This window comes from Aythya fuligula, chromosome 5, assembly GCF_009819795.1.
Source record: "Aythya fuligula isolate bAytFul2 chromosome 5, bAytFul2.pri, whole genome shotgun sequence".
NCBI lineage: Eukaryota > Metazoa > Chordata > Aves > Anseriformes > Anatidae > Aythya > Aythya fuligula.
In genome coordinates, this window is record NC_045563.1 from 53,396,900 (window position 1) to 53,518,795 (window position 121,896).

General features: G+C 37.9%; 2 protein-coding genes across 2 annotated transcripts; both read left to right on the forward strand.

Moving 5' to 3' along the window:
• The first annotated feature begins 27,308 nt into the window (after positions 1-27,308).
• Positions 27,309-47,674, forward strand: SPI1 (Spi-1 proto-oncogene). Its single transcript, XM_032188738.1, has 5 exons — positions 27,309-27,646; positions 34,047-34,140; positions 41,195-41,382; positions 45,510-45,666; positions 46,342-47,674. Exons 1-5 carry the CDS (start codon positions 27,602-27,604, stop codon positions 46,656-46,658), a joined length of 801 nt encoding a protein of 266 aa, XP_032044629.1. The 5' UTR covers positions 27,309-27,601; the 3' UTR covers positions 46,659-47,674.
• Positions 47,675-58,163: 10,489 nt separating this feature from the next.
• MYBPC3 (myosin binding protein C3) lies at positions 58,164-114,688 on the forward strand. The gene is made up of 33 exons (XM_032188057.1): positions 58,164-58,188; positions 66,766-67,032; positions 68,920-69,015; positions 69,277-69,363; positions 69,508-69,656; positions 70,603-70,720; positions 71,516-71,564; positions 72,784-72,828; positions 75,158-75,214; positions 75,929-75,931; positions 79,503-79,526; positions 80,281-80,447; positions 81,139-81,271; positions 81,505-81,507; positions 81,954-82,078; positions 82,682-82,787; positions 87,054-87,220; positions 87,607-87,772; positions 88,716-88,822; positions 89,150-89,179; positions 89,338-89,474; positions 91,049-91,126; positions 92,391-92,550; positions 94,012-94,116; positions 95,778-95,966; positions 97,972-98,106; positions 99,329-99,496; positions 100,959-101,047; positions 106,036-106,231; positions 110,586-110,725; positions 111,276-111,435; positions 112,002-112,138; positions 114,455-114,688. The coding sequence occupies exons 1-33, from the start codon at positions 58,164-58,166 to the stop codon at positions 114,686-114,688; spliced, it is 3,852 nt and encodes a 1,283-aa protein (XP_032043948.1).
• Positions 114,689-121,896: the final 7,208 nt, after the last annotated feature.

A 121,896-nucleotide genomic window follows, 5' to 3' on the forward strand; every position in this document is an offset into this window, starting at 1 on the left:
CCCTGAACTTCCACCATAAGACTTGCTGATGAAGGGACTGGAGTACCTTACTGAACTGACACTTCCTCACACCTGATAGTGCTCTCTGCACTCTGTCCCCAGGACATTTAAAAACATTTTTTTCCTGTTGTTCAGTCAGAAGTTCCCTTTTGAAAACAGGATGGAACCTGAATGGTGTCCTGGTAGTGCAAAGGGAAGGTACCAGAGCCTCAGCAAAATCTCTGGGGAGAGCACATAAAATATCCGATGGAAGCATATGTATAAGACTGGAGGTTAGGTGCTGAGAGATGGGGCATGGGCAAGCAGAGAGACGGAGAGACTGGGAATCTGGATAGGGCAGGAGGATTTTTTAAAGGTCTTCACATTAAGAGTGGTCAGGCACTGGAAGAGGTGGCCAGGGTTGCTGTGGTCTCTCTCGAGGATTTTCAAAGTTCAGCTGGACATGACCTTGAGCAACCTGATGTAAACGTGAAGCTAGCCCTGCTTTGTGTGGGACACTGGACCTACAGAGATCCTTTCCCAACCTCATGTTTTCAACAGTCCTCTGATTCAGAAAAAAAAAAAAAAAAAAAAAAAAAAAACGGAATCAAGGGGTAACAAGTGGGAGAGCCCTTTGAGTGTGTGGAAGGACCTGTGAGGCCCTGAGGTCCCAGCAGCAGGCATTTTTGCCTGCTATTTGGTGGGAGCCGAATGCAATAATGCTACTGCCTGGAAGTCCTGCTCTGACTCATCCCAGGACACATTTCTGCAAGGCACAGCAGAAAAGGAGAAGTGACTGCTGAGCCCTGAATGGGGGGGAGGGGACCTGGCCCCATGGAAGCTCAGAACAGGGAATTTTAGTCTTACTCATCATATTATTTTTATGTTTGGTTTTTCAGACGTAAACCTCAGTGTTTCTGCCAGCATATTAACTCTGTGTGCACCACAAGTTTGTCCACTAGCCCGAGTGACTCCTGTAAGCCTGCTTCCACATACAGATGCACAACTTCCAGCTGGGAGCTCCATCTGACCCACTGCAGTTTACTATTGCTAGCAAGGAACAGAGGGAGTGACAGATGAGGGCTAGTTAACCTGGGCAGACTTCAGTGTTCTGTTGGAGAAAAAAAGGAAAAAGATGGGCCTGGTCTGGGTAAGATACAGTCAGAGCCAGATGAGTGAAAGGTGGCAGATGTAGCAAAGAAGATTTATGGAAGTTCACTGAGATCCATCCTGAAACAGTACTCTACGTAGTATTAACAAACGTAGGCGAGAAAAGGAAGGGATACCTTGTATACAGCAAATAGTGCTGGAATAGCAGAAGCTGGACTTCTAGCAGAAGACCAGTATGGGTTGTGCCTTACTAAGGTTTCAGACTTAAATAATAAGGCTGCAATATCGCCCTGCCAAGCAGGGTATCAGCATGTGTGTGTTACACGGTCTTTATCTTATATCTAGAAGTAGTTAATGCTGGGTTCTTACGTTCTTCAATGTTCAGTAATGAAAATAGCTGCATCCTGATTTCTGCAATGTAACACACGTTCTTCATGAATACAGGGTACAGCCCCAACCATGGCTCCTGCCCTTCAGTTGACAGAGGGGAGGCTGGAGCCCTGTGTAGGTGTTTCAGTATCAGTGTTTCAGATATACAAATGCGACATAACCAAGATTCACACTTTCATTCTCTGCGCAGAGTGAGATGGACATCCCTCCCTAGTGTGGTCCATATTTTGAATTCCAGTGCCAAGATTCACACTCTCAGCTATTGCAAGTAGTGAGACCTATGCTGTCACTCACTGAGTGCTGCCAGCTCCAGAGTGGACAGTGTCATACCCCCTTTAAATGGTGTAGCAATTGTTTGTCAGGGTTGTAAGATTTGTGCTTACATTCTATGATGTGGCATGCAGAACAGGTTAAATATCAGGGGTCTATAATGAAAAGATGCATGGAGTGCAAAAGGAAGCCCAAAGCAGAAATGGTGTGATTCCGGATAATACCCACCTCAAGCCAGCAGAGCCAGAATTAAATTATCCAACTTTTTAAAAGCAGGAGGATCCATCACTTGTATTCACCACTCAAATTCTAAGTCCAAGTATTCTTGTCCACTCCAGTTTTCTTCCTATGAGGAGCCCACAACTATACAGTTGTTTATAGTCAGTGGTTTACAGTTTTCTTGCAGACTCTTGGTGAATTTACACAGTCTCCCTTTGGGTAAAATACAAAACTTCACAGTCGGCTGCTGCAAACAGTTCTCTAAGAAGATCAAGGAGAGCATCTCTTGCCGTGTTTGAATTTGACATGCTGCATTATGGAATACATTCTCAAAGGCGGAAGAAAACTTTAAGATCAGGGTTTTTCCATTTCTGTTTGTCTATAGTGACAGAGGCTGTATAAAGCTGGCAGTAAACTAGGTGCCACTGATAGCAAAGTTCATCTGGGGTACCTGAAAGTAGGTGGGGGAAGCCCTTTTTTTTTTTCTTCTCCAGCTGGCAAAGAAGCCCAGAAATGGTGCAATAGTGGGAGTGCCACAGGCAAGACTGAAATAGAAGCAGGCATTATTATGGAGGAGGATTCAGAACAAGAACAGCAAAGAGAATGGCCACTGAAGCTCAGCTGGCGTTCATTGTCACACAGTCATCGGAGAAGCTTGAAGTAGTGTTTAAATAGAGCAACTTACATGCAACATCCAACGTAAGCAATCCAATACAAAGCAATGTTTTCCTGGTGCTATGGGTCAGTGATGAAATGTTGCATGGAAAAGTAAATTTAGGTCTCAAGCGGAATGATTAGAATAAGGAACCAAGTAGCCTGGGGCAAGAAGGGCTATATAGGGATGGATTCAAAGTAAGTCTTAGCAGGAGACAATGAGGAGTCAACCATGGCATCTCAAAGATGAGGTCTAGGAAGCTGATCTTAAGGTAGTTTGCTGTGGACAGAATCAGATGCAATAGCAATAGAGAAAAGATAGCTGAGAAAAGTGATACAGTACTGCCAATTTTCTTATTTTTTTTTTTTTTCCCTTCACACACTACATGTTTTGAATTTTATCTTTTGTTTTGTGTTCTCAGAAGCCATAACTCTTGGCACATTGAGAGTCCCTGTGGAACCTCAGTTTCTCTTTCTTTCATAAGCTTTCTATCTTCGTCTTAGGGCAGCTTGAAATATTTGAAAACATGGAACTGACAAAACCAAAAAATCTGAATAAAGAAAGAGATCTCCATATTAATACTGGAAGGATCTAAAGATGTTTCAATGAACCACAATTTTTATTTTCATCCTGTATGTTTGAGCTTCACAGATCTTGCACCATCAGAAGTGGGGTGTGCTCTGGACAGTAAACAGCACAGCTTTTCCAGGACAAGCAGTCACATACACCGAGCAAATTTGTCTGCTGGCTGGCAGAGCCAGTGGCCCCACAAAGATCACAGATCCTGAGTGTGAAAGCTTTGAAAGCTTATCAACCTCCCTCATTTCTTGCTATTGCCATTCTTCTCGGCAGTCTGGGGCTTTGCTCCCCTAATGCTGGGCTTGTCCTACACAGCTGCCCACCCCTGATAACACAGCTGAGGAGCCCAGAGGAAGTTGTACAAGATGCTTTTGTCAACACTCCTTCCCACACAGACCATCTCCTGTCTCCTTTGTTACTGTAAATTGACATCAGAGCTGCTGAATCATGATATGGGAGTCACAAAAATGTTATTTATGCTGAAGAACCAAGGCCCCCTCCCTCTCATTGTTTCCTGCTTGTGTCAAAATGGAGCCACTGATTTTTGTTCTAGCTCCTCCTGTGCTGGTGCTCTGGGTGAAGCAAGATTTGATGCTGTCCTGTACTGGCCTGCTAAAAGACAGCCTTGCTGAGCAGACACTGTCTGGACAGTTCACTGTGAAAAGCCACTTGGAACCAGTGTCTAAGACATTTGCCTACAAGGTCAGAGCCCCAAGGGAATTTTTCAGATGATACACTGCACATTTGAAAAGCTGGCCTCCCACACAGAGGACTTACTTGCACTGCAAAAATGTTTTGTTAGGGTGCTTAGTTACAACAGGCTTTATTCCTAAGCTTATAGATGGAGATGAAGTGTGGTTTGCCTTTACAGTGCTGTAACTGGACTCCTAATGAACTGCTTTGAGAGGTTATGTAGAAAGGGAAGCATGGGCTAGGATTTGGAAAGCATTTGACAACACAGAAAGAAGAACATAGGCGAGAGCAGAGAGAGGCAGGGGGAGCCACGGCTATAGTCAGGGAGTCATTGATGGTCAGAGAGAAGTTACAGAGAAATATTCAGAATACGCAAAGAACAAGGCTAAGTTATGTCGAAGAGGAAGTCTGAGAGGCCTGGCAAAAGACAAGGAAAGAAAGAGATTATTATCAAGCTATCCAAAAACTTCAGCATTTTCTGCATATAAAGTCATAAACATATAGCATTTTTATGTGCAGATAAATGCTTTTTGGACTCATATTTCCATACCCCAGTGGGGTATAACTTCCCTACTTTAATACATAGACTCCCTATAGGATTGCTAAAGTATGTAGGGAAAACTTCCAGACTTTTACTGCCTAAGTAAATTTATCAAGAAAAGACACCTATGGATCTTTTGCATAAATTCAATTTAAAACTGTGACATCACTTTAAAAAATCTGGGAAAAATCACAGATGAAAAGAGCTAAAGTTGTAATCTCTTTCACTGGAATACTGTTCCTCTGCTATTCTTTTCCAAATTCTTATTTTACAACTAGCCAACAAAAAAGACAAAGCTGTAGTCAAAAAGAAAATGTGGAAAAGCAATAAAGATTTCAGTTCTTCATTAACTGACAGCCTTCCCTACTATGACTCACCCTAGGGTTATCAAAATATGTAATAAATTCAAAATAACAAACCACTCCAGAATTATGAAATGATGTTTTTGACACAACATTGATTCTCAACACATTACCAAAGTGTTATTGCTGCTATTGTTGTTTTAGCAATGGTGAGAATAGCTTCAAGATGAAATGATACCTGTGCCAGAAAAATCTTGTAACCTAACTTGAAATCAAATGTCACAGGCAAATGACAGAAACTCTAGAAGAAATTACTGGAGACAAAAAGAAGATAAATTTTAAAAATACAGCTAGTCACTTATATTATCTGTGTGACCTAAGTCATGTGAAAAATGTCTTTGTTAACAACAAATTAAATAATCTCTTTTGTTCAGGCTGACTGTCATTGTTTGGCTCATAGCACACTAAAATACAGCACAGAATTAAAATACTTATTTATTACTAAATGTTAGTTAAAACCAGACCTTAAACTCTTCATAAAATTTCTTATCCTGTGCTTTATTTGTCTTGCAGTTTCAAGCATATCCATCCCAGTTCTGTTGAGTAAATATTCTTTTGTGCCACTACAATACGAAGGTTATGGAACTGGGCTATAATGTCATAGTCTGTTGAACCTCCTTTGGGAGTCTTCAGCACATGCTTAGTAAAGACAACACTGCTTTTGGCACCGTATTTTCATTAAATGGAGGGGAGATTCAAGAAGGAGTGGGTGATTCATGTCCCCTAACTGATAAGGGATGAGTGACAGCAGTGACAACCAAAGGAAATCTTTTTTTTTTTTTTTTTTTTTTTTTTTTCCCCCACAGACATGTATGGATTTTAAGCTCTGCAGTACAGTTTCAGCTGACTCCTTGCTTTGTGATAGTAGCATTTTGGGCTTATATTGCATTTTTTATCATCAGACCGCAAAACATTCACTTCTTCTTTAGAAACAGTATTTTATTTCAAAAAATGGCACTGAACACGTATTCCCACCACCACCAATAACTGACAGGGAAAATAAAGGCACAGAGAATGCAAGTGTCCTGTTCATAAACCGAGGAGCCAGTAAATTAATCCAGTATCCTAGATTACAAACAAGACCCCAAGGCAAAGGTAAAGGCAAAGCAAAACTTGGGGGTTTTGGATGGTGATATTGGAAGCAGCAGATTAGTCACCTTTCATGTTTGGGAGGAGTTATTTATAGCTCTTTGTTTTCCACTTGGTTTGCTGTGGGACTCTGACAGAAAACACATGGTTTTCTGTGTTTGGCAGGATGAGGAAGATGACAGACTAGGTTTAAGAGCCAGACAAAACTACAGATCTCTTATTTTGCCAATGCAAAATAATAGTTTTCCAGCTAAGGGTCTTCAAAAAAAGGGGGGACAAGGGACAACCCACAATCCATCAAGTATCCTTAATAGTTTGCAATAGGATAAAAGTTTTAATTTTGGATAGAATATTTTTGGACACTGAATGGCCATTAGATTTATCCAGCTATATACGGAATATTTATTTTGGGTCTTATCATTGGAAATAATTTGAAATTGGTCAGTTTATCAGCAGGAAATCAGGATGACCCAAGTGCAGGCTTGCCACACAATCTCTACAATTTGAGCTTGTGTTTCATCAACCATGTAATACTCTCAATTCTTAAGGGACTAAGAGGATAAGCAGATGGTCTACAAAGCAAAACTGTAATATTTGAGGCTTGATGGGAGATCCGCACTTTGGCCAAGAGGCGTGTACAGTCTTGCCTGCTATTTATTTTCTCTAACATTTAAGACACACATCCACCATTCAACAAATTGGCTGCAAAACAGCTGTTCCTAGTCATCACCTGCCCACCCTAGGAACAACAAAAGAACAATCAGTATTTGGATAATACAGAACCAAATAGTAGTTTGACAAGTTTCTCAAATACAGAGCATAGTTCTGTTCCTGTTGCATGATGGACACAAGAAAAGGTGAGGCAGGGACTGAGCTCTGAAAAGGCTTTTTCCCTGAGAGGCTATTAAAGAAGCACAAAATCTGAAAATCACTCATATCTGACATGAAGGAGCTGAGCTGCTTTTTGCAAAGTCTTCTAAAGGGGGCTGGCCCTGCTAAGAGGAGAGGAGATGGTCTCAATGCACTAATGGTTCTTTCCATCCAAATTTCCTGTGTGTGTCACAGCTGCCGGTCTGTGCAGCTGTCTCAGTGCGCTGATTTTTTTTTTTCTTTTTTCTTTTTCTTTTTGTCTACCCCATCTCATGCTTTTAAATGGCTTTTAATTTTATTTTGCAGATCAGGGAGATAAAGAGCAAGAAATACTACTTCAATTTCTGTAACACATTGAGCATGAAACCCTCAACAAGCAAATATCTGTTGTGTTGGTTAGTAATTCAACAGTGATGGAACAGTAAACACTAATGCATTCTTACTCAGGTAGACTTTTATCCTTGGGCTTTAAGTTTTCCTTTGTTTCCTGCTTGTTTCTCAGGCACATACGACCAGGGACTTATCTCCTGCCAAAGGCTTTAGAAGGCCTCGCTCTTCATGAACTGCAGTAAGCACCACTCTTCCTGCTGTAGAGATGACTTGCAGGAAGTGCACAAAAGAGTACAATCAGTTTCCCTACTTATCTGTAGGGTTCAACAAATTTCAGATCAAGAGGAGGATGATGTGACCTTTTAGTGATGGAGCCTTATGGGAGCTAGCACTACCCTCCAGTTACCATGACTATATCCCCCTGGGGCACCGGGTAGCACTGGTGTTAGTCATGGGTGCCTTCCAGCAGACCGAAGCAGGTGTTATTACCCCAATTCCTTCAGATTTCTCTCATTTCATTCAGTAGCTGTTAGTCACATTCACTGCTCATCACCTACAGGTGAAGGTAGCAGCTCAAGACAAAAAGAAAGGGCAGATGAAGAGCCCAGCCACACCGTGCCAAAGCTCACAGACAGCAGCATGCAGTGGTTTGGCACTGGTTTGTAGGAGCATTGCTCCATAATTGTCAGTCCTTGTGCTGTCCACCCATCTGGTGTTCATGTCATCTGCTTTTTCCCCTTCCATTCTATGGGCAAATAGACCTCAGCTGCTGAGTGTTGCTTCAATGTAAAATAACACGTGGTGCTTGTGGTGTGGGAAGGAAGCTGGCTGTGAGAGATAAAAGTTGAGGTTAGGAGCAGACCGACTGTTACGCTCCTGGGGCTTTGCTGCTCTTTGTATAACCTTGGTGTGGCTTAGTGATACAAATCAGCACTACCTATTCTGATAAAATCCATCCACCAGAGGCAAGAAGCAGCCCTACCTCCATTTCATTTTGGAGTTATTGCTGCCCTGGTATTCCAAAGGGTCTGGATGGGTCAAAGGTTAGTTTTCCATTGTATTACTTACAGAGAGTGACCAAGTTTGTGTAGGGCTTAGAGACTTAGGAAAGAAACTGGAGAAGAAATATATCAGAGGAGCTACAAGAAACAAAAGCCTTCTGGGAAATTCCAAGATTGCCACAGAATAGAAGTGTCACTGAGCATGTTTTTGCAAAACTACCATCTTCTCCTTCCTTCCCTCAAGGACTAGCGCAACTCACTTCGAAAGAGAAAGAATCAGACAGCAATGAGCAGTTCACCCAGCTGTCCTGCTCTGCAAAGCTCCACTGCTCTACTTCACCCAAACCAGTAGGCAGGCAGAAATGCAAAATCATGCCATTTGCGACATACAGAAACAAAGCTCCATGTTTGCATGGGTGGGGGAGAGATACAGTCAAGCTTATCACCAACTACGACAAATGCAGGGTAGAAATGGTCTGGTTACTTTAACTTTTTCTTTTCCCCTCCAAGCAAGCCTTCTATGATTCTAATTGATTTTCTTCTTAGGAAATGTAAATCCTAAATGAAGCCCAGCTTCTTTGTGCATAGTCAAAGAGACTGAGACTGATATTTTTGAAGGCTAAAGACTGAAACTAATGGTTCTGGAAGATGCCGCAACAAAATCAATCTCTAACTCTTCAGTGGTAAATAATAAGAAAAATACAAAAGACAGGAAGGAGTGGAAAAAAAAAAAAAAAAGAAGAAGAAGAAGAAGAAGAAAGAAAAGAACAACAGAGAATATCTGAGCTAATCTCCTCAAAGTGGTCTTTAACCAATTGTAAAAAAGATTTTCTACCTGATCTTCTGAAGCTTTATGCAGTACAGAAAATTGGTATGTTCATGAAGGTATAGAATAAGCAAGTGTGGGTTTATCAAGCACCTCTATGGCAGCTTCAGCCATTTCCTCAGCAATGCCCAGAGCAGAACAAACATTGTCCTTGGGCAACCTTGTCCGATCATTCTGTCATCTGATTCAGACTCAAGCTGTCTGCTCGAAGGGAAAAATTACTGTAAACATCTGTATAATTGAAATCTGGGAACAAGAATAATTTTAAATAGGGCTAAAATTGCTAAAATGTTCACAAAGAAGGGAAACAAATATCTGTTCTTCCTTTGAATTCAGCTCTATGCTGACCATAGCTCTAGCTCCGTCACATAATTCCTGGCATAAGGAAATCACTCCCTCTCAGTAAATTTGGAGGAAACAGAATGGAATTGGTATGTAGAAACCCTCTGTCATTCAAAAGACATAATTTGCAGATTTTAGATACAGATTTTGTTAAGGTAAAGCCAAAGCATTTGCTTTAAGCAATAAAAAGGTAAAGAAAGAAATCAAAACAAATTGTTCTGAATTAAGAAATTTATGTCATAGAGTGGCTAGTGGAGAAATGATACTTTCTGTTGCTATGCATTTCTGATCCTTACCTGAGGATCATCTTCTATAGTCTCAGCAGCAACAGCTGAAAGAAAAGCTAGAGGAGCAAGCTCAGTGACTACCCAGGCAGAGTCATAGGCAGGAGAGATTATAGCAGCACGGCAGTCTGAAAAAGTTCTTTCTGAGGAAATATTAAGAAAGAACTGAAAGAAACAGACTCAAATGTAACTAGCTTAGCCTCTTTCAGGGCAGATTTGGGTCTTAAAGAACACTTATTATGTCCACGTTTGAAAGACTGCTTTCCATTTTCAAAGCTTTACCCACAGGACAAAGTTTAACACAAGTTACATGTATGCCTTCGTTCACTGAGGGAGATTTTTCTATCCTTAAAGGCAATTTTGTACCTGCTTAACTTGCAAAGTGTTGTGTTAAATCCAACCAATCAATGCTGTCTCTACTGAGAGGCCCCAAAAAAGTCTGACTACGGCAACCTCATAGCTTCCTAAACACTTAGAAGTTGCTAGTCCTGAACACTTTTCGAATACATTTGCATAAAATGTACCCATTACCTTCTATTTCTTGCCTCACACATTCGATTATTTTCATACTGCATATTAAACCACTAATAAGGTACACTAATAAGGTACAAATTTCAGACAGCATGATCTAGTCTAACAAGTCTTAAATAAACTTTGAGAGGACTAAAATCCACGGTGTCCCTCTTCATCTACATTGCATGTTAGTGTAATGAAAAATGAATGATAATTTGTGATTTTTTCCTCTCAGAACTTAAATTTTTATCTGCTGAAGTTAATAATACTCACTTTGGACAGGCCAAAAAGAGAAAAACAGTCTCCATAAATGTTAAGCTAGACTAGAAACAGGTTGAGATAAATACATGTATCAGGCCTCTGAAAAACATCTGGAAGAAAGCTGGGAGTTGTGGTCAAAGTTTAATTAAGTAACCGGCAAAGAACTGCTGGAATAGTTTATTTTTGAATGGTTCCTTTCCAGAATGGATATTCACATCAGCAGGCACAATAAGGATCTCCTCCATCCTCAGCACAGGCTATTTTTTTTTTACATTTACATGGAGCCCCAGAAGTCATGACATGGAGTCCCAGAAGTCCAATTTCAAGTGTATGCACAATATCCCCAAAGGGACAGAATTTGATGTAGACCCCAGATTTTAAGTGCGCTAGTTACTTTTCTGTGAGGATGCAGAGTAATAAGATACATCTTGGAGCTAAAGGATGTGCTAGTTTGCCCACATAAAAATAATTAATTAACACCTCCATGGATAATTTGTGACAAGTGTGTGTGAACTGGAAGATTTTACCAGACACAAAAAAAGTGGCCAGTAATACTTGCTAGGATAAGACATAATTTTTGTCTAGTTTGCCACCAAGAGAAAAAGATAACTATCCTAGTTATCAGGAGAAAAGAGCACAGCAGTATTATGTCCAGTAAATGTCATGATTTATGAATATTTGTAGAACTCTCAAAATAGCCAACAGACAGAATAACCATCAGGAAGAGAGATGTTAGATCAAAATGAAGAGAATATGGACGTATTAATATTGGAACTAAGCATGTTGCTAATCTCTGTGCACACTTGAAATGAAAATGCATTTCATGGCAGGAAAAAAAGAACAGTTATGAGCTTTAGAAAAATTCCGAAGCGTGTGCTGTTAAGAGAGTTAACGTAATGAGGGGAGTTACAAGACAAACTGAAGTTGCCCGCTGAATGACTGTGCAAAACGGAAACAATCTGTATACAATGAGTTACTTCAAAATGAACTATTATGATGTTTTCTCCTCAGATTAAGTATTTTCAAAAGTAAGCTGTGCTAAAAGTAAAAAAAAAAATCCATTCTAAAGCAATCTGGAGAGCAGAAATCTAGAAAGAAGAGTCCCCATAGAAACAGAAACAGATAAAATATTTAATTTATTTTTGCTAGAGCTGCATTTCCATTCACCATAGAATAAGATCAAATAAGCTGTGGCAGACAAGAAAGACATTTGGGAGCTAACGCTAACAAAGAGATATAAGCATTTATCCACTCTGCTAAAGGATATTTGTCTCTAACAAGAAAGTAAGCCTGCTTAAAGATCTGTGTGTAAGTTTGCTGCTTGAGTAAAACCAAGCCAACTTCCTAGAGATATTTCTCTAATGTTCTGATGACACTGCCTTCAAATCTACATTCACTTTCTGTGTAGGACTTTCAGCACTTCTGCAATATAGCTCTTAATATTTTTTGTCTTTCAGTATTGCTGAAGACCAGGTTTTAGGAATCTGAACTTTCTTCTCTGTTTGGTTAGAATTGTGGGATTAACTGACTTTCTCTGGCTAAATTAAAAAAAAAAAAAAAAGGGGGGGGGGGGAAAGAAAGACAGAATAGAGAAAATAACAGGAAGGGTGGCAAATTCATCTTCACCCTAAATCATTTTTTAAAATTTTCTTACTAAAATGGAAATCCTCCAATACATAATTATGAATTGAATGAAACATTTCTTTCAAGTCAAAATTATATATTTTTTCACTTCAAATTTTGTTAAATTTTGAAAGAACAAAAAATTTTAGTTTTCAACAGCTTCAATTGCTTGGCCTAAAGAATTCACAGGATTTAACAAGAATTTACAAGTATTTTAGTTTCCAGGATCAGATCCCCAATTTCCCGCTTATTGGACAAATTAAACATCTGGCAGAAAAGTAATGCCTAGATCTAGTTTCAATAGCCAGCACCATCTTCCATTCCTGACCCTCTTCTGCCACCCATTATTGCACTTATTTTGCACTTATTCTTTAATTCAAAAATTCTGCTTCTTGATTCTAAAAGTCAATACTAAAATTTGATTTTCCCATCAACCAGCACAAAAGCTTGCATTTTGAAGATCATTTTTAGAACACAAGCACAATAAAAAACCTTCTCAAATTCAAAATCCTTTTGCGTATTGTATCTCATCTCTTCTGCCTGTTGTGGAATACCCTGTTCTTCTCTTTCAGCCTGTTCTGGTTCTGTATTCCATGTAGCACACCCAAGGAATGGTGTTTCCTACTCTGAGCAAGTCATTGTGCTCCTCCTTTATATATAGAAGGCCCGTCTATTCTCTGCAATGTTATGGTTCACTCCTTTCTTTGCAACCAAGAGAGTGAGAAACACTTTTTCATATTTAATATGAAAAACATCTGAATCACAAGACGTACATACACATCTCCACCCTAAAACACCCTTTCTTCCAAGTTACCAAGGAAATGAGTACATAGTTAATCATGATGAACAAAACACGGTCCTCTCCATCTTCTCTATTTCTATCTTTGTCTGTCAGCCCTCCAGACCAGAAGCCTCTTACAGTGCTTCTGTACAAATGTTGGGGATGAAACAAAACAGTTCAGAAGAAATCTTCCCATTCTGGTAAGAGCATCCTACTGTACTACAGGGGATTTAAGTTGCGATGACTGACAAACACTGGATATGTTGATGACTGAGTTAAGCGATAGGCCTGAGAAACTGAAGCCGGGAACTGCAGAGGCACCCAGAGGTCAGCAGATTTCTCCTCTCTTTCTCTGTGTACCCTGCAGTGTTCTGTTAACATTTTGCAATAGGTTCAGCAGCTAAGTTTTTTGGGGTGGGTGTAAGAGCGCACCACTTCCTGTGGTGGCCGTTGTGCTTCCTGTTTTCTCAAGGCTGATGGAGACGAGCTGGCGGGGCTGCTGATTTTGAAACAGGGGCAGCTGCATGATTGTCTTGTGAGAGCTCAGAATGAATCACCATCCCATCCTTACAGAAAAATCCCGAATCTTTCCAGAGTTGGAACTCTACATCTGGTGGTGTTGGGCTACCTGCTCGAGCACTACAAAGAGGCTGGGGAATGCCCAGAGCGCCAAACAGTCAGAAGTCAAGAGCCAGACCACAGCTGGTCATGAGACTCATAGAAAAATCGTAAAAGTCTTGGAAAAGATTTTTTTTCTGTTCACTTTATCTTCCATTCTTAGAGAAACAGCCCATTCTCTATAATAAGAGCAAGATATATATATATATTTAATATGAAAAACATGAAGCATCATGGGGCTTTTAGAAAAACCACAAGTCAGTAACAGTGGATGGACAGGAAGGTTGCTACTGAAACACACAACTATCTTTACACAGACTTTTGACCAATAAATATTCAAACCATTGGAGGGTTCAAGGATACTAGATTCAGAAAAAAATAATCCTCTGATTTAGTATTTAGGATGCAGAATAAATCTGTCCTGTTATACCTTTCCTCAAGTGTTGTTATTAAAATTTTCATATCGATATGAGACATTCTGTACTCTAATTTAGAGAAGAGAAGAGAAGAGAAGAGAAGAGAAGAGAAGAGAAGAGAAGAGAAGAGAAGAGAAGAGAAGAGAAGAGAAGAGAAGAGAAGAGAAGAGAAGAGAAGAGAAGTTAAACTCATACCGCACTGTGAGCTCCAGACTCACATTGGCCCCTAGATTGTCTAGAAATTTGAGGCTAACACCTGTTAGCTAACACATGTTAATAAATATGCTTGAGAAATCTTGCATAGACAAGGCGGTGTGCATTTTACCATGCACTAAACTCACTGAATTGAATATTAGGTTTTCCTCTATGCTTTAACTTATCCATCACAACACTAGACTTTTTTGTCAAACTAACACGACTTTAGTCCATTTCAATTGAGATCCAAGCTCCCCCTGCTCCAGACAGTTTCACAATTAACACCTCAAGTCACTGCTGTTGTCCTCACCACCATGCCCCAAAGCAGCCCAGGTCTACATTATGGAAATAATAACTATACAAAATGAAAAGGAGACAGTGAGAAAATCGGAGCCTAAAAAGCCTCTCTTAAGGCTGAAAGGAGCGGTGTCAGAAGGCAGGATGTGTGGGACCCTGCCAGGGAGCTATGTGTGGTCCTGACATTTGGGGCCAGACCAGAGAGGAACAGAGACTACTATTTAAAACAAATCGCCCTGTTACTCCTTGAGCTTACTGTAAATCTCTTGCCTCAAAGTGATATGTTCAATCCAGATGACTGCCAAATATTTAGGTTGTGCTGGATGCATTTAATACACATAATAGAGAATGCCCTTTGTATTCTACTGCCTACATGCTAACACCTCTGCTTTTAACTAGAGGTCTAGCTGGACCATACGCTACATCATCTAAAATATTCCCAAATCCTTGCACAACGTTTTCTACTTCCTGGATTTCTGTACCCTCCTGCTCTCACCTGGTCCTCTGTAATCTTAGACTGTATTTTACACAAATATTTAATGCAGATGAATGTCCCCTTGCTTTCTGAATTCTTGCCATGGGCCTGCTCTGAGTCTTTTCACAGAGAAGTGAATACGAAAGAGCTTGGGTTCCTCTCCCTGCACTGCATTTGTTTCACTTTCTCCTCTTTTCACTCACTGATTTAATCTGAAGGTCTCTGAGCTAAAGCGTGGGGTTTCTCAGATCCCAGTTCATAGGATAAAGACATTGGCTCTGCTGGAGAATGCAAGGAATTAGGACAAACTCTTAGATATCTTCCTTTTCTGGCTCAGTGGCTCTACCTTCATGTGCCTATTTCTTTATCCCCATTCTTTTCTGAAAATCTCATCAAGCTTGTTTAGCAGTATCTATACAGGGTTTTGCATCTGAAACACTAGGATAAGAAAGGGCACATCCCAATTTTCCTACACAGCACTGAGAAAAAGTCTTCAGAGAATCAGTCTATGATGCATTAAAAAATAACTTACTTTTAAAACTAGAATTACTGCAGACCTCAATCACATAGATCTTTGAGTGTCTGGCATACTGCTGGTTTTGTAGAGCTATGGAGCTATGATTGCTCCTGCACGGCAATTCCTTTTAACCTCAGCTGAGGTGTTCACAAACTGAAGAAGCAGTGTGGAGAGACAGGTCTCGGAACATGGGAGGAAATGCAATACTAAAAGATGTGGAGGGTGGTAAAATGGAAGACACACTAGTTTTGGACAACATGGTGAACGACACTAATTTTCGCAAAATGTACAACAGTGTTTACTGGAACTGAAACAGTTTTCTGCAACTCAACACAAGGGATGAAATCACATCACTTTGCAGTTACTAATGTCCAGCAGTGGCTCCAAAACGCCTTCATGAGGAAGCAGACCTTCACAGACCTGTGTGATAAGCCTCCTTGTCCTTTGGAACCACATCCCATGAGCGACAGAGCCCATACTGACCATAGAGGCTGCTGTCTGGCTACCCAAGACTGCTGCGAGTCCGTGGCTAACCATCAAGTCAACTGCCAGACTGCTGGGTGGAGGCAGGGAGGGGGGTTGCAATGCTGTTATGAAAGTTGTTTATCCACTGATTATCAGCAGCACGAACGTACGTGAAATAACAGCAGGCTTTTACAGAAAGAGCCTCTGAATTGCATTATGGTTACAGATGATGCACTGTGTCCATAGTCTGACCTCTGGCAGAGGACAATGGATAAGTTAGCTAAAAACAATCCTGATCCTCTCTTCTTCAAGGCTTGATAAATACAGACCGATGAACATCAATGTGGACTGCACTAGCAAAGTGTGGGACGTGGGACTTCTAAGGAAATCATGCATATACAGTCTTGGGCAATCTGGCACCTTGTTCTTTCCCATGGAGATAGGCATCATCAGTGTCTGCTCTGGATCTGCAGTCTTGTCCTTTGACATAATACTAGTGTTTTCACTTCAGATGGTCAAGTGGTATGGGCATGAGTACAAGCTTGAGCCTGTAGCTATCAGTTAGATATATCTAAAGTCTGTTAAAGAGGAAAAGTTGCGGTGACAGAATTTCCCAGAATTTAACAAATTCATATCACTGTATAAAATAACATATTTGTGAGAAGTTGCAGGGCTGGATGACAACACAGAAGGAGGTAGTTAGGAATTCAGGGTCCAATTCTCATTTTGCAGATAACCTCTTTGCTCAGGACCAAGACCGTGTGTGAATATTAAATGTGTAAATTTAAAAATTTGGATAGAAAGGTAGGGAATATGGAAGAGGAAGACTTCGTGCTAATGCAGGAGACGTGTACAAGACCCTACTTGTGGTGCGTGTGTATGTGTGAGAGGCCTTACATTTTTTAATAGCTGGTGTTGAGCAGAATGTGTGTCCTTTATCCTCATACAGCTGGAAGGAAAATAAAGAAAAATAGAACCTAATCCTAACAGCCACTTTGTTCCACAACAAAGCCAACATCTCACTGGTAAAAGGCATATAACACGTGAAGGAAGAAAGTAGCTTGGAGATCCATGCACACAAAAATTGAAGAATCAGAGACAGAAGAATTACATAGTCACTTTAAAACCACTTCAGATGTTTTCTTGATATTGATTCCAAGTAGATTCCACAACAACAAATTAGCAATTTCTGACTGCTAGGAAAATGACCAGTGGAGTCCTCACTACAGGCTCTAGAAAATGTCTCCCAAATCTGGCATTCAATCTGCCTGTCAGGTCACAGAGTAATGTAATGCAAATGTAGTACTTCTAAGACAGGCTGAGAAAACAGTTTTAGCCTCATTGGAGTATGCTAAAATGCTTAAAAAAAAAAAAAAAAACAGAGGGAGGCCCTATTGGCTGACAGGATTTGTGAGAAGAATGCCCTAGGATCAAGACAAAATCTCTGGACAAGGTGTTTCTTTCTGCAGCATAATAGTGGATTCCTAATTTATGTTTTTTACTCCAGTTAAGCATCTTTTACCAGAGATGTTCCCAACACTGGGTTTCCAGATACAGTGCTTTGGAGTCAAGATGAAAAATTTGTCCTTGTGTCTTTGAAAGCAGATCTTTTGCCTTTGATGGGACCCTTTAATGACCATAAAGGTGCTGAGGATCTGTTCACTAGTCTTGTCTCAGGAATCATGGTTTTATGACTAGCTACAATAGCCCCATCCAGTTTGATCTATGAATTGATCAGATCATGAGAATAAACAGAAAAATACTTAGGAAACTTTCTTTCCGTGATAGCAGAAACTAACTGGGAGTGTTCCCTCACTTATGCATGCTGCAAAAGAACTAAGTGCATTTGTTGGATCAAAAAGGAGTTACACAGTGTCTCTCCACACTTACACATGGTGGCCACGAGGAAAATGCTCGTCTTTTCTGACCTCATGCAAGATTGGGATGGGAAGAAATGGGGAATGTTCTCTGACAGAGATTCTAATGAAGAATACATATTGATTTAGCTATTCTTTCATTGTCACGAGATAACTTGTGAAGAGAAATAATTTTAGCCTTGTCTCTCTTGAAGATTTGATGTTCACATATTTCAGAGAGAGGAAAAAAAAGCACTGCAGAGCCCACTCATTGCTATTTGCTACATGTAAATGGCTCTTAGAACAGAACTGAAAATACCTTGGTATATACAACTATCTCGGGCACTACAAACAAACGTACTAATAGGTTTGGTGCCAAAAAGTCAATGATAAAAGGTAATAAATGATTATTATAAATTTTGGGTACTTAGACAACCCTTTACAAATGTGATCAGCATTCTAGCTGCCAGGGAAGTCACAGGATTCATGTGTTCTGCAGCCGCCCTTTGCCGCCCACATGCAGAGGAGACTTGGCCAGTGTTGTGACCCATACTGCAACCATGTGAGTTTAATGGTACAACCAGGGCAGATTAAACACCACCTCAGTTTATCCTCAAGGATCATGCCCAATTCTTCTAGGGTATGCCCCTGGCAGCCTTGTTCAGAGGATTAGCAGAGCTATTGAAACACTTTGTGGCACCTTTGTTTGGTTTTCATTGTCATTCTCTGTGTTCAGAGCAATGAACCTGCAAGAGGGTCTCTACCAGGTCCTTCTTGCAGGGAGCCAACTATAAAATGCAACACAAAATTAACCTGTGGAATCCCAAAGGTCTTTTCCTCTGCAATGTTTTCTTCTTCCTATATTCTTCTGACTAGATCTACAAAAAGTTAATGCATCTCAACTAAAACACAGTGAATCAAAGCTGCAACACAAAGTAAAGGAATCTCTAATCCAGCTAATTTTAATCATCAGCTACTCTCACGTTATTTTCCTCTCTGCTTCCTGGGTTCAGCTATCCAGTTACACCCTCCCTCTGGTGCGGCATATCTTCTATTGCCTGGCTTAGCACCTGTAATAAGACCCAAGATATAACCTAACAGGAGGCTTGCCTTCTGGATAGAGAACCTCTGACCAGCTAGACCTCCTTCCCAATGTGAAAGCAGTCACCCTGTGCCCCCGTCCCCAGCTGAACTCTTCAAGAGCACATTCCCATAGTCCTAACACCCAATACAAGATGATTCAGTCAATAGTGCCTCAGATGATTTCCTGCTACTGGTAGTTTGAGGATGAGAAGCAATATTTCACTTTTCCTAGGTCAAGAGGAATAAAGTGAAATCCACAGCCTGAAGTGGATGGCAACAAGAGGAAACAAGCTTGAGAAGCTAACTCATCATACTGTGCAAAGGAGGAGTAAAATGGCAAAAGCTGTTCCAGTAAACTCCCATTTACTGGCATGTTATTGAGCAATAGCCTTGGTAACATGGTGCATAATATTCATACTTAGATTCATACACAAATTCTCACATGTATGCGTAAAAATACACAGAAGTCCCTTAGAGCTGGGAGCCAATTTGCAGGTGGTGTTCAGAAAGGGATAAACATTGTTGGGCTCTCAGTTTGTGAGGTTATCGCTGTTCTTCACAGCACTATCACCAGCCACTTAGAGCCAAATCTATTTAAAAACAGTAAAGTCGGAGAAGTGAAGTTGCCTTTGGTTGTGCTTTTTTTTCTCTTTCCCGTTGTAGCTTCCTCTTTCTCTTCACCAGCTCAGCACTGCTGGCAGCTTTTTATAAACCACGATTCCTACTGCAGTCAGCTTGTTTGGAAACTACATGGTGAGCTCAGTCCAGCAGCTACTGCTGTGGGTTTCTGTTTAATTGCACACCAGATTTGCTTTAAATTCTGTACCCACCGCCATCATTTCCATTCCAAAGCACTCAAAGGGCTCTGCATATTCACAAATATTCAGTACAAAGCAGAATTTTGCTCTCAACATATATAGTTAAGTAGCATAAACTACAATGCATTCCCATAAACCAGTAGTAAAGAAATCCTCTGCAACCTCTGGAAGGTTAAACCATAGCAGGGCAGTCAGCAATGCAGTTATTCTAAATTGACAGTAATCTGCACTGTGCATATAAAGTGATATCACAAGCAGAACATTTGCTGTGAAGCAAAAGCAATACTGAGATCTTCATTTGTAGAGGAATTTTGTACGAGAACTCAGACATCTTTAACACCAGAGACAGGGTGGATGGGTGAGTAGAGTGCTGTCCAGAAACTTTATGGTTGCATTAAAAAAGAGTGAAAAAATCTTCTAGCCATAGGATCAAGGAGGAATTACTACGAAAGAAGTCAAAAGCAATCATGTGAAGGAATAGAAGAATGGGGAAACACTGAAGTTGGGAAAGTGAGTTGAATAACACCAGCACTCCTGAGGTCTTCATCCTCTACCTGCTGCACCAAAAGCAAATTTTGCCGTTGGTTTGGTGGAGAAAAATGTGGGTACTAACTTGGGACAGGTGCTTTTTACTTCTTCTCAAAACAGCGGAAATCTTACAGCCAGATAGGGACTGGGGAATGATGACAACAGCTTGTCTGGGGGCAAATGGTACTTATAAGAAAGGATATACAAAGAAAATCAGTAGGTTCCTCTAGGTCACGGAGTTCATAAACTCTTTTACTTGCAGATCTCTAAAATGTTTCCATGTAGATGCAAACATACATTTTCAATTTAAGCCCACTGATAACTTTTTGTTATTTCTCTCTGGTCCTTCAAAAATATTTCATGGTCTTGCTGAGGCCTACAGACTATAAGCTGAAAAGTTACTAAATCATGACTGGAAAATATAGATCTAAATATGTTAGTTAAACTAAATTGTAGTATTACTGAATTGAACAAAACCAACATCGGTAATAATACGCCACAAGTATCAAATACATAAAATGTAGTCCCTCTCTTAAATAAACAATCCAGTATTTCAGTGGGAACAAGGTGACTGCAGAAGAGATGAAGCTCCATTTATCAGCAGAGCACTTCTGTCATCAGTTTTACCTGTATGTGTCCATGCTGTAAGTACCTGCACATAGGATTCCTAACAGAACTGTAACTATCTAAATCCATTGTGTGAGAAGTCAGCCATTAGTAAAAAAAACAAACTTTTTCAACAGATAAAGCCATTGGAAAGTCTGTCCTCTTCTCAGCTGGCAGGAATCCTGCAATGCGGGGACAGAGTCAGCTGAATTATAAATACTCAGCCATGACTCTGTTTTGGTGTCTACTCCTCTGTCTCCTACCATCTCCTACTCAGAAAAGAACCATTTCCCTTTTCTTAATGACCACTGAAATCATTTAGGGAATTTCCAGCACACGGTGTGCAGATTCTGATTCACTTTAACCCCAGAAAATGTTTAACTCCTTCTGGGAATTATTGTGAATTGATCCAGTTGTATACACTAAGATACCCCAAGTTCCTCTTTCCCTTTTTTTCCTTTCAGCCATACACAAGCATTTAACATCCAGAGCATTCTGCTGCTTTGCACTCCCACAATGCACATCTTGTTCTGGCACGAAATCTTCCTAGTCACGAGACTTTAGAGTCTCCACACGGTTAGTTTGGACTGATCTGTGGAGGTCTCTTCCCCTGAAATGGGAAGATAGTTTCATTTTCTGACATGCAGCTACACTTCTTGGCATATTCTTCTGCAATATTCTTTAAAACGTTTCACTGCTTCCACTAGTATAACATGGCAAAACAAAACCTCTCATTTTTCCTTCCCTTCTACCTCCTCCTTTGAGCAAAGCTGTTCTTCCTACTCTCACTCTAATGCGGGTGTTGTCTCTGACACAATGCCAATCTACACAAGCAGGCTTTATCAAGGATGTGCAGCTTCCTCTTGCAGGACACCTGTAAGATCAAACTTTTTCACTTTCCTTTCATTGCTTAAACTCTCACCCACCAGTGGCCCGAATGATGGCAGTCTCTTTTCCCTGGGCTTTCTGTCTTCAGACTCATTTTTTCCTTTTCTCTCCTTCCTCTAGCATAAGAGGGAATACTGTTCAAATTCTCTCTTTCATATTTCTACACTAAAATCCTCTGAATTACCACATCAAAAACAAGTTTTGAAGTTCTTTTAAGACCCTTCACAAATCTGGTCCTCCCTAGTCTTTGTTCAATTACTGTACTGTTATGTTATACTTCTGGCACAACAAGAAGCAGACTTAAATACAGTTCAGTACAGTTAAATACTGAACTAGAGTTACAGAAAACTATTTGCATTTAAAAAAAAAAAAAAAGCCAAGTTAGAAGACCAGTAGTTGCAGCTATGAGAACAATGGCAGGGAGGAAATACACTGTCAATCTAGATATTGTTAGCAGAACAACTTTATAAAAAATACAGTTGCAAAATACAGAGCAAAACATCTGCAACCAAACAACAAAAAAAAAGGTCAGCTCCTGCAGGCCTGCAGTCTTTACATGGCTGATGTAACCTTTGTCAAAGCAGTAAGCAAACTGTTGTTCTACCAAACTGAACAGCTTAAGATGGAGCTACTTACCTCTAAGCTGTTAACTTTTTCTGCCTGAAGATTAGTGAAAAATGTCAGATTTTTACCTTACCCTGAAGATTTCAAGGCTGAAAAGTTCCACAGGAAAGAAAGCAAAACTGAAGACTAAATAATCTAACTGCATGTGTCTTAATTTCTTATAGTAAAAGTGGCTTAGCATTACAAAAATAAATTAATAAATAAATAAAAACTTCAAACACAATTTTTCTTATCAGTAACTACTTTTGTAAGAAAAATGTCTCTAGATAATATGCTACAGATTTTGTCATATACAAGTCATACATGCCTGTCCCAGTCATACAAGTGTCACATAAAGCTGTAGCATGGGGCTTGTATGCACAGTTCAGCTCTTACACAGCCAAATGCTTCCTGTGAGGATGTACCTAGAGCACTGGCTTCTTGTGCTTCAGTTCTTCTGTATATGCAAAATTTCGGACACAAAGTCCTTGTGAAAGTGATGGCAGAGAACAGGAAGTGCAGTTGTAACCCATCTACCTAAAGAATTGGGGATCTGTGAATTGTGCTCTTCTCTTTTGAATTCTGGGAGATTACTCCCAGAGATACAAACCTAATGAGATGCAAGTGTGGAAAGCCATCTTCCTAGATCTTCCTAGATACAGCTGCATTCTCAAAACAGAACCATTAACTTAATATCCAAATCACATCTCACATAGCAGAGATATTTCTGATGCAGCTTGTGGAGGTCCCTTATGGCCCCCAGTGACAGAATCCTAATGGTGGGTCTAGATCAGCAATTTAGTCAAGACCATAAGTGCACTTCCAAAATGAATCTCCTGATCCTTTCCACTTAGTGCATTTTTTTTTTAAATTTGCACCAGAGAGCACTTTGAGAGCTCACAAACTGGATTCATTCGTATGACAGTGAACTGGAAGATGCAGCTCAGGATTGCAACTACAAATGGGGGAGTTCAGTCCACGTAATCAGGCTGGAGCCAGTCTGAAGAGACGTCACCCCAAAGCAGATACAGGATGGTTGTTAAGTTTTCAGCAACTACAGATATGCCCTTATTGAGCCACATCACAGATGCACCTCATATTTATAGTTTAATTTTGACTAGTAAAGTATCTGATTCAACAGGGGACTCAGGGAAACTGAGAGATTCATTTAAATGGAACCAAGAGATTAGACAGGAGGGTCAAGGCATAACTCTGCGAGGGGATATTAAACATTACTGCTTGCATCTTACTGATGCAACTGACTCTGGAATGTAGAGTAGATGGCATTAGGACACTGCTACATTTTAATTGTTTGAGATGACACAAATGTGTTGAGAGATTGGATGGCTATAAATGAGCTTGAACGTGTGAATTGAAAATCTGCTGCCTTCAGAATGCAGAAGTGCAGAAGACCATTAAAAACTAACATCACGTTTTACCTGTCTGAACATGCCTGAAAGCCAAAACAAGTTTTCCTATGTAAAGAAAATGACCAAATGTGGCAGGTATGCCAACATCTTGAAGCTGTATGAATTGCCAATGGGATATTTTCTACTTTGCTGAATTCTGCTTTTTGAACATCTTAAAAGTTTCTAATAAAATTATAAATTAAGTGCTTTTCATTAGTGCAAGTGACTGTGTATCATAATATATTTCCTAAAAAATAAATAAATCAACCAACCAACCAAACACACAAGAAGAACTATGAAACTTTATGGATTAATACACACCCAAATTATTCCTCTTTCTCTCAAAGAAAATGATTATCTTCACTCTGATTTGGATTTAGTCCAGTATACACTTGAAAGTCTTTGCCAACAGTGAAGTCAGTTAAGACTGTGATATTTTAATGACATTTTTATGACATTTCCCACTTGCAAAAGTGGACAGATGCAGTTACATACAGGAATTCATGAAAGCTCAACTGTCAGAAGCACTTTTTTGCCACTACAAACTGCATCAGTTATAGGGGAGGATGCCCATACAGCCAAGAAAAGTCTTTGTTCAAATGTATGCATCCTAATAAACCCACGGGTCTCAACAAAGGAACATCACAGAGAGATTGATCACATTGGAACAGGGAGCACATATTTCAGTGGAGTCTACGTTCAGACTGTCAATGATCCAAAGGTGAAGCTCCACGTGAGAAAAAGTGGTAACAAATTTTTCTCATCCAGCAATTTGTAGCAGACATTTTCTTGCTGCTACTCTTTCATAATGGAAAAATGCATCAAAGACTTCAGCTCAGTGTCTTCGTCTCAGTAATGGCATGTGTAATGAAGAGTTAAATGGAGAGGATTGTACTCCACAGCTCTAAATCCCAACACCTTCTACAGTCAGAGAGACTCAAAAGCTCTTTTAAGAGAAGGCGGCAAACCCTTCACGTTATCTGAATGGATATTCAGTCTTATAAGACTCACAAAGTACATCAACTCTAGATAAAACAAGTTAAATGGAGAACATAGCTCTGGGAAGAATATGGAAGATAGAAGGGAATCTCTTGTTTAGAGGTCTTGTCCTTACTGTTACAAGCAAACTCGGTAGCAGAATCTATGTAAACACCTGCTTCTGATTAAAAGGCTTCAGGATGAGTGATGTTGTATGTGGTTTTAGCAGGGAGAAAAATTACCTTCTGAGCACCAAGCAAGGTTTGAGGTAAAGGGACCTCTCTGTGATGTGGCTGCAAGTTGAAAACCTTTTGCTTTGGCAGCTTGCGGTTAGAAATAGCTTGAAGAATAAATAGGTAGAGATAGGAGAGGAACTGCTTCAAGAAGCTGCACACAGTGAGGTGATGCTGACAGGGAAAATATCTCAGATTAATATAAATATTAAGTGTTTTCAGAAACTTAATCTTTCAGCTCAGCAGTTTCATCTTTAGTCCTCCAAATTCCCATCATGGAGAAGGATCCCTACCCTAATTCAAAAGCCTTTTAAAGCAGTTGGCATCATATATCCCTAGAAATCAATTTTCTACCACACAATTGCTTGATAACTTCATCTGTTCTTCTGCATCTAAATCACCTAATAAATTGTTGCAAGGATCTGGGCCAAAAGCACTTCCTCTAGTAGGCCTTCCTTTAGGAGTGAGAAGATTCTGTGATGACAAACATAGGATAAAATACCAGTTATATCCAACAGTGAGAAAATCATCTATGTTGAATTTTAGCAAGATTGGTACTGGTGATGTTTCTAAATATCTATGATAGCGTAAATGAGCATTTTGTTTAACTTTTATCATTTCCATTTATGGAGATTCTTTCCTTCCTAGGAAGCTAATTCAACTTCTGGACTTCCTGCTCTTCCCCAAGCTTTATGGCCAATTGTTTTATTCTCATTCATTATACAGAGAATAAATTTGAAGATTTATATTGATAAGCTTCATATGTTTATGATCACTCATATGTTAGACATAGTTGTTAATGCTGATAATGTTGGTAATCTAGCTTTCCCTGAGTGCAGTAAGGCTGGTACAAAATATCTATCCTTATTAGGCAATTTCCTGTGCTAAGGGACAGTGCTGAAATATCCTCCAGTGTATTAAGCACAGTTACATTCCCCTTTAATAGAAGACCCTCTCTGTAAAACATTTTTAAACCTTCCAGTAACTGCTTAAGGTAACTTCCAGCATACTGAGAATCAGATTGCATATCATCTTTGTTCAGAACAGTCTTTTTAATACACATAAAATTTCCACAGTTACTTTTATCACCTATTATCCAATGATCCACTTTAAGATTGTGTATGCCATTGTTCACTCTCTTCTGTTCTGTTTTCACCAAATTTTACCATCAGGATTGTACTTTGTCTTTTCTCCTGTTCCCCCACATGGATCTGATCACTCCCAGGCTTTTATCCAAAAGGAGACTGAAGAATCATCATTCAAGACAGAATTAGACTGTTCAGCAGCGTGCTTATTTCTAGCTTAATGTCAAGATTTACCAGTAAAATAAGAATGGAATGCCCATGGATCAACTGATGCTAGTGAAATTCAGTCTGGGGCTTCAAGAGTTAATCTTCCATCATGATTTTGATCTTATCCAATTGTTAATATGGTTTGCTTGTTGGGTTCCTTAGGGTGGGGAACGAGAGGAACTTGTGAGTGGCCTCTGGTTTTACCAGTGTATGAGGGAGGAAGTTTGTAGTGGCTGAAATTCCCCCTCACACATAGACCCAGGTGAGTGGTGAACAGGCTACTTTCAAAAGCAGAACCTGTGGCACATGGGCATAGATTGAAGGGGAACAACCCAGACAAAGGAACTTCACTTTTCCAAGATACTACTAACTAAATGCAAAGCGAGAAGACATTTTGCAGAATGAGAGAGTTCTCCCCTTGCAGCAAGGGCCCACCCTCTGCATCCTGAACGGTGACCCACTCGCCTCTGACACTGCTCCTGCCCAAACCTTGGTAAAAAGGACACACGTTCAGTGCAGCCAAAGCAGTGGCAAGTATAAGTGGGATAAAGAGAGGGGAAAAAAACATGGAAAGAACTGAAGCAAAATCTCTACATGAAGTTTCAGCATCTGACTGTTCAGATACAAGTTTACAAATCTCATTCTCTACTCACTGTTAAAGGTACTTTTCTGTGAGAAGTAAAGCCATTATTTGGGGCATGTAACACTTTCTCCTTTCTCCTACTTGTTCTCTCCTTGCAGTACCTAGAAAAAAAGAGAAATCACAAGAAACAAATAAGAGGACTCAGTATCTTTCACTGAATAATTTTGTTCTCTACCCAAATTTATGAAAAAAGTCTCATGGGCTCGGTTTCTATAAAACACTGGTTTTGTATAATATAAAAAAAAAAAAAAAAGCAGTGTTTTGTAGAAACTTAAGACTGTACCTGGTACTGCCTACTTTTTTTTTTTTCTTTCATTCTAAGTTTTGTCACATAATTCCAACACAGAAATGTTATTAAAGCAAGGCTATGCCACTGCACTGTCCTCACAGAAGTTGCCAGGCTTTATGATCATTAAACGGGAGAGCAGCATTATGGTTCCTCCACAGTGGGAAACACATAGGCTTCCCCAGCTCACTCTGTACCCGTATGCTTGTTTATTGGTAGCAGGCACAGGCTCTGGGTTGCTGATTATACAGTAAGCACCTGCCCATGGCAGATCTGGCTCGGGGCAGACTTCCTGTTACAGTGCCGCAGCTCCCTGAAATGAGATTTATGCAAACTGGCTAAAAGCTGTGATGTCACAGCGCACTGATAGACCCAAGGGCTATCTCCCTTTTACAGACATTTGATAAAATCAGGAACTTCAAATACAACTCGGGAAGAAGTTCACCTCAGAACCTATTAGGGCAAACTATGAAAACTTGTTAGGGTCTTTCTCGTATCTTGAGATCCACCACTGCAAAGGGACTTCACGGAGTCCAAGGATCTCACTTCTGTTCTTTTTTTTCTCTTTTTTTCTTTGTTGTTGTTTTTTATTTTGTTTGTTTCATGTGATTTTTCAAGTCAGTTATTCTGGATGTTTGAAAACTGAATTAAGAAAAATTCACTCAGAAGTTGGCTGAATGTTGCAAGCTTGCAAAATGGAAGGATTTCCCCTCATTCCCCCTGTGAGTATATGGGCTTTATTCCTAATATGGATCACTGGGCTCAGTAGCAAAAGACAGAGTAAACCAGATTTTATTATTTGAGAATATCCTCCTTTGGTCTGTATTTGTTATGCCAGGAAGTTGGGCTCTGGTCAATATATAAAGCTAGGGACGACGTTACAATGAATGGGAAATTAACATTTCCTCCCTATACTTGTATCTGATCTTGATCTCCATTTGTTTTCACAGATTAAATGTGTGGTAGTTTTGTATGGTATGTGTATAGCAAGTCAGTAATTTTTTTTCTTCAGCGCCAGCTTTGTGGTAAAAGGCCGAGTCTTCCTTCAGATTGTAATTTTTAATAATCTGAAGACTGACATAGTTTACATATTTAACTTTCTACCAATCTGTGAGAGAAATGTTGCTGAATACTGGTTTTACGTATCGCAAATTTTTGGACTGTGTGCTCTTTGTAATTATGGCATTTTAGTCTCTAGCTTCAGCTTCTTTTGAACTAAGTCTCTTGAATTACCACTTGCTCGAAAAAGCCATTGGTAAATGAGAGAAAAATCACACCGCTCTTAATTGGGTCTTTCAATATTTTCTGTTAGACACAAGTTCTGCTGTATGATTATGAGGCTGATTGCATCCTTTCTGTAACTCTGAGGTATTGTTACGCTACTCTTATGTATCCCATCATGAGTTCGGAGATAGTCTTTATGAAGAACGTAATGGCACTAACCTGTTGTTGAGAAAAAAAAAAAAAAAAAAAAAAGAAATTTCTAAGAAAAATGGGTAAAAGAGGCCCTAACAAGATTTTATAGTCTGTAGAAGCTGAAGAGATGTCAGATAAGGTGTTTTATGTGGCTGATGACTTATAGTACTTCGTATATGTGTCCAGAAAAGACAAAAAAAGACACTGCAGACCCAATAGTCCTTCTAACAAAATTCATATCATGTTTTCTTTGTCCCATTCATGTCATGTTTTCATTGTCCCATCTACTGAAGGCTAAAGCCATGTTTCTTTATCTTCCCCTAAGAAAGATGGCCCTTTGAATTCTACTCCTGACTGGTATCCATACTGATTGAAAAAATACTTTTTCTTATTTTGGGGAGGTCCTTTATTCTAGCAGTTTATCAGTGGTGTCCCTGAAATCCACTATCTACCCAAAGCGAAGACCCTAAAATAACTTTTATTTATTTATTTATTTATTTGAACAAATCAAGTTGCCAGTGCATCTATTGTAAGTATGTCAGGATAGGAATCCAAGAAGAAATTGAGAAAATGAAAAAATAACACATCGATTTCTCAATATGTCACTTAGTGAGCTTAAAAAAATCCCCCCAAAACCACCCAAACCTTGTCCTCAACTACCCCAGAAACCAGCATCTCATTTTTGTTATTATTATTGTAGATTTACTGTTCACACATTCACTCATAGCTAACTTTTCTTTTATTTCAGTATTGAATTCTCATGCAGAAAATGAATAAATGGAGTTAAACTCTAACAGTCTCGCACACATGCTAATTTGTGTTGCAGTTAATATTCAGGCTGAGCTGTGTTCAGGTGAATGATACAAGAGGCAGTGAAAATGTGATTACATCTTACAGGAACACTTGGCAGGGCAATTTGGATTTGATTGCTGTGATTAATACGTTCAAAAATCAATACTTTTGTGTTTCGTGCTTTCGGAATCGTTTTAAGCGCACTTTGAACACTGCCAGTTTGAACCCCACATGGCATCACTACAAATGTCTGTGCCTCTTGGGACTTTTTCTGAGGGGAGGCATTCGACAGGGCTTCCTGTGAAGCAACACTTCCCTCCTCTGCCCCTCCCCTTTCAGTTGAGGGTGGGTCAGTAACTGCCTTCCTCTCGACTTTGGTAGGAAATTCTTACCCCTCACTTGGAAAATGCTGCTTAAAGGGTTTAAGTACTGCATCTTTCTCTGAAGACTCTGAATCTTTGCATGGAAGAGTTCTGTAACGTGGGCCCCAGCCTTCCAATGCATGAGAGAATGTAGTTTTGCTACTGGGCAGAAAACTGATAAACCAAAAACATCTTTACATAAAGAGGGCCCCAGTTGTATATGAATCCCTAAGTAGCCACCTGTAGAAATCACGTCTCTGAAGGGAGGTTTGAGACCAAAAAGGTCCCTCAGAAGTGCTCTGTTCCATATAACTACTTTAGCACAGCGATGCAGTGTGGCTGGCCCAATGAGGGAGTGTGTTAGGATTTTTACTCATCTTTTCTAAAATAGTTATGCTGTAAATTTTTCCCAAGGAAATATGGTTAATCCTGGCCTTAAAACTGGTCTCAGAAGCACATCATTGGAAACTGTGGAGTATTTCTGAATCACATGCCGGTGAATAGTTATGTCAGGATAACAAAAAAAGATCAGCATTCAGTGAATTTATGATCACCTAGAATCATCTGACAAGGTCCTGGTAAACAACAAGAATGTTCAGGTAGTTATTCAGTTGAGTCCCTTGTATCACTCGTAACTGATGCCAACCAAGCTTTCTCCAAGTAGTTTTGTGGCTTTTCCCTTGGTTTTCAGAGCAAAGAAGGAAGATGGAAGCAACTCTCCATTTACCAAAGTCTGTGACAGACAGAATACTTTTTGTTGACATCTTTCTTGATGCTGGACTATGGTTTTAGGTAACTCACTGCACTTCAGGGCATACAGGAAAGAAGATCAACTTCAGATCAACTAACAAAGCTTTCTCTCAGTATTTACAGGAAAACACTTGATAGAACAAATGCCCATTGAGATCAGTTAAAAATGAAATCATAAAATAAGCCATTCTTTGCCTTTTGTCTGGGCAAACAAAACAGTTCAGTGCCATGGCAGTACTGTTCGTAAGTAAGATGGTGAAATGTGTGGGTGGGTGGGTGGGGAGGTTCCAGAGAAGGACAGAATTAAGTGGTAATGATTGGTGCAAGAGGCACCAGCAGCACATGGCGAAACCTCTTCTTTCTAAATAGAGCAAAATGAGCTTTTAATAAATCTTAAAGAAAAAGAAAAAAAAAGTTAGAGAGAGATTAAAACAGGTTCTTGGAAATAGTTTCTCGAATGAATAAAGGAAAGTATCGCACCTTCCCGTAAGATAAGGGTAATCAAGAAAAATATGATACACAACCTCAAATAACATTTAATATAAATCTTCCCATATTAGCTTCTGTACCCTCAAAGATCAGACACCAAGATGAAAAATGGTGCCACTCCAAGTCCTTTGTGGTGATGGATTGGTCCAGGTTGCATGAGTTAATACGGGCAGACATACAAATAGTTATCCAATGGACCACTAAAAAATATATATATATTAAAAAAATCCAGGAAGAAAATTCCTACAATCCATAAGAAAGAATTTTTAAGTTCCAGACTTTCAACACAGAGTATATAAAACTGATCAGTGTAAAAGCAGACTGTTTTTAATATGCTGAGTATCTGCAACTCTCTCTGCAGTCAGCAAGATCTGTAAATATTAAGGACATCACCTTTTTAAGAGTCTAACTATTTAACACACCTTCCTTTGGCTCTGGTCATTGAATGCATCTGAACCTTTACATCTGGACTTGAAAAACTAGCTACTGATAGTTGAAATACTTCATTCTTAGCTCTCAGACTGTGAAAGACTATTGATTGTTACTGGGTATGTTGGACTGAAATGTAGGAGTTTGAGAAATCTTAGGGAAGAAGATTAGGGAAATCTTAGGGAAGAAGATAGCTAAGGAAAAATGCAACTAGGCAAGTCAAGTGTTCTTTGCCATGCCTAAAATTCATACTATTTACCTATTTTTGGACTGTTGCTTGGCCTTCCTGCTAAGCTATGTCTTTGTAAACGTGTGACTGATAAAGCTTTTGTTATCAGCAGTGAAAATTTTATACCTAGCAATTTAAGCTTAAACAGACTGCACACTGATTTCTTTGGAAGTTTTTTTTTTTTTTTAATTTTGGCTAAATATCTATGAGTTACAACTTTTGATGAATCTAGATATTGGAAAATTTGCATACTTTCAGTTGGTTTCTCATATTTGAGTTGAAAGGAAACAAAGATTTTTCTTTCAAATGATATATATTTATATGACTTTTTTAACCTAGATTTCTCCCACAGTACGTTGTGTATTTTCTATTTGGATGTTGAGGTCTCTCTGTTCACAGAATATGATTGCTTTCCTCTGAGTTATGGCAAATTAACATTTCTGAATATGAAGGCTGATATAAAGGCAGAAACTTAATGCTGATATTCTTTAGACTGACACAATTTTAACAGAAAGTATATATTTATGGAAATGGAGGCATAGGGTGAATTAATTTACAAAGATAATGAAAACTAGAAATTCCTTTCAGAACTTCATCCCCCTGTTTTGTCTATGAAGAAAGCAAAACACAGTCTCATTACTTCTATTGGAATCATATTGATTTGGAGTGGGAGACTGGACCTATTACCTAGAGACCAGAAATAAAAGGAGTCTCTTCAATGTTATCCCCGCTGTGGATACAATTAAATCATGATTTACTCCCTTTACTTCAATTTTTCCTTACATTGTCTTTATTGTGGGCTATCATTTTCTCAAGATGTCCCCAAAACATCTATCTACCACTATAAATTATAGATTATATTGGAAGCTGACAAGTAAGCAATGGATTTGCTCACAAGGCTTTGAGCGTTCAATGGATCTGATGACCAGACAGGTTGTATTTTGGAAGTCATAATGTTTTAGGCAATCTTACCAGCACATTCTAATATGATACATTGATAAAGTACACAGCTGTCATTAGGAATCTAACAAGGTCCAAAGTACTGTCTAAAAGTATTTTCTATCCTTTTCTGTTCTAACATCTTAACCCTCCTGGAGCAACTCCCTATTTTTCTTGATCTGTTTTCCTCATAGAAATCATAGAAATCACATCCCTAGAAAATGGACAATTTTTTAATACAAAATTCCAGGAAAATGAAACAATGGAGTTAACTAGAAGAATTAAAGACCAAAAAAAAAAAAAAAAAAAGAAAAAAGAAAAAAAAAAAAAGAGCTAATGAGAAATGGCAACTCTGATCTAGTTTTCACCAGAAAGAAATCTTTTCCTTTTACCAGCTGCTTATCTCTGTTTGGATTTTAATGGCAGCTGCTGCCACAGGTTTCATTTTGTGAGCAATCTAAAGGAGCAAGAAAAAGAGAAGCTTGCCTGTGTTTTTGGCATGCTGTCACCATTGCCTAAGCTTACAAATGCTGGTGAATATATGAAGGAATAAACATATGCACATATATGTCTATCATGTGAGTTACCATATTGTTTTTAATTTGTCCTTTTCTTTAAAGTTAGTTATGCTAAAGACATTAACAGGAGAAAAAATGTTCTATTAGTACCTTGCAGAAATAGTCTCCTTTCAGAGCAAATAGCAAGAAGTTTTTTTTTGAGTTCTACATTGCTGATGACATCCCAGAACATTTTTCAAAGTGGATGAAATGATTGTAGTGAACTTAACTTGCTCTAATTCTTCATTCTGGAAAAAAAAAAAAAAAAAAGAAAGAAAGAAAGAAAAAAAGTACATGTTAGATGAAGCAAAAGAATTGTGCACAAATAACAGACCACCTTTACTGAAACAACAGAAGAAGTTAAATAGTGTTCACATTGGACTACTCAGAGTGGTGAGGAAGACGAGCAGGGAAGTTGCCCTACATCACCTGTTAGAGAACTTGAATTCTGCACTGAAGTGTCTAATAGGTCACAACTCCATGTATACCCCACATTTAGACTTTCTAAGTCTTCTCTGTGCATAACAAACAGCCCTAAACAAATGATTTGAACCAGCAAATGTTTAGACCCAATCTTGGACAAAAACTGAGAAAGAAAACATTTTCATTTTCCTCTGTTGACATTGTTACCGTCCTACAAATTGTCACCATTTAGTGTCACCTCCTAGAAACGCTCCGAGTAAGATGCTTAGGCAAGTCAAGTTTCTGCTTTCTCTGTTGTGTACAAGACGAAAAAGAATAAATGTCTGTCACTACCAAATTAAAGTTTTCTCTTCTGTGCTGTGCTTGTGTAGTGGTATTTTGGCTCAGGCCTCATGTCCCAGATAGCTGGACAGAAGGTTGGAAGGTGGGATATCAAGAACTTATAAAATGCCACAGGACAAATTCTGTTACACAGACAGCAGAAAGCTCTTACTGGCTGTAAAGAGATGGATTTCTCTCCCTTTTTATTATTATTATTATTTTTTTTTTTTTTTTGCAAAACAGTGTTTGGTGTTGAACATTTTATTTCTGCTGGTTCAATAAGAACTTGAAGCCTCCCCTTCTTTCTCTAGGCAATATAAAACGTGTTGGCATCTCCTCTTCACTAACTGATATGAATAATTTTGAATGGATTTGTCTAAGCTAACAGTTCTAAACATTTCTCTTCTCATTACAGCCCTCTGAAGATATGGTACCCTATGAGTCAGACCTCTACCGACAGCCCCATGACTATTACCAGTATCTCAACAGTGATGGAGAGAGTCATGGTGGTAAGTTAAAAAATATCTCCTTGGAGCATAAAGTCTCATGGTAGACCACAGGAAAAAGATTTTAGGACATTCAGGAAAAGAACAAATATGCTGCTGTGATCTACAGTGTACAGGCACATACTTTGAGATCAGAAACCAACAACAATCTATTCTGCTTAATGGCACTGTTCCAATCCAGCAGCTGCAACACAGATTTCTCTGAAAGAGAATTTTAGAAAACACTGAATGATGTAAGGAGCTTCCAGGACACTCAGTGTATTACCAGGAACGTGGGACCTCATGATCTCTATCCTTCTTTATCTTCACTGTGTTTTAACTTTCCTCTACAGATCAAAACCACTCTGCTTGTTTCAGAAATCTCCAAGGACATGAAGTTGCAATACTGTACTTCTCTTCTTGCATTCCTGTCTCCAATTCCTGTTTGACTTAGGTCCTAAATACTCTGTTAGTGCCTTCATTTTAATTCTGTTTTTCTGGCATTTGGCTTTGTTCAACTCCATGTATTTCTCTCTTTCTTTTGATCTCTTTTGCATGCTGCCACACATAGCTGAAACTTTCACTCTTCCTCCAGTACACACAAGTACTTCCTCTCTCTAAATCTACGTAAAACTTCCTTGTAGCTGTTTGTACATAAATCTAGCTTAAAGTAAAATAAATTATTGTTAACATTATACATGTGATTTAAAGGTTTGGTGTCTTCTATATTTTTACATCTTGTGGGGACTGGGCTCTAAATCAGTGTAGAAGGGATAGTCCAGCCCTGTGAATTTTGTCTCCTGTGCAAAACAATGGTCCAGCAACACCACCCTGGAAATATCAGGGTCAATATTGACTCAAGAAGGAAAAGCACCGTTCTACTGTATCACTTGTGGCAGTCCCTTCAGATCCTGGAGTTTCCCTAAAAGACTCCTATTGATATAGCAACTAGACCCATCACTACTCAATTTAAGACATCTAACAGCTTCACAGCATAGCACTGTTTTATCTGTGGCAACAGAAACTACCTGAAGGGACAGCAAGTTACAGAATAGGATTGTTCTGGGCATTTACCTGGAAAAGATTCCTACCTAAATTTGTTCAGTACAAAACACCAATGATATTCTTAAGGCCTGGAAACAAAGAACCGATTCATTTTTTATAAGTTATCTCATGGCCTTTGTCAAGTCACATTAATCAAACCCAGCAAATTCCACATGGAAATTCAGGGTTTTTACAACACAAACTGTACCTGTTTACACACCCATAAAATGAGGATAAAATTTATTATCTCAAAAGGCAATTGTGACCATTAAACAATAAATACAAAGGATGTCATGTAGGAAAAAGCACTGGGAAAGAACTTTTCTGTCATTAAATCTAGGTTACCTCAAGCAACAACACCCCTTTATCTTTCATAAACTTATCATCTCACCTGTTTTACTGCCCATTTTTCTGTTGGAAGGCTGTGTCTAAGCTACAGTGTTCAGCTCATTAGAATGTTTTTACTCATCATAATGAACACTACTATAACTCCAAGTCATCTATATGCATTATGGCCTATGTAGTACCAGTACTTGTCCAAAAGACTCCAAAAAAAAAATGTTTAATGTTTTATCTCCTACAGTAAGTGGTTATGCAAGAGGCAACTTAATCCCAGCCTAAATATTTCAATCAATTTTTTATTTATGAAAGTGCCTGCAATGTAGTTGCTTATGTCCAAATATCTAATGTGCTCTATCCTCTCCTGAATTGCTCACAATCTAAGACAACAATGAGCAACCACAGCATACAGAGGGGAGTGAAACACACAAATTATCTCATTTTTCTTCTTTTCTATAAACATTGACAAACCCAACTATAGCTTTTTTTTTTTTTTCTTTTAACATGACAAAAGTAGTAGGTCTTGAGAAAAGCCATACAGAAGTGCTGAAGTGCTGGAAAGGGATATTAGAAATTACTAAATGTTCAGAATAGTGAGGATAAAAGTGTAATGATTAACAAACGATGGGGAAAATTAATAAATAAGGTGCTGCAGTGATAGTGTTGAAGTGAAAGAGGTGAGAACGTGATTAGGTAAGAAAAAGAAAGAAATAAATAAGACAGAATTGAGGAAAGAGTGTTCAGGTTGGGATACAGTGAGATTATTGGGAATATTTAAAATATAATTTTGCAGGTCTACTCAGTAACACTGTGAACCTCCAATAAAAACTACCAGATAAAACAAATAGATACTACAAGACAGAGTAATTCTTCTGACTGTGCAGATATGTGACTGCTAAAGAAACAAAGTCTTGCTCAAGACTCAGACTACCTTTCTCTCACTGTTAGCAAATAAATTTTGTGAAAGAGGTAGGGCAATAGGTTAATCTGTAGATCTATGCTACACACATTACTGTCACTTTTCTAGAAGATAATGCTGAAGACAACCCTTACGCCTTGTTTACTTGAGTTGGCAGCAAAGCGCACACAACACTAGTTTAGTATGTAGGAGATCATAGCCAGTAAGTCAACACTAAATCAGACACACAACAATACACCATAGAAAATCCCTATGTTCAATCACATCATGCATTGTTTACATTTATTTTACATAATGCAGTTTAATTATTTTGTAAATGCTGTAATAAACACAGGGACAGTCATACAAGGCAGAAACTACTTTGAGTGATTACGATTAGTCCATCACCCTACCCTGAGCTTGTAGGCTAGTAAGTCTGTGAATGTAAGTATTTTGTAACACTACTGCAATCTTAGTAATTACAAAATTCAAAAATTCAACTGCAGTTTTGTCTCTAAGTTCACTAAACATCATTGGTTAAATAAAAATATTTTTTTGTATGAAACTGAATGTAGACCACTGCTCATTTCGCTGCTAGCCTCATGGAACTTACCAGATTTTGTAGGCTGGGATTTTATTTTCTTCCCACCTCCTGAAGTAATATGCTAATTTAAGAAACTCTGCTTTGAGATTTTTTTAGGATTTTAGCCCATGTAGCAGTGGAGGAAAGTCCAAACATGTGAACCTTAGTCGGAAATAATATAAGGCAAATAGAAAGAATTCCAGACTTCATTAAAAAAATCCCCTCACTTTGAAGCCATTCTCGTGACGTGCTGGGGCCTGACTCATGGATTTTCAAACATTTAGCATTATTAAAACCATGAAGTTTGTTAATTTGTAAAGTGAGAGCTAATGTGATTCTGTTGTCATTAGAGATTATCCTGCTGCATTGCCACGGCATTTCACTCAACAGAGGGCGGTTCTGCAGGGAGTCAAGACACGCGTTTTTCAGTGTCCTTCAATGTTTTTCTCATTTCCTCTGCTGCTTTTTTTTTTTTTCTTGGCTTGTTTTTTTCAGATGAGTGAAACACAGTGGGAACATTTAAACTGTACATTGTGGTGATGTGTAAGAAACACTCTCCTAGCTCAAAATGAGTTGGAGTATCTCTGCGGCATAGAGCAGAACTGGCTGCTCAGAGACACTGATACTGCTCAGAGCTCGCAAGCAGAGCCATGTCAACAGAGTCGTCATCTTAGATCGGGCATAGGGCTGTGCTGACAGAGCTCTCGTGCTTCCGGTTCGAGAGCTGGCTCATGAATTTCTGCGAGGTTTTGCACTGCATGATGCAGATTTAGCCTGTTACTCCACTTTATTATGAATACTTTTCCCAAGCCTACTTCACCTTCTAGCTCCTGGTCCTGATGTTATTCATCTATTCAAATAGGAGCAATGCGATTTACATTGGGCACAGGATAACCCAGAAAGTTCAGTTCTGTTTCTTACTCGTAGAGCGCGAATCTACCTCCACAGCGAATATCAGCACAATGCCTTTAGGTCCAGTATTGCTTCCCAACATGGGAGGGAGTTTAGAACTCATGACTGTCCTTCCTCTAACCTTTCATTACATACAACACCAAAACAAACATGATCTCCATGTCTCTATAAGTGAGAATTTTTTTCACATCCTCTTTCACTTCACATGAAATTTCTCATAATGACTCCATTGTATACCTATAGCTTGGTTTTTAATGACATTTTCCTTGACCCAAAGAATAGACACTTTCCATTTCTAGAATCTTTCTCTCCTTTCTTTTTTCTTTGCTCCACCTTTATGTTTTTGTGAAAAGATCAGAATTACTGTGCATTGCTAACGTAACAGTAACAAGAACACAGAAGGAAATAGCTGCAGTGCAGCTGATATCTCTAATACCTGCAGATACTGATATCTAGAATTATTTAATCTTTTAATGTGCAATAACTTAGCCAAGAAGGGTAACTGCAAAGGACTCTGTGGACACAGAATTTGGAATTTCATTTTCAGTGCAACTAAAACAATTTTTTTTTTTCCTAAGTATCACTGTGAAACTATCGATAACTAAAACAGAAATAAGGACTTTTGTCCAGTCACAATTTTGGGCACAAATTTGTGTTGAAGTAGTTTCTGACTTGGTAACTTATTAGTATTATGTGCTCACTGTAAGTCCTCAAATGTGTTATTCATAGTAGTGCTTTTATAGCAGGACATAATTCAATAAAAAATTATTTCAATAACGAGTAGGCTTAATGTTACATAGTGTTTAACACAAGTATGCATAAACACTGTTATACAGGTTAATTTATTTGCCATGAAAGTATAAGATAACAGTTCTGGAGGCAGCAGAAACCTTATTATAGGCTCCAATAGACTAAAAGTTATTTTGAAGTACAAAAACATCACTGCTGATAAAAGCATTTAAGAAGAATCAGAAAGGTATCACTTGGAGTTTGCACAGATACTCAGGGCTATGCATGTTGGAAATGTACTGTCTTGACTCCTGACCACCACAGCTACACCTAGTAAGCCACTCCACACCTGAAGACCTACTGTTGACAGCCTCAGAGAGTTTTGCCTGGGCTTTGCCATCCTCATGATTACACACTGATCTCATTTGCTGTATTAGATCATCAAAGACAAGAGGTCTTCGACAGATATGTTCACATCTGACAGAGGACCTTCTGCACAAGGAGTAAAGCAAGGTTATTCTAAGGAACAGGAGTGTAGATTACTCCTGTGGTGTATTCTCAACAATTTATTATATGGGTTACCAGAGATATATCGGGCCTCCATGGTTGGCTCTAAGTAGAGAATCTTCAGTAATTTAGCCCAGTAAAAATGTGAGTTAGGCTGTATCTGTCTTCCAACTAAACAAGTAAGTTTCAGACTTACTTGTCTGTAAAAAGTGCCCAAAGCCTCATACCAGGAGGATAACCTGTGATAACTTGTGCAGTCAGTGAGTGAAACACAGTGGGAACATTTAAACTGTACATTGTGGTGATGTATTTGATATATTTCTATATATTTCTACATATACGTTTCTACAGGCCTGAGCCATAAAGGTCTACAAGGGCTTACAGCTTCCCAAGTACAAGTATGTTGTAATGATATATGTACAAGTACAAGTATGTTGTAATGTTGTAAATGCAGATATGTAATAAACATATCACCAGGTTCCCTCCGAAGGAAGTCACATTCAAAGTCACTATCCTGGTTTTCAAATCCTCAGTGACACTACACCTAATTGCTTGAAACATAAGTGAGGGAGGATGAGGAGATAGAAGCTGAGAGAAAGAACAAAACCGGTACTGAGGAAATAATATTCTCAGGACATTAGATAATGTCATACACAATAGCATCATACTGCAGAATGAGACAATTGCTCCTCTCTATTCCTTCAGTACAACTACCCTTGGAACAATATGTTCAGCTCTGTCCCTCATATTATCAGAACAACAGCTGGGAGGGAGCTTAGAGGAGTGCACAAGCATGATTAGGGGGCTGAATATACTGATTTATGTTGAAAGATTGAGAGCTAAATACATGCAGCTGGGCTAAGTGATAATTAGGAATAGATTGTAAGTGTACATGGTAACAACCTGAAAATACTGAAGGGTAGGAAAGAAATTATTTATAATAACACAAAGAAAGATAACTTGGAATAGTGAGATATAAATTAGAAATGTTACACTGAATCATCAAGACATTTTTGCTGAGAAATTAAAGTACAGAGGGCTAGTTCCAAGCTCAGTCAGAGCAGAGGACGTGATGTTGACTTTGATTTTAAAAAAAAAGCACAAACAAATACGTGCAAAATTGTAAATACGTGCAGTTACAGTATTTGAGGCAGAAATAGAGTTTGCAATGCTTCAAATTCCCTCTAGCAGATTTTAAATTCTGAGCAGCAAATTTGAACATTTTGAAAATTTTGGAGAGGCTTATATTGAGCAACAATCTCAAACTGAGAACTGTATAGAATTTAATCTAATCATAACAGTTAATAAATCAAGTAGCAGTATATTCATTATCTGAGTACTTTTTAAATTTTTGAAAAAGAAATTGTCACAGAAATTTCCAGCTTAATAGAGAGATTAAAAACCTAGAGAAAGGGGCTACGTTAGAATGTGCTTCATCAATTAGAATTCAATTAGAATTGCACAATACTGTACACAAAACTGTTTATTCTTTTATTCTCTGGTATTGCTACTGAAAAATATGGTGCATACCAACACATGATTACAGGAGATAAGTCCCATGCTTTTTCTGTAGCATTCCTGAAATTTTGCTAGCAGATGAAAATAAAGATTGAAGATTAGTGTAGAATGATATTCAGATCATCTTTATCAGCTCATTTCCATACCATGAAGAAAACTGTAATGAGAATCCAACAATGTGTAAATCAGTATAATTTGTTGCCTCGAGAATGAAAATGTAAGATTGTTAGAGCCTCTTCTTGAGAAAGGTGCCAGCATTAATGTCTTTTTCATGTTCTGCTATATTATCATTGAAATCCATCACTGCACCTAGGAGCATTGTCCTAATTAAAGTGGCCTGAGCATTACTTTCCAACCACAGGCACCTAGGAGATTAGAAAGAGAAACATCACAGGAATCTATATAGGTTGTCAGCAGAGACAGACAGGTCTACAGGGATGGCATGGAGTGGGCAGAAGGGACAGCGGTGGGAGTAGGGACAAGTGGAAGACAGGTAAATGCTATGTTTCTTACTTTTGTAATGACAGACAAGCTGCTGTTTTCTTTAGATCATTACTGGGAATATCATCCACACCACATGCACAGTGAGTTTGAGACCTTTGGAGACAACCACTTCACAGAACTGCAGAGTGTACAGCCTCCCCAGCTGCAGCAGCTCTACAGGCACATGGAGATTGAACAAATGCATGTCTTGGATTCTGCAATCCCAACTACACATATTGGACTCAACCATCAGGTACGGTTACCAACCCTTACGCAGAATTTAGATGATAGTTAAGGGCAAGGAACAGAATGTGTCAGGGAATGCATACAAGAGATTGCTGAAACAAATTACGTGAATTTTTGCTGTCCAACATTTGATATAAGACTCTTCATTCTCAGCACAAATGTGGTTTAAGCCTTCTTTCTATCTGGATGATGAGAAGCCATGTTCCTCAAACAGTGCATAAAAAGATAGTTTCAAAATTGTGTTTAATTTGGAATGAAAATCAACTGCTTTGAAATCCTGCAGAGGAACTGGGCCTCAGAAGCTGTGCACTGCCATAGCAAAGGTGTCCATGCCTCCTGGGAAACATTCCGAGCCCCACTGTGGTAGGAATATTTTAAAAATTTCGAAGCATCCCTGGCAATTTTACCTGACCTGTGCAAAAAATAATAACAAAGAAAAGTCATTGGTGACATTACCACGGTGAAACACAATAAGGCCAACCTACTCGTGTTTTTATCTGAAGGAAGCTAAATCATGACCTGAAGCACAGTATCTTGTCTCTTCTCAGATTTTACAAAAAGACAGTCATCTGCCCATGAAAAAAAATCATTCAAATGTGCAGCAGTCACCAAAGTGCCAGTGAACAATCACTAAAGCTGAAATTATAAGGAGTTCCAGGGTCCTGCCAAGACACTAGAACAAAGTGAGCATTGAGATCCTACAGACTATACTCCATGTCATTACTGGGAGCAATCAGAAAGCTGGGATATTTTGTGTCAAGGAGTTTCCCAGGGCAGGCAAGATACAGATAACATGCTGAATACAAGACAGAGCGGGAATGAGATCAGAGACAGAATTGTTTGCTGATTACCCTGCTGTGTATAATGGTGCCATTGCTAAGATTTTGTGAGAAAAACGGCACGTATGTAATAGTTATGTTAGGTTTCTTGTTCAAAGCAAACTGAAATAGTACGCAAGTACTGTATTAATTAAAAAACAAGGGGAAAAAAAGAGTGATTAAGTTAACACTATCAACAGGAAACTGACTTACTGCAAGCCATCAAACTTCTTACCTACAACTCAAAAAAAAAAATAAATCAGGAATAGAATATAAGATGTAGTTACAAACAAAGAATTAGGAACAGAAAGTTACAAATATAAAAAAAACGCTTTATGGAACAGAAGCCTGTGGGAAGCTTCAAGTCGTTTCAGTTGCTCAGTGTAACTGCTAACACATAACAACCAACTGTGACACCCAACCAAAGGCAAAGAAGAAAAGTTAGGTCTGTTTTGAGTGTCTTTGGAAGCACCACCAAAAATCATTTTCATCTTTCATTTCCATCTTTCATTTCAGGAGTACAGGCACAGAATTAATTGTGTTGCAACTTTCAATAGAGTGTTGTGTTCTGTTTCCCCCACCCCATGCTAAGCTGCAGGAGATAGTCACCATTACCCTCCTCTTCCTTACCAGCTGGGGATCTTTTTTTTTTTTTTTTTTTTAATTTAACCTACTGTAGCTCATGCAAGTGGTATTCAGCATGCCCTGAGGTTCAGACTCTGGTGTGTCTCAGCCGCAGTCCTAGGCAGCACATACTATTATTCAAGGCATTTCCACGGAAAGAGAAGCAGGAAGCAAAGTTTATTCCTCAGCTGAATTTGCCAGTTACTAACTGCACCCATGGCTGTCGTGCAATGTCATAGTTACAGTTTGCAAATAAAGGAGGAACACGAAAAGATACTTCTCCGATTTTCTGTTGATACCACATTATTTTGTGAAATCAAATTCAAAGCTCAAACTACTCTCGGACAACGGGACCTACAAACAGGTGGTCTCCTCAAGTACTAAATGAAGAAAAGGAAAGGCTGGAAAATTGTGAAGAGTTTTAGAAAGAGGAGAACCACAAGTGGATGCCACAGGCCTTAAGACAACACCAGAATATGGAAAGCAGCTAGCGGTTTAAGTTTTCTCTCTCTGAGTTGTATTAATGAGCTGTTTTCTTCAAACGCACTAGTGGGACCTCTTTAACTCTATATATTGACCTACATTGAGTTTCAGGTGTGTGTGTAAGCAAAAATACAGTGAATAGGGAAAGGAGGGGTGGTGCAGGGGAAGCTTAGGATAGTTCTCAGGTTAGTCTGAGCAACCTCCTTTGCTTTAGACCCTGTTCCTCCTGCCCAGCATGTTCCCACCTTCCCCCTCCAGCCCCTGAGGAACTCACTCCCACTGCTCAACACATTCTAGCTTTCCGAAGCTTTTGCCTTTCCAGGTGCACCAAGTGTTTTTCCTCCCCTATAAGACACAGTTCCACCTTGTCATTCCCCTTCCCCCATGATGCTCTCTCCCTCCCCTCCCACCCCAGAGGCCGCAGCTTTCTTAACTGTAAAAAAGCTAAAGGTGACTCTGTGGTGAGGGCTGAAGTTTCGCTCTTGGGGATGTGACAGGAAGCTTACACACACTCTTACCCAATCCTGGCCTTCCTGCCACGCTTGGCTCCAGCCAATCTGCCAACTCACTAACCGCCAGCTGCTGCACCCCAAAACCAGCGCTCGGCACGCTCCTTATTGGGACATTTTCAACTGGTGCAAAACTCATCTGAAAAGCACCACTCGGCCAAGCCTGAGACGGGGTGGGTGGTGTGAGTCACGCACTGAACGCCCACTCCCTGCTTCAGTGCCCGAGCTGGTACAAAGGGAATCACGCTCAAAATGCTCGGTTTGGTGGAAGGAATGAAAAGCAACTCAAAAGGAGCTCACCTTTTGTAATCTGGCTCATTTCATGAGAAACACATTTTATTTGCTGCTGAATTTGGGGAATTTTTAAAACTTTTTTTTAAAATGTAGAAATTGAGTTCTTAATCCACACCCATCAGACTGATTTATTTCTCCTTCAGTAAGGAGCTGCAATAATTCTTGGCAACTGGTTTCGAACCCTAGCAAACTAGACAGCAACTGAGAATTTGCAGAGCTGAGGTATATTCCATACTGCTTGTGGCAAGACCTTTATATAAGGGCAAGGGAATTCAGCACAGAAAACAGCTTGCCAGCTTTGCAGATGAGAAATCCCCATCGATGAGGAATTTTCAGATAACCACGTAGGAAAAGAGAACATGATCCGATATGATATATCCCTAGCAGTAAGGCTATTCCTCTCTTCAAGGGGGAAATTCAGGACGAGAAGCTGACAAACCTGTGTAACCCTGGCCCCAGAGATGGATGCAGTCCTGCAGCGATGCAGTGTTGTCAGAAGGTACCATGTCTGAGAAAGGAAGAGAACAACAGAGCCAAAGGCAGTCAACGTGGCTATGCCAAGACAAAACTGATCAGATCTGCGAAATCTAAAAGCATGGTTCCAGAAAGGCCACGTTAGAAAAAAAGTTCCTTTCAAAAGCAGTTTTATACTAGGGATAAGCAGCACAGATCAGGAACTCATTAGGAAGAATGTTATCTTGGTTTATAACCACTACATAGAAGGAACACTGCGATGTTTCGAAAGCAGTTGAAGTATTTTCAAAGCAATTAGTACCAACAAAGCATTTTCTATACAGAAGGCTTGAGTATAAAACCTGGTTTTTGAAAAATGTTCACATAATTATCAATGTATTAGGCAGTGGCATCTGTTATATGAATATATCTTCAACCAAAAAACAAAACAACAACAAAAAACACACAACACAGTAGGTTCTTAGCCTGTTAGGAAACCTGGTAGTGTGTGTGTCTTCTTCCACCTTCTTAAGTAGGGTTCTCCCACTTAAGCAACACAACTTTCTCTACCCCCAGCAAGAAGAAATGTGTCTAAATTAGAAAGAGAAAGTTACTGAACTGGGGAGATATGGGAGAAGGGGGACAGGATCACTTACATAGGATATAACCTATGGGAAAGTTCTGACTTTCACAATTTTGTTCCTCCTTCCCTCTTGTAAATACTTATTTGAGATGCATCTTTGCACATGTATGTGTTGACTGTTATGTGTTTTTTTTAGCTGCATAGTATTTATTTTAAATGTCAATGACTAAGCCACTCACTCTAAACAATCTCATATATCTTTTGCTTTCCCACCCTTCCTCTGCACCTCTCTCCATGGTATCTCCTTTTTTCTCTTGATGTCCCACTCTCTATCACTACTTCCTCCCTCTGCTATTCTTTTCTCCCAAAGGTTTCCTATTTGCCCCGCATGTGCCTACAGTACTCCTCTCCACCGCAGCCCAGTTCTGATGAGGAGGACATAGAGAGGCAGAGCCCCCCACTGGAGGTGTCAGATGGGGAGACCGATGGTGTGGACCCTGGGCCTGGAATTATGCATGGTGAAACAGGTCAGTGAAAACAGAGGGACTTTCCTGTGCTGTGTGCTGAGCAGCTGTTACATTACCATGACAATAAGGAATCAACTAGTAGAACTGCCGTGCTAGTATTTTATCCCACTGCCAAAGCTTCACTTTCCCTGACTCCTTGCACTCTCCTGTCTTCTGAAACTTTGGTGACCGTAACCGTGTCTGTATCTCAAATACCATTTCTTCTTGTACTCCTACTTTCTACTGCCCTGCTTATTCAGGCTTCTTCACAGCTTTTGACATTTCTATTCTCACTTCCATTAGCAGATGGGAAAAACAAGGCAAGAAGCTCAAGGAACTGATTTTAAAAAATGCTGAGCTGTGTTTGCTCAGTACCTAAAAGTTTGGTTGTGTAACCTGCCCAAATTAGCTTCAGATTGGTTTCAAATTAACAATGTTTTTAATTATCTTCAAGTTAGAAAATTAATTTCAAAATTAATTTGAAATTCCTTATTCTCATTTTTTAATTCTTGGAACAGCAATCCATGTTACGTCCTCACGGGATAACTCTTTTTCTTGCCATAAAGGCTGCAAATTGAAGAAGCTATGTGACTGACAAGCTAGCTGAAATGGTTATATGAACTATATAATTTCTGTTTCATCAAGGACTACACAATAATACTAATGCTCCACTGCTTTTCTTCATTTTTCACACAGGCAGCAAGAAAAAGATACGTCTGTATCAGTTCCTTCTGGACCTTCTTCGCAGCGGAGACATGAAGGACAGCATCTGGTGGGTGGACAAGGAAAAAGGTACTTTCCAGTTCTCCTCCAAACACAAAGAAGCATTGGCGCACCGCTGGGGCATCCAGAAAGGCAATCGCAAGAAAATGACTTACCAGAAGATGGCACGGGCTTTGAGAAACTACGGCAAGACAGGGGAGGTCAAGAAGGTCAAGAAGAAGCTGACCTACCAGTTTAGTGGAGAGGTGATGGGAAGGGGGGTCACTGATAGGAAGCATTATCCTCATTGAGGCCATGGGACCCTAAGCAAGAAAAATATTAAGACCTCCAGGCTGGATACCAGCAGAGTAGATGGACGCATCTTTCTCTTTGCTTCCTGTGCCCCCTTCTCTGCCTTTAAAGGGCCTTTGCCGTCAGATGTTTCTGGTACGAATTCCCTTCTTCAGCATCTGAGAATCCTAAACGTGACAGAATTCTTTGCTTCCATCCTCCAAGTTGGACAGAGTTGGGAAATTTAAACAATGTACAAATACGTTATTGTCAGGAAAGATTTTTTGATTGTATTGTAACTAAAGAATACAGCTGATGAAGTTTTGCCTTCAAAGGTGGTGCTGTGTCATTCACAGTGACACTGCATTAGCTTACAGCTTTGAAACTAGCATTAATACAGGCTCTGCCGCAGCTCTCAAGGCTAGAGAGAAGTTTGCAGATCTTGGAATGATACTCATTCTTTTAAATAGTAATAACATGTACATATTTAATAAAATTTGATATAATGAAGTCCTAGTGTTTGCATAATAAATGATTACTTCACAAACAAATCTCACGTGCATTCAATTATGCAGATATAGCTCGCCTGTGGTATTTGAACAAAAGGCACGCTGGGCTACAGGGCTTTATCCATCTGTCCCTACTTTTACTTAGAAACATATCAATGCTGTCAAACTAAGTAACTGAGATACTCGGTGAAATACATTACTGTGAAGAGGCTATAGTAATAAAGTCAATTTTAAAATATATTTATATATCATCATTATTTTTTCCTGTGCCAAAGAAGCCCTGCCAATTGAATAACTTCTATCGCTTATCCCAAGAGTGCCACTTATAGCTCTATCCGGTGCAGAACATAACAATTAACCATGTTCTTCTGTGGTTTCACTCATTTTCCTGCTCCTGTTCTTTCCTGTTGCTTGCTTACCCCACAGTGGTATCTTGATTTTAGCTTATGAACCTTCCTGGGAAATAAGTTGCCTTTAATCGTGTTTTTGCAGAATTCTATTTCAACAGGTTTTTAAGCTTTTAATTGTGGAATTTAGTCCCTACTGTAAAACAATAGTAACTAATAACAACTGCATTGTAAAAATTACACTCAAAATGCAAAATAAAAGAGAATTCAACACCTGAGATACAATGGTAAAGTTACCCCATGCAATGGTAAAATTACCCCCATACCACAGGGTAAAGTTACCCCATGAAAACACTTAAGAAAACCTACATCAACCAACACTGAGAAAATCAGCATTTTAGCATTTATCATTAGCTAACATATCTTGACTGTGGTTAAGCACTCAGAAATCAGGAGATGTCATAAAGACTGAAATGAATGAAGCATTCTTTTGCCATTTCTACAACTATATTATAATAGTTTAGTTACACAGTTACAGTACTTCAAACAAAGCTACAAAATATTCACCCCAACTCCAGTACATACCTGAAGTATTGGAAAAATAATTCATGAGTTATTTATACTCAGAATCGCTGCATATATTTATAGCCTGTGACCATCACCAATAGAAAAAATGTATTTTGGGATGATATAACAAAAAACAGTAAACTAGGTGGGAGAAGTTAAATTCCGAAATAGATGAAGTGAAAAGAGAAAGGTCTAAAATAAAGAGGAGGGTTTTGTTTAACAATGTTAAGCAGCTGCAGAACTTGCAAAACACAACAATTTGGAAGACTCAACTGAAATTGGAGCTTTTCAGAACTTGCTCCTCGTTGAAACCAGAAATAGTTGAAAGTGATGAACTTCTTACAGACCTGAGTTGGGTAAGTTATACCTAAGCGTGGTCACTTTTATCTACACTAACAGTCTCATTGTGGAAATGAAAAGTCTGGTGACATCACTGGGCTACAGTGAATCTTTGCAGCCAAAGAGAAAGACGCTCTTGCTTTAAAAAGTTCGTGGTGCAGCACTTCCCAAATCTTGTTCCCAGTTCATGAACACAATAAATATATCAGTCAGTGCCAGAGATCAACTGGGGGTGAAAAGCAAGTAATGGCTTCAAGGACTATCACTATCAAAGGCAATAATAATAGAAAATTTATTTCCATTTTACAAAAAATCTTGAAGCCTAACTTTTCGTTACTGTTCTTTAGAGTCATGTATGTTCTCCTAGTCAAGTATTTTATATTAAATTAGGGTTAGGATATGTCAAAAGCTATGAAACAATTTAAGAAGAGATTTTGTTTCCAAAATTATATTGTAACAATTCACTTCCTACAGGACATAATGTAAAACTCATTAAATAAGACTTGTACAAACTCAATCTGCATCCATATTGTAATTGTAGGATGGAAGCTCAAGACACTGTAGCTCTCGGAGGACTAGAGCAGCACTCGACACTGACATAATTAGGGTTTCTTCAGCCCTGAGCTAGAAACTCAGAACTTTTCCGCTTAGTAGTTACGATGACTGTACACCATTGACTAGAAAGAGATAAAAGACATTTGCCCTTATCAGACTTGCAGATTTGATATTCAAGAAAACAGGAGGATTAATTCCTCTCTTCATAAAAATATCTAAATCAAAAACACAGCTGAAAAGCAGAACCGATCATTTTCTGACACTGTAGTTTGGAGGAGAAGGATCATTTCCTCTTGCAGGAAAACTCTGATAACTGAAAACTAGTAAGCTAATCGTGAAGATGTTTAGGAGATCACTAAACATATTTCAAGTTTGTAAAAAGTCTTCTTAGATCTCAGAGACCAGGTTTTCTGTTTTTCTAGCATGTCTCACATAGAAAACAATTCCATGTTGGAAAAATAATGCAAAATTAAAATAATTGGAAAAGACAAGAAGCTTTAAATGAGTGATTTGAGGTCTGAGCATTAGTTTAAAATATTATTGTAGAACAGCTGGTTGTGCTTTAATTGAAAAATTTGCATTTTACACTGGTTCTGTCCACAAGTGACATGGAAATGGAGACTGAAGAATCCGAGGAAAAATATTTCTGGGAACATTATTATTTATTATTAAAATCTTTTTTAAAATAGTATTGAATATAGTTTAACAAGCAGGACTACAATTTTGTTTCTTTCCAAAGTTGAAATCTTTTTCTCTTCCTCTTGTTAATACTTTGAAATACTGTTTCTAAAAATATTCAATCCCCATCTGTTTCTGGTTATTTTTTTCATCTGTGGCATAAAGAGTCTGAATAATCATGTGTTGCAGCTGTGAAGGAGACCAAATGATGATGTTTCTTCACCACAGTACCGTTTGTATCTCATCCAATCAAACTGCTCTGGATAGCAGGCTAATCAAGCTGAATTAGCACCATTCGGTTGCATATGCAAACAAGGAGCTCTTTGGCTGTTTTAGAGGAAAATAAAAATAAATGTAACAAAATCACTGGTTCGGAAAATTTACACAGAAGCAAGCATAGTTTTCTCTGAAAGTGCCCAACTGACAGACAGGCAGAGGTGCTGGAAAAATGTAGATTGGGTCATTATCTGTACAGATGACCTACGATTAGCACAAATTTACTGGAATATTTTGCAGCCCACTGCTGTTAGAGATCAACAACCTTCTTTCATAGCAAGCATTCAAACTACAGCGAGATTTTCAATTTACATATGATCTTTGCAGCTTACTCTAAAGAAATCTAGCAGTTTTATTAGCTGCTGACTAATTAATTCTGGTGGAACAATATTATTCAGAAAGTTATTACTGAGCTAAATCCAAAATTCAGAACCTCCTACAATATTTTAGACTCCCTCCAACCATATACCAGAGTTGTACAAGGTAAAAAATTTGCAATGTTTGTACTGAGGGTACAAGGTAAAAGATTTGCAATGTTTGTACTGAGGGATAATCTGCTTATGACAATAAACAGAGATACCATATCTTTTTTAGCTCTGTCCAGCCCAAGAGAGTTTTAGACATTTCTAGTTCTCAGCTGCTACTCAGCTACAGCAGGGAGAACTGCAGTTAAAGGTGCTATCATTTATTTTCCACCTGACAGTTCACATTTATCACATCCCACAGATTTCCTGAAAAATACATATATTCATATCCTAACACATTTACTGTTTTATTGTCTCCTCCTTTATTACCTTTTATCTTCATAGCCTCACTTCCAGACTCATATACTGCTAGAGACTTATAATCTGTGTTTGTCTTCATTTTCTATTTCAACAGGGTTTGTACTCTGTGCTTGCCAATTTTTTTCCTCTATAAACCTGCTGCTTCAGTTCAGTTTTATTACTTGCATTTCTTTTTCTTGCTCCCATCTTTCTACGATTTTCTTCCCTCGTTCAAATCTCACAACAAAAGCCAATTCACAATCAAGCTGAATTCATACTACAGTGCCAACCTCATAACAAATTTATATATCACATTACAACTCAATTCAGTTTAGTACTCTGTTCCCCTAATTCACTCTCATTGCATATTATAAATTAGCAGCAGAGACTTTACCACAGATAACAATACAATTAATCAGCATTTTTCTTTGACAAAGCCCAGAGCAGCATCTTCTCCATGGGAATCCCACTCTTAGGTACTCAAACTAGATGGCTTACTGGTATTAAGACTGGGATATCACATACACTGCAGCAATCTGGGCACAAATTTCCAAGAATTTGCATTTATTTCTTAATTGTGTGTTGACTTGCTATCTTACCATCTTTCCTTTTTCTAAGCAATACTCAGATTCACATAATTTCACATATCCATATACCTAAACCACTAAAAATGTAAAGCTTTTAATAACCAAAGATACCCTAATGAATCCACCAGTTTCATCCTACAATCAAGTAGACAAAGAGCTTTGCTCTTTGAGGTGATTTTAACATAGCTACAACTTCACTAAGTTTCACCTTTCCTCTCCAGCAAATGTTGCAATACAGTTGTTCAGTTCAGCCTGGGTATTAGGGAGGTCTGTATACAACTAAAGTCATCAGAGTCCTATTCCAAGAGCTGGGGAATGCGAACTTCTTCCAAAGAAGATGAAAACAGCAGTAGGCTGCAGATATCCTTTTTCACATTCTCCTTCCTAACTCATCCGTGTCTGCTTTAGCCCCATTTATTTCCCTCACAACATCTCACATCACCGCATGCAAGCACAGAGAAACTCAGGCTGGAAGGGACCTCTGGAGCCGACCTCATCCATGCCCCTACTCAGTTCAATAGGTTTCTCCGGACAACTTGCTTTTCATTCTGTTTCTTTCCATTCTCTCAGCTCCTACAGCCACATCCCCCTTCTTTATGCCTTCTGCCCTACTCGGTGTTACTTTTTACTATTGGGGACCCAAAGCAGTACGTGAGAATGAGCAGAGCAGTCTATGGACAGAAGGAGAATGAGGATGTGGTAGAGCAGATAAGGTGTAGCAGGAGGTGGTGGAGGAGAAGGAAGGGTGGGAGGAGGTGCTGGGGAGACCAAGGTTATGCAAAGGATTGGGGAAGCGGCTTTGTGGTAGGAAGGAATGCAGTTTCTGTGCTTTAAGGGCTCCCTCCGAGCTTTTGTTTTAACTCCGCAGCAGCAGAGCAGCAGCGTTCTTCCTATGAGAAGCCCTTTGACCACTGGTGCCTTAGTGCAGAATGCTCTGATGCCTCTGTTTTATGCAAAGCAAAGAAAGTTTGGGTGCTGAGCTGGCCATTTGCTTATACAAATTAGTTTGGGTTTTTAAAGGTTTAACTAACTAATTTTCTGGGTTTTGAGTGTTTGCTTTAGAAATATAATTCTAGAATTCTTCTTCAGATGTGCCCTCTCCCACTTTCTCCTACCCAACAACACTGTACCCTGTTCCTTTCTCAGCCAGTCCCAGTTACTCTTCTTTCAGGTTTTCTCCTTCTCCAGCCCCAGTCACCAGATGCCTCCACATTTATTGGAGCCCAGTGGCTTTATTCTTAATGTCCAGCTAGTCTGGCCTCTTCCTCTGACCAACTTTTCTCACATGCGCCAGGGTCATCTTCTCATTATGCGAATGGTTCTCAGTTCCAATATATTTGTTCAGCCATTTATAGCTTTGCCATCCCACATCCTCTTACAGTTTCAGTCTGATCACCTACGGACTCCCAGTTCTCTTCCCTCCCCGTTTGTACACCAGCTCCCCATTCAATATTCCTGTCCTTTCAGGATCTACTTCAAATCCCTCCCACAACCTCCAGCCTCAATTTTCTTCTCCCCACCCATCCCCTTCATCACATGTTTTTATTTCCTTGTCCCACTCTATTTGGTCTTTCCCCTTCTCTCTCTGAAGGTCCAATCCTTTGCCCCCCATGTTTAGATCAGGCAGCTTTCCCCTCTGTTTTGCATGGGCTGTAGAAAGATGTTATCTGGAACAAAAGAAGTACCTTCTGGTTGCTCTTAGTTCAAATATGTGGATTCAGCCCAAGACCCATAACACACCAGAGACAAATGCACAGAAAAATCTTCTGAACCCTACCTGGACCACAACTAATACAGTCAAAACTCTTTCAGAGGATAAAATCTAAGTCGTTCTCACTGAGCACGTGTAAACTGCATATCTTTTCTATAATCTGAAAGTGGAGCAACTCCAGTTAATTAGCATGCAACCAGTCAGAAGTGCATCTCTGCAATGAAAGCCACTTAGCTGTCAAACCTCCAGAAAGATCCAAAACACGGGACATAAAGGGCAGGGATACAAAATGGTTGTGCAGAGGCAAGCTCAGATGAGCAGGGTCAGCGCTACCCACATCTAGCAAGCCCCAGTAGACTCAAATTCTATCAGGGAGGTGAAGTGCCCTCGCCCAGCACGCCTCAAAGATCTGCGTGTCAAAGGCACAAAGGAAACACCCTGACTGGTTTCATGGGTCGCAGCACTTCAGTGAGTGGATTCTGCTGGAGCTGTGCTCTGCACGCAGCCAGCTCAGCTGCGCCTGCAAATCCACAACCCCTGGAGCTGCAAGTTAATTATACCTACCTTGTCCTCAGAAACTGCTGAGGTTTTATTTTCACAGAACAAAACTAAGATGGAGAGACAAATAAACAGAGACGGAGCAAGAAATCAAATGAAATGACAGAAGCTAAATGCAGAAAAAGACCCCAGAAGACAGGCAGTATATGTATTTTCTGCCTCAAGAGCTAGATTTGGGCAAAGTTGTAACAATCTAAAAAATAGTCTTTTAATGGGAAGTTGGTTAGTCTGAATAGCAGGAGGTGCTGCTAAATCTGTCTACAAATAACAAATCCTTGAGTGTTTTATATAAGCCGTGCTGCCACTATCCAAAATCAGGAAGATGCATCACATGGTCTGTCAGTGCAGGCCATCTCTTACTGTCCTTTTTAAACTTGACTTTGAAATACATGAGTACAGCCACTGTCGGCAGCAGAGAACACCAATTTCAGACTTGCAAGCTAATTCCCCTGACAAGCAAGGACACCCTTTTCCCCCTCATTCACTTCTAATAGCAAAGCCCAAAAGACATCTATTATGCATTGCTTCACTATGCCTCTACATCAGTTTCATTTGAATATAGGATGAAACTTCACGCACTTTCTAAAAAGTCGTCTAGTGTTGTGGTGTGCTGATAAGCAGCTATCATAATCCGCTACACAAATGCAGCTATTTTGGGCCAGTGTCGCAACCGCTACCAAATATTTCATTTGCATAGCAGTTTTGTTATTAACAGCAGCTATATAAATAAATAAATATAATGTAGAAAATGCTAGAAAAAATAAAGAATTATCGCTACAATGCTGCCACCTGGTAACCAGAAGTGTAATAGCAGGGAAGACATTTCTTTTGCCCTGCCTTGGACAACCTGACACTATTTTAAATAATATATTTAAAATCACAAAAATTGCAGATTTTTAACTGTGGAAGAGGATCATTTCCCTGTATCAGCTGAAATAATTCCCATGGCTCTGTTTCACTGTGGGGAAGAAGTAAGTCATACACTCCCAACATTAAACTCGATGTTGAACCCTGGAAAGTATCTATGGAGAATGACCAGCTAAGGGACTGACTCACTGCAGTACTCATTATACATTCCAGTTTTAAGGACAGAAATATTCAGGATTAAGTCCATGTTTAAAAGTGTCTATGTCTTTCAGTACCATGCTGAATTAAAACTATGCCACTAAATGTTTACAAAAAGAAACGTACCTACAGTAAGAAAGATACGGAATAGATAACATGAAATCCTGATCACAGAGATCAAAATAAAATAATATGTCAGGTATTTTCAGAGGTAGAAAATCCATTAATGAAAAGGAAAATGTTGCAATCACACTAAATATGGAATATTTATTTAAACAGAGAAAAAAATATATTATGTTTGGGAAACATGAAAAGCATCAGGGAACAGTTCCCAGGCACTTATGAGAATCCATAGTACCTCACGTCTAAAAAATTTCTAACTGGCTGTGGTAAGTAAGAGGTGTGACAAGAAAACAGTATGAGCCTATTTACACGATCCTACCAAGCAGCACTGGGATGAACTCCTGCATGTTCCGCTCCCAGCATTAGCGAACACAGTCCATTGCCTAGCATTCCTTTGTAATGCGCAGTGGGAATGCTACATCAGCTGGTTATATATTTGGTAGTGACCTAATATCCAATCATATTTTATTTTTCAGATCAGATTTTTTTTTTTTTTCCAATTCCCTAGGAAACAACAGCTCATAGACAGCTTCTGGGATACTATCCACAAATAACATACCCTTACAAATTTTCAAGAATTATCTACCCTTAGAGATAAATTTCCAGAGAAACACACAAACGCAATTCTTCTGCCAGCCATACGATGGCAGGATTAACTCCCCATCTCCCTGGAGGAAGCAGGACCTTTCCATCACTGTCACAGTGGTGGATGTGAACACTTCCATACACACCGTCGTCAGACACACGCCTGAGAATTTTACAGACGAATATATAATGAAAAGAAAGCAGAAAATAAATAGCAATGTTTCCATACCTGGTGTCAGGTTTAAAAGTGTTTTAATATAGAATTACACAGCTGTATTTTTTGTTCTAAGAAAAGTGGAGGTGCTCTGATGAAAGTGTAGAAAACATTTGATACTCAGACATTGAAGGACAATTTCTATTCTCCCAGAATAATAGGATATTCTAATTAGAAGCTGAAAAATCCAAATTCAAAATGGAATTTCTATTTTTACAATGTTTACTTCAACAGTGAAATCACCATTATTGGAAAACATTGAGTCCAAGGACTTAATAATGTCATTTCAGAAAGAAATGAGTATTTAGGTGACACAACACTATTAAGAGTTCCAAGAACTTAAAAGAAATATTGAAGATGTATTTAAGCCAATATCTGTTAGCATTCAGGAAGACATCTGTGTTAGATATGAATTATCCCACATTTAACTCCTCCAAGGCTCTCAGGTCTTGCTTTGAAGCACCTCTTACAGGACACTCGCAGAGAACAAATACAGCCCTAGAGGATATGATAAATACTACAGGACTGCATTTTAAAGAGGTTCTAAATCAGTACACATTTCCTTTAAACCTATGCAAATTGGTTTATTTCCACTTACACTATTTTAGTTCATGTTAATAAAGGCCTATGACGCTAGCCGTAAAAAATGATGATGACTTGAACAGACTTCTGAATCCAGATCTAAGAAAACACTTCAGCATGCTGTGGTTTGTACCCTATCAACTACTTCAGAACATACCGTAGAGACTTTCAATAAAAATAACTCTTTGCTAATAGGTGAGGGAGAAAGGATGAAGTAGTGAAACTAACTTCTCGAAGCAAAGTGATTCCTGAGGAAGTGAAGCAGATTCTGATGGTGATTACAAGAGTTTCATGTTTTAAGTATTGCAGAAGTGACTTCTAGTCAGCTGATTTCCCCTGTAAACATTATTTCAGGGACACATGCCAGAGAGGCAAATAGGTTGAGAAGAAATGTGCATAATGTGGATAATCTGCATTTTTTTTTCTTTCTCCATCTGTCAATCTATGTTAGTTCTGCCTCCTGTAGCCTCCCTTGTCTAAGGCTGCAAGGAGATAACCCTCTTTCCAGAAGGGATTTTGATGTTGTTCCAATGTCTGCTGGGATCTGGAGAGAATAACAGATTAATGGCAGTTCTTTAATAGAGAGAAATATTTAAGTAAAGAATAATGATCTTCACTAGTCGAGTGGCTGATTTTTCATACTGTGGGACTTCAAAAGACTTCAAGCCAAAGCTGACAGTTTAGACCTCCTGATTCCCAGTGAAATGCCACGGGATAGTATATCAAAAACGTATCATGCTAATTTCTGCTCCATTAGAAACAGAGGCAATGGGAGATGTATATAGGTCACATCATGATCAAAACCATGAGAGGAATAGCAGCATTCTTGCTTATTTTTATTTGTCAGCCTACCCAGAGAGTCAGATGTGAGGGACAGATAGGAAATAGAGTGAATGATGTGCTGCATGCACATCTGTCTTTTCTGAAATCCCTACCAAAAGCTGAGATCCTTTAGACTGAGATTTTTACAAGTTAGTACAAGTGGAAAACTAAAAACCAAGTATTTTTTAAATTCTCTTTTTTTTTTTTTTTTTTTTTTTCTCAATACTAGTGGCTGCTAAAATATGCTAAATATTTGGCCTACAGACTTTCTCTGACAAAGCTTGAAATTAAAAATGAGACAGGCAAAAGTTACAGAAAATGGATGCACCACCAAGTTGATAATGCAATGACTGGAGAATGAAATGGCAATGTGAGAGCTATTTCCTGGTGAGATTTCCCCCAGATCTGTTTTCCTGTTGTTTTGCTTTTGCCAGCAAAATTAAAACTTTTAGAGGTATCTAAAAGAACCCTGGAACCATATTTAAAATGGTGCTTTAAAAAAAAAAAAAAAAAAAAAAAGGGGGGGTTGCTAGTTTTCAAGTAATGTATGCTGCAGATCAAGTGGGTGGATGGGGAGGCAGGACTGAAACTATTTAAGTAGTGTCACGCTTTATAGTTGTGACTGCAAAGGTCAGTAAACTGTCTGAAAAAGAAAGTTATTTCAAGAAGTTTTGCATTTAATTCTACAAGCAGTTTTCAGCAGAGGAGAAAACTGAAAAAGAAAAAAAGCTCTGTGAGGGTCTGTCTGTTTCTGACAGGATTATAACAATAGCAAAGTAGCAAGAATGCAAGCAGATACATACTTGTAGTAAACCCGGAACAAACATACAGGATATGTAATTATCAGATCCAGTTCACAGAATGTGCTATAAGCATGGCAGTGTAGGAATCCTTAATGCAATACATATGTGAGGCTGGAAAATGTACTGTATGCATATGCAACATCCAATTGTGCTCCGGTTTGCACCAACAGCTCAGCAGTAGCCACTATTGGATGGTTTGAGCTCTCCGGCTCCTGGAACTTGGCTATATTTATCCTGGCTGATGTAGCCTGTCAAGTGCGTCCTGCTGTTGATAAGGTGCCGTAGTTGACAACAGAGGGGGCTCAAGGGGGAGGAGCAGGATGGGGGCTTCCACCAAGAGTTTCTTTAGGGGGTCTCAAAAGCCCTGGAGACTCATTCCTGTTTAGCTCGGACCCTGCTTCCTAGATACAGCTGGGAGCTTCATCAGAAACAAAGTGAAGATGCCAGAGCCTGTAAAGAAAACAGGTAAGGATCATAACTGCCAAACAAAGGCTGAGAATGGCTTGACAGATAAAAATGTGAGTAGCTTTCATATGCCAGAAAAAAAATAGATGCCTCAGGGAAAAAAAAGGAGAGGAAAAAGAGATGGTATTTTATAAATGTGATCTTGCAGAGAAATCAGTGACAGGAATATCTCAAGAGACTTTGGATGAGGAAAGAATAGAGGTTTAATTCTTAGATTCCTTTCTTATCTCATTTCTTCTCACAGTCACATTCAGGGCTGTGAAAAAAAAAGCTTGGAATCTCTCTCTTGGGCAGTTGGGCAGTGTAAAGTCTCCCAAGTTGTTTTGGTGGTGGGTTTTTTTTTGTTTGTTTGTTTGTTTGTTTTTTGTTTGGTTGGTTGTTTTTTGATCCTAATACTTTTCAGGAAGTGTAAGTGGCAAACTTTGATGTTATTTGCTGGTAGTAAAATCTCTGTGAGAATGAAAGTAAACGGCACATGGTTCAGAGCTTACTCTTTCTAGTTCTCTCATCCAGTGACAGTAGAGCTCTAGGAAAAAAAAAGGAGACACCATACTATAAAGAATATATGCATATTTCCTTTCATTCACCCTCCTCCATCCTCTCCTGTAGAGCCACAAGATCCTATAATAACACGCAGTTCTCAGAGTTAGTCAATAACAACTGCTGATACTTATTAAAGTAGGCCTTTGTACTTTAAACAGGCATCAGTCGCCGGTTAGCCTGGTCAATGGGAAAATCTGCTGTGCTCAACACTACCAAAGAGCCTACAGCTGTTAAGGAGAACTTTCATTTTGGCCAAAATATTTGGAATCAGACACTGCAAGAGACAGAAAACAAATCCAACCTGTATCTCACATTAAGAACTGCAAAGCGCTTAAGGATGATTAGCTTCAAGAACCTTCTTTATACAGTAACTCTGAAGTGACAGGGTTGGCACCAATACCTCGATTTTATCACTTGATGTTCTTCAAGCTGCAATTCTGAAATCTGATGGAAGTAGAATCTTATATAAAAATAAGTATAAACCAGACCTTGTAATTGTAGAGGAAACCCTGAAAATGTAAGTTGTAAAGGTTCAGCAATCACCAAAAAAGATGTTCATAATCGTATTCTATTTTTAAAGTCACTTGATTTTTGAGATTCATTGAAATGTCTAATGCTTGTGATTGGCAATGCTAGCAAAAATAAGTATGACAGAGTAGGGAAAATTTGCCAGTGTGATCTCCTAGGCATTGTGACTTGATTTGTTATGGTTTAACTTCCTTTAAATTAACATTTTCAACTGGGCGTAAGAGGCAACTTCTCTGACTGTGAAGACATCCAGCTCTGCTAGCTAATGGTGAAGATAAATTCTGTTCCAGTTTATTTCTCCAGAGGAAAGAAATCTAACAGGTGTCTAACAACACTAGTCCTACGCAATTCCTATGAACAAACCAGCCCAAACACTGTGATTATCGCAGCAGGGGGAGGAAAAGCTCTTATTACCCACTCCAACTGAGACAGAACCAGTCACATGCCCCATAACTTGGGAGGGATCTTCTCTTTCTCCTAAGAGCCATTAATCCCTCTGGTTTTCTATTTCACTTTGTTTATACAATTCAAGTCACTTCACGACAGGATAATATTCAGCATAATCCCAGGAGGGCTGAATAAGCACCTTATAGTTCATACCTGGACAAGTCATGATTTCTGCCTTTCACATGCCATATAGTTAGAATACTGAAGAATGCTGAGAGATCTTCAGTTGTTATTACTGAAATTAGGGCACCTGGTGTACAGGTAAGCAACAATGCTTCATGCCAAAGAACAATCAGAGATATTCTGCTGTTGTAACAAACCTTTCAACATGCATAAATAATTAAATAAATTAAAACTGTGAAATAGACTTCCCAACAGTCATTCTCTTACTTTAAATTGTCCAGCTGAAACCCTTCAGGATGAGGCTCTGTCCCATTTCTCTACACAACACCAAAAGTACTGGCATGGCTTTCCGGAAAGTTGATACATTCCTGAAGACCAACAGCGTTTAGAAAATCTGCAGCAATTCATTTTTAGAGCAAACTATCAAACATTGAAAAACATTATCTTTTGCAGACTTCCACAGCAGAAGCATTATATTCTTTTCTTTGTGTCTTACACATTTCACAGTTGACCTCTGCTCAAAGATTGGCTTTTAAAAAAGCTTTAATCTATTTTTGTTGTTTTTGTGAAAACTCAAGAAGGTTAAAAACACCAACCATTTCCTTAACATTATTTTGTGACATTAAAAGGAAACAGCTGACCTTTTAACACCAAATTTAGTAGATAAATGGGACTTAATGGGAAATGTATGCATTACTAAATCTGGAAAAGGAGAAGTCTTCCATTACTCACCTTCTCTGAAAATCAGTACATTTTTTTTTCATGTATTTTATACATTGAGGAGTCTGGATTTTGCAGTTCAGATTTGGTATTTTTATCAAGGGTTTATAAATAGTTTGGCTATAAGTACAGAGAAATTTTTGGCATTTCATAATAATAAGCAATTTTGCATATTGAAGGATAGCCTCTAGAATTTTAGCTGGAATATAAGCGCCTCGTTTTACGTTTGTAAGCACCTAGCACAGTAAAGTACTGCTCAGTGTTAAAATACTGGTCCATGATAATGAACTTCTGTGCACTACAGGAATATAAAAATCCATAATAACAAATTTATAGATATATTTTCCTTTTTTCTTTTCTTTTTTTTTTGGGGGGGGGGGTAATTGAAGATTCAAAGTAAGCTGAATATTATCCCCATTTTACAACAAGTATGATGGGTGCATAGAGAGAGAGGTGACTGGTTAGTGAAACTATTCCTTGCCTGTTGCTCATGTTACAGGAATTTACAATCTCAGCTGCTGAAGTAGGCAAGGAATGATAAGATTGAGTAGCTCAACAGCTTTTGGATCAAGGAATGATTAAGCTTGTAATTGCAAGAAGCCACTTAGGTACTGAATGAGGAATGCACAGAATCTTTATATAGTTCCTCACTAAGGAATTTACAAGCTCCATTACTGAAGTCTGTTTATCCATAGTTTGGCTTTTCACTCAATGGAAGAGCAAATGGTAGAAGAAGAGAACTTAATGTCAAGTATAAGTACTAAAACAAAGACAAATTTTCAATGTGAAGCCTTAACAAATTAAGGAACTACAAAAGCTAATGCTACTTTTTAAATTTTTAATTCAATATGGCGCCAATCTACATATTTGAATACCAAATACACAGAACGTGAAGTAAGCTGACTTGGATCTGTGGGAGAAAACTGGTGACTATTTTTTCTAAGTTATACTCATCACAAGTTTCTGGTGGAGCTTGTAGGATGCATGTTCAAGAAGATTGATTAGATTCTCCTAAAACACTTATACCTTTTACAGTTTTTACTTCAGAAAAGTAAAAATAACATTTGAAATGCTTATTCTAACACACATTGTCCTTAAGTGCTTATCTCTCTCTCCTTTAAGGACTTATCACAAATAATGCGTGATGAAGAGCTAAAGTCAGAGCCACTGCTCTGAAAAGCGAGATGAAATTTAAAAACAAAAACCACAGCGGGATGGCTCTCCTCTATCACTCTATCTAGTTAAAACCACCATTGTGGAATCAACACCTCTTTGATTTCAGGTACTTCACATATACTTTGAATTCAGTGATTTTAGGGGAACTTTTCCGTATAATGCTTATGATTCTTAACAAGCCAAATCACTTACAGGATGTGGCTAGGAAGTGAAATGATTCCAGTTAATTAAACATTATTTTAATACATATCTTCTTTTTTTTTTTTTTCTGATAATCACCAAATAAGCATTTCTCCTCTAACATTTAACACTAGCTTTTATTCTTATTCGAGATACAACAGTACTTAGTTGCTATTTATTAGCTATTCAATGCTGTACAAAGAAGCAGTAAAACAGTCCCTGCCTCTAAAGAGTTACAAAAGAAAAGTCCAGTAAATGGACAGACAACTCAACAAGAGAGCAAAGAAAGCAATGGTTAGTCCAATAGGTAAGAGCTTAGACATTTTGTTGTGTTTTTGTTTTGTTTGTTTGTTTTGTTTTGTTTTTTTGCATAGGATAATATGAAAAAGCTTTGTAGCAGAACAGTAAACTAGGTTGGTGTAGGCATTAGAAGATTAATTCAAAGTAGGTCAGAAAGTAAGGGGAAAGCATAAAGGCGCTCAGATGAAGATTTAACAAATGGCAGCTGTTGGAAAGCAGAATACTAATTTCATAATTTTACTTAGGAGAAAAGCAAAGGTAGTTGGTTTTGGGACTTAAATGATATAATTCTAGTTTAATTTGACCAAAAGCATATATATTTTGTATTTCTTCAACCTGATGATTGAAAGACTTATTAATAAATTATTATCAAAATGCAATCTGATTGTGGAGCTCCAAATAGAGTTTTTTATTACTATTTAATGAAGTTGTAACTCATGTAACATATATAACTGTCTAGCTGATGTTTCCTGAGACATCTTCAGTTGTTACAAGACTCTTAGAGGAGTGCTATCAGATCCAAGTTTAAGTAGGGACAAAATTAGGCACAGAAAGTTTTCTGCAAGCCTACTTCAGACCACATGGAGCCTGCTTCCCGTTTTGTCACAGGTAGAAATTTGCTCTTCTACATTACTCAGAAGTTATGTGAGGTTCTTATGGGTGCTGGAAGTGGTAGGAAAGTCTAGGACATGAGAAGTGGGTGCTGAAAAATGGGTTAGGATAAAGTGGCTCTAGACTCATTTCCTTTTATTAGCTCCACATCCCTCTTCTCACCCCATGTTAACTCCCCAAAGCAATTCCAGCTCCTTCCCCCAACAAACACACACAGCACACTTATCATTCAGCTTCCCTTCAACAACAATTCCTGTCATCACCAGCACTGATAATTCATATATATGTGCCTCTTCCCCTTCCCCCAAATTGTACACGTTGTTAGCATTACTGACTGCTCTCTCTTCCTTTTTGCTGGGTGGGTTAGACTTTAATGGCAAGCAGAGAGTTAAAAAAATGGGAGGCAGAGGACATGGGCTACTTCGTCATCAGGTGCTCCAGCCCAGTGGCTCCTCTGCTCACATTTGACTGGAATCTGGATAAACATGTGAAAGTGCCTGAGATCTGTCAGTGCCTGACAGGCACAAGAGGTGTAGCCATTCCACAACATCACATGAGAGGTGTCACAGTTGCTGGGTTTTCCACAGCCTGATGGTGGTGGTAGCGTCAAAGAGCATTTTGAGAAAGGGAGGGATACATGAAACTCAGAGGGACATAGCTGGGTAGAAGCCAAATCAAGCGTTGAAGTGAGAGAGATCTCTAAGTGGGGAATGTGTTTCTGACAAAAGCAGGCAAAATCGAGGCTCTCAGAATGGACAGTAAGTTTTGAATGGTGATATTTTGGGCCATTCCTGTTGAGGAAATAGTTGGATTAGATTGGCATAACGATATGAAAAAAAAATAAATCTGGTGAACTTGGATACATTTGTTACCTAAAGTAGGAGCCACAATGAAGGAGAAGAGACTGTGAGCAGCTGACCTCTAACTTCTCTTTCTTTTGTTAAGCTGCCCACTTTTCCCCCACAAGGGAAAATGACAGGATTCTCATCGAATGCTTGTTCAGCAATCACTCTTCTGCAACAAAGAAATTTCTTATAAAAACTCCAGCTGCACATCCCCACTTCTCCTTTGCATGCAAATATGAACAGTGGAAGATAAAAGGGAATATAAATGGATATACAAAGAGACATCACTTTGAACACTGTCATCCATTGACTCTGAAACTCTGGTGCAAGAAAATGACTCTCAGAATCTCCTTGCCTGTGAAAAAGTGGGTTCTCAGGAATGGTTCTTGCAGGTCTTTTATTCTCATGGAAATTTTGGCCTGTTCCAATCACACGTTTTAATGGAAATATTCACAAACATTTTAAGTAGAAATTGAAATAAATGACTCTTTTGGCAGGAAAGGGAGAGAGGAAAAAAGAAAAGACAGGGAGACTTACTTGTAAACTTCTACATATGTATTTAGTTTTTCCACAAGTCAGAAATATGATGTGGTGGTGGAGATTTCTCACTGTGAATGTAGTTCTGTCCAACAATCTGTTTTTGTTGAGTCATCTAAAGTAAATGTAAGAAACCTTACCACTTAACAGGGTGTACAGCAGATCACAGCGTTATTTCTGAATACACGTCTTGAAACACTGACATTCAGAGGACGGAACCTTTGCAGGTGACATTACTGTTAAGTAATTAGTGTATTTATAGACTATTTTGTGCTTAAATAGAAGAGTGATGATGGTAGTACTCAGAGAAAAAGCATGCTCACTTTCCACCACATCTCTACAGTCACAGGGAGAGGAGCCAGCTGGTAGGTATTTCAGGAGTGGATTCAAGAAGCGACGTGGCCCCACACTCCGTGGTAGCCTGGCCAACTCTAATTATCTTTTGAATTCTTTACATTAAAGTTGCTGTCTACAGTAACTCTCATGCAACTAGTCACAATGATACACTACATCAAGGATACCCTGGTGTGTTACATACTGAAGTGCAATACTGTACCAAAAGATGTGCAGCTGATAACAAGCATTTGACTACTACACTAAAGTACAGGGCATTATATTCTATAAAAATACCATATTCTGTGTAAGAACAATTATATCACTTACAGCCCTAAGGTTAGAAAAAAAAAAAAAAAAAAAAAGAAAGAAACCATAAAAACATCCAAGCACATTCCAGTGCCAGAGGAAATTTCATACACATGTAGAAGACGACAAAAGGAGCTCATTGAAGGCTACTTAGTGCAAAACAAATTTGTTTTCTCACCAAATTATAAAATGTGAGGGGAAAAAAAAAAAAATAGGAATTTATATAAAAAAGAGAGGCAAAATGCAATACATCCTAAATTACAGAATTATTTGTAAGTCACTTTATTTGATGCTTGAGCAAATTGAATTTGATGCTTTGTAAAACAGTACAAGAAGAGAGTCCTGTTTCATTTTACAGTCCAAAGGCCATCAGACAAGATCTTTGCAGGTGTAACTCCACTGTGGTCTAGTTATGCAGTCTGAGCACATGGCACAGGAATGGAGATTTAGTGCAGATGGCATTATTAGTACTATAGCATTTATGCTAGCTCAAGCACCTGTTTGAACAGGAGTATGAGCTATTTCTTTTAGAGTGTTTCCTTCCATACCACGTTCCCTTCATTTTTATAAAGAAGAAACAAAAGCTTATGCTAATTATAACCATTGTTCTGGTGTTTAGGAAAGTTGCTGTTGTTGTCCAAGTAGACAAGCCACGGATACTTTGCAGCAAAGGTGACTGATGTAATCAAATGTGACAGAATTACGAGTATTATATAAAAGTATGGTTATAAAAGGGCAAGTCAATAATAAGATGACATAATGACACACAAAAAACATTTAATGTATGAATCAGAATGTAAATTACTGGTATTTTTATACACGAGCATGGCTCAGGGCAATTAGCAGAAAGGTAACAGATTCAATTTAGACCAAAATACGAACATGAAAAACTTGTTTCAAAATAAAGTTAAAAGATAAAAATAAATAATTCAGAGCAAAGAAAATGGTAAAGCAAGCAGTCTCATTAAAATCTAATCTTGAGAAAGTTTAAGATACCCATAGGCTGAAAGCACAATACATGGCTTGCTTTCCAAATTCACATCTGTTGTGCTACTTTGATTACACATGAGCCAAAACAGGTCATTTGGTTTATGCTTGTTCATCCCATATATTGAGAATTTAATTATTTCTCATCATTAGGATCATAAGTGCTCTTTAACATATAGAGGAAATATTTTGATCCATCTTGTAATTCATTAGAAAACTAGCTGTCGTAGGTAAGCACTTATTAATACTATTATTAATTATTAATACTAAACTTGCTATGTTCAGAATAATGATTTGAATGCAAACAACACTTGATAGTATTTTAGGTGGGATATAATTACAAAGGCCATCATAGGAACATGCATCCCTTTCCACTATAGCCTTGACTGGTCAAAACAGAAGGACCGAAGATGAACCATTAATTTATTATGGTATATTAGGACACAGGCTGCTGAAGTAACTGTAGTTTTGTTGGAGGAACAGATCCTGCTCCTTTTTAATGCCAGCATTAAGCAACTATTAGGATAGAATTAAGAAGGAATTCCTATTTCTAAACAAAACTGCATAGCAAATTAAGGCAGAAAGCTTTATATGTGAGAATATAAATCATACCAACTTGTCATAGATCAAAACACTCACTCACGAAAAATCAGAGCTCAGTACAGGAGAAAGGAAGAGGAAGATGGACAGTGAGACAAGTTTGCTATCCCGTACATTTTATCTCATGACAATATGGAGAAGACAAGACATCTCAGTCAGAAACAGAACTTGGTAAAAACAAAGACAATTCCACAACTTCTCTGTGGAAAGTGTAATTTATATCTTGCATGGGCAGATGGGAGAGAAAGGAGACAGCTGTTGCAGCCACAACAGCTGACTACACCAGATATCCCACAACTGCAAAACAGATTTTACTGAGTCCTCTCTCTTTTTTTAGTTTCTGCATTTACCAAGAAGCCGAAGACAACAGAGGTGACAGCCGGAAGTACAGCTGTGTTTGAAGCAGAGACAGAAAAAGCTGGCGTCAAGGTGAAGTGGCAGCGAGCCGGCACAGAAATTACTGACAGTGAGAAATATGTCATCAAGGCAGAAGGAAACAAGCATTCACTGACAATCAATAATGTAGTAAAAGAAGATGATGTGACATATGCTGTAATAGCTGGAAGTTCCAAGGTCAAATTTGAACTCAAGGTCAAAGAACCAGGTACAGTGTTTCCTAAGCAATTCTAATTTCAATTCTAATTTCAGTATTTTCAATCCCGTGTTCAAAATTCATGAATGAGGCCCATGGAAATTAGCCTAATTTGAAATTGTAAAATTTCTTTACTGGTAATATATCTGTTTTGCCATATGATTTGAAACTGCAGTAAGATTTATAAAAAATGCTCTTTAATATTAACCTGAGGGACACATTTCCCGTGGGTAAGATCCCTATTTCCAGACGACAGAAGTCCACACAGCGGCGAACACAGAGGAAATCTCAATGTACTTCTTTAGAATTCACAGTCAAGCTTTTCTCTATAACCATTAGTGAAGTTGAAAAGGAAAGGAAAGCAAAGCTAGTCTAACCTGGACTCACCTTGCATCTTAGGCCTGGTATTTAAAAAAATAATACATTTTTGTATTTAAATGGAAATTTAACAATTGACAAAAATTTCCAAGTTATGCTGTTATGTTTTTTAGGAGTTCATATGTTCCTACAAAACGTCTCAAAATCACCTGCTAACAAAAGCTCATCTTTCTTGAGGAACTTGAATACAAACAATAACCTTCGTATTATTTGTGTATCACCTATCATTACTATCTGTGCGGGCATTAAAGCAACAGCTAGATGGGAAATGGATGGAGACACCTTCCCCAGGCTTTCTTGGGAAAAACATTTTGACCTTCCTGGTCCCTTTTTTTTTTTTTTCCTCCAAAAGCTTTGGTCCCCATTCAGCACTTTTTGTATTTTAATATTTGATATTTTCCCTTTTTAGAGTTGAAATTTATTTGGACTAGATCCAATGGGATACTTTCTAACAATAAATGTTAAAATCATACTGTTTTCTCTTAAGACATAAATACATTTTAGGGTAAACGGCATAAATTTTCTGAGAGTGGGGTTGATTCATGATCATATGTTCACAGGTACTGTCTCGTTTTTCAGATCTTACAAAGGCTACACTGGCGAAGTATAACTGGATTACCCATAATTATTATCACAAACAAGAATCTTTTCAGCTTTTTATTATCAAAACAATAGAAACTGTCTCCTTGCCTACCCAGACACAGCCACTTCCCTTTGTTACAGAGAAGCCACACAAATTACTCACCTCATGGCACAACACGTCCAGAAATCTCTAGTGGAAAAGACACTGCAATAGCTGGGAAACAGCATGTGGGACTTGACTGTGAAGTAGGCAAGGCCCTTTGGAAGTATCTCTGCTACCTAAGGAGAAAAAAAAAAAAAAAATGTCAGCAGCTGATCTGCTTCAAGAAATTTTACCTCCCTCCTTCTGGTTCAGTTGCTCACTCCTATTCCCTTTTCATACGTTTCTATCTTCTCTATTGTGCCAAATGAATTTGTCTGAATTTGTCTGTGAAGCCATGGTTTAACTGAGAGGGCATAAACTTCCACAAGCCAGGGGAGCAAATGATAGTGAAATTTTAAAAATACTTTCTCCATACTGATTGCTAGTAATGTCTAGCATTTCTCCCAAACCACACACAGCTGCAGTGTTTAGAACATTACATTCCAACCACAAAGTTAAACAAAATCTCATGAAAAAGCAAATTGTTTTAAAAAATCATAACTGCATCATTTTCACTACTTTTCCTACTTTTTTTTTTTTATCTAACTGAGGTTAACAGCTAATAACAGTGCTTTCATCAACCAAGATTTTACACATCAAAAACACAGAATTTGAAATTTCAGGCATCAGCTCCTTCCTAGCCCAGAAAAGAGCCTTGTCATCCAGTAGTCCCTTTCTCCTTACAGCACGTCTTCTAAATACTAGAAAACCACAGCTGACTTTTTTTTGCATTTCCTAAATATATCAAAGCTGTAGAAACACAGCTTTCTCTAATCTTGGTTTACATGCATTTCCAGAAAAGAGTGAGACGGTCACTCCTGCGGAAGCTGCTCCTGCCCTAGCTGCCTCAGAGCTGCCTGCTCCGCCAGCAGAAAGCAGCCAAAACACAGAAGGTAATAAAGAACTGCTGCTCTTAGTAAGTCTGGTACATTAACAGAAGGGAAAAACTGGAACAGTGAACCTTTACAGTAAACAAGGTAGAGACAGTAGCTGAAAGGTGACTGCTGGTGATAAATGACAGAGAATAAAGAATAGTCTCGGAGACAGGAGAAACATACTGCGATATTTTGAAATGACTTAACAAATTTATTGCATAGGCTGTAAGAGAAGCTGATGCAGAAAGTCCTAACTAGAAGTTCTTTTGTTTGATTCAGTTCCCTCTGCTGGAACTCAACCAGAAGAGCCTGCAGACCCTATCGGGCTCTTTGTGACACGACCTCAGGATGGAGAAGTTACTGTTGGTGGGTACAAAATCTGAGTCAAGCGGTGTTCGTAGACTGCACCTGCTGCCTGACTGTGCTCTCCACATACAGGAGGGCAGCAGTCATCTAACAGATATATTAAACGCTACTCATAATCCTATTTTAACCTACTTGCCTTACAAGGTGGAAATATCACGTTCACTGCCAAAGTTGCAGGTGAGAGCCTGCTGAAGAAACCATCGGTGAAATGGTTCAAAGGAAAGTGGATGGACCTAGCAAGCAAAGTGGGGCAGCACCTCCAGCTGCATGACAGTTATGATCGAAACAACAAGGTACAACTGGCAGAGTAAGATTCCCAGTCTTTTAGATTCTAATCTTTAATCTGGGGAAAATATAAGCGAATATAGGAATGTTTTGAGGTACCAAAGCTATATACTATGTAATACTTATGCAGACACACTTATGTTTTGACCATGCAGACGAGACGAGCACTACATACAGAATCTTGTACATCTTGTTTATGGTGAAATGAGAAAATATCTGGTGGACTGGGGAAGCAGTTTTACACCACCTACTGCAGAATGTTCTACCTTCCTCCCAAGTAATAGATACTGGTTATATTTAACAGAAAACAAAGTCAGGCAGATAGTAACATATCTATTTTCTTTTTATATAGATCAAGCGTTCAGCTATTAGTGTTGGAATTTACTGTTCTCTTGCATTGACTAGACTACTCTAAATATCTCAGTAAGATCCATTTCTAGCACAAAAGTGTCCAAGGATACACAAACAGGAACACAAGAGATTCTGTACCATGGCTTCTCATCCCATGTGGGATATGAAGCACTAACACCCTCTTCTGGATGGAACAGAACTGACTTCATCATGAGTGAATCAGCCACTCCTGTTGCTGAATCCTAGGTAGAGGCTATGTTTGTTTAATGGAAGATCTACATGTATTCCTGTTTCCAATGAACATGCAGTTACCATATGTGATGACTATATACACCCATACATCAGTACAGTTTCCTAATATAACACTGAATGCTTTGGTAGACCTGTACAGATCATACCCTTTAGCTGTTCCCACTGAATTGGGGATATGCAATTTTGATGACAGTAATGAGTTATACGTTCAGGAGATCCTTAATTCTAAAAGGAAACAGAACTGTATTTTATCCCTCGTCTTTTTCTTTATGCCTTAATACGCTGCATTCTAAATCTCTCTCAGCATTTAATTTTCTAACTTACAAAGTGTATCACTGGTCTCTGTTCTAGGTGTACACCTTTGAACTGGAAATCATAGAAGCAAATATGACCTTTGCAGGCGGGTACAGATGTGAGGTGTCTACTAAGGACAAGTTTGATAGTTCTAATTTCAACCTGACAGTCAATGGTAAAATGAACTACTGCCACCTTGCTTCTTCCTGTTTCGTTTTGTTTTGTTTTCTTCCTATACATATGCCCACCGATTCTTTCTGGTACACAGCAGCTACTAGACAAGGATAGATCTGAAGTATACACCTGCAGAGCTACAGGTGCACTTAGAGAAGCCTGCAGATGAAGATTGGGAAGAGTTGGCAGAGATAGAGAACATTAGAAGAAAACAGTTGGATGTCATTCAAGTCAGAATTGTGATGCTCTTTAAGACAACACACAGAAAGATACAGAGCAGCCCAACTATTCTCTGGCTTTATTCTGACTTCAAAAGTTTAGAACAGAATAATCAGGTTCTGTCTACGCAACATCCTTGGTGGAGTTCCTGTACATTACTATGTATTTCCGAGAATTTACCTTTGCTTTCAAAGGACTGATTGCAATTAGAATGAATAACATTAGACAGTGGTTTTCTCATTCTGGTTTCAATATACCCTGTGAAGCCAGTATCGAAACTAAAATTTACCAGCAGAGGAATTAAAAAGAAGAGTTAAGACAATTTGTCATGATGAAGCTTGAGACTAAACTAAGTTATACATCAAACACTGGATGTTGAAAGCCAGTTAGTGAGGGTTACCTATTTAAAGATACTGCTTCAATCCTCCAATATGTGATTGATTACAATTTACAACATAAGAACTTCAGGAAAAAAAAAAAAAAGACTGTAACTGAAAAGCTTTATAAATAGCACTGTAGTTTTGCGTTATTTTGATGTGCCACCTCATTCTTCTTTTGTTCCTCTTTGTCACATCAGAAGCGCCACTAAGTGGAGACTTGGATATTCGTGCTGCCTTCCGACGCACGTGAGTATGCACAGTAGAAACTTATGTAGATCAAATTATACTTCCACGCAGAATTCATTACTTTCCTAGTAAAAGCAAAGGCATGGTACCAACAAGTACAGAGACAGGGATGTCTACTAAGAAAATATTTCTACCATTAAAATACTAAATAACATCTAGGAATCATCTAAGAGAATTTTGACTTTGAACTAGCATAACAATCGTGCTTGTCTTCAATTATGCAATTTATAATGTATACCTTTTTATGAAGAACTTCAGCATTTTTTTTCCAGTCCTGTAGAGCACTCCAGATGTAAACCAACAGAGAGGGAAAAGATTCTGTGTAGTGCTTAGCCTTGATTTAGTGTGGCTTGAGGAGCTACATGCATCTTAAGACAAACATTTGCTAAACAAATTCCAAAACTGGAATTTGATGTGAGCCCTGTAAGTAGCATAACGCCAAAAACATTAATGCATTTTGACTGTATTTGTTTTCATGTTTTATATTAATTGAAAGAAGACAATGGTACTGTAAATGTCTGTGTAAAAACCCTAATATATGCAGGTCCTAGAAGACTGCAAGGTGTTGCATTGGTGCTGAAAAGACTATTCTCACCAGCTCCGTAATATCATTTGAATTTATACATGACATCATTGAATAAGATTTCCCTTCTGTTAGTAAAATTTGCAAATTTGTAACATCTTTTTTATTTCAACATTAATATCTGTTTTTTATTGTTAAATATCTTTTCTCCCTTTAAGTAAATCAGTTTCTGTTTTAATTTCTATATATTTTTGCAGTTATTAGATCAAGAACATTCCAATAGGCATCAATTTCTCTAACATAAGAGAAAATTTTGCTCTGTAAACTGCTTGAATTTTTCCATACAAGTGCTATTTCTGTATGAGATTTGGATTTTGCATTCTATCATAAAGAAGTCTTGAAGAATTTATTTACAGTCAAATCCATCTGTAACTAGCTGACCAGCCTGCTCTGGTGCCTAAAAAAGGACATTCGGTGCCTAGTTGCATTGTGTTATTTCACTGCAGTGGAATTAGGCTCCAAGGGGTTCTCTTCTTGCTAGCGGAATTAAAAGAATTATTTTACAATCAGTTGAGAGTAAGAGCAATGTTAGCAGCTTCAGGCTGTTCAGATTTTCAGCTCTTTCTATAAGAAAGAAGCCAGATTTTGAAATGAACTGTTTAAATCTGAAGCTCTGTGTCTGATACCCTCACTCAGGAGCCTGGCAGGAGGGGGGAGACGGATGACTTCAGCCTTTCTCAGGTAGTCTCTGTCTGTGTCAGCAGACAAATTCAAGTCTAACAATGAACTGTCTCTCTCTGATCAGGAAAACAAAATAAAATAAAAAACAGACAGAATTAGCTCCACTTTCTATTATAAACATTTGAATTCCTAATAAATCATGGTTTATAGTAGTGCTTATACAAGATTAGAATGTATACCAGTAAGTAGTAATATGTCTAAGATATTGAAAAGAGTAGTTTGATAGTTCAGTGAGAGGCAGATTCATCTACACAAAAGGCTTGTGTTTGGAGAGAACTATCTTCACACAAACTTCAAATTATATGCATGTCTGCCCCTCTGTTTTATACTCTTTCTTCTATACTGAGCACATCTTGACTAAAACTGTCACTTCTCTCACAGAAGTTTTTCAACACACATGCGTATGAAAATCTGTAATTTCCTGCCACACTCCTAATCCTATTATCATTAACTTTCCCGTCACATCCCTTTTGCTCCCAATGTCTTCTACCATAATTAAAATAGGAAGTCTGAGATTAGATTTAACTCTATGCATGTTAAAGCAATTATTAAGGTCTTACTCTGCAGAAAAGCCAAACGCTGATTGGTGGGCTTTCCTAAAAATCTGATTGTAATTACCACCTGGGAAGCAATAATGTGACTAATTCCCCTTCCAGCTGTAGATTCTGGTTTTCTGAATATTTGACCACAAGAAGCCCTTTTCAAAGTTAGTATTATAATAGTAATCTGTATATATGATGCCTGTAGCCATTGAAAATCTTCTTAAAGCAAGGATAAAGAGGCCAAAAATACACTTTCTTGCTTGAGCATCATACCAAGAAAATAATCTATTCCAGTACTGTACTACCTTGAAAGTAATCACAAAAGTAAATATGGTGCTTTCTTAATAAGCAGATCTCTCCTCAAAACTTATTCAAAACAGTACTGAGTCAAAATAAAAATGGTTTTGAATTGTTATTTTTTTCTCACCAACTTTGCAAGTACCAAAAGTCTGGCACTTGTTTCCCTTCCATTTTTATCACCAGTACTGGCAAAATGCCCATCCTTTATCTGTTAAAGCTGTTTTCTTACGTATTTTTATATTTGTTCCTGCCGTATCAAATTATCCTTACATTCTGGTTATACTCCTACAGACAGACTGACTGAAGTAACTAGCACTCTGTGTTGTCAGAGACAGCATTTTGGGCTACTGCTACCCCTGGTACATGTGAAAATAGTAATTTCTGTGTATGAAACAGTGATGAAGGATAAGGTGTTGCTGCTGGAGGAATCTAAATGCTGTTTCTTGGTATTACCTGATTCTTACTCTCAATACCACAGAGGTGTAAAGGAGCCTCTGAACATCGATGATGGGAGACCAACTGAGGTGAAGAAAATTCATTTTGACTTTCTAAACCCTGCCTGAATGCACAAAAAGACATTAAGACTTTTTTTTTTTTTTTTTTTTAATTGAATGATAACTAATCAGGAAATAGATTTAATTCCCAGTCGGTTCAGTACTTCCAAAACACATCTCCAGAATGATTTTTTTTTTAAGGAACTAAGCCCAAATAAGTGGTTTTAGAGACTTTGTGTTAAGTTTTCATAGTAGATCTGTACTTCAAACATTCAGAATCACAGCTAAAACACGTTTGACTCAGAACACCAAAAATAACATGGTGTACTCCATCTGAGTTTAGCATATGACAAACATCATTACATATCAAAAAATTCCTGCTGGTTGCTTCTCGTTCTCATCAATCAATTCATCAGGTTCTGTGTCAAATCACAGGATTCCTCCTTTTGCTCGCCCAAGCACCAGCAATGTGATACTCGTTTCACGATAATGAGCTCTGGAATTGCAAAGAGCCTTAAAAAATTGTAGCTGGGTATACTAGATAAAATACCAGGAAAGAAAACAAAAACAAAAACAAAAAAGTGATTTTGGACTTCAGGAAGTCCAAAAAAGGTTGGTTTAGTACTGCCCCCACTACAACCTATATCCATACTCCTGAAACTACAGCTTCCTAAAAGCACTAAAGATTCTAAATGAGAGCTTCTGCAACATCTACATGATAACCACTATATTCCAAATCAATATGACCACCAAGTTAATAACCTCTACAGTTTTCTTCTTAATCAGTACAGAAAAAATACAAGTTCATTAAACAAATTCCTTAATCTAGATCAATAATGAAAAAGAGCCTAATTAGGTCATGTCCCATGTCAGAGCACACTGTCATTCTAAACCCATCCACTACTCCACTGCAGAAATCTATCACCTATGTCATGATATAGTTTCATTTCCATTTCCTTCTAAAGCTAATTACATTTTTCTGTTACTACACAGTACTGAGGGACATGACGAAGCTGGAGAGTTGAATTTTAGTGCCCTACTGAAAAAGAGGTGAGTAAAAATCCACTAATCTTAGAGAAATAAAATTACCTTCTGCAGAATAAGTCTGGAAACACTAGAACTAGAGCAAGTAGGAGGTTAATAAGTTCAGAATCCTTGCAATTTTTCTAAAGCAGCTCTGAATGGAAAAAGGATAACAAGTACTTATAGCGACTTCCCCAAATAGTCAAGACTTCCTGCATTCTTGCTGGGTTTATAGTGGAGCAAGTAAATACATATTTTATTTATTTATTTTTATTTTCCCAAGAAAGAAAAGACCGGGACCAGTGCAATTAGTTGCTTACTTTTCACTAAAGAAAATAAATAAATTACAATACTTGTCTATAATGCTGTTTACTAAGAAATTTTATCCTAAGTTTTCACAACACACGGCATGAGAGAACTGGGAAGAGAAGCATTTTTATTAGATATCCAAACATTACTATTATTATTGTTACAGTATACAACTATATGTACTATAGATATTTTTTTTACAATAATAGAGATTCTGTGTTGTATAAATATTATATAACATATTTTAATGCTTTTACTCTAAGTCTTATTTCTTGCTTTTACTTGCACTTTTTTTTTTTTTTTTTTTTGGTGGAATTTCTTCTTCCCATTGTCTGTCCTTGACACATCTGTTTCATAATCTCTCTACATATGTTTTTTTTCTTTTTACTACCATTGTAATCTGGATATTTTGGATTCCACTGTTGACAACAGAGAGTAAGGTTTCTACTTCATTTGATTATAAATGCATGGGTCAGACTGAATATCAGAACCATTTGGTTTGAAATAATGCATGCATTTTTATCTTACATGTAGAGCATGACAAAAAATTATATAGTATGAAAGAAAATTATCAACTGCCAATTTCTGAGATGGAAATGTTTTTAAACAGTTAGAAATTAAGGACAAACTATCCAATACAAATCAATGTGGTTTTTTTTTCTTCCTTTTCTTTTGTTTTTCACCATTGCTTTCTTTTATTAGTGGCTTTACATAGTGCTTGAATCATCAAATTTTCTCAATAATCTGTTGGTTTAAATTCCTATTGTTGAAGGAAGTAGAAATGGGAACCTCTTCTTTGATCACAGATCATTTGCATTATTTGTATGCTGGTGCCTATCAAGTATGCTTTCAAGGTTTGTTCCATACACCCTTAATCATGTTTAGCAAACATATTACCAACATCACCTATTCCGTAAATGTACAGACTTCCCTGTTGCAAAATATTTAATTTCGGGTGAGGTTTCCATTGATCGTTATCATCCCATCACTCTGAGCATGCTTCTGATTACTGCCCATGGTCACTCATTTTTTGTCTCCTGAAGTTACTATAAACAATCATCACTAGACTCACATTCTAATCTCTGTAAGCAAAAAAATAATTAAAAATTTTAAAGTTTTTTTTTTTTTTTTTAATTTTTCATAAATGGAGGCCAAGGAAGGTAAAAACACTTGCTTAATTTTGTGCACTGCTAGAAGCCTTTTCTTAGAGGCATGGAAGTGAGATTTTTTCTTCTGTTTCAGAACTCAGTTCAACCTGAACTCAGAATTCAGAATTCAGTTCAAACTTTAACTTTCAATACCATTTTGTTATGTACATGTGACTTACAAGCTTTTTCCTGTGACTTCAGCATGGACTGAAGACCACGCCTATACTAATGAGAACTGGAAGGCATAAAAACTTACTGTGGAATTAAAGCATTTCTCATTAGAATAGGACAGAAAAAAAGGACCTCATGCTGAGGAACTCTCAAGAGCTATGTTGATTCAAACAGAATGGAAGATTATTCTTTCACCACTTTTGCTTTGTCCCACCTAATTTACAAGTGCCCTCAATCCAGAGATAATGAACATTCCCGCTGTAATAGAAACACCTTCATTTAATACTGTATCTCCTATTGCTGTAATTTAATTAACTGGTGTTGACATACAGATGTCATGGGCCAAGGAGAGGTCATTGGGAAGAGGAAGGGAACAGCTGTCACAGAACTATTACATGGGAAAGTTAGCGGAGACCTTGAAGGAGGTGACAGCTGACAGGGCCCAATCAGTTGACAGTAATGGGATAGGAAGGAACCATCTCTGGGATGTACAAAACTATTTTTAACCCCTCCACACATGTTTAAAACATATCAGCTGCATATTCCATTTACAGCAGATTCACTAAGCTGCATCTTAATGCCCCCAAGTGCATATTTAACCTATGAGGTGATCACTCTGGATAAGGATCCCCAGCGTCACGGAGAGTAGTGTAAGGGTGGGAGAAACTCCATGAGTCCAAGCTCTCATACGTTGCTTAGTTCCTGTTGGCAGTGGAAGAGTACAGTCTCACTGTGGCTTTATGTAATCAAAACAAATGTTTTAGCAAATATAACATGGTGAAAAGGACTAATGGGATAGGGAAACTTTTTCTTAGAGGCATAGTAAGCTTTTCTTCTGTTTCAGAACTGAATTCAACACTGTAAGAATGATAACCTTTAACTTTTAGTACCATTTTGTTATGTACACGTGACTTAAAGCTTTTTCGCGTAACTAGAAAATACCAGTACGTAGGAGGAAGAAACTACATTCTGAGCATAAGGGCTCAAATTTATTTTATTTCTGCTTGCATGGAAACAGCATTGAAACAGCACTGAAATGGTATTGCCAGATCTAAAAATGGGATGACACTGACTAATGGAAAAGCTAAAACAAAAATTCAGGAAGTCTTCTCAATTGTGAGATATAATAGGCTGTGGAATTGCTTCCAAATTGGAAGATTTAACTCATGATGTATTTAAAAATAGCTCACACAAAACACTTTAGAAAATATCATGAATAACGATACCCACAAATTTTCAGGTAAAGGGGTGTATATAGATGAGCACATAAGTAGGCAGATAGACGGAGAGACCAACAATATTTATATAAGGACTGAGGGAAAATGAGAATATCTGAACCTGTTACGCCTTTCTTATCTCCTATGATTTTATATTTTCTTTTGAGATACAATTTGCCCTGCAGAACGTTAATTGTGCTACTACAGATTTTACTGGAAATATTATATATTCTTACTTTTATGTACATATATATCTATTCCAATTCATATGTATTTGGAAATATTCTAATGTTCATTGGTATGATCAGAGCAACTTGCCCAAAAACTGGTTATGTTAAAAGATCTTGGTCTATCTGACAATTCAGTTGACAAATCAGTTCATTTGTCCTGCCTTCTGCCTTGCAGAATGACAGACTATGTGTATTCCTGAACTAAATGTTAGATAGAGAAGAGCAATTTGGATTAAATTTGTGGGTAATGTTGATGCACTGCTATGACAAAGCAAATACTCAGTAGACTGCACTTACTGCAAAGAGTCCAAACTTCAGATACACCTATCAATCCAGTGAGTGCTAGTGAATGAGGGCTTAGTGCTTAGTGAGTGCTATGCCACTCCAAAGATAGGAGATATTGCATGCCGTATTTCAACTTGCATTCACTGGGGGTTTCCTCCTCTTCAAGAGCTACAACGATGCTGGAAATCCAGAGTACTTTAATAAACATAACTCTCGTTATAAACAAGCCCTTTAGGGGAAATCACAGGAGTGCTACAAATATTTGGTTACACCTGCTGTCTAGACTGACTACTGCCATGCTTTTTTAAGTAACAGTATTTCTCACAGACTAATGGGACTGTTCTTTTCCTGAAAAAAAAAATGAAAACACACACTATAACCCTCCACTCTTCTTTGCACTGCCTGCTGCATAAGTGATCTCTGTATTGGGGTTTCCCACTGTACACGACTTCATTATATTAGAGTGTTCTGCTGCACTGGAAGTTTGCTTGGTCTTGGTGATAACAGAAACAGTAACCACAGGAAGTTTAGGTAAACTACAGAAAGTTTTAAGAAAATGTTACTTCTTTTATCCTTACTGTTTATCAAAATGCAAGCAGTGACAGGCAACAACTCCAAGAAGACAGGGCTAAGTAAAGCTACTTATTTCAGTGTAAATCCATCTGTCATAATTAGGAACAAGTAGAAGTCATTGCACTTATCATTTAGATTGCCGAGTGGAACTGTACAAACTGTGTGAGATTGATTTTACTAGGGAACAGCATTTTTCTTAAGCTTATTTCAGAGCTTTTGCACGAGTTCCTTCATTTCCCTGCTACTGAAGCACAGGCTTATTCTGCTAAAGGTGAAGATGACATTCATGGCTCTCTTGTATTAACACATGATGCCCTCTTTCTTGCCTATTGGGATGCTGCATGCTTTTCCAAACGCTTCTGTGCATCGTTCTTGAGTTCAGCAGCTTCTTGCGCTCTGTAAATCGGTAAGATTACACCAATTTCTTTCTCAGTTTGTGAACTTTTAACTTAAAACATGATGATGGGAAGAGAATGCCTTTCCCAAAGCCAGACACCTGAATTTTCGCTTGGTTTTGCTAAAGCAAACATTAATTCTTCTGAAATAACTAGATCTCTGGTTAAACCATAAAATAAGTCATTCATTGTAAATATTGTCTCATTTGCTAATACTCATCAGTGTAAGTGCCTTTATGTTTCATAGATGACTAAAGCCAACAACTGCCTTTATAAATGATGATACATATTTTAGTAATCTGTGATTCATTTGAGCATGCAGGGAAAATGTCCTGAGTAGAAAAGGAATCGTTCCTTGTTAACATAATACAACTACCTTGTTTTTAAAGTATGCTCAAGATATCAGTTCTGTTCCTTGCTTTGCCATGTTTTGCATATGATCATCACAGGACAGTACATCCCCCTGTGTTTAGATTTGTTATTGTCCCCTATTGTTAAGGGAAGTTACAATTTTGTAGCTTTGGCTATGAGATAGTAAATCCTTTAGAACAGTGTTTGGATTTTAATTATCGTATATATAAATTTGAGTAAAACTACTCTGCTGTTTAATTTCATTATTTTGGGCAATAATATAGTAAAAAGTTAGACTGCTAAATTCTTTATTAATAAATGCTTTCATCAAAACTATACATAGCTTGCCAAGTCTATGGCTGTTTTAAAATTCTCTCAGTAGTGCCATTCAGATATTCTAATATCTTCCTGCAGAGGTGATGGAAAAACTGAATCACAACCTGATGTAGATGTCTGGGAAATCCTGAGGAAAGCTCCGCCTTCTGAATATGAGAAAATCGCTTTTCAGTATGGTATCACAGATTTGCGTGGGATGCTGAAACGCCTCAAACGCATAAAGAAGGAAGAGAAAAAAAGTACAGGTTGGAAAGCTCTATTTCTTCCAAATACATTTGTGTGTATATTCTTGTTTGGGAGTTCTTCAAATGTTAACATCAACTGGACAGCAGCCAGACACAAGAGCATGGGAAGTATGAGTGTGATACAGTTTCCTTTTCCAATTTTTGCATGATATTTACATTTCATTTCCATTATAAAGGTTTCTTAAAAACACTTCAAGCATGATGCATTTGGGATTCTTGAGCCTCTTTTAGTCCTGTCAAGTATAAATTACCTACTTTTAACTAATTTGTATTAAAAGTCAGAAGCAGAGAAGATAAATTGCCTTTCATTAGTACTGAGAAGATAAATATAATTTTCCTGTGGTCACACTTAGCTGTAACTGTATTTAGGATGTGTTGAAGTACATATTTATGTCTGATTTAGAATATTCTACTTCACTCATTTTAGTTAATATCACAAGCCTTTCGTTCTATGTTAATGAATAACATAAGACAGCATGGGATGAAGAACAGACAAAAAGAAATGGTAAAAATGCAAACAGGGATGGAGAAAGTGGACAAGGTTTAAAATGGCATTAAACAAGAGGAAACAGAATGAAGACTTATTTTCTCGACAGAGAATGTCAAGAAAAAGAAAAAAAAAAAAAGGAAAGAAAGAAAACAAAAAGAATAAAATTAAGATACTCTTTTTACAACTCATTCTTTGTCACAGCATTCCTCAAGAAATTGGATCCAGCTTACCAAGTGGACAAAGGACAAAAGATTAAATTAATGGTTGAAGTCGCCAATCCAGATGCTGACGTGAAATGGCTGAAGAACGGACAGGAGATCCAAGTGAGCGGCAGGTAAACTAGAAGTATGAGAAATTAAACACAGAACGGCCTGAAGCATGGACAAAGTAGAAAAGCTAGCTATACTTAGAAAGAAACAAATAAAATAGGGAGAAATAGGAACTATGAAAGAATCTACATAGCACATTGAGTTGTGGCCAGTTTACTGTTCTCATGGCTGTTTCTTTTTCTTCCCTGTGCTCTGTATATCTACATGTGGAATGGGATGCTCACACCTACCTTCTTAGCAAGTAAGTCCTCTGATTATGCTCTGTTGTTTATGTATATATCCAGGGTTCAAAATTCTTTCTTACATGGGATATACTTTGCTGCAGCGTGCTTGTAAAACCAAAATTTCAGTGATTTGGTGCTGGAACCTTTAAGAGGAATTGTAATGGTAAGTAGTCAGGCTTGTGTCTGTGTTAGAAAGGCATTTACAGTCACCAGCATTCCAACACCATCCACAGGGGTTTGTATGCCCCAGTTTAGTATGAAGAGATCTCCATAATCCCCTGTGCTTGTTTTCAAAACACTGTTTCTGCCCACTGCACTAGAACAGCGATTCAGGGGTTGAATCTTAACAAACCTTGCCACTGATGTCAGAAAAGAAGCGGGGAGCTTTCTTCTCTGCCTGGCAGGGGAAGACTGGGTCCAAAGGAGGGAGTCTCAGATAATTACACTTAGATTCTCTTTTCAGATATATTTTTGAAGCTGTTGGGAATAAAAGAATCCTGACCATAAACCACTGCTCTCTGGCTGACGATGCAGCATATGAATGTGTGGTAGGTGAGGAGAAGAGCTTCACAGAATTATTTGTAAAAGGTGAGCAATGGCAGCAAGATCTACCCCCTAACATTTAGCATCAAATTAGTTAAATCCTTATTTAATCTCAAATTAGTTATCTCAAAGCAAATTCTCCAACATATGAACAAAATCTGAGATCTATCAAAGTAGGTATTTTTCTTACAGTTAAAGGAAGACAGCTTTTCCCTATAGCTGCAACTGAGAAAGCACAGGAAAATAGCTCAGTAATAGTTATTAATTCTCATTTGGAAAGTGCTGTGTTTCCCAACAATAGAGCTAGAAACTTACTTTAGAAATTAGATTCTGTTCAAGATAAATAAGTACCTCAAGCTTTACAAGCAGATCAAGTAGTACAGAAAAATAATGCCTCTGTCTAAGAATTTTGGAATATATGTGAAAACTGATTAATCTTATGTTTGTATTCTGTCTCATGAAGTAAATACCAAAAGGTCATCTGATAACATTGGTAATACGATCCAGCATAGTAAATCTTAAGTTCCAACTCAGAGAGCATCACCATGTATTTTGTCAGGGGCTCCTCCTGTAGAGTGCTGACTGAGACCTACTGCTGACATTCAGTCTTTCAGAATATTGTTTCAATAAAGGCCTCTTCATTTCCAGAGCCTCCAATCCTGATCACTCACCCACTGGAGGACCAGATGGTGATGGTTGGAGAAAGAGTGGAGTTTGAGTGTGAAGTGTCTGAGGAAGGAGCTACTGTAAAATGGTAAGGGAATAGAAAAGGAAATAAACAAACAAACAAAAAACAGCAAATAAGAAACAGGCCATATTCCTCCATGGGACATTCTAGAACCAGTGTTTGTGGAGAAGAGCTGTGGACTAAAAAGGATGAAGGCATCCTACATCAGTGCTTTCAGAAAAAAAGTATTTATCCTCCTTCTATATATCAAATATTGAGTAGAAACTGAGAGGCCAGAACATTACAGAAAACAGATGCAATGTAGATATTTGAATATCAATGTAGAACGGCTGAGGTCACTGGGCCTGTTCAGCCTGGAGAAGAGGAGGCTGAGGGGAGACCTCATCGCAGTCTACAACTTCCTCGTAAGGGGTTGTCAAGAGGCAGGAGACCTTTTCTCCATTAACACTAGTGACAGGACCCGCGGGAACGGGGTTAAGCTGAGGCAGGGGAAATTTAGGCTGGACGTCAGGAGGGGGTTCTTCACAGAGAGGGTGGTTGCACACTGGAACAGGCTCCCCAGGGAAGTGGTCACTGCACCGAGCCTGTCTGAATTTAAGAAGAGATTGGACTGTGAACTTAGGCACATGGTCTGAACTTTTGGGTAGACCTGTGCGGTGTCGAGAGTTGGACTTGATGATCCTTAAGGGTCCCTTCCAACTCAGGATATTCTATGATTCTATGATTCTATGATTCTATTTTATAAGTGTCTCTAGGATTTCTTGTTCTGCGGCTACAGGATGCTACTGACTCAACTGAGCCGTTAACATTAAAGTTTTCTAAATGCTTGACAGCAACGTGTAACTATTACATTGACTAATCAGATCCACATTGTGATGAGCTCCACTCTTCTCAATTGCAGTGAGATTTTCTTTTCCTTAAGCAAAAAGTCAGCCTCTGCTGAGACAGAGGGAAGGCCATTGACTTATTTTAACATATGTGTTGTGGTGATCCTGCAAAGCCAGTCATTATGTATATGCAGCTAGTGGGATTAAGATGACAAACATTGTGCCCATAGAGCCCATTTTGTTGGGCATTCCAGCTGAGGGGAAGCTGGAAGGTTCACACTGCCTGGGCAGGCACAGCAGGCAGTGCTCACATACCAGGCCTTAGGCACACTGTTCTCACTTCATTTCTCTACCAGATGAAATTCTCTTGTGCTTGTTAACAGCTTCAGGCACATGGTTATCAACTGATCCCACAATGCCCATTACATTCTTGGAAAGTGCTATCACTCATCTGCTCTCCCCAAGGAAGGAACTGAGAATTTAAATAGAGCCCAAGAGCTGGTAGAGCATATGCATTACACTATTAAAACCACATGCACAGGCACACACATGCTATTGTTCAGGAACTGCTTACAGATGCCTGGTCACAAGAGATGGGGACAACCATATCTGTCCCTCTCAGGGCACATTGCAGCTGCCACACTTTGATCCTATGCCTTTGAACGACTCCCATACATCTTGCAGAGCTGTTATCTGTGGGATGGGCATTTGCTGTGACAAGGGCAAAACGGCAGCTGTCTCTGCCTGAAATGCAGCAAGTGGTCAGAGAAACTCTTCAATGCATAGCAACAGAAAACTGAGCAGCTAGATATTTACACTACACACATCTACAAAACATAACTGTTTTTATGGGAGACTCCGTCAGTGCTCTTTGGCAACAGAGGCACAGGAAAGAAATGTCCAGGAAAAACGTGAAATATGGTATGGAGAAACAGTTCTGGTTTTATGTCCTTTAGGTGAAATGCTCTACAGTTTAAGCTAAGTAACAGGCACTAGCTAAAGGCACCTGTTACAGATCTTGCACCCTTTAAACCTAGGAGATGAAGTCACAAGCACATGAAAAGAAGCAAATATGTGACTTGCACAAGCCAGATAAGGCCTCCAGCCTCCTAAGCGTGACCATCGGACTAGGGCTTGGAGAACTCATCATGTGGGTCTCTACGTAGTTATCAGGAAAGACTGTCCTCTCAATCACCTAGAAAGATCTCATGTTATCCTTACACAGTACTAAGGAATAGTCATTTCTAAGCTTCAGATGGCCTTGGAAATAATACAATTATTGAAGAAAAAGATTTAATAAAATATGTAGTTTTGACTTGGTTTTTCCATCTCTGAATGCTGGATGTATCATCCAAATGATACAGTTCCAGACAACTTCAAATGAAAACAAACTATAGCAATGTAACAATAAATCCATGTGTCCCCACTACTACGCAGTTCCTATGTCACTGATATTTGTGAGTTTGGATCAGATGACCTAGACTGGTCCTTAATCTAACACTTCTAGGGTTCTATAAAATCCTCTTCTTACAATTTAGTGTCAGTTGATGTTTCTGCTTCACTGCTCTAGTTACCAAGGGAGGGGCTATAATATTACTTTACATAAAAAGTTTTTCCCTTTTTGCCACAGTAGTACAGTATTTTAAGTCAGGCGATGCCTGGGAGGTCTCTTTTGCAGTTTATAATTTTATCATTACCCTATTTGTCAGTACACCCATCTGCAAACACTCTGCTCATACTCATCAGCAAACTGATAGTCACTAAATCAAACAAAAGATAAATATACTATTCCTTTTAAGCAGGTTTTAAGACACTGCTCATTGCAAATAGTCTATTTTCATTATTTAGACAAGACTTCAAGAGATCTCTTTCTTAACCACGGGCTGAAGAGAATATTGAAATATCGTTGACAATCCATATGTCAAAATACATCACCAAAATAAATTAGAAGTTCATCTTTGGAACAGTAGCCATGGCATGTGTGTGTGCCTGTTTTTGTCACAGCAGCATGTTGAATTTCTAGATTATAGCCCATTCGCAGCAATTCAACAAAGGTTTGTGCATTGCATTGTAGCAGTTGCTCCAGAACTAAGTGCATACACGAGAGCATCAGCTAGGAGAACATCTTGCACCTGACATCAGACTCCTGCCACTCAGCAAGCAGAGGAAACATTATCCTGGCGTACCACTAAGCATTGTGTTTCATGTGGTGTTGCAAGTGTTCTGCTTCCTCCCTCACTATTGTTGTAGCCCTGTGATTTGGACACTAGGCCAGGGTTTTTCTAATCCCACTGTAAATTCCAATAAGCTGTACTCTAAAGAACAGTTAGGAGGGGATAAACTGTAGGTATTTTGAAATGAACTTGCAGCAGGTACATCTAAATCACAAACTAGGATGCGTGTCTCTGCTTAAAGCTTTAATCTGTGATTTACATCAGCAGACTCTGACATAGGCAAAGGGTTTCTTTGCATGTATCTACTCTGAGATTAGAAATAGAGCATTCTAATGAGTCCCTAAACAGCACTGCCATTTCCTAGCCTGTAAGGCCCTTGGTTAAGTTGCATAGTCACCAGCAACAAACAAGGGAAACAACATTAGATAGAAAGCAACCTCTTACTTTTCTAGAAGCATTCAATTTTTTCTACTTTTTTTCACATGAATATCAAATAGAAAAAAAAAAAGTTTACAAACTGCAGTGGTATTCAGATAATATAAATACATTCTAATGATAAAAAATATAACAGGCTACGAAAGGAGGTCAAGCTGAAGAAATTCTAAGTTATTTTCTTGGATCTTGTTTATGTTCTTTAGGATTAGGGACAGGAAAGCTATAAAAAGTCTTACATATTTTTGTGTGACCTTGACTAAACAGCTTGAATCCTCTCTGCTCGCTTCCTTTCATGATGATTGGAAATTACAATAATTAAATTTCCTCTCAGGCTGCATGGTGAAGCTTAATTTAGTAATGTCTTAAATATACCATGGCATCCTTGAATAGAAAGGACTAAAAAATCCAAAATACATTTTCATTTAAATCCATTCTAAATTTTTCTTCTTTTACTGATGCCCACAAACCATGAAATTATAATGACTGCAATTCAAGTCAGGAAAATTAAGACTTTTAAGTCATCATTCATCAAGTCCTTATTACCTTATGGCAAGATAGTACCTTCACTGCTGGTATTTCTTTGTCCCTGTATCTTCTACAATATGTATTATAGTGTCATGTGTATCTACAGTATATAAGTAATAACAATCAAGAAAATCCTTGTAAAAGAACAACCTTGAACCAAAAGTGAAATATGCAGTAAAAATTAGTGGTCAAGCTAGTAAGATTCAGGTCCCTAGCAGTTCTGGTTCTGCTAGCATTTGTGAAATAGTCTCGCTTTTGTTAACTTGAAATGCTAGTAAGATTGGGGTTGTGTCCTTCAATCTCTAGTAACACTGAGCTGACTCTTACTTATCTCTTCCACCCATGAAAAATAACATCATTTGGCATTGCAGGGAGAAGGATGGAGTTGAGCTGACACGGGAAGAAACATTCAAATACCGATTTAAGAAAGATGGAAAAAAGCAGTATCTAATTATTAATGAGTCAACCAAGGAGGACAGTGGACACTATACCGTGAAAACCAACGGTGGGGTATCAGTCGCTGAACTAATTGTACAAGGTAAGCATAGGTAATGAAAAAGGAGAATCTGAAAACATGAAAACAGGCTGAAGGTAACCTTCTCCGGGATAGCGCAGAGGGATAGTGCATCATCCTTGTGCCAGGGAAAAAGAATATTTCATAGGTGGCATTAGGTTTGATAACAGAGGCCTCAAGGAGAACTCAGACCTGTGTGCCGGATGTAATGGATACCCTGATAGTAACAGGGGCTTAGCTATCAGTCTTATTAAAGCCCTGCATGCTGTGGATTTTCCTTCATATTTCACCTTTCCACAAACAGCTTACTCAGCCCTAGCCTTTTCTACTCAGTAAAGCCACACCAAGTGTTTATTAACAGATCTATTCTGATTTGTCGATTTGTGTACTGACTATTCTCGCAATATCAGAGAAAAAGCTGGAAGTTTATCAGAGCATTGCGGACCTGACAGTGAAGGCACGTGACCAGGCTGTCTTCAAGTGTGAAGTTTCTGATGAAAATGTGAAAGGAATCTGGTTGAAAAATGGCAAGGAGGTGGTACCAGATGAAAGGATAAAGATCTCCCACATTGGCAGGTTAGTCTTGTTTCCGAAAGCATGTACAAGTTTGGATATTACGTTACAACCCACAGGAATTATTATCTCAGGGGGACAGGAATATAAAGCAAGACTTTGTCCTGGCTCCAGCTAAAATGAGAAAGTTAAAATCTTCTCATCCACAATCAGCACATAGTCACAGGCTTGCTTTGGTATGTGATCTGGCATTTTGCATGTATGGAATCAGTGGAGCATCAGCAGAATTTGTTTTCAGTTTTCATTTGGATTTCATGTTTTGCTGGTATTCAAAATATCTAGAAAACATGTTTTTGGTAACTTTAAAATTAACGGTAGTGTTGAGACAGATTAATATAGCATTTATGTATAAGACCCTTCAGAAAAACTACTGATTCATATATAAATATTAACCATTGCACCGTTCCATGCTCAAGTTTCTTAATACCCTAACTCTTACTGGCAATCAAGACCAGGAAACTTCCTAAGATACATGAGTACTACATGTTAGGTAAATTCTTCCTTGGTACTCCCTTTCTCTACGCTGTGTTGAATTTACAGTAATAAAAAGATGGAAGATCAATGTTTATCTTGTTTTTTACACAGTTTACTGTATTTACAGTCTGATCAAATTAAGTATGTCAGCAGTGCTACAATTGTCCTTTTTAAGGGTAAATGACCAGACTAACAGAAGCAGAGAAACAGCTTCATCTCTTCAGAGTAGACTATACATTAACCTTGACAAGAAAAATCCACTCACAGACATCATGCTGAGATGGATTTACTCAAATGCTGGAAGCAGAGCAGCCTATAGCCCTAGAGGATGTTGACTTGATGTTAGGGAAAGCGGAGAATAAATAGTGCTGTTTGTTAAAATCCTATAGCCTGCACCTCATCTCTTGAAATAGCCTTGTTTCTCCTGGAATGGTAAGGTAAGGGAGTGGACCATATTTGTTCATGTTTCCAGAATCCATAAGCTCACTATTGAGGACGTTACGCCAGGTGACGAGGCTGACTATTCATTCATCCCTCAGGGATTTGCTTACAACCTTTCTGCCAAGCTTCAGTTTTTGGGTAAGTTGTATTAGAATATACAATGGGATTTCCACAGGGATAAAAGGATGGAACTAATCCTGGTCATACCAGGAAAGACTATGGAGAATCTCTTTCCAGATACCTCAAGACGGGTGCATTACGTTGCTTTTGCCCGTTATTTTGCTATCATTGCTACATCGTTTTACAGAGCCTGTTTTCCAGTTTATTGCATTAATCTACAGATGTACATTCCTTAAGAGGATTTAATGATTAATAAGTTTTAGATTACTTTTTGAATGCAAATTATATGAAATTTTGGTTTTCAGATCTATTTATCCTAACTCTCCCCACCTCTTTTTTTTCCAGAGGTCAAGATTGATTTTGTACCAAGAGAAGGTAAGAATATTCATTATTTATATGCAAGTAAACATGTTTTCAATAGCAAAGGAAACTGTATCTTCATTTTTAATGAGGAGTTGACATAAGTAGTCACCTCTTTTTCATACAGAACACTCAAACCATATTTTAAACTTATTTCTTTGCCTTTGCTATAGAGCCTCCCAAAATCCACCTTGACTGTCTGGGCCAGTCCCCTGACACTATTGTCGTGGTGGCTGGGAACAAACTGAGATTGGATGTTCCCATATCAGGAGATCCAACACCCACTGTCATCTGGCAGAAAGTGAACAAGGTAATGTGTAATCTGACACAATAGCTGAGGCAAGAATGTCACACCAGTAAATTTATTTTCTTTCTCAAATCTGTCTGTGATTAAAAATTCTTATTTAAAATTATTTTTAATTATTTTTAAATTGTAAAGTATTTTTTAATTATTTATTTTTTAACTCAAGAAGAAAAATTAAATAGCTGCAATGTAGTTCACTGGGATTTATCTGTTTTTGTAGGAGTCACCTTGAACTGTGTTTTTTTTATGAACTTGCCTTTTGAACTTGAGCTTTTATGAATGTGACTTTTTTTTTCCTTCCAAAGGTAGGGACTGTATCTATATGAGTAGACATACATACATGCAGGTGGTCGGATACCATCTAAGTTTATTCTTCTGATACCTCAGAGAAAAAGAAATTGATGATCAGTCACCCCCATGATCTCACTTGATAGTACGGACAAGTTCTGGAGGTGGCAGTTTCTTTTTACCATCTTTCTCAATAATTCTTCTACAGTTTGTGAAGAAGATGTGTTCTCAGCTGATCAGTGGGGTAAAGCTGTATTTGGTATAATGAAAAGAGAGGACACTAGCTATTTGCCTAATCAGAGCACTTGCAAAACATCAAAGAAAAAAATTAGAACCTAGACACAAAAGTGTCTAAGCGAGCTTCCTTCCTGGCTATCTCTGAACATCCACACCCCTCACCATCTGTGTGCTCTTGAGCTATAACGAGCACAAAACAGACATAATTTGCATAAGATTCTACAGCATCATTACACTTTCCATAGGTAGCACAAAAGTAAGTAGATATAGAGAAAATAATATTGCCAATTATATTCATTTTCCCAGACTCATTTCTTCACAACTTTGCAGCATTCTTTGTTCAGGTGGACATATTTAGTAACATTTAGGATTTCTTTCTGCAATGCAGAATTAGTATGGAACCTAACAAAAAAGCCATTCATCTCTTCTTAAGGAACCAGAAGCAGTTTTTCTGACCGTCTCATACAAACATTTCAAACCCTACAACTTATTATTTCCAAGGTTTGAGGTCTCAACACGAGTAAAAGGAAACAAGTTTGATTTGAAGGATGCATAGCATATACTAACTACTGAAATCCAAAATAAACAATACCAAAGCTTCAGAATACGTTGCTTTCTGTATGTTACAGATCTGACTATGTTTCTGACCATTAAAACATTTATATTGACTTACTATCCCATCATTACAGAAAAAGGTAAACCTTATTTATGTAGCTATACAAAATAATTGTTACCACAGGATGCACACAGACTCAGAAGCAGTTACTGTTCTACTGCAGGAATGCACCTTTGTTTATGAAGCTGTAGATTCAGTTTTGCTGACTTATCTTTCCTTTAATTCACTACAGTCCGATACATCTATTTCCATTTCTGCTTTTTACTTTCATATCTGTTGTTTCCTTCCCAGCACTTTTTGCTCTCACTTTGCTCTTCACTTTTCTCACACCTCCATGTTCAAGCACCCCAGCCCACCTATGGACTCTTCTGACTTGCAGAAACAGCTTTAGTGTTCTGCTCAGAAAATTCAGCTTTCTGTGGTTTCTTTGTTTATCTAGAAAACTGATCTGTTTCGAAGCAATGATGACTCCATGACTCCCTCAGAAAACAGCAGTGATTTAAACACTGATAGTAAGGTAAGTTCCTTATTATTTTTGCGGACACATAAATATGCTTAGTGTTTTCCATTTAAATGGTCCTATTCAGACAAAAATAAAATTCAAGTCAGTAGATTTTAAAACTGGTGAAGCAAATAGCACAGCAAGCCCAACATCCTGCCTCACAACAGCGATTACCAATGACTTTGAACAGGCAAAACAGATCTGGAGAGTGAATTTCAAGTAAGGTATTGATCAAGGAAATCTCTTTCTAATCACCGTTACATGGTGGCTGGATTACAAGCAATCAAAGAAGCTGTTTAAAACTCACTTCGATGTATTTATGAACGTTTATCCCCCACCTTTTTTTTGTTGTTGTTGTTTCCCCCACTAAACTCTAAGCTTCAATAATATCTAGAGGAAGAAAACTAAGACAAAATCTTACAAGACACAAAGAAAGATGAGAATGAGTCAAAAGAGTAAGCAAAGTATGTACAAAACAGTCAAAAGAAGACTTATTTTCCAACAACTTTCCTTTTTTTGTAATAGACAACTTTTTGATTTTGGTAGATACAAAAGATTTTACATTTGCTATGCAACAATACACCTTTCTCAGGGCACCTTTCTCAGGGTTAGGATTCTGCTGTGCTAGTCAGTGGACGGGCACAAATGCTTTGTAATGCTTCTTCCAAGTCTGAAGATATGTGGGCACATAAAGAGTAGAGCACGTTACAAATGCACAGCAAAGTTCCTGTGGTTATGTTTAGACCTCACAGTCAAAAGAAGAGTAGAAAGTTATCCCATATCACATTCTTGAGTGACAGAAATCACATTGATGCCATTAACAAAGGAATACAGTACCTTTTTTAGAAGGAAATTGATCAAATCTGTTATCTGATGCCAGATATTGTTGAACAGAAGTGTTTGCCCTAGTATTTGAATTGAATTTGTAATCCCCTTTGAATTTACAATCTACACAACTGTTATCCATGAAACTTTACATTGATACTAGTAGTTATCCCAATTAGGAATCTGTAGTGCCGGGTGTGTGAAACTAGCAATGAATCATAACAACCTGGGGACTTTCAGAACCAATTTTTCTCTAAATTACTTGCTTTATGCATGCCATTTAGTCGGTATTTTCTCTTTTCTCCATCCAAATGTGGAGAAAAAAATATTCATAGCTTTTGAATAATATTGATAATATTCAAAATGAAGCTTTCCACCAGCTTACATACAGGCTCATTAGGCTGTCTCTGGCACAACTCGCATTGACTTTTCCTGTTACTTTCAATGTCCACAGCTTCTGTTTGAGTCTGAAGGCAGAGTTCGCGTGGAGAAGCATGAAGACCACTGTGTCTTCATCATTGAAGGAGCTGAAAAGGAGGATGAGGGAGTATACAGAGTTATAGTTAAGAATCCAGTGGGCGAAGACAAGGCTGATATCACAGTCAAAGTTATTGGTAAGTGAAGGAAGGAAATAACCAGAGCATGAAAGTGTATTGAGTTCACTGAAACTCATTCAACTCTGAAATTGACGCAGGTTCCGAGTTTAAGCTTTAAAAATAGACAGAAAATGATCATAAAGGCAGGAATACTTTCAATTACAAAATTTGGCAGAAGTATTTTTCATAGGTAGTTGCCTGCCTTGTGAAAAGGAAAGCGAACAACTCCCAGTAGAAATCCACATGTTTACTTTTTATATGTTTCTAGTTTCAAATGATCCTAACATTTTATAGATGACATTCCCTTCTAAGGAACACCCTTCAGGCTAGTATGAGATGAGAAAAACTTCCTGTCATTTTTTTGTGTTTTCCATTTTTAAACAAAGATGACTTCCTTCTGTACATAGTAAGCGGCTAATGGCATAAAGAGAGGCAGCGTATCAGATACAAGATAAACAGACTGACACTGTGAGTCACAGAAGAGCTGGGGGAAATATGCTTTTGAGTCAGTAATTTTTATCAATTTTCTCATGTTTAACTTGTTTTTACCCTACCATGTATATGACAAATGCTCAGGTTATAAGCAAATTTTGAATTGATAAACTGGAATTATTTTCATCTGTAGTATTAAAAGTTAGAATTAACTGCTTTTCATCTTTTATATCTCCAAAATAACAAAATATATGAGACACGCAGCTGTTATACTCTAGACAAAGTTTATTCTAGACAGAGTAAGAAACCCTGGAGCAAGTCTATTGTTACAGGATTGAGAACAAACTACTACTAGGTTTGGATTGCTGGTTCTCATTTGAGTGGAGGACTGGTGAAGCTGTTTGCTAAAACACCTAGCAGAGTTCTGTCCAGTGGTTTGAGGTAGAAGAGCCAACAAATGAGCAATTTTATTTCTTTATGAACAAAATAAAGGCAGGAGGCATCCTCTGTCTACAAGAGATTTCGCTACATACCAGAGAAGGAAATACCAATGCTGCTTCCCACTAAGAAGTGGGTTCTGTCTGTTTTCTTTTTCCTGGTTCATAGCATAAATCTATGTCAGTCGTGGATGACTAGATGCAATTTATCACAGCTAGCACACAGCTGATTACCCAAAACCTTGCGTTTTGCAAAAACGTGATGATGTCTGGAAAGAACAAGATAGCTGAATAATTAAACAGTATTTAAAAGAAAACCAAACTAACCTGGAAGCATCAAAAAGTAGAATTCACTCTGGATTAAGACCATGCATTCTATGTTGTATCTACTGTTGTAATCTGACAAATTTCTATCATGGCCTTTATAAGTCCATGATAAATACTACTACTACTACTAGGAAATTCCTCAGGATGTCTGATTTTTTTTAAGATTTATGTATATGTATGATATACAGAAAAAAAAATAAAAAAATAAAGAAAATTATTTCATTGATTTGTGGACAATAAGTGTAACAGTAACAACCCCCATTCGTTTTCACGTTTTCTTCAGATGTTCCTGACCCTCCAGAAGCTCCCAAGATCAGCAACATTGGAGAAGATTACTGCACTGTGCAATGGCAACCACCTAAATACGATGGTGGGCAACCAGTGCTTGGTAAGAAGTGCTGAAAAACAAAGTTGCCAGCAGCATCACCTATATTATTGCTGCTCCCTTACAACGATGCCAAAGGATTTCATAAGTGTATTCACTCTAGGAAGGCTGACCCTCAGACATTAAAGTAGCAAATTTTCAAATAAGTCAATTCTGGCCCTTCAATATTAGGGAGAGGGTGCCCCCTGCCTGTGCTATTTGAATCCAAGAAATATTTCAGCAAGTTAGCAAAGCAGAAGATGCTAAAACTAGGTATTCCCATTCAAGACAGAAATTTTAGGTCAGTATACATGCCTTTGACCTTGCTTAGGAATAACAAAACAGAGCCGTGGTCATGTCAGACATCAACTCCAGACCTCTGCAATCTCAAGCACTCATGCAATACATTTTATTTCTTTTTAGAAAGCTAGTTCATAATTCTCCTTCATATACAACCACACACCATGAGTCACAAAACATATTTCAAACTCTTTAATGACTTTAAAATCTGCACTAAAACTTGAGGCCAAAATAATCACGTGATACAGGGAACAAGCTGAAGCAAGCAAGAGTATCACCCATACCATGGTAAGTTCTCTGCAGAGCACGGTGTTTGTCAGATAGAACTCCCTGTGACCCTCAGAAGGAAAAGGAAGTAAGGCAGGATCTCAGCTAATTTTAGAAAAAAAAAAAATCCTCTAGACACCAAATCTAGGAATTTGTTTAATAAAGATCATTGGAATTTCAGTTTCTTTTTAAAAAATACACTGAAACCTCCATGGAAGTCCCATGGAGGTGCCAGAGTTAGAAATGTTCTACAATTCGTTTAATCCCTTGTACAATACTTGGAAGAGGGGAGTTTGTATTTGCTTTTGAATATTTTGACCGCATTCACTCATGCCTCATTTAATTCAATAGAAGTTACCTATGGAGGTATAAAAAAGGTACTACTGGGCCAGTCTGTTGTTTGAGAGGAAACAAGCAAGAATTCAAAGTATTTGGTGCAAAGATACATAGCAATAGCTGTCATGTTACCACAACCAACCCCCCTGCCCTTGACTGGGCAAAGCCCATGACTTTGGTTTGTATAGTTGTCAGGATATACATTTCATAAAGTTATTTGGTTTGTTTTCACTGTCAAAGGAATGATTTTGTTAACGTTCCACCAGCAATTCTTAGCACTACCTGAGGAAGTAGTCTCATGCAATTAGCATAATTAGCAATTAGCATAAGACTGTGCTAATGATTGAGCTAGGCTAAAATACCTGAATGAAAGCCAAGAAGCAGCACCATCCATTAAAAAAAAGTTGCAGTAGCAAATTCAAAGACCAGAGAAAAAGATGTGTGCATTCTTGTCTGTCTTTATACTGTTACAGATATAGGCATTCTACCACAGCCTTTATTATTTGTATCTAGCAGATATAGAAAAGAAACTCACACCCCACCTTCACTGTTACGCACCTTTTATGGGGCTCAATAAGTATAATTGTTTGGGTAAGAGTGTCAGATAGAAAGTAATACAAGAGGAGAGTTGTGGAAAATACGGAAGCCTCACAGAACTCAGATGCAGTAATTTTGGATCACATTTGGCTCTTTATGTCATAGAGAAAAAGGTGCTTTTCTTGTTTCCTGCATGTGAAATCATAATTTGCAGTTCCTTTACGTCATAAGAGATATCCTTCCAGGCTATATTTTAGAGAGAAAGAAGAAGAAGAGCTACCGATGGATGAGACTGAACTTTGACCTTTTAAAAGAGCTAACCTATGAAGCCAAGCGAATGATTGAAGGAGTCGTTTACGAGATGCGGATTTATGCTGTGAATTCTATTGGCATGTCCCGGCCAAGCCCTGCCTCACAACCCTTCATGCCAATTGGTGAGTTCTACCCCACTCCGTATTGTTTCTAGCACATAACCAAGAACAGGGCAATTTTCACCTCTTCAACTGTCCTTATGCCCAAAAAGAACATGTTAGGAAAGGTTATACTATATTTAATCAGCCTTTTCCTTTCTCATCTCGTCATCTTCCTCTTCTCTGTCTCTCATTCCCCTTCCTGCGAAGCACAGAGGTTCCAGTTTCATGAAATTGCTGATGAATTTTTAGTTGTTATAATTAGAAGTGTGAGAGTCAAGCTGGATCTGGAAAGGAGGAGAACTAATTGACAGAAATTTCCCTGTCCCTCTCAGTTTCCCCCATTGCCTTATGGGTGCAAATATCACTGTATCCCACCAAGCACTCCATTAATCCTGGCCTCTCCACAGCTAAAAGGATAGCTGATTAAAAAAATATTTAAGGAATGATTTCCTATAAATAATCCTTCCCATCACAGCAGTACAGTATCTCCTGCAGTCTCTGAGCTGGAGCAGAGAGTCCTCAGGAAGCCTGTCTGCTAAGAGCTTTGGAGCAAGGAGCCACAAAATTACAATTAGTTGGAGATTAATATGACTAGAGTTGCTACATCTACAAGTATCAGTGAAGGGGGACAACCTGCTGAAGGAGATAACGTAAAAGCAGATGATGCAGTGAAGGGGTCAGAAGTAGCGGATGAACTGAAAGAAGGGTCTCTTAATTGTGGATTTCAAACACAAAACAGCTGGTCTGCAGCAAAAGAGGGCAAACGAAAACCATCAGGCGGAGCTACGGAAAAAAAAGGTCCAAGGGATTTTTTCTTGATTAAGGATAATGTTCTCACTTACTGCTTAAGAGGTTTGGGGTTTTGTTCGCGTACTGTGTGATTGGGTATGCTCCCAACTGCTTTTGTCTCATATGCAGTTCACTGTTCTTGATTCCATTTGAATATGAAAAATTTTGACATAGCTATAGAAAGGAAAGTGGATGATGTATTTTTTGTAATAACATCAGGAACTAAGATCAATTTCAATCAGTTCCATAATTTATAAAGCTGTATTTAACTTACTTTATATATTACATATTAGAAATATTTCATATGTAAAATCTCTTAATTATATTCAAAAGCTATCCAGTTTAGAATGTAAATATATACACATACAGAGTATATCAAACATATATTTCTTTAACATTATTGCTTTTATGTTACGCATAATATTACATTCCAGTAATTCCAAATGTAATTTTGAACATGTTATCTTTTCTATTTTACAGTAGCATTTATGCGTATTCACAATTTGGGATTTTTCAGTTAAGGCTTTTCTTGTTTGTTTCCTTTTTGATTAGTAGACAGGAGTTGTGCTTAAGAAGACTGAATCTAGCTAATGGTCTTCCTAAACTATGGATTTAAAAAGAGCCATGAGACTCCTGTTCTGAAAAGATATGAAATAGCTATATGTAACTGAAGTGAAAATTTTTCAGCCCCAAAATATTTCTCTCTGATATGTCTCCATTACAAACGAGCCAAATAGAATTAGTGTTTCAGTAAACGGAGTCAAAACTTGTAGACATTTTCTTCACTGTTTGAGGAAAATGCATTACATCAAATTTAGCCACTAACAATTTTGTCTATCTACAAACAGGGTGTAAATACAGCATACAAATTGTATGTATTTTTTATTTTAAAATTTTTCTGCAGACTTCTGCTGTCTCACTCGCCTACAACTTCTTTTTTCATTGGCTTTTACATATTAAGGGAGCATATGTGAATAGGAACTACTGTCTTACCCTCTTATCTTCCACCCACCTCCCTCAAACCCCCTAATATAGGAATCTTCTGGCACACTTCTATTAAAATGAAGTATCAGGTATTACATTTTACAACTGAACTTCAGCTAAATCCATTTTATTAAAACTGACAATGATATATAATTCTATATCTAATATAAATACTAATCACAAATTCTACAGCCTTTGAATTCTCAGTTATACTGCCATTTCTCAGAATTTACTTCTCCATATTTCCTTACAGCTCCTCCAAGTGAACCAACCCACTTTACAGTGGAAGATGTCTCTGACAGCACCGTTGCCTTGAAGTGGAGACCCCCTGAACGGATCGGAGCCGGGGGATTAGATGGCTACATTGTGGAATACTGCAAAGAGGGATGTAAGTAAGCACAAGTACTAGGCAGCAGCAACTGAACATTATTATCATACTACAGTTGCAACAGTTTCACTGAAATATCACAATAAATAACCATATCCAGTATCTCTAAATTTGAACTCCAATCTATGACTAACATCCTTGCCATCCATCACCAGCTTTATTCCGACATGACAGTCAAACCATGACAGTCACGTCAACCATAACCTCATATTCACAATCATAAATGTCAATAGAGGAAAGTATTAAAAAATACCAGTGCTGTTCTATAGTCACTGTTACACTTTTGTAGTATTCAAAAATTGTGTATTCTCCAAAAAACAATATAATACCATGACTGTAAGAATATCAGTCAAAGTTGCAAGTAACTGCTACCTCATCTCATTTAATGCTCGTGGTCTCATAGTAAGAATAGCTGCGCCATATCTACAACATTTGACTTACTGTGATGCTTATTGTTTTTGTATATGATGCAAATGTTATTGTATATAACCTTTATGTTATAAAATCAAATAATCATTTCAGCCATGGGATTTTCTCTGACGCTAAACTTGTCATATGACCTAGACTAGGGTTTTTACAGGGTATAATTTATCCAGAACTCATTTCTAGTCTTTAGTGACATTGTCATGAAATTACTAGAACCCCTAAGTCACTGTCACAGAAGAATAATTTTATCAGTAGTACTTCTGTGCTGTTAGAGTAACTAAGGAGGCCCTAGGAACTCTGTTCTACCACATCAAACAAGAAAGTAAGAATAAATTCCAAAAGTTATGAGCTCTATTACTGTTTTCAGTATATACGGCTCTCACCATTCTGTCTGGATACCCACAGAAGATACATTTCAAGAAAAAAATGAAATTGAGGCTTTGCTTTCTAGCTAAAAATGCTTCCACAATCCCCCCCCAATCTTTTGCTACAGAAAATAAATGTAGAGAAGCGCCAGCGGTCTAAGCTCCATAAAACAGAATGTCAAAGAAAGCACCCAAAGATGATTCCTGTACCCCTAACTATTTTGAGTAAAAAGTGTATGCATTCCTGAAGTGCATGTGTAAATACATCTTCTAGATCAAGAGTTCTTCCCCAGATTAATTTATTCCATTTTAAGCATGGTATTGCACGTTACATTCATTTTACCTTAATACAAATTAACTTTCAATTGTAGACAAGGCAACAGTTTGGAAAAATAAGATCTTATTACAATATGAAAATCCTGTACTTGCAGCTACAGAATGGATTCCAGCTCTTCCTGGCCTAACTGAGCGTACATCTGCACTGATTAAAGACCTGGTGACAGGGGACAAACTTCATTTCCGTATAAAGGCTATAAACTTGGCTGGTGAGAGCGGAGCAGCAATAATCAAGGAGCCCATTACTGTTCAAGAGATCCTGCGTGAGTACCTAGATTGAATAAATCTCACTCATCTATTTCCTCTGGTCAAATACCTCATCGTGTACACAGTGCAGAAAACTGGGACTGACAAGCCCGTGCCTTCTTCTGAGGGTAACATCCAAACAGCTCTTTCAGTCTGACTACAAGACAAATATCTTCTGAGAACATTACCTTACTGTCTGGGTCTTCTATTTCTGAAGTGCAGCTTTTAAAACAAAATCCTACTTCGTCCTTTCAAACTATGTGTGTTTCACCTCATACCAATAATGGCATTGTCTGCATCTAAGTGGCACATTTTTTAATATTTAGGGCTCTGCTGGAAAAGCTGTTATACTACTGCAAAATGACTGCATGGACCGGGGCAAGAGACCTCTTAACATAAAAGCAGTCATCTGCACCTGATTGTCCTAGATTATTTATTAACACTCTGTTTATCACCCAATAGCAGTAGATTATAATTCATTTGGCTGCTCTCCAAAAGATAACATGAGCTGCTAACAGTGTATCCCTCAACCTTTACTCGCACAAAGTGTCTGCCAGAGTCTCACTAACAGTAAAACAACTCAGTGTAAATGAGAGTTGTAATGCATCTCAAAATCAAATGGATATGATGACATATACCCTAACTGTAGGTTAATAAATTCTTTCTATAAATGACTGTGACAAGAACAAGGGACACGGGGAGAACACAGAAAGCTTTCCAGTGAGGTAGAGGAAAGCAGGGAATGGAAGAAAGAACAAGAGCTAAGGTCCTAATGTTAGTGAAAAGTAAGTTGCTGCCCTGTTACTCCACTCCTTCAATTTCAAAAAAGAACTATAATGGATTGACTATAGAGAGGTACAGGAAATTTTTTTTTTGCTCTACTTTCTAAGTTCACAAACATCCCCAAATGACACCTTGCAAAGAGCTGTAGTAACAACAGAGCAATAGATTAATCATTGTCTGTAGTTGCTCTTTCACTCCAAGAGTCCTGTCCTCAGTCCTGTTTTGGAATAGGATACCCAACCTGCCCAACGAAGCTTTGAGCGACCTGATTTAGGGGCAGGTGTCCTGGCCCATGGCAGCAGGGTTGGAACTAGCTGAAATTTAAGGTCCCTTCTAACTGAAACCGTTCTGTGATTCTACTGAACTGAACTCCAAAGAAACGAAGCCCTCACAGACGGCTTATATCCAACAGAAGTCAGCCAAATCTACCATTCTGAATGCAACACAGTTTCAGAAGTCCTGCTGTCAATGCAACCTGTGCATTGCTACTAGAATTGTATCTGGTAGCCAAATGCATTTGAAAGTGCTCAGAGCATAATCTGCTCCACAACTGTATAAACAGTCTTTGCACAATTTTCTTACGCTTACATGTATCCAAGTCCCTCCTCTATAGTGTTTTGCCTTATTTGTCCTGTAAGTAATATTTCAAGTAATCTAAAGCCCAAGATTTAACATATTACTAATGCTTAACTGCAGAGCGCCCTAAAATCTGGCTGCCACGCCATCTCAGACAGACTCTGGTGAAGAAAGTGGGTGAGACAATCAATATTGTGATCCCTTTTCAGGTAAGTACTGGCTTCTAGTTTGTCATAGCTATTTATCATTATCATAAAGTAGTTTCCCTTATGTGAGTTCCTGCTGCTTCACTCATTGGAAAGTATTAAACAAAATATGGCTGGTGATTAAAAAAAAATCTCCCAAACATTAGAAACAAAACAAAAAACTCTGGTTTCAGTCAGTTTTTCTTACTGTCCCAGTTTCTTCCAAAAACCCTCCTTTTGGTGAAGAAGGTAACTGCTCTAACTCTACAGCCTTTTCTTGTTAATTGACCATAGGATACATCTTACACGCAAAAAAATACACACACACTCAAAAAAATAAAAATAAAAAATGCAAGCAACTACACTTCTGAAGCCAGGGTATATTATATTACTGGTCCATTTCTTAGACAAAAGTGTGTAAATTCATTTCTGTAAATCTGATTACAGAAAACTGAGTTTGTATGCAAATAGAATATGACAACTAGCCATATACAGAATCTGTGTGTACAATAAGAATACCTTAGGTTTTCTTAATAATAAGGTATTAATATACATGAGCTCAGGGTGTTAAAAATAAAAAAAAAAGGCATAGCATGGCAAGTATTGTCAAGAGTAGCTACATGTTGTTATGGCAGGCACAAAATTGCTGATATATTCACACAGACTCACCTAGGACAAGCCTACCCAGCTACCCTGTCTGTTTTTTCTACAGCTGTATGAGCAATTTTAACGGCTATTCATAAAACACCACGTGCATTTTTTTGGGTGCTATAGTCTCAATAAAGCACAAGAATTAATGTACAAAAGTAAAAGGTCTTCTGAGTGAGACACGAGAACAGAAATTATAAACTGCAGATAAACTGCAGTTCAGAGAGAGATCCGCTGTAATAGTCAATGTATCATTTAGTCTATTCCTCAGTCATAATTTGAAAAAAATAAAATTTCTTTGCTGTCCACGATGGATCTTTATGATAACTTAATCACTATTATTATCAAAGAGTTTTGAAATTCTGTTGTAAAAAGTGCTAGAGGTATGACAAAGATTTCTTCAGCAAGGGAGACATACATTCACATTACATTCATTTGTTTGGAAAGTATCAGCAGAGAAAAAAAGATATATATGACCAAAATCTATATAAAATATCACAAGTAATTTGCTTTGTGGTTACTGGGTTACATGAGGAGTTGCTTTTGCACAGAGATATATCTAATCAGTAAACAGTTGCAAACCAGCACATGGAGTAACTGCTTTGAATTGCATGCTTGCACTGCTTTGACATTATCATGTTTATTTTTTCCTTTCATGTTAGTTACCTCCAAAATTGCTAAAACATCCCCTTCACTGAGGTTTAGCCACATGCAAAGTTCAACATTTTACATATATTTTTCAGTTACATAAATATTTTGGAATTTATGAAAAATAATTAAACTGGTATTTTTACTGCCTTAATGGCTGAGCTGAAGTCTGAACTTACACAAAATTGACAAGCTGTTCCCTAAGCAGAGGAAGTGATACAGTTTATGGGTTTATCCATTTGTGTCTGATGTCCCCTATACCTGGAACTTCCTAGCATAATAACCCTCTCGCTTAGGACAGCCTCATTGCAATAGGAACTGACAGTTCTTTGCCCTCCTTCCCTAAATTGGCCCAGCTGACATGTCCTCAATTCCCTGGGCCAGAGAAAGCACACGCTGCAACTAATCCAGGGCTTCACTTACCTTGACTGATCATTCAGCTGTTGCCAAACAAAATACATAAAGACAAAGTCTTCCCTGACTTTTCCTCAGTGGGGACACTGAGCTTTCTGTTCACCACCCTGTCATCAGTTTTCACAAAGCTGTAATACATTAATCTGAAGAGATTTCTAGTCCGCTGCCAGATTTAGCTGAAATAATCCAAGTAATTCAAAAGTTATTTCAGTGGCTGATTGACAGACAAATCATGCAGTGGTATAAACTTCTGTCTCCTAAAAAGGTAAGGCTGACAAAAAATTCTAACACCTATCCATCAACACTAAATTTTTAGCCAGAGAGCAAAACCAGAGGATTTGAATTCAAGAACAACTGAAATAAATTTGTAGCTCTTCTTAAGCAATTCTTAATATCTTAAAAGCTTCTTAAGAGTACTTAAAACTGAGCATCTTTAAAAAAAAAAAAAAAAAAAAAAAAAAAAAAAAAAAGCAATGCAAAAAGAACATTTGTCTCTATTTTGAAAAAAGTTTTAGTTACTGACCATTTTTACCGAGGAAAAAGGCCCTAAATAGATATTATTGCAACCTTTAAATTGCAAAGAGGATATAGTAGTAAATACAGAAATACCGGAATTGCTCTGAAACCACGAGGCACTGAACACAAGCAGGAAGAATACTATCTAGCCAAGGAGTAGCTTAGTCTTCTATTATTTACAATTTTTGTGCAACCTGTCAAAATTGTCTGGCTTCTGTGGTCACTACTTTGTCATTTAAGACTGAGTTTCTATTACATATTTTGCCAAGGTATCACGAGCTAAACTCTATTTGCAAACCTATTCAAATCTTTAGATAAGAATGTGCAGAGAAAGACATGTACAACATTATTATTTATCAATGTATTTTTCTGTTGAGTGCATTAGAAAGGTGGGAGTTATTACATGCTGCTAGTGGGTAAGAGTCACAGTATTACTCAGCAATATCCTTGTCTATCATGTATGTGTAAATATAAACACCTAAAAGCACATAAATTTGCCATTCCTTTACAGTAAACTCCCTGAGGATACTTTGGTGTGCTATTTACCAACTCTGTCACTCGCTGCTCTCTCTCATGTTACCTATTACACATTACAGAAATCTAATCCTCTGTGATGTGTATTAGGAACGTGCTTTCTATCTGTTTATGCTTCTCACAGCCTATAAATATAAGACTGTATGAAAACCAACACTGTGAACACTTGTAATCTTTCATTGCCACTCACAGCACCTCAAAAAGACCTATAATGAAAGCATCTGATCAACCACACTAGAGCAACAGCAGTTGCACAGCTCGATTTACAGGCAATACATTTCTTACAATAAAATAATGAAAAAGGATACTTCGTAATGTTATCATTTCTCATGACCATTTTTACCGAGAAATTTAGTGCCAGATCCTCTGTTCTCCTTATAATATCAATCAAGAACTATTCGATCTTGTAATCGGTCTGAGATATTGCCAAGTATTTATCAAATTAGAAATTTAAACAAACAAAAACCCTCTCTTTCATATAGTTATACCACTGTAAGTAGACTTTCTACTTTGAAAGCATTCTCCTAGTCAATGAGTTAAAAAGATTCCTCATATCATTTTAAAGTATATGCTGAACCTAAAATAAATTACTTGTCAGTGTCACCAATAATCAGATATGGCTAGGAAAACAAACAGACATTTCCTTTTCATTGGTCAAGAATTTCTACTATAGCTACCAGCTGAAGAAGAGAAGCCACCTCACAGTTTTTTTTTAAGAGTGTTCTAAGTGAAGGGTAAAGGTACACCAGAACAGGACAGAACAGCCTTACACCTAATATTTCAGAGCTACAGGCCAGATGGAAATATAATCCCTGACAGAAAACAGCAAGAAAACCAGTTAGTAAATGGGGAAAACGGAAGATCAAAAACCATTCAAGGTTTACTATTAACCCCGATGCAAAATGAATCACGATACAGCATCAGGTGATTCAGACTCCAGAGAAGAGACTGTCCATTAAGGAACAGCATTTTGTAGGTGGTTTAGAATCCCTTCAAGTGCGATTTTGGACAGATCTCTGGTTTTGGCTTGTTTTGTTTTTTTATTTCATATGAAAGAAGGGTGTGTTTTTTTTCCTAATACTACTGAAACATGAAATGATGTCGCAAAGTCTTTCTGAGCAAGTAGCAGACAAGCCTAGAACAAAGGGGCAGCAGCAAAACAAATGGATTTATTTTTAAAGACACAGTCTTTCAAAGTATGTTCCAAGCACCCAGTGAACTGAAGAGACTTCTAAAGGTGCTTTCTCTTCTTGTTTTCTAGAGATCGTGACAAATACATGTCCTAACCTCAGTGCTTTGGGCTTCAGTTACAGGGCAGCCTAACCTGATCCAACTGCTTGCTTGGATGGTCTCACTTTCTCTCCCCAACCATTTGAGCTACTTCTGGTATTTGTAGCCCTGTGCTGCACCATTTCACCATGCCAATCTGGCAAAAAAAAATTAAAAAAATATATATTTTATATATATATATATATATAAATATTTTCTCCTAGATTGGCCATAAATACAGTTAATAAATACCCTATGCCCCATTTCTGTTTTATTGGGATTCTTGTTGTGGAAACATACTACAGAAGTAGCACTCAAAACTTTAGAAGAACTGACTACTATCTACCAGTTTTCCCAGAAGTGGCTGACTGACAGTGCTGTAAACCACAGATAGCTGTCTGATTACACAACACCATCTTTCATAGGTATGGCAACACTGTCTGTCTATACTGACAGCCAGAAAAAGAACTTTGCTACGCAATTATACGGTAAGTTTCACACCACAAGACTTCAAAATTATAGCAATGTTTTGAAAGATATTGAAAATGCCAGGGGATAAAGAATCAAATGTTTTATGGAAGAGTGAGGAAAGGAGCAAACAACTAATTAACTCCTCAAATATTAAAGACTTCCATTCCTTAACAATCATCAGGGTGAGACAGATCAACTGTTGGCTTCAGAGATGCCTAGGAAAGAATACAAAAACCAGCACAAGTATTATTTTTTTTTCTGGGTGTGCTCTCAATATGATTTTCAATCTCCTCTCTAAATACGTGGCATCCTCAGGTCACTGTGTCACTAAACCCCACAGATGAGAGCAGATATTTGTATGCAAGAAAACAGAAACTAGAAAGTGTTTAGAGACTCTAGTATCTCAGCTTTGCATATTAAGTTAGGCTTCCTAAACTTACAGAACACTAAAAAACAGAAAAGTGAAAAATGACAACCTATTATAGTCTAAAAATATCCTTTTTTCTCTTCAGGGGAAACCTAGACCCAAAATAACGTGGACAAAAGATGGTCAAAGTCTAGACGCCAAAGATGTGGGCATTCGGAACAGCAACACGGACACAATCCTTTTCATCAGAAAGGCAGAGCTTCACCACTCAGGAGCGTATGAAATCACTCTTCAAATAGAAAACATGACGGATAAAGTTGCAATAACAATACAAATCATAGGTAAGCACATGACATCACCAGAATTAAGCATATCATACAAATTAGTTGCCATACTGGTGCAATCCAAAGAGCCGTCTACCTCAGGACCCCTTCTCTAACAGTGGTTGACAGCAGGTGGCTGCAACAAAGCTCAGAGCACAGCCAGCATGTCACTTGGTTTTCCTACATTTTTCCAGCTTGGAATGATCTGTGTCCTAGAGACTTCCTGCCTGAGGGAGGATTATCTCCAAGAGCTCCTCAGGGAAATTTTCTTACATGATTTTAGCCAGTCAGCTTTTGAATCTGTGCCTAGTTTCAGAATCCAAATATGCTTTTGTAAGGAATTTCACAATTTAAGCGCATGTACAACTACCTGGTTTGGTTCAGTTCGAGTCTCTCTTCTGAAAATCGCATCTGACATCCACAGTTTTGTAAGAGAAAGACCACAAAAAATCATTTAATCACCTTTTCCATGCTACTCATTTGTGTTGTGTAAGCAACCCTTTAAAACAAAAATCTGTTGTGTAGATGCATCTGTAGGTAAGTTAGCAGAAAGAATACTTGTAAAACTAGCCAGATACTGTGGAGGGTTATAACAGTAGGACAACTTGACAATAATTAACAAATAGCTAAAGTCATAACATCCATCTATTATTACATTATAACACTTTGCTTGCTGCAGTTACCATTTTTCATACCCACATAGATATTCATACATAGTATCCAAAATTCTTAACTTCAAATCAGAATAATTGATTTCTACAGAATGAAGATACACATCTAGAAATAGATCAAGATTTTTTTTTATAAGTGTGATTCGAGATAAGATCAGATACATTTCCACATTGTCATAGGCAATGTTGTTCCTTTGACAATGCAGGTTACCATTCCCTCCTCAGAAACAGGGAAGAAAAAGAAAGAGGGCTCCACTTGAAGTTGGTAGCAGTTAAGCAACACAGAAGGCAGCAACTTTTTCTCTGACAGATTAGTGTAAACTAAAGAAAGGAAGAGAACAATAAATGGAACAAGAGCAATGCATTCTATGTTCCTTATTTAATTCCATGCTTGAAGCTAGTTGGCTTCAATACTTAGCAGTTTGGAAGAAGACAAAAAGGATTACAGCTAATTACAGTCTTTGATTCCAAAACGTGTCAGTGAAAAGAAAATTATGTCATGCTTTGACACAGAAAGTAACAGTTCACCTATTAACAGTCAAAGACTAGATTATTACTGTTTTACATATCCTTCTTTATGGAATTAAATTAAAAGCAATCTGTAATTGCATTCCTTTGATCATTTGTCAGTTTCTTGGCCTTGATTAATTTACAGCTTAGCTACAGGAAGAAGAGACAGTTTTCATTCAGATATCCAGAATTATCCCTAGCTGTCGCTCACTTTTTCACAATACCATCCAAGCCTAATAATCATCTCCCCAGTAGACCCTGCAATTGTGAGCAACAGCTTAGCATACCAAAAAGGAGAACTAACACATCCAAATTAAAACAGATTGCCTAAACATAATTGGTATAAATGCGAATGGTCCTAAAAAGAAGGGAAAAAAGAAAATTATTATAGCATTATTCTATTTATTTCCACGTATCTTAACAGATACAGCATTCTGTACTTCTTTGAGAGGTTGCTCTTTTACTAGTTATTAGAAAGAAATGTCATTAGCAGGCAAGCTAACAAGCACTGATACACAACGAAAAAGCCAGATATAGTAGTGTAAGTACTGCTTATGCTATGATATATTGTTCATAACAATTGTGCATACATATTAAAAAGATGGGTCAGAAAATCAATTAGTCTGGACATCTCTTCAGACAAAGAAGCAGATTTGCGTGCTCATTAACAGTACAAATTGTGAAAGGATTTGGAAACTCTTCAAGGACTCCAAAGCTGATTCGTGTCCTGTCTCTTAGGCAGTATAGTCAAAATCAGCAGTATCAGGTAACACGGATCCAAAAATCCCACCATGAACTTTCCACTTCTACAGAAAAAAAATACATATATATTCCCTGCTACCAGTGGGACCATTTTGGTCACATTACTTGGGATGTAATACATCCAAGTAGAAGGGTTCAACAGCATAGCTGATGGAGTTATGGCTTGGTGTCAACCCACACCTAGATTTTTGACTGTCTTCTGAAAAAAATCAGACCAACTGACGAGGCATACTTGTGGCAAAGTGCATACAACAGTTTTTGTGAGAATCTTATGAACTTTTTATACAGGTTAAAGAGGTTAGCAGACCCTTCAAAATAGTACAGTTTTTTGTTGCCAGGTTCCCTCTCCATTGGTTTTCAAACCAATCCAATGATAGCAACATGTTAGTCTGCTTGTGTCAGATTTCTAACAGTCAGAGTTCCTTCTTTCAAAATGAGTTATATTCCACACAGAAGACATGTTATTGCAGATTTAATTTCAGTTCAGAAATTATTTTTATGTATGAAACAAGAACTTCAATACCTGCTGTGGTACTCCATAGCTGTCCTTGTTTATAGGTTGCAGGATTATTATAGTGTGTAGGATTGGAAAAGATCACCCGGTTGAGTTCCCTGCAACTGTTGCCACCAGAGAACTAGCTTAAAGGCATCTGCAGAGAATTTAAACATCACGGACCTCAAACCACTTACAGTGGTCCTTCACCATCAGGAATTCACATGCATGAAAAGTTCACTACGGGGACAGTAAGGAGGAATTTGGAGTTAATGAAGTAGTTCAAGGGTTAGGAAAATTCTGGATTTTAGCAGTGTTACATAAAATTGCATCTCTTTAATAAGTTATATTAAAGGATATCTGACTAGAACTAGATGACAGTTTTTATTAGTATCCCATTTCTTTTCTTTGTGCTGTGTCCTATGAGTAAACTAAAAATTCTGCTGTGCAGAAAAATTAAATGATATTAACAGATTCTCAACGCATTCTAAAACTTGACCAGAAGGTTGTCAAGTTTTATCTTAGGTACAAGCTATCATCCTGGCTTTCATCCCAGCATCAAAATCCTGCCAAGCACATTTCTTCAGAAAGCTTTGTTTTGCTTTCCTTGTTAATTTTAAAATACGCATGACAACGCTCTAGTATATGGATTTCAAAAAGGTATAGAGAGCCACTGGTAATCACACCAAAGAGAGTTTTAACGTATTTTCTTCAGAAAATCTTACATTATGTGCTGCTATTAAACAAGTCTAGCAGTCTTACCTGCATGAAACCCCCAGAAGACAGACAGATATTGTCAGTACAGGACTAGATTCAATATTCTAAACACTTCTCTTTGTTGAAACCACTTCACCCTACTTAGCTTGCCAGCAAGTTGTCTGGAACCCTCTCCCTCTGCAGCTTTGGGAAACAGAGGTGACAGCCACAGTGACTGCTGACAGAAATGAGCAGAGGTGAGCATTCTTCTCAATCTGACAGTGTCAGGAGACCTGCCTGCATACCACAGCATTCCCCCAGCTTCACACAGGAATTGCCAGCGAGCAGGCAGGCATAATATTAATGGTGGCAGTGTTTAGTCTGGTAAGACCCCTCAGCTGCACATCTCTGGGGAAGAACAAAAACAAATTAGTAGCAATTTTATAAGGAAAAGAATATCTAGGACAGTCATTCTGCCATTTCTCAACAGGTTCTCTTGTATTGTTCATGCAGTGCCTCATCAGTAGTACACAGCAACAGAGCACTTTCTTTCAAAAAGGGTATCTGTTTATTGCCCCTAAATGCTATGATCAACTCCAAAACATCAGTTGGTGAATCTTAAGGATTTTAAGGCCTTTCATCTAGCTTTCAGTGATGGCTCAGAAAAGGTCATTTAAAAGCTGGGCAAGACACAAGGCTTGCAGTTTTATTTCTCCAAACATAATGTAGACCTGTTCTTTTTTAATGCTATCTGTTTTCCAATCAAAAGTCACAAACAAATTGTCCAGACAGTCCCAAATGACTGCCCTTCCTTTGTTAAGAGGAATATACACCCGGGTCTTTTGTTGTTACTACTCTCAGTGAACCTAGATGACCACTAAATTGCACTTTTAGGTTAAAAAACAAGTAATAAAACTGTAGTAAAGAGAGTGATCACGCCCATCCAAACACCACAAACTTCTTTTTCTATTGTTATAAAGAGTTTGTCTCATTCCTATGTCCACTGTGTTGTCTATACATTTCTCAGCATGCTTCAGACCTCCTAGAATACTAGTAAGAAGGACATTTGAAAACTTCCCACTTTAGCAGATTACAGTTTCAACTTCACATAAATGAAGTGTATTGCTAAGGAACAATTACAGATTGCTCTCCAGTTCTATTTTTCCCCTGCATGAAAGGAAATGACAACACTGTCCGTTCTTGAACCAGAAGCAAAGGTTTGTTTATGTCTCCTCTGCAGACAAGCCTGGCCCTCCTCAGAATATAAAGCTTACAGATGTTTGGGGATTTAATGTTGCCCTGGAGTGGACACCCCCACAAGATGATGGCAATGCACAGATCTTGGGCTACACAGTCCAGAAAGCTGACAAAAAGACAATGGTAAGAAATTGCACCAAGTCCATGAAATTCTTCAGAGTTTAAACAACTGCTTACTCTGGGAACACAGAGATTGAAGGAAAACTGCTAAATTCATGACCCTTCTTTAGAAGGGACAGATAACTCTGTTTAGAAGGTGGAATTATACTTTTTGCCTTTAATTATATTTTTGACAAATGCAGGGAGAAACTGAAGGGGAGGAAGAAACTCAGCTGCTGGCAGTCCTGTATGTCAGTGAAAGTGGAAAATGTCTCTTCTCAGGGAAGGCCCCATCAAGTTGTCATGGCCTGAGGAGACACTTTGCATCAAGTTCCCCAAATGAGTAGAGTTGAAATGTAAAGAGGTTGTTTGTTTTTTTTTCCTCAAAATGCAGGTATTTATACAACTACCACATCAGCCAGAAAACAGATGAGCAGGAAGGAACACAGTGTTCATTTCCCAAACTACTGTTAAATACCTGTCTACCCATCGTTTCCTTGCAGTAAGAAGGATCTCTCCATAGCATGTCTTCACCTCTTATAACATCTTTCTAAACCGTGTGGTCTCGTTACAGGAATGGTATACCGTTTTTGATCACTACCGTCGCACAAACTGTGTAGTGTCAGAACTCATTATGGGAAATGAGTATTTTTTTCGAGTCTTCAGTGAAAATTTGTGTGGATTGAGTGAAACTGCTGCAACCACTAAAAATCCTGCCTATATCCAAAAAACAGGTAATATTTATTATTCAAAACAAAGATTGTAAAAGCTTTTAAAAGCAAAGATTCTCTGATTCTATTACTAAATGGAAAATACAATGTTACTAGATGCACTACCAGAAGTGTTTTCATTACTTAGTAGCTAGCACGTATGAGGTATTTTGGCATCAACAACCCTGACCAGGTAGGGTTTCTGTACTAACATGAACATCTCTTAAAAAATATTTAAACACGCTGTCTTCTTAAACTATATTATTTTAAGAATATAATTCAACTAGGAGATTATACTTGCATTCTAGGGTTAAAAGTGCAAGATCTCTGTGGTGAAGACTTCCCCCTGCAGTCATGGTTTTCACATTTTTAACAAAAGCAGAAATCCAATCATAGCCAGAACCTTTTATTTTAACTAAAGCATTAAATGTACTTAAAGTTAACTACATTTAAAGATTTATTACATCACTAATGTCAGAGCTTTCAGGCTTCCCTAAATCAAACAGGCAAATAAAAAAGGCAACTGGGTGGTACAGAAGTCATCAGAACTGCAAACACAGTTCTTACTATTCTGTTTCTTTGAATTGCAGGCACCACTTACAAGCCGCCTTGTTACAAAGAACATGACTTCTCTGAACCTCCTAAATTCACTCATCCTTTAGTAAACCGGTCTGTGATTGCAGGATACAACACCACGCTCAGCTGTGCTGTGAGAGGAATCCCCAAGGTACAAGATACATCAACTGTCACTGATATTGTTTCACCAGGCTAAGAAGCTGCTTTTGGATTTCATGCCAGTTAGCATAGTTAAAGTAACTATATTAAGAAAATGTAAATGTCCCTGAATTATCACCCCTAGAGATAGCATTTGTGTGGTTGTGTGCAGAACCAGAACAGGGGAATGCTCCACAGGAGTATCTTTATATCTTCTTCTTCGGTTATCATCTGTTTTCTCTCAACGAGTTCACCAAACACAGTGAGCTAGAGAGGGCAATACAGGCAGAATGGGAAGAACAAGTAGGGGGGGCAACACACCAAGGGAGACAGAGGAAAAGACAGAGAAGGAGTCACAGCTTATGCTAAGCCTGCCATTTACAGTATGTATATAAAATCTACTCTCTAAGGATGATAAAAAAAAAAAATATATATATGTATGTATGTATGCATCTTGCCACAACGTATATATTTTTTCTCTCTAGTCTTTCAAGAAAACAGCAGTTAATGTAACACTGTCCTATTAACCTAAGTAATGCAGAGGATCACCAGTTTTCCTGTTGTATCAATACACCCACATCACGTTTTGAGAGTCTGATGAGTTATTTTGTAAAATTACCCAGGAGGTGTAAAGTGTTTTTTTTGGGGGGGGTGAGGGGAGGGAGAGGGGTCCTTTTTGTTTTTTTGCTTTTGTTTTGAATCTCAGAGGAATATTTTCTCACTCATATCTGTTGAAACCTCTGCAGACGGCACAGAAAGATGTACTTTTTGTTTGTTAGAGTCAGCAACAAGCAGTAAGCACTGTATGAGCTAGGTGCTAAATTTAGGTTTCTCAAAAACGGGAAATAGACTTTTCGTCTGCAGTGAAGGAATTTACCGTATTATGACATAATCTTGTCATAAATCTAAATAACAAAAAATGCAGTGCACTTTTCCTTCCCCCTTATGGTTGCTTATTTCCACCTCCTCTCCCTTCCTCCAGCACAAGGATTTCACAGCTATACAGCAAAACATGTAAGATCGCAGCTTGTTCAATTTAACTTAGGAAAAAAAAAAAGAAAAAAAAGATTAACACAATCATTTGCTCAGTTCACTGGATGAAGGAGCTCCAGACAAAAATCAAATATAAAAAAGCACAGCCACATAAATAGCTGCAAAATAACAAAAACAGTATAGAAGAAGAAACGTGAGCAAGTATGGGCAAAATCCATCTTCCAGTAGCTGCCTTTTCTTAGATTAATCATGAAATTACAGCGTTAGGAATGATGTTCCCTCTTGCTTAGCTGACCTGTTTGATTGCCTATATGCACTTCATTACGTCTGCATAGTTTTAAGTAAGATTGTAAGAAAAACTTCATGTTTTACAGCTGTTCAGTACAGTACTCTGAGGCTTTTAAACATAAGGTTGCTAACTCTTCTTGCCACACTAGCCCAAAATACAAATAGTCCTCATCCTTCATAGCTCATAGTCTTGAAGCAGCTTTTCCAGATACATTTTTGTATTTGCATTGCCCAAATTAACCATAACAAAAAAAAACCTCTGTACCTAACATAAAACTCATTAGTAGGACATTTTCACAGAGTAGCTTATGTTGGTAGACCTTTCCAATCTTGAGTGCAGATTAAGTCTACCTGTATCTGTATGGCACAGTATGACCTGTATGGCATGACAGTCACCACTTCAGCAGATAGATTTGTGCCCTGCTAGCAGTGCTGAAATAAAAGACATATGCCCAGAAAGATAGAAATGGTATAGAAAAGGATGAAAAACATTTGAGTCAGGGAAAAATAATAATTAAAAAAACAACTAATATCTTTAAATAAAATTTTGAACGCTAAAATTGCTAATGGTGTGCTAAATGACTTGGAAAACCTTTTCACAGAGCAAACCAAGGCATCCCAAATTGGACACATTCTAACAATTGTGCTCTGATAGTCTATGCAGTTAAGTTCTCGTTATGTAAGATACCTGAAGCATTCAAATATATTTTAATATGCATAATAAAATAATCCCTGAAGGAATGAATTTGTAGCTAGTGAAGGGTTATAAAAATTGCAATAAGATAGGGTACAGAGCTACATGTTCTACATGTTATTAGAGAGTTAAAGAAAATACTGAACACTTGGATCGTTAGTTGCATGAGTCTGAATGAGCAGAATATTGCTCATTCAGAAGATAATTCCTTGAAATTTCCTTGAAAAATAATTAACATTGCCATGTAATATACAGTCCTCGTAACGCATAGACCTTTTGTGGCTAAATTAAAGTTGCTATACCATAAGTCTTTCATTTTCTGCTATTTTAATTTTTTTCTTGTGTGTTCTTCAGCCGAAGATATACTGGTACAAAAACAAAGTGGATCTCTCTGGGGACGCCAAATACCGCATGTTCAGTAAACAGGGTGTGTTGACCCTGGAGATCCGGAAACCCACTCCATTTGATGGTGGCTTTTACACCTGTAAAGCTGTTAATGAGTGTGGTGAAGCTGAAATAGAGTGCAAACTGGATGTCAGAGGTAATCACATGAGCATTATGCATAACACTAATACTGCAGTGAAGTAACAACAATAATGGGCATCTAAAAAATATATATATTCCCCTTTATCTAACACTTTTTTTCTTTATTTCCATCTGCTAACTACACAGAAAAGCAAGGTTGTATTTTTCATGTTAAGCTGTTACAACAGAATCAGATTACTTGCTAGGTAATATAGAAATTAAGGTAGATAACGTGTGTCTGACTTGGTATTGCTAAAGAAGGTAATTACCACTGGAACAGAGGTCTACCTAAAACACAGAATTGTGAGTAACGTAACACAGGTAATCCTTTGAGGTATACATATACTTTGCGCTTGAAAGTTTTTAATTCCTTTCAATGACTCCAGTCACTAGCTGTTAGACACATGTAAGAGATACTACCTGCTACATCGCAAACAATTTTCAGGTGGACACTGATAATTTGTTATCGAAAAGGACAGGAAAAAATGTCACATGTTTACACAACTGTAAAGGATATTGACTAAACATTTTCAGCAAAGCCACTACAAATGTATCTATTTGTCAATATAAACTTATATGGCAACACTTTCAATGTTCATCAAAACCAGAAAAAGTTGTGAAAGTGACCTGTAGAACAGACACTGGCAGAGATCTGTCTTCAGTACAGCAAGCCTGAAGATATTTCTACACAGGGTTTGATATTTCACTCAGCGCTAAATCAGGGATTAGCACACAGCACACCCTGATATCCTTGCTCATTTGGGTCCTAGAAGCAAGCAATGCAGCTCTGATGAACTTGGTCTAAGAACTCTGAAAAGCCTACCTAATGTATATGTAGCACCTTCTTGAGTCACGTACGCTACTTTCAGTACAACAGCTACCACAAGTACTTCTGTTCAGTGCAATACTGTACATCGTGGACATGGCTCAAAACTTACTTTTATCATCTTCTGAAGCGTGCTTCAACATTAAATCTCCTTAGTATCAGCAGAGATCAAAACAACCATGACAAAAATTCCGTATTTCCCCTTCAGCAATTTAAAATTTGCGTCCTTTACTGTCTGGTAACATAATTTTACATATTTCTTCATCTTCCAGTACCTCAGTAAGACTCTGAATCTAAATTCATCTGCAAGCCAAGGTATGACTCAGAATAATTCATCTGGATACAGGAACAATGGATGTCTGGTTAAATATATTTTTAAACAATCTTTAGTTATGCATGTTATAGAATTCATGGAATTTTGATAGTCTGAGGGGGGGGTGCATATTCTGATTTCTGTCTGCTTTTAATAATTATCCTGTGATCACATTCTTGCAAGACTGTTTGATTTGAAGTCAGTATTTCACAGGTCTCAATCTTCAATACACTGTACATTGTGTATAAATCCGTAAGATTAAGAGTACTTTATTTTATTTCTTAACTCATTATAAGCACTCCATATAGAAGGCATGCTATTTATTAATATAGAGCTAAGTAGTATCAACAATTTCTGCACATTAATCATAGTTAAAATTACACTGCATCTATTTTGAGACTTTTTAAAAATGGAAGTGCTATAAGTTAGTTGATTCGTGTATTCAACACTAAATCCTTTCTCCCATTCTGTCTCAGCATCAGAGTGGAATCTGAAGACAAGAAAAATGAAGAAATTAATGAAGGATAATTTCAGTTACACTAAAGAATCCTGATCACCTTAAAAGTGATTTGATACATGTGTATTGGGAGGTAGGGGTGTATTGCAGTGCCCTGCTTACTCAGCGTATTTTCAGACGATTTTTCCCTCCTTTCATATATCTATTTTAGTTTCACTGTCCCTGTTTGCATGTGAAGATAGTCAGGGAAAGAATGATAAAAAATTTTCCCATTACATATATAAGATGTCTGAAAAAACAAGTACTAAAATTACAAGTGAAACAAATTCCTAATGTCTGAGACTAGCATAAATTCCCCACTTTTGCGTTTTTTTTTCCTCAGACTTCTGAGATGCTTCATAAGAAACAAGTAGCTCAGAATAATGAAATACTAATGGATTATCTCTAATATTGAATCACCTTTCGTCATGTCAATCTCTGCACAACAGAAAGTAATTTTCATTCCTCCTGCTTTTACCAGTAATGCTTGAAGTACCCACTTCTACGCTCTTGAGCAGACTTTTATAGAACCACGTCTGAAACACACCATTTGAAAATCTATGGGTTAGGCTACTGTTGTGCTTTATATAGAGAATAGATTATTTGATGATCTTGAGGTCTCTTCCAACCTATAAATTCTGTGATTATTACCCACTACTGTTTTTCTAGTTTTTGAAAAGACACCTGCATAGACTTCTAGGTATTTGATGTTTCTGCAAACAATAGATATCACAATAATGTACAGAGATAATTTCGTACATCAAATGAAATGATGAAAGATGTAGAGGAAGATTATTTGCACAAATATATATATATAAAAGCATGTAATAAATGCAATGAACTTACTGTCATCAATTATTACTGAAGGCTTTTGAAAGTCTATCTATATATGGTATGTATATCTTCTCACCTACCATTTTGAATAGAATTTGTGGGTTGAGGTTTTTCTGGATCTCCAGTAGTCTCTGGCTGGAAAGTATTTTTTCACGAAATCACAGTACAAGAGAAAGTGGGAAGATTAAATTAATCCAGGAAGCATTATGCTTTTGAAAACACAACACAAAGAACAGAAGTAACACTACTCCCCTACCTCCAACATGCCAATAGAGAAGGAAAAGTGTGTCTGACACAGCATGTTAGTTGCACTACACAAGCAATTATGCCTTCATAATAAAAACACTTATTTAATTAGATGTGTATTTTGGTTATTTTATTACAGTATCAGAACAAAGAAAGATAGTCTACTGAAACCAAAGTTAACTTGCACAAGGTCAACATTTTTCTGCTATACATTGTTATTATTTGACAAATAAATAAAAATGATGGAAAAAAAACAAGTGAGTTTACACTGTTTTGTTCTTTCTTCTTCTAAGCAACACTATTATTTTAAAAATAAGACACATATCACATGTAAAAGTCAGCGATGTGTTCTGTATTACAAATAACTTTATTACCTATCAGCAGAATGCTAAGTGGTCTTAAAGGATCAACCCAACAACTGTGGGATCTGTCTATTGAAAAGCAGAGACTGAATTGCAAGAGCTTAGATTACAAAGGACAGTTTATCCTGAAGAGAATCAGGTGCTATACCAAATGCATTCTATTATCAGAAAGGTGTTTCACACAGAGAGTACTTTCATGCTGTAATAGGGTACAAGATTGCAAGAGTACAAAAGTGAATCAAAAGTCACTACGAAAATTGATTTTTCCACTTGATCTTTAGCTATTCAACGTGAGCATAATGCTTTTAGGAAGAGCAGTATTTTCACAAGTGAACATTTATTTCCACCGTGAAAAGAAGTGTACTACAAATTTATGCTTTCAAAATGTCAATCATTTTTCATGAAATTTTGTTTGAATGGTCTTCAAATACAAAATTCTACCACATATAAATAAACACAAGTCCAAATCTAAAGTTACAAAAGAAGTAGTGCACTCAAGTTAATTTTAAAAAAATGATTTCTAAAAATGTGAATCCTAAAAAATGAAAATTCAAGTCACTCCTCACACAGTGAAAATTGGAAGAGGGAGAAGCTGTGCATGCAAGATCAGAACTTCCTAGCAAAAGTTCTAGAAGAATCTTTAGAAATTTGTGGGTGTTTATTACTTTTTTCCAGTCACGTAGTATTTCAGTTTATTTGTTCTATTACGGATCTTTCCTACATATTTAATTAATTGATCATTAACTTCATGTTGTTAATAAATATATAAATTACTTTCATCCCAATCTAATTAAAGCTACATAGACCAAGCAGTTTCTGCCAAACGTAGCTGGTTAAGGACAATAAAAGTATTTCAATTTTTCCCTATCACACCTGTAAGGCAACTTGACAAATTATGGTTTTCATTAATACTTTTTTGTGGGGGATCTCCTCTGCTACAAAATCAGATGGAATTATGGTCTCTGAATGTAATAGCAAATATTCACACCTTCAGTTGTTATGTACCGTTAGAAGGGCTGAGGAAGGCATTTCCTTTTTTTTTCCCCTTTTATTTTTTGCAAATTAGCAAGGTATAACCAAGTGTAAAAACATTATCAACAAAGACCACAGAATTAAAAAAAAAAAAAAAAAAAAAAAAAATCTACTAACTGCTGTTGTCTAAATGTTACATCTAAATCTGATAAGGAAATACTGTCCTGGCCAAGGGAAGTTTCGCTCAGTAGCCTTTACAGAAGCCATAAAATGAAATTAAAGCGTCAATGCAAGCAAACCTTACCAGAACTCCTCATTTTCTTAAGTGCAATCTGTTTTGTTTTTGTTTTTACAAGTGCAGATCTTGACTGTTATTCTACAAGAGAAAAAATAAAAGTAAAATAAGTTAATGGCTGACCATCGCTTCATAAAAGTACAATAAAAGGAAAAATAGCATATAAAATCCAGGAGAAAGAAAAAAAATCAAAATCCAAAGTGTACCATACTTAACTAAACAAAAATAAAATAAAATAAAATAAAATAAAATAAAATAAAATAAAATAAAATAAAATAAAATAAAATAAAATAAAATAAAATAAAATAAATCCTTCAAGTGCAATTCTAAAATTGAGTAAACTTCTCAGCAATGAAGATTTGGCTCTTCTATGACTACACCACATATTTTCTTACTAATTAATCCAATTTTAAAGCACTACCCAAATCTTACTGAAACACTATAAAACTGAGTTCCTCTTCAGGCCACTCACAAGCTTAACTTCATGTCTGCGATTTTTTTAATGCATTTTAATTCTCCCTTAAACGCTAGCACCTGACGGTCGGGCAGTGACAGAACCCCATTTTGACAAGTATCCCTCAGCGCCTTTCTGGGGACGGCTGACCGGGCTCTCTTACCACCACCGGCGGGATGCCAGGGGACTCCCGCCCCATGTGGCAGCCACCCCGCTCCCGGGGCAGCCTGGTTTGTCCCCATCAGGACATGGGGACACGTACGTGGAGGGGAAAGGGGGAAAATCTCCACGATCCGTCGCCGCCGGGGCCGGTCCCGCCGCCGCGAAATGGCGGCGCACCAGCCCTCTCCCTTCCCGCGCTGCGCTGAGGCGAGGCGCAGGGCCCGCGGCCGGGGCCCGCCCGTTGCCTTCCGAAGCTCGAAGCAGGCTGAGCGTAGAAGTGCTGCTGCCTTCCTCACGCTGAGGTGGCAGTACTAAAGGAAATCGTGTGTTTTTTTTTGCAAATAAAAACATGTTTAGTTCATGAGTAGTATCTCTCATGTCCTTAATGCAGTCAGCACTTCACAATGTAAATGCCAACGTGCACACATGACAGGGAAAGAGAGAAACGTACGCACAACTGTACTGAGATCAGAAGATTACCAGGTGGATTTATCACCTTAAAATTAGATCAGTTCTGTCATAGGAATGGGGAATATTTCCTTAATGTTGCTTTTTTGACAGAAGAGAGCCTAGTTTTTGTCATGCTTGGGGAGCAAAAGCAGGTTCAGTGTGACTACACTCCTGTCATAAATCACACACACAGCATGGTGTGTGTGTGATTTATGGTGATTTTAAATGGATTTTCACATGGTGATTTTAAATGGATTTTAAATAAGTTTCCAGCAGGCCTCTCATGGTCTGAGAGAATATTACTTAGGTTTGTAAAGTCTGAACAAAATCATTGCAAATTGAGTGTGGAGGATGAAGGTAAAGGTTGCTAGATTTCATCCCATCCCAATAGAATATTTAAAATGGCATAAAGTGCCTTACTGGGCTCAAGTGTATCTTCCTGATCCCTCTACAAGAAGGGATAAACATTCTCTGGAACCACACCAACAGCATGAATAAGAACAGGTACAGGAGTTGGCCCATTAGTACCTCAGCACTTCTGTTTCTAACCAATTAAAAATAAATAAATAAATAAATAAATAAAAAGCCACCAAACTGGGCTGCCAGCTTGGCTGGTGTTTAATACTGCTACTCTGCAAAAGGCAACAGGAGTCTTTACTGTTTTTTTTTTTTTTTTTTTTTTTTTTTTCCCTAAGCTTATTATAAGAAATTATTTTAAAAAATTAAATTTGACTCATTGAAGATTACAGTGAAATGTCAAGAGGTTCCCATTAATTATTGTAATAAAGCTTTTCTATGCAGGGCAAGGCAAAATTTAAGATGGTTTCAGCACACCACATCTGCAGGTATCGTTCTTTCTAAGAAAGGATTATTGTGCTAGCTATTCCAAGGGAGATATTAATTGAATAAAATGAATACAAACACAAGAAAAGACTAAATCACGAGCATTTGTTTCTATAACTTAATCATTCGAAGGTCATTCAAATGAGAGCTATAAGATGTTGATAAGATGGCAAAAGATGTTTTTGGAAGCTAGAGAAGTCATTTATGTTGCCTTTATCATAGAGTTTCTTTGAAATAAAATCCTTATACATGTTTAGGAGAGACTTTTGTCACTACCACATCTTAGAGCAGGTTTAGAAATAAAACCATTCCTGTCTCCTTACAAATGAATTTTCTAAGAACACTCTGCTGAGATTAAAAATAGCCCTACTGATACCTTTCAAGTGCCCCTCAACCACAGAACTCTATATTAGGGCAACAAAGGCTGACGGCGAGATATCCTTCACTTGTCTTTGAGCAGGGTCCATACAGCAGTCTGCACAAGTAATGTATCTTAAAACAGGTTGAACTGGTGAAGGTTTAAAAGAAACAGATAAGAACAGCTTCATTCTTGAGGTCCTTATATGGAAAAAATAGTCTAGCATCTGCTTCTTGTGCCAGACAGAAGTGTTGACAACAAGTAGCCACAAAAACACAGATAATTATCCAACTAGCTATGAACACATTTCAGGTTTAATTCTGTATTGGGACAACATTACAGAAGATGAATGATACAAAAAAAAAAAAAAAAAAAAAAGTAATCCATATAAAACATGTTGATGGGAAAAATTATGGAAATTTATATGCATAAATGTTGGAAAAAAATAAGTGGTAAGTGTGCCTCCTTTTTTTCCCTCACCATGGAAAACCACCTGACTTTTACTTTATATTCATTATGAATATATGAAGAATAATATTCATTATTCTTTATGAAGGTTGCATTTGCTTCGTATCTGTCATAATGACAGATAATTGCTCCAGTAAAGCAGGTCTATTCCAGGAAAGCATGATCACAAAAAAGATGAATTACTAGCGTAAC

What these genes read in the sequence shown, in the direction of transcription:
- SPI1 (XM_032188738.1), top strand. Translation starts at nt 27,602, where the DNA reads ATGTTGCAAGCTTGCAAAATGGAAGGATTTCCCCTCATTCCCCCT. An exon ending in TGATGGAGAGAGTCATGGTG is followed by an intron (nt 34,141 to 41,194) that starts GTAAGTTAAAAA and finishes TGTTTTCTTTAG; the next exon opens with ATCATTACTGGGAATATCAT. An exon ending in AATTATGCATGGTGAAACAG is followed by an intron (nt 45,667 to 46,341) that starts GTCAGTGAAAAC and finishes TTTTTCACACAG; the next exon opens with GCAGCAAGAAAAAGATACGT.
- MYBPC3 (XM_032188057.1), top strand. Translation starts at nt 58,164, where the DNA reads ATGCCAGAGCCTGTAAAGAAAACAG. An exon ending in TTTCAACCTGACAGTCAATG is followed by an intron (nt 70,721 to 71,515) that starts GTAAAATGAACT and finishes TTGTCACATCAG; the next exon opens with AAGCGCCACTAAGTGGAGAC. An exon ending in AATAACAATACAAATCATAG is followed by an intron (nt 106,232 to 110,585) that starts GTAAGCACATGA and finishes TCTCCTCTGCAG; the next exon opens with ACAAGCCTGGCCCTCCTCAG.